The sequence below is a fragment of the Castor canadensis genome, chromosome 7 (assembly GCF_047511655.1).
Source record: "Castor canadensis chromosome 7, mCasCan1.hap1v2, whole genome shotgun sequence".
Lineage (NCBI taxonomy): Eukaryota > Metazoa > Chordata > Mammalia > Rodentia > Castoridae > Castor > Castor canadensis.
In genome coordinates, this window is record NC_133392.1 from 19,903,144 (window position 1) to 20,047,322 (window position 144,179).

Genomic DNA, 144,179 nt, shown 5'->3' on the forward strand with positions numbered 1-144,179 from the left:
CAGCCCTAGGGAAGCATCTCCTACTTTTCAATAAAATTCTGATGGATATTATTCTCTACATAATTTAGTACCATCATGACCATCATGAGAAATGACTTCTCTAGATTAGTTCCAGTAAAAACATGCACTGCTTCTTCTTAAGAATGGCTTTGAAATTTGCAACACCTCCATTTTTATTGTGGCTGCCTAGAATCTCAGAACCTCACCTGAGTAGTCACAGCATACAAATTAAGTCTTATAGTTCATCTGTTGGCTTTTATTCCTCCTCAGTAACCCCCGCTTTTAAATATTCAAGTCATATTGGAAGGTTTCCTTTGTAAGCTGCCTCAAGTCCTTTATTCAAAAACTAACTAAACGATAACCCACCACTACACATTTAGGGATCCCAGGAAAGGAAAGGAGAGAAAGAGGAAAGGGAGGGGAAGAGAAGGGAATGAAAAAGAGAGAGAAGAAGAGAGAGAGAGAGAGAGAGAGAGAGAGAGAGAGAGAGAGAGAGAGAGAGAGAGAGAGAAAGGAAGAAAGAAAGAAAGAAAGGAAGAAAGAAAGAAAGAAAGAAAGAAAGAAAGAAAGAAAGAAAGAAAGAAAAGAAAAAAAGGAAGGAAGAAAGCCACTAGGAAGTGGAGACAAATCCACCCTACTAGATCCTGAGTTTGGAAGGTGCTCAATGTCAAAATGATATCAAGACCTAGGACTATTAGAAAAAAAAAAAAAGAAGCTGGACGAAGCACCCTTTGATCCTTATTAAGGCTCAAATGAGGCAGTTGCCCCAAACTAGCTCTAGCTTCTCACCTCCCATGCCTAAGCCTCCAACGAGCTTGTCATTACCACTGGCTGTCGGACGGGACATCATGAGTGTTTTACTCTATCCTCCCAAAATTGAGAAAGACAAGGGTCTTGCCTAGTTAATTGCTGCCAATTTCTAGTCACAGCAACTGATCAGCACGAAGAAGCTTGTCCCTGCTGCTGGTTTTGTCTCCTTCTGGCTCCAGAAATAGCACACATTCCCCGCCTCTGAGTTCCGCTCACTCCCTCTGAGGACACACAGACAGATTTGGATTAAAGGAACACTCACATGCTAAATGTAAACACTCATGTGCATTCAGGGTCCATTTGTTTTCAAAGTCCAGCAGCCTCCTTTGCACCTGTTGGCAGAGTATCAACTTCCTCTGTTTCATTCAGGCTGCATGGGAGAATCAATCACAGTTTCAATTACAAAGTCGATAACATTTGAGAAGCCGTGCCAGGCACTTCCACTTAATCCTCATAAAAACTGCAAAGTTTTATTATGCCCATTTTAGGGAGACAAGAACTGAGTCTCAAAGAAGTTCAAAAATGAACAAAATCACACAACAGGGCTAGGACTCAGAACGAGCACTTGGGCCTGTGAAGAGCCTGGCTCTTTCTATGACACCAGAACATAGACAGGGAACACTGGAGCCTAGCGATTGCTAGTGAGTTCATAACTTGAGGCCATATTGCTGCTCCAAGCACAAGAGTTATAACTAAACTATGAAAAATTAATCTTTGCTCAAAAGCATAACAAATCACGCACTATTCAAAATGAGCCTAAAGACACACATTTTTAACCATATGAAGAAATCTAACCCTAATGAAGAAAGTCAACAAAATCAAACAGTAGGAAAGTGTATTTCATACATGTACAGCTAAAATAACATCATCTGACAAAACTGTTCAATAGTATATGAAGGAACAATATATACACAAACAAGCAGATTTAAAAAAAAAAAAAAGAGAGAGCAAGTGAGAAGTGAAAAACAATTGATTAGTAATCTTGGCCAAAAAAAGGACAAAAATGAAAAGTAGAGTTCCACTTTTGACCAAGATGGAATAACACTTTGACATTAGGCACCAAAGAACAATGAGAAACAGGTGTGCCCTGTGACTGCTAGAGCTCACTGCCTTCAGGAAGCTTCCAAGCCACAGTCCAGGGAGGGGAAGCTGAATGGAGCCCAGTAGATGCCCTGAGTTGAGGAACAGAATGGGGAGTCTGGGAGCTAGAGTTAAAAAGACAGAGTCCAGAGAGCACACGGCCCAGACACAGAAATTCAGAGACCACAGAGGGTCCCTCTTAATTGCTCAGCAGAGTACTAATCGGTGTGTGACTAGTATCCTTTCACTATGTGAAAGGACTGGAGAGGACAGTGTCTGACACTCACACAGGATAGGTAGCCATGCCTGATCCCACCAGATAGAAAGGGAAAACTCCCAGCTGGCAGGGCGCTGGGTAGAGTACTAGAGAAAATGATTAGCATGAGTACTGCTCTGGATCTCCCTGACAAATCATAAAAAGTAGACCCAAAAGAATCAAACATTTTCCAAGTAACAAAACAAAGTTCAAGATTTGCAGCAATACCAAAATATCCAGCCCCCAACATGGCAAAATTCACAATGCCTAGCATCCAGTCAGAGATTACTAGGCATGCAGAGGCAGGAAAACACAGCCCAAAGAGAGGACAACAATAAATCAACTGAAACCAACCCAGAAAGAACACAGATGTTACAATTAGCAGAGGACATTAAAACAATTATTATAACTGCATTCCATATGTTCAAGAAGTTGAGACAGAGAGACATATGCACACACTGTCCTCACATGTGGACTCTATAACTGAGGCCATCACCAGAACTGAGCTGATTCAGTGTCACCTTTGTACTTGCAAAACTGTTGTGACATGAGCTGTGCAAACCATGCAGAAGCTTGGAACAGTGTTTATGAAAAGGGGACAAGAATGAAGGAGGCACATTCCAGCCTCCCCCAGCTCCTGGATCTTCTGGGAAGGGTGCTCTCATAAGCAGGAAAGAGCCCCCAAACCCAACATGGAGAAACTGAGACACACGACATGATAACCCCAACCTTCCCCTTCAGCCTCGCTCTTATTACTGTGGTAAACAACCAAAAAAAATCAACACACTTCTTCATCTGTGCTTCCTAGGCTCATCCCCTAAATATACTCCCGAAAGATATATATATATATATATATATATAGAGAGAGAGAGAGAGAGAGAGAGAGAGAGAGAGAGAAGGCATATTAAAAGACTCAACTAGAAATTGTTGAGATAAAGACTTAAATGATTGAGACAAACTTGATGTGATCAATGGTAGATTAGACATTGCAAAAGAAAAGATTAGTGAATTTGAAGGCATAGCTGTAGCAATCATCTAAAATGACACCCAAGAAGAAATCAGAATTGGAAAAATGAAAAGAGCACCAGTGAGCTATTTGATAACTTCAAGCAGCTTAATGTACAGGTAATAAGAGCTCTTGAAAGAAGAGAAAGGAACAGAAAATAAATATATTTGAAGAAACACAGCCAATGTCTTTGAAGTACTGAAAGAAAAATCTACCAGCCTGCACTCCAGTAAAAATATCTTTCCAACCGGGCACTGGTGGCTCACACCTGTAATCCTAGCTACTTAGGAGGCAGAGATCAGGAGGATCATAGTTCGAAGCCAGCGAAGGCAAATAGTTCTGTGAGACCCTATGTCAAAAAACCCTTCACAACAGTAGGGCTGGTGGAGTGGCTCAAGGTGAAAGCCCTGAGTTCAAGCTCCAGTACCACCACCAAAAATAAATAAATAAATAAATATATATATATATATATATATATATATATATATATATCAAAAACAAAGACGAAACAGGTCCTTTTCAAACATAGAGAAGTTGAAAGAATTTACCACCATTAGCCCACACTACAGGAAGTGTTAAAGCAAGTTTTTCTAAGTTTGCTTAGCCAGTTAGTGGCATAGGCAGGATTTGAAAACAAGCAATTTAACAACAGCAAGCACTCAACAAGCAACAGCTGATTGAGCAACTAGCGACATTCATTTCACCTTCACAACAACCGTATGAGGTAGGCACAATAATGAATCTTGAGGGCACCAGCAGAATGGGCGCCAGAGGGTTAGCCTCTCCCCTGGGAGGGCACAGGGAGCTAGAGACCTCTGTCCAGCCAGCAAAGAGCCCCCATGTTTGGCTGGCCAGCCTCAGTCCTCAGGCTAAGGGAATCAGTGAAAGAGATAGCAAAATGTGAGACCAGCCAGCATCCGACAGGTCTGGGGTGTGCAGGTGAGCCAGACCAGAAGCTGGCACTGTGCAGGAGCTCATATGGTTCCTTCCACCCCTCTAAGAATAGCATACCCCACTTCTCTCAGGTCTGCCTAACAGCCCAGGTAAAGGCGGAGGGGGGGTGTCCCCAGCAGCCCTTGGTCCCTCACAGCCTCTGAACTCTGCTAGGTGCTGACAAGGCCTCCCTCACCACCTTCTGAGTTCTGTCATGCAACAGTGACAGCTCCCATTCACAGCAGCCTCCCTTATCCATGGGGGGTGCCATCCAAGACCCAGTGGGTGTCTGAAACCTCAAAGCACTACATATACTATGTTTTTTCTATTCATATAGACGTACAATAAAGTTTAATTTATAAATTAGGTGCAGTAAAGATTGTCACTAATTAATAGTAGCAGAACAATTGTAACATATGCTGTAATAGAAATTGTGTGACCGTGGCCTCTCCACAGGTCTGACCATATGTGACTTAGCACTCTGGCAATGCTGTTTGATGCTACAGACCTATGAGATGAGATGAAGCAAGCAGCAATGCCTTCTGGGGCCATCCAGTTGGAACTCATTTTCTGTCTATGTCCTCCATCCCCAAATTTAATTCCTTTCTCAGCTTAATTAAGTGGTTATCACACACTGCAGCTGTAACTTTTGCAGTTTAAGGTGTGACAGCAAAAGTAGCTCAAATTTCATTTTCCTTCTTCACAATGTCATGGATAGAAGATTTATTCTTACCAGAGCTCTTAGCAACCTTACTATATTATCTTTTTTCCTTCCTTATGGAATTGAGAACATTCACCTCATCACTTCAAGAAGTACTTTATAAAGGCTTCTCTTTGGCAGATCCATCCAAATAGCCAACATCATTTCTCCTGTGCTTTGGGGCCATTTGTAAGTAAAATAAGAGCTAATTGGGTGCACACACCACAATACCCAACAGTTGGTCTGATATCCAAGATGGCCACTGAGTGGCTAACAGATAGGTGTTATACACCACCTGGACAGCCTGGACAAAGGGATGACTCACATCCCAGACAGGACAAACCAGGACAGAGTAAGATTTCTTCATGCTCCTCAGAATAGCATACAATTTAAAACTCATGAATTGTTCATTTCTGGAATTTTCTATTTAGTATTTTCAGATCATAATTAACCACTTGTAACTAAAACCAGGGAAAGTGAAACAGTTGATGGGGAAGAGCTACTGTATTGTGAGTCTTGTTTATTTAGTCACAATGGCAGGTGTGCAGGTAACTCATGGCTTTCATATCGTCTGAATACTTTCGGCATGCACTCAGTTTTGTGAAGGCCCTGTCAAAACCCTTCACCCATTTTAAAAACTAACATTGGGTTATATTTTTCTGATTAGATTGACAGTTTACAGCTCAAATTTGCATTATTCATTTGTAAATAAGGTTTTGGGTTTTTTTTGCTTAAGATACATTTGTATTTGTTTTTCTGAGGACAGTGTTCATCCTTTGCCCATTCTTACAGTTTTCTTATAAATGACAAATAACTCTTTATATTATGGAGATTAACCATGTGACTAAATAGCAAGACAGCTTGCTGTCTTTTGGCTTTGCTGATGGTGTACTTTTTGGCTATGTGAGGATTCTTTTAATGAAATTGAATTTGTCAATAATTTATCTTATGCTGCATGGTCATTTTAAAGTCAAATTTCCCAGTTAGACACCCAAAAAAGACAAAGTCAGGCAAAGTCTTGCTGTGTTGCACTGAGCCTGCAAAAAGGCCTGAGCTGGTGGGAACAGGGGCTTGAGTTCTTTCTCTACTCCTAACTGGTAGTGAATCCTTGGCCAAGTTAATTTACCTCCCCTCAGCTTGGTCAGTTTCTTTCTCCACAAAATGGGGATAATGTGACCCACTTTAAGAGTTTTTATCGGAATTAAATGAGAAAGTGTATGAAAAGCACCTAGCAAGCTGGATGCAGTGATGCATGACTGTAATCCCAGCTAAACAGGACATGGGAGGTAGAAATAGGAGGATTTCAGTCTGAAGCTGGACAGGGCAAAAGAGAAAGCCCCTATCTGAAAAATAACTAGAGCAAAAAGGGTTAGAGGAGTGCTTGCCTAGCAAGTGCAAGGCCCTGAGTTCAAACCCCATATCATAAATAAATAAATAAAAATAAATCCCCAACACAGAGAATAAGCCTTCCATACAAGGTAATTCTCATCTCTCTAACTGAGTTGTGTGCAGGTGCGTGCGTGTGTGTGTGTGTTTATAACAGGTGTTTGTGAGTGGCAGGAGGGAGGGCTCAGCTGTGTGTGTGTGTGTGCGTGTGTGTGTGTATAACAGGTGTTTGTGAGTGGGAGGAGGGAGGGCTCAGCTGTGGGATACAGCACACAGTTGGCTCAGTTACTCACGGCCCCAAAATAAAAAAGCTGCTTGAAGTATTTACAGGCCCCAGGATGACTGTAAATCCCACAGGCCTGGCTCCAGGCCAGAAACTCTTCACTCAGCCTCCCCACCTTCTACACTGGTGGCCAGTGTCTGGCTGCTTTACTCCCTCCCCAGGATAGCTGGCCCATGGATACCCAGAGAAACAGAGACTCCAGGGTGGTCTTGAAGGGCAGAGGCTTCAAGGTCCCAGTTCCAGGTCCTAGCCTCTGCCCTTGGGGATCTGCTGGGTTTTCTGGAGACCCCATCTGGACTACTTGCCTGCTCTGGGGACCTCTCCAGGAAAGGTGACCAGTCTAGAACCAGAGACTAGAGGGATGCACGGCCTAGGCCTCTGCCCCTTACCCCTTGGCTCAGGATGGCTGCAAATCCCAAGTCCCTTACCCAGTGGAGTTCACAGAACAAGTGGGACTTTACTTCTCAGTGTTTCTGAAAAACAGACAGGAATCCCCATTTCTATGTGCTTGTTTTTGTTCTTGATCTCTGGGAAAACTGGCAACTTAAAGTCCCAATGTCAATTTACTTCTAAACAGACCAGACACTGCTTTGCCAGTGAGCTTTGTAGAGCAGTTTTCTGTGACTTTGCTAAAGATGGGAGGCCAGGCATGTCTATCTCGGCTTCGACAGTGTTGCCAGGCAGCCCCAGGAGGCTGGTGCCAGGAAAAGAATCACAGGCAGCAAGTCTTCTTCTCACAGGGAAGTTAGAATTAGGTCGAGGCTGAGATCTAGGAGTATAGCTAAAGGGCCTTGAGTGTAATGGGAGCTTAGAGCTATGGTGGGTCCTTTTAAAGCCAGGCTTGGTGTCTCACACCTGTAATCCCAGCACTCAGCAGGCTGAGGCATCTGGGGCTACACCGTGAGACCCTATCTCAAAAAAACAAAACAAAACAATCCCTTTTGAGGGTAAACTGTAGTAGAATAAGCTGGGCATGGTGGCTCATGCCTGTAATCCTAGCTACTCAGGAGGCGAGATCAGGAGGATTTCAGTTACAGGCCAGCCTGGGCAAAAAGTTTAAGAGACCCTATCTCAATCAACTATAGTGTGAAGAGGTGCAGGCCTATCATCCCAGCTATGTGGGAGGCTGAGATTCAGAGGATTATGGTTCCAGGGCAGCCCCAGCAAATACGTTTCTGAGACCCCTCTCAACAGAAAAACCCTAAGTGTGGTGGCACACACCTGTTATCCAGCTACAGCAGCAAGCATAAATAGGAGGCTTGTAGTCCAGACCAGCCTGGGAAAAAAGCGAGACCCTATCTCAAAAATGACCAGAGCAAAAACGGCTGGAGGCCTGGAGTGCAAGTGGTACAGTGCTTGCCTAGCAAGCATGAAGCCCTAAGTTCAAACCACAGGATCACCAAAAAATAAATAAAAAGATAGTGGATAAAAGATGACTGCAAAATCTTGGCTATTACTGTATGGAGAGATGAGCCCAATCCCCTCTCCTCAGAGCTAGGCTGGGTTTAGCAACTTGCTGACAGATTAGAGGCCTAGCAGCTTCCATGATAGCCATTTGTTGACTTTCTCTCTTATAACCCTCCTTGTAAAAAGTCCAGCTACCCTGAGTCCTCCTTGCCATAGATATCACTGGAAGGCCTCTGGCTGACAGTGCCAGCCTGGCCTGGCCTTCCAGCCACACCTAATAATTCACCGGATATGGAGTAAAGCCACCTTGGACATTGAGTCCATTTGGCAACTCAGTCCTACCTAAATGACTACCACTGCGGCTACCTGGAGCAAAGAACCACCCAGCTGAGCCCTGCCTGGATTCCTGACCCATCAAATCATGAGATGGAATAAAATGGTGATGCTTTGATCTGAGATTGGGTGTCATTTGTTAAAAATAGATTCCTGTATGATAAATTCTCCATCTTGAAGCTGCCGAGTCCTTTCTACACTGAGCGCCTAATCGTGGGTATTTATTTACTTAGAGATGGGGTCTTGCTGAATTGCCCAGGTTGGCTTTGAACTCTTGTAGTCTTTGACCTCAAGTGGTCTTCCTGCCTCAGCCTGGGTTTTTTAAAAAGTCTGTGTTAAAACTGTCTTTGGCTTTACTATGAATTTAACTTGGATATCAACTAATACAAAGAAAACAAAAAAGTCACAGCCTTTTGGTCCAAGCCCTGTGTAAGGCACAGCCCTCACTTAATTATCAAACTGCCTTTGAAGACAGTTTCATGCACCACCTCCATTTTACCAGAGGAAAAGGAAACAAGGGTTAGCAAACTTGCCATGAGAGAGAGGCAGGGCTGAGATTCAAAACCCTGTCCATGTGGGAATCCCTGCATGGTGGGAACTTGCTTGAGACCTGTCTGCCTATGAAACCACACACCAGGACAGGCTGTGCTAGTGACAGTAGACACTGTGGACACTGTGGTAGACACTGGAATGAGAATCCCAGCATCCCAGGAGAGCTGCCTCCAGTAAGACAAATGAGGACAAACTCCAGCCCAGCCTTTTTCGCCCTCCCAAGCCCCCTCCTCAGGACCCTGCCACAGCTGTCACCATCATAGTCTCCTATCCAGTTACAGGCCCAAAGCCTCCGGCTACCTCCTCCTCCTCCTCCTTCCAGTCCACAGGGGGATGGGACCATCCTTCCTGGGAACATTGAAGCCAGAGCACAGATCTATCTGCCAGCTGCTGACATCACTGTGCCCACCCCCCTCTGAGCTCATTCCCTGGGGTCTAAGGCGGCTGTTGACTTTGTTTAGATGTGCAATGCCAACCAGGCCTGGGCTCTGCACCTGCTGCTGAGGGAGTTGCCGTCTACTTCCTACCCAGTGTTCTCCTCTCCCCTCCTCCCCTCCCCTCCCCTCTCCTCTCCTCTCCTCTCTTCCTCTCCCTCCTCTCCTCTCCTCTCTTCCTCTCCCTCCTCTCTCCTCTCCCATGCACTACTGCTGGCTCAGGAGAGGCAATACTCAGTTCAGTGACTTGGCCTATTCCTAACCTAAGCTTCAGTTTTCTTATCTGAAAAACTGGTTGGGCTGTTGGAGTAGCTCAATTAGTGGAGTACCTGCCTCACAAGGGTGAAAGCCCTAAGTTCAAACCTCAGCACTGACAAAAAAAGAAGGGAGGGAAGGAAGGAAGGAAGGAAAGAAAGAAAAGCTGAATAACTGGTTAATCATACCACCTAAGTCAAAGGTTTTATATCCCTTGACAAATGATTGTTGACTGAAACCAGAACCACCCCCAAATGATCCACTCATTCCTATGGTGCATTCCTCACCCCACTCTGGTCGACCATCATTCCCACAAGCTCCGGGGTTGACTCTACCTGAGGGGCTCTGCATCGGGTCTCCTCCCTGCCAACCTGGAGTCCAGGGACTACTTTCCTCATGGTCACACTTCTGAGGGTTCACATGAGGGAGGCCAGAAAAGCTTCATGCATTTAGAAAATGTATCCAGTACTTGGAAATAAGGCGACAAGTACATTGGATAATTTTCAAATCCACATTAACAGCATGGTCCAAAAGGCCCCCTAAGGGGCATTTGACTTTCTAGGTAACCTTTTCTAGGTGACTGTTTGACCCACTATTTCCTACTGTTTAAGACCCAGACTCTATAAAATGAGCTGTTAACTTAAAGAGGAACAGAGGATTGGTAAATTGAAAGTGATTGTTGTTAGTGAGAAAAGATAACCCAAATTATTATTATTATTTGGTTTTGCCGCATAGAACTTTTGTCACCTTGCTGGTTACCTCACTAATGAGATAAGTCACTGTCACATGTTCTCCAGTTCTCCAGTACAAAAATCATGTTTTCCACTTTTTCAAAATTATGCTTCAACATAGATCCTACATTTTGGAAGGAGGTGAGAGTTGGGGAGTGAGGACCCTCCAGGGTGGAAATTGGAAGGTTGAAACCCCCGTGAATGGTGAGAGATCGTAGGATGGAGAGGATGACTGAGTGTCAGGCAGGAAAGCACACTGTGTTGAGTGGATGATGCTTAGGATACTGGGTTGTGGGTAGGTGAGGAAGGGTGTGTGCAAGGTGAAGGTGTGTGTGTGTGAGTTGGGGGTGGAGGTAGACAGAACAACAAAGGTGTGATTGCTGGTCACCAGTGGTGTGGCAAAGGGCAGCCAAGCCAGTTTGTTGGGCCCTCCTCCTAAACCTTCGAGGAGATGGCCAAGAAAACCCAACAAGGGGGAAGTTTAAGCATGAGAGAGATCAGAAAAAGTCTTCAGGAGGTAAGAGGAAAGTTTCAAGGGCTGGGGATGAGGCTGAAGACTCCAGGAGGCTTATGGATGTGAAGTTTTGGGGGAAGGTGGGAGAACATGGAAGATGACACACAGCAAGGATCTGCTCCTCTGGTCCAAGAATGAAGGCAGCTGCTACCCTAGTCTGGCTTCTGACAGCTGCACAGGTGCTATGGTAGTTGTCTTTGGTGACAGGACTCACCCTGACTGGACTGGAGGAGACCTCCATAGATTGGGTAGTGCTCATGCTTTAACAAACCCACCAAAAAGATTTCTCCAGTTCACAGACCAGCCTTTGTTCAAAAGGTGAAAGGTTTCAGTAGGTCCAACCCACACAAGAGGCCAGATTTCCCTTGTTCACAGGTCCACCCCTGCCCTAGACTCTCCTGGAGAAGGGACTGCAGAAATTGCATTTCAGAATCACTGCAAGGGAATCTGATGAGGCAAGGACCAGGTTTGGATTAGGCACTCTGGTTGCTAACTTTGTCTCTGGACAAAGTTCTGGTGCAGTTCTTCTAGAATCCTACCTAGCCACCAGATGCATTTCTTTGGTAAGGTGAAGTGGCCAGGGGGCATTTTCTCTCTAGCTCTCCACCCGCTTCCCATTGCTCTGTGGGTAGAACCTAGTGAAAGAGAACTGTGGCAATGACAGAAATTTGAGGGAGAAGCCACTGAGGGGAAAAGCTGCCTGTGGTGTTACTGGAGCTGACTTGTCTACAAGTGGAAAGCTCCTTCGCTGACAGAGACCATGTGTCTGTGAACTTTAGAAGTGGGCAAGGTCTATACTGGATTCTAGCTTTCACTGATTTGAATTTTGTGGCCATGGTGGGTAACTACCTGAGTTTCAGTTCCCTCCTTTGGAAAATGGGAAGAATGGGGCTGTTGTCTGCCATAAAGAATATAAATCATATTAGGTGTCAGTGGCTTACACCTGTAATCCCAGCTACTCAGGAGGCTGAGATGGGGAGGATCATGGTTCCAGGCCAGCCCAGGCAAAAAGAAAAAAAAAATTGCGTGACCCCACATCTCAATAGCAAAAAGCTGGTCTTGGTGTTATGCATCTGTCGTCCCACCGATGGCAAGAAGCTTAAAACAGGAGCACTGCCATCAGGCTAACCTGGACAAAAAAGCAAGACCCTATCTCGAAACAACCAGAGCAAAAATGGCTGGAGGCATGCCTAGCAAGCACAAAGCCCTGAGTTCAAACCCCAATAACTACCATATATATGTAATCACTCAGTATTCATATGTATGTGTGTGTGTGTGTGTGTGTGTGTGTGTGCCATTATCAGTCACGTATTCATTCAACAAAACAGCGAAAACAAGAAATAATCACACATGGTCCCAAGATACATAGAGCTTACAAAGTAGGTCATAAAGGAACACTAAGAAGAGATTTTGTCTTTAAAGTGACAGAGGAAAAAGAAGTATGAGGGAAAGCACAGGATTGCTTAGACGAGAATTCTGCCCCTGTCCCTTCTTTGGACTCCATCTATTGGCACAAGACTAGATTAGAGGTCCAGAAAAGGGATGTGCCTTAAGGAACCCTGAGAACCTTTGGCTTTATAGGACAAATGAAGTTGTCATCCTAGCCCCTGCCTTGGAAAACTGGGACTATTCTTCAATTTCCATCCTCCCTACCTCAAATATCACAAGTTTCAAGGCTTACAAAGTACAAAGTGAGGCACAATTAAATGGATTTGAGGAAAGGAGAACACAGAGACAGGTAGAATCCCAGTCCTGTTCTTCAGAACTGGAAGGTGGATCAGAGGAAAAAGGCCCAGGCTTCTCTGGGAAAGCTGAGCTCTATGTGGCAGGCTCAGGGGTAGTGGCACGGGATAATGGCAGTGCCCCATGTGCATCCTTTTTCCCTTTTTAAGTTGGGAGAGACTAGGGTTGGGGCAGGTGAGGGGAACTGAAGGCTACCTGCTGGGGAATAGCATGTACACAGGTCCTACAGAGCACGGGGAAGTAGGTGCTCCTCAGATATCATCTGAAATGGCCGTCACACCCTAGGACCTTGTCAAGGCAAAGCAAAGCATGCCTCATGGCAGGGCAGCCCTAGGGAGGTAAGCAGCAAGAAAGACCAAAGCTCCACACACCTGGCAGATTTTCGGCTGCCCAAGGAAGTGTGGTAAGTGCTGGTTCTAACTTCATTTTGAGTTGGAGGTGGCAGCCAGAGGGGCCTGGTGGAGTAGAATAAACCAGGCCCCACTCAGCTCCACTTCCCAACAGGAATTTTTAGGCAAGTCATTTTACACCCGAGGAATGTGATTTCTTCTGCAACCTGGGGTTACCACCACCCACTTGAAGTTGCTGCCCTTTAGGAAGAACGATGATAAAAGGGCTGTCTGGTACCTTGTAGATAATTAAGCTGCTCACACAAGGTTAACCCACATGCACCAATACACAGAACGAGGCTGTCTCTGAAAGAATGTCATCTTCATGCTTCTGCCTCAAGGGATCAAGAGATCACTTGTAATCAAATGTCTCTTTGTCTTCTACCCAGCAAGGGCGGAGGTTAGAGGGTTACAGGTTAGACAACTAACAAGTGTGTGTCTACAAGAAAACAAAACAATGGTAAAGCCACTGCAAGGCCTCTTTGGCACCCAGCTTCAGTGATTTTCTCTTCTTGCGGTTCCTGGGGGCTCTTAAGGGCACAGCTGAGAGGCTGGGTCAGTGCCAGTATTCACGTCAGAGCAAAGCAGATGAAGCCCTGTGGAGAGTCCTCGCTGTGTGACTGCAGCAGAGGCAGGGCTGAGGGCACAGCATGCAGACCTGCTCCTTCCGACGGGGATGCTCCACTCTTAAACAGCACAGAACCTGGGCTTCTGGAAAAATTCTAAAGCCGGCAACAGTGCCTTCTTCAAAGCTATAGCAAACAAGCTGGCACTGTTCTCACCACGCTGGCAAAACACAGGGGACTGACTGTTAACCGGAACTCGGTTTTGTTGAGGAGAGGACTTGGTAAACTGGAAAGCAACATAGTAGGTGAGGCTGTTTTGATTAAGGAATGCCAGGTTAGAGAAAGAACAAATGGGTTTAAATGAGGACTCAGGAGGCTCAGGCTGAAAACTACCGCTCTGGGAACAAACAGGTAGGGCTGCTGCAAGAAGGGTTGCCATTTGTTAACAAGATCTTATTGACCCTTTCCGGACCTGGCCGAGCAGGAGGCGCTATCGTGGGAGTCGACATCCGCCACGACACGGACCGAAAGGTTAGGCGGCTGATGGTGGAGCTGTACAGGTTCCCGGGCAGACGGACCGACTGCACCTTCGACCAGGCTGTGCTGAAGAGGTTGTTCATGAGTCGGACCAGCCGGCCGCCTCTCTCCCTCCCGGGACGATACTCAAGATGAAGCTTCCTGGCCGGGAGAAGCAAAGCTGTAGAGGCGGGGACCGCACGGGTGAGGGTGACGCGCGGTGCTGCGGATGCCCAAGCCAAAGGTGTGCGCTCGTGTAAGCAGCCGGGCCGCAGCCGCGTCCTCGAGGCTGGGGAAGATCCTCACCTTTGACCAGCTGGCCCTGGACGCCCCCAAAGACCGCGGCACCGTCCTGCTTTCCGGTCCCCGTAAGGGCTGGAGGTGTACCGGCATTTTGGCAAGGCCCCAGGAACCGCACACAGCCACACCAAACCCTATGTCCGCTCCAAGGGCCGGAAGTTCGAGCGCGCCAGAGGCCGAGGTGCCAGCCGAGGCTACGAAAATTAACTCCAGATCACACCCCATTATTACAGATTTTGGAAGCCCCCCTCCCCCCACAAAAAAAGATCTTATTGACCAGCTGCCGTGTAGCTTTTAGAGCAATGACCTGTTGCGAGCACGAGGTACCTTTGGCTAAAAGCATTGAATTTATGACTGAGTTGCAAGCAGTGAACACTTAGCTCATAAACTGCTACAACAGAACTCTTAATATCAGACCTTGACCTTCTCATTGCTCCTGGAACTCTAAGAACTAGTTTGAAAAATTACACTAAAAGAATGGGAGGGGGAGGGGCTGGTAGGTGTGAAGGGCCCCCTCTAGCGGTTCTGGAGGAAAATGAGTTGAGGACTTAGGTAACTGGCAGGAAAAGTGGCACGGACAAAGCGGAGGCAAGCCTCAATCTTCCCAGCCTCTGCAACCACCACTTGTGACTGAGGTAAGCTTCACTGACTCTCACCTCAGGAAACCTCTCCTTATCAGTGCACGGACTTCACTACCTTACACATTACCTGCCTTGCGACCTTAGTCCCAAAAGATTGGTTTTAAACCTATGTCCTCCAGGCTCCTTTTTCTTTGGGTGCCAGTGTTTCCGTCTCAGCTTTATGTATTTCCATGCTTCTAGTCTTTTTGACTATTTTAAATAGCTTAATAATTTTCAGCTGAATTAATGAGCCAAAGCAGAACCTGGCACTACTACACATTTTGATGTGTTTGGTAATCGGCCTGAAAGGAACTCAACTACACAAAATCCATAGAAGATAACACTCACACGCTAATGTCTATTTGCAACAGACTTATAACAACCAGTGTGATGACCTGAGAGAATAAATATATCCACGTTCTCTTTACAAACCTAATCTCCATGCTGCCTCCTGTCACTGAGCAGTCACTGGCTGCCACAAGGGCTCTTACACCCAGGAGACTCTCTGTCTCTAGGAAGGGGAGACTGAGTGCCACAGGGTAGATTTATGGAGCAACACTGGCAACTTCCACACAGGAGACTGGCAGCCAAGAGTAACCCAGTCCCCCTAGGACATGCCGACAAGTGACCAGAGTGTACCTAAATAGGTGAGGTCTAAAGAAAATAGTAGGGAGGGAAAAGGGCAAAAACTAGACCATAGTGATTTGTACCCTTAAAATCTCTCTCTGTAATGTGTTAAGATCAACACAGTGCAAGTATGATAAATCTCCATTTTAGTTAGCATAAAAGAAAGAGCAAATGTACTAAAAAGTCTGTTCCACTGAAGCAGGAAAGCCAAGACTTGATTCTGGCTTAGTTTCTAAGTATGGTTGAGTATTCATTTAGGCTGCTTACCTGATTTGGACTTCAAATTTTCTCATCTGTAAAATTAAAGTATTAAACTAAAAAAAATTGTGTCTCTAGAACTAAGTATGTCCTAACTGTAAGGTCCTGTTATTTTCAGCTTAGACAAGTATAAACAAGAAAGCCACATTTAAGAGGATCTGCTTTGAAATAACTGACCAGCTTGCCAAACTGTTTCTTCTAGAAATGTTAATTCAGTCAACCTACTTTTCAAGAATTAATGTGTGCTCAACTACGCACCTGTCTAGCAATCATAAGGCCCTGAGTTCAAAAAATAACCTGCCCCCCTAAGAAAACAGAATCAACGTGATAAACTGGGGATTAGCACAATGGGGGTTAGGACTTCACCATAAAAATTTGAGGATGTAATTCAGTCCACAGTAGGCAGTAAAGAATTTGACTATGCTAATGTAGAAAAAAAGGTGAGGAGGGAAAAAAAAATGACCAAAATAAAGGCCTAACACACTTCTAGGCATATATCATCAATATTACTTTTCCCAAATGAAAAGAATGACTTCTTTCTCCCAAAAGAAGTACAAAACTACAGGAAAAGGGACATTGCTATTACCTATTCTTCATCCAAATGATGTTAACTTCCACCAAACTATATGTAAGTGTAAAAGAAAAAAGGAAAGGAAAAACTCCTGAAGTAGGAAAGGCCCTCCTAATGCAGGTAGCAGGTTCACACTTTGTCATCACTGTTAACTGCATTAATATGCAGCTGGTTCCCATTTATTCCTCCTCTGCTTAACACTTCAGACTCAGCACAAAAGTGGAAACCTGGATTATTTGTATCTCAGAACAAGGAACTATTCTTGAGTAAAAGATAAAGAAACTACTTCTATAACAAATCAAGACAGAACACACTCTGCCCCTCTGTGGCAAGCATCCCAGCAACTTCGTGCTGTGTCCTTTGAAATCCTAGTACTGTTCTCTTTTCACGAACGCTGTTCTCTTTTCATGAGCTTCCAGTGTCTCATGAAAGTTTATGAAGCTTTATGGGAAGCTGAGCAAAAGTGCTAGTTCCCTATGTGGAGTTGTTAAGAAAAAAGCTCCTTTTATGAATTAAACATGTATTTTAAAACCACGTTTGCTACTGCTTAAGTAAAATAATCCTTAAAAAACATCAGCTTTCAGACTCGATGGCTCAAGTGACAAAGCATCTACTTTGCAAGCGTAACGCCCTGAGTTCAAACTCCAGTACCACCACATACACACACACACACACACACACACAAAATCAGCTTGCACTTTTTCTGCATTTTATTTTTATTACTCATAGTAATATCATTTCTGTGAACTGTGCTGGAAAGGAAGAAATAAAACTATCCCAATTTGCATGACTGTCTATTGGAGAATCTCAAAGATTCTACCCAAAAAGCTACTACAACTACTATGGGAGTTGTTTCCAAGGTCATTGATCTGCAGCATGAGCCACACTTAGTGGCTTAATTTCAAAGAACAGAGTATGGATCTTTACAATGAAGAAACCTAGCAAATAATCTTGGGCCGGTAAACATCACTGGCGATAAAGCATATTAATATGTACTGCTATGATGAAGATACTTTACATCTATGCTGTTATTTAATATTTAACCCCAAAAAGCTATCAGAGAAAACCAAGTTCTACAAATATCTGAAAAATATTCCTCAAAATTGTCAAAGTATGAGAAACAAAGACAGACTCAAACTGTCACAAACCAGATGATACACGACAACCAAAGGTACCATAGTATTTTCTATGGAATCCTAGAAAAGATAAAGGACATTAATAAAAACACTTCTGAAATGTGAATAAAATCTGGCCTTTAGTTGGCAGTAATACAGCAACACTGAGTGATAAATACACCATGGTAATCATGAGAGGTTGAATTGTGTCCTCCCTCCCAAATTCACACGCTGAAGTCCTAATCCAAATTCACATGCTGAAGTCCTAATCCCCAGTAGTTCCAAATGTGGCTGTAATCGGAGACAGGGCCTTTAAAGAGGCGACTAAGTTTAAATGAAGCCTTAAATCCAACGTGATTAGTATTCTCATTGGAAAAGGAAATTTGAACACATGGTTTTTTTTTTTAATGTTGTACTTCAAAAGACACCATTAAGAAAGTAAGAACACAAGCAGGGACAAAGGTGCATCAGTATATACCTGATAAAGGACATATATTTGGAATACATAAAGAACTCTTAAAATGCTGTAAGAATGCAAGTAACAACACAAAAATAGGCAAAAGATACAGACCAAAGAAGATATGCAAATAATAAGTACATACTGCCATTAGTCACAGGAAAATGCAAATTAAAACCACTATAAGACACCATTCCACACTCACAAGAATGACTCTACTAACAATAATGATTAAAAAAAAAAAAAAAGAGTAATAAACGTTGGTAGGAATGTGGAAAAATCCTAACCCTCAGGTATTATTGGTGAGAATGTAAAATGTTCAGCTCCTTTCAAAAAGTTTAGCATTCACACAAAATGTTAAAACATATTTACCCTAAGACTCAACAACTTCATACCTAAGAAATATGAAAACATACATCCACACAAAAACTTGTTCACCAGTATTTGTAACAGCATTATTTATAATAGCAAAATGCCCAAATAACAAATGGATAACCAAACCACTGAAATATACTCATAAAATAAGAAATTATTTGCTAACAAAAAGGAATGAAGTACTGACACATTGTATCATAAATGAACCTTGAAAACAACATGTTTAATAAAAGATACTAGTCATGAGGGGTTGCATATTGTATGATTCCATTTATAAGAACAGCCACAACAGGTAAATCTATAGTATGTGACAGAAAGTCATTTTGTGGGACTGGGATATAGCTCAAGCAGTAGATCATCTGCCTTGCACGAACCCTGAGTTCAAACCCCACTACTGTAAAAAAAAAGTCATTTTGTGGTTGCAAGAAACTGAAGGGAGGAGTTTCTTTTTGTGGTAATAAAAATGTTTTAAAATTAGACTGTAGAAATGTCTGCACAATTCTATGAATATACTAAAAATACTGAATTGCACATGTACATGGTCAAATTTTAAGGTGTGTGAATTATATCGCAATAAAGCCATTTAAAAATAGCAGCAAAGGGCGGTGGAGGGGCTCAAGCGGTACAGTGCCTGCTTAGCAAGTGTAAGGCCCTGACTTCAAACCCCAGTACTGGGAAAAAAGCAAAAGCCCCAAAGACCTCATAGGAGAGTGTTTCAGTAACAAAGTGTTCTAAAACTACTTACTTATCCAGAAAAACAAGGAGATTACATAGCTCATGTTTTTTGGTTTTAATGTTCTTCATTTAAACTAACTTCTCAAACTCACGAATTCTATTAAATATACAGCCATCTTAAATAATTTTCAAAGGGCTGTTATGCTGAGTTAAAATAGGGGTACTAGTCCTCAAACTCAAAGCAGCAATGATTGGAACACTGCTGCCTTAAGATTTTGATTTACACTAAGAATCCCCTCCCCGTAAAATGAATACATCCTAAAAAAGTTATTGAAAAAAAAGGGGGGTAGGACAGTGAATATGATGCAAAAAATGTGTATACATGTAAGTGAATGCAAAAATGATTACCTGTTGAAACTACTCCAGGTGAGGAGTGAATTCATGTATTGATGTATTGATGTATTGTGCTACCTTGTAAGAACTGGTGTAAATGCCACAGTGTAACACTCCCCATCACAACAATAAAGGAAAAAAAAAAAAAAGATTTTGATTTAACCAAGCTGGGAAAGAACCCATCGGTGTTACATTTTTAGAGTGGCCCCCATGGACTGATTCAAGCATGTAGTCAAGATTAAAAGCAACTGATTTAACAAACACAATATGAAATCTTTTAACCTTCTTTTCAGTGAAAAAAACCCTTTCTTAGGCAAAATAAGTATTTATATTAATTTGCTATTCCATCAAAGAATCTTAAGACTGGAAGACACCAGGAAGACCTATGTGGTCAGGTCAAATTAAATGAATGAAAAGTACATATTTAAGAAAAATTTGTTTCTAATCAGAACCATGACAAATAAGAGCCACATAAAACACTAAATTAGTCACAAAACCATTATTTAATTGAAGCTATAAAAAAGAGGCAGTATAATTGGTAAAATAATTAGGAAAGAATATTTAGAATGTTTCAAAAGATTTAAAATAGGATCAGGACACTTTACAAAAAGCTGTGTGGGAAATAAAATTCTTAAACAATAAGTAAAAATGTAACATTACAGAGTATCTTATAAAATACAAAGACAGAAATATAAAAGGACTATGTATGTTCTAAATCTGAGAACTATTAATAATGACCAAACATGTAGGTTTAAATTTACAGTTCTTGGGTATGACAAACATATTACTATACACATCTTCCAAACCAGCAACAGTATTTTCAATTAACCATGTGTAGTATCGTCTTCTACAAAGTCTTTGGCCATCTCTGCTGTGATCACATCAATGTGACTAACCTGAAGAACAATAAATGTTAAGAACAAAATTTGTTAAAATTTTAAATAAATGTACCAGTGTACGCACTGTACAGTTTAATATTTAAAATAAATAGCCTAATACATAAGTTTTATGTATCATGTCAAATGGATTTAATACTAGCAAACAAACTTCATGTAAAATAAGATTACCTTGTTTCTGAATTTTACACCATAGAATTTGTCAGCTGACTCAAGCAGTTCAGGCCTAAAAGTAGTTGTAATAAACTGAGCATGTACAGCAAGCTCCATAATCATATCTGTGAAAAGTACAGTAATTTAATAAATCTCTTTTCTCAATAGATCTGAAAATTTAAAAAAGCAACTTTTTTTTCACTTACCTAAAATTCAACCTTGTCAAAATAACCTTTTATTTTCCATACATATATATACAAAAATTACCAATCTGACTTTTTTCTTTTTTTGGCGGTGTGGGCCTCACACTTGCTAGGCAGGTGGTGCTCTACCACTTGACCCACTCCACCAGCCCTTTTTTGTGTTGGGTATTTTCAAGATAGGGTCTTGCAAACTATTTGCTTGGGCTGACCTTAAACTGCAATCCTCCTGATCTCTGCCTCCACAGTAGCTAGGATTACAGGCACAAGTCACTGATACTTGGCATAGTACAGGGCTTTGCACTTGCAAGGCAGGAGAGCTTGTTTAGGCGAAGCCTCCAGCAACCAATCTGACTTTTAAAAGTATGAATCTTTAACCTCAGAATCTTAAAACTACAGAATAAAGTTTTTAGTTAATATAAGAAAGAGTTATTATATTTAATATAAAGAACTTTTCTTATTTCGGTATAAAATCTTTTTGGGATTTTTTTTTTTTTGCAATACCAGAGTTTGAACTTAGGGCCTGTGCTTGCTAAGCAAGTGCTCTATCATTTGGATGACCCCCCCTCTTGCCCAACACACACATACTAACCACTCCCCAGAATTAAGATTCTTTAAATACAAAATCAGTATGCTTTTGAAGATTTTTAAACATCTACTTCTCATATAACTAAACTTTGAAATGTATTCTAATATTAAACTACTAAAACTGCTGAAAGAGAAATTATCTTAACTGACTCTGTATCATCTAGTCACACCAAATACCTCCAGCAATAATAAAACCACTATAAAAGAGGCAGGCTATTATCTTGAAATAAGTTCTCATTAAGAAACAAAACCAAAATTGTACCTGACACAGCTTTTCTGTGCTGAGCATCCAGAGCTTGGTCAATCTCATCAAACAAGTAAAAAGGAGCTGGGTCACATTTTTGAATGGCAAAAATTAGAGCAAGGGCTACCAAAGATTTCTGTCCACCTGAAAGCTGTTGCATTTCTCTCATTTCACCTTGTTTGCCTGTAAATGACACCTAAGGACACAAATGATTAGTTAATACTCTAATAGGGTACCATCACCACTTAAAATTAAGTTGCATATACATTTACAAAAGATACTATATATTCTACTATGGTAATACTCTAAAGAAAACTGAGTTTAAAAGTATTTTACCCTAATTCCAACTCCTGTGAACTGGTCAACTGATGGGACACTGCTCTGTGACCCAGAGCCCCTCTCACTTTCACCACTCCCTTCTCCTTCATCCTGAGACTGACTGCCCTCCACGTCTCCTTTCTTCATCACCAAAGTAGCTTTGCCACCAGGTACTAACTTCTGGAATACTTCACTGAAGTTCTTTGATACCTTAAGAAAACAACAAAAAAAGCCTGTCAGTTCAAATACAATTTTTGCTTACATAGAATCATATGTATTATGTTGCTTGAAATAAGGAAAAATACTTAAAGCAATCAAAGTTAATTTATTTTATTTATTTAGTGGTACTGGAGGTGTGAACTCAGGGCCTACACCTTGAGTGTTTTCGAGATAGGGTCTCGCAAACTATTTGCCCAGGCTGGCTTTGAACCATGATTCTCCTGAGTAGCTAGGATTACAGGCGTGAGCAACCAGCACCAGCACAAAGTTAATTTTTAATCTTAAGAACAAGAGTAACAAGCTAGGCATGGTCGCAAACACCGTAACCTCAGCACTCAGGAGGTACAAGCAGAAGGACTGTGAGTTCAAGCCCAGCTTGGGCTACACAGAGAATCAACTGAAGGCTAGCCTGAACTAGCGAGATCCTGTCTCAGAAAACTACTGACTAGGGGATGCAGCTCAGTGGTAAGAGTGCTTGTCTAGCATGCATGCGGCTCTGGGTTCAATCTCCAGCACCAAAGAAAACAGAGGTTACTATATGTTAGCAACCTATTAGCTAGATTTCATGTACTTGGCTCCATCTTGCAAAGTGAGTAAGAGCTGAAGATTTTATATTATTTTGGAAACACACCTGTTTGAAAGTTAATTGAATAGCTTCATACTTTCGAAGTTCAAGTACATTCATCAGTTCCATAATTGATTTGTACCCCCTATCCAACTCTTCTTGTCGCTTTATTAACTTTTCTTTTTGCTCAGAGAAATTTACAAATTGATCTAAAGCCTTTTTGTTAACATGGCTATACTTCTTTAATTCTGTGTTGCACTGTTCCAGTTTTCGAAACAACTACAAAGAGAAAAAGATGTGTAAATAAATGCACATACTATAGGAAAATTTGCAACACTATTTCAAATTTAAAAGCAACAAGATTTACCTGTTTAAGGCTCAGCGTCTGGTACTTTTCAAATGCTTCCTGGGGAAGCGAGCCAAGTTCTCGAATTTTCTTCATGCACTCTTCTTTCTTCTTCAGCAGCATGCCTTGTCGATTTGTCATCTTTTCCAGTTCCTTAGTGTCATGATTTATCGCATCCATGTGTTCTTTTTCCATATTTTTCCAGCGCTCCATACTTTTCTGAAGCTCTTTAATTCCAGCTTCTGTTTTATCAATGGAGTTGTCCAAATCTAAGATGGGACAATTAGTCTATTAGACCTATTTTACAGCCAGAGTATTATTTAAACAAAGATTTCAATGGTCAAGGATTCCAAAATAAGTAGGTTTTATGGTTTTGGTTTTTTTTTTTTGTTTTTCTTCAGTGTTTATATTTTATTGTGAAAATTCACAAATCACTTAAGTCTGGACAAAATTATGAGTGTATATGAGTCACTCAAAATATCCTGAGACTGCTCACTTTCATTAGTTAATGACATGTTTTTTAAAAAAATTTTAAAAATTATTTTCTTCTTAACAGCTACTTATAAATTTGATTTAGGTTTTTCATTGTTTAGCAAATGAATAACATGGTCTCAAAAAACTGTTGGAAACATTTCAATAAAATAAAAATTTACTGTTTATAATCAGCTTACTCAACTTCATTCACTAACGTTATGATGAACAACACAAAAATTATTAGCCTGTGCTTTTGTCTTTTGGATATTTCATTTTGTAGTAAACAATTTTATAAAACAAGCTAAATTTTACCAAATACCAAAAAATATTTTTCTACATAAAATTCACCTTCTGATCGTGCCATAGTATCTTTTACTCTTTTATTGATGGCTTCAAGTTCTGATGTTGTGGCAGTAAGTACAGTGCCCCCTTCTGTCTCTCTCAGTTCATTAAGTTCCTGTAATATGAAGGAAACTTTTTGATAAACCACTAACATAAATTTTGTTAGTTTCAAAATGTATGCCTGCCATCAGTTTCTATAGCCATTGTTAATTTGAGTGAACAGTCAAAAACCCAAGCTATATACATACTTCATAAAATTGCAAACAACTGAAGCATTTATTAAAGGGGGAAAAAGTAATGGTTTAATTACTGGAACATTTCTCAGCACATGACTACTACTAAGAAAGTATTTTATTATTAACTAGCACTTAATAAGCACTAATAATGTGCCAGGACAGTAATCATACAAAGCAGGTACTGCTTATTTTACACAACAGGAAATGGAGGCTAGAAATGTTAAATGACTTGCCCCAAACTACACACTAGGTGGCAGTACTAGAATACTAACCTATAGTCAAGCCAGCTGGTCTTGATGTACCACAGCCTGTTTTCAATCAGAGCCTCTCATACAACTACTTGCAATAGGTTTAGTCACCAAGGAACGCTTAAAAGAACGTACCTGTTCTACTTGGTCCAAGCGTTTTCTCAGATTCTCATTGAGATAAGTCTCTACTCGAGTAATAATGCCTTCTAATTTAATTCTTTCATTTAGCAACTGCCTATTTTCCTAGAATTAAGACAAGAAATAAAAATTAGTTGTCTACATAAGCATAAACTTTTCTGAGGAATGCTATTAATCTGCTGCCCTTTCCATTACTTGTGCTCAAAGAAGCTGAAATGTAGTATTACACCTTTCCAGAAAGCCCTATCCTTTCTTATTTATTCAACAAAAGATTAATTTTTAGCCAGACATGGAGGTGAACGTGTATAATCCCAAAACTCAAGAGGGTGAGGCAGGAAGATCACAAGGCCAGCCTGGGCTACATAGCAAGACTCTGTGTCAAAAAAAAACGACGTTAAATTTTTTTGTGCCTAGTTCTTTTGATAAGGCATGGTGTCAAAAAGAATTTTCTTTTCCTGCTTTTCTTTTTTTTTGACTCAATACTAGTTAACTATATCTACACACTAGGGAGGCTGAGGCAGGAGGATCTCGAGTTTGAGGCCATCAATAGGAACATCCTGTCTCAAAAAAAAGTCCATCTCCAAAAACAAAACAAATCCTGCTATTTAAATGTTTAACCAAAGCATTATTAAACATGCAAAGATGGTCAGAACAAGAATTTTTGTGTCTTTATACATATGTGTCTATATTGAACCAAGCTCAATCTTACTAATGACAAATGTGCATTAAATAAGATAAAATAAAGGTTTCTTACATAATCCTAATATATCCAGAATGGCTTAAAAAAAAAACATATCAAAGCCTTCCTAGAAGTCCAAGTCTCATTTTAATGTTTCCTCAATATTCTTTTCTTTTAGATTCTTTTATTTAGCAAGAAAGGCACTTTTTACAATAGCCCTTTATCAGTGGATTATTCTTCCCGTTAGGTGCACTTGCCTGCTGAAGCTGACGAATTTCATCATTTAGTGCATCTACTCTTTTCTGATCTTCCAGACTAAGTTGAGAAAGCAAATCAGTTCCAAGTTCCGCTTTCAGTGACTCTCTGGTGGACTCCATAGCATGCAAACTTGCCTCCAAACTTTGTAAGCTTCGTTGCTACATAACAGATTGATTTTCCATTTATTAAACACATTTCTTGTAACAGTAAGAAATTAGAAACAACCTATATGACATTAAAGTGAGCTACATAAATATCAGCTCAAAATAAACATTAGGTATTATAATGTGTTGCTAAGTTATGATGTTCAGTGAGCTAATGTATTAAATGCATTTTCAGTATGTGATATTTCAACTCATGAGGAATTTACTGGGACACAACCCCAGAATAATTTAAAATATCAAATTAATCCACACTAAATTTTTTTTGGTGCTGCTGGGGACTTGGACTCAGGGCCTCACATCTAGTAGGCAAACTCTACCACTGAGTCACTCTCCTTCCCCCCTCCTCCAAACCCTGTATTAATTAAATTTAATAATTTGGACCATGTAGACAAGGAAAACATTTACAGAGCTGTACTTAAAGGGGAAGGACAGCTCATTTACAATTAAACACACAAAAATCTTCAGGCACATTCGTAAGAACAACAACTTGGCAGAATGTTATAGTTAGATTGTGCGCACATCTTTGTATTTTTTACGTCTTTGTTGTCTTAGTACTGGTTGATATACTAAATTAAAAAGTTTTCCTGATACTGCCAAAAAAAAAAAAAAAAAGTCTTTGCCAAAACTGCTTCAAGTTTGAGATAATAAACCATCATTTGTAAGAGTGTGCTATGTACTTATTTCAATAGTCTGGACAAAATACAGTCAAATATTCAAATGACTCCACAAGTGCTTTCAAGACAAAAATGGTTACTGAGAAATTAAATACTGACTTCTAAGAGTAATACTATGCCACAACTCAAAATGCCTACTTATCCAATTGAGGTGGAAGTTTTGATTTCAACATATAACAGACGACTTTAGGTATATACACATATGAGTCATAGTATAGGACAGATGTAGATACCCAAAAGTACAGGTCCAAACCAAAATGGAACATCTGAACTTCAATGATAACCCATACAATATATAATCCACCCCAATTCTATATAATTAAAACAAATCTATAAAAAACAAAAAACATACTTACAGACCTTAGGCATAAAAGTTTTCTCTGACTGCTGCCTCTTCTCTTTTAGCATCTTCATTTCTGATAATATGCTATCTCTGGATGCTTTAAATTTTCTTTGTTGGGTCTCTATCTGCTGCATTTGGTTCATCAGCTGATCAATTTCATTATTAATCCATATACAAAGCTAAGGAAAATTCTCTCCAGGTTACAAAAATATTGTATGTTCTAAATTCTCTTCAGTTCTTGAAAACACAATACCATGTTATCTTTTTCTTTACCCTTAAATAAGTTATTTTCCCAAATTTATGAACTATAATAATGCTGAACTAAATACTAACACTAAGTATGTTCACTCACAAAAGAAACTTAAAGTCTTCCACCCCACATTCCAGTCGCAACATGTATACCTATTTTTCCTAACAGTTATACAAAAAACAAACAAAACAATGCTTGGTAGCCACTAATGGAAGTTAAGGGCACTCTATCAATATTGTGTATTTTAAAATATCTTTTTATTCAAGAAATATTAATCATACAATCTATTATGCTTAAAGCACTTTTTTAGAGAATTAGGTATGAAGAGTACGTCTTGCCCAATGTGGAAGAATAATTCAATCTAGCTACATTATCAAAAACAGCAAAATAACTGGTAGAGCTATCAATATATTTCCCCATACTTCCTTTGTAGTAACAGCTTGCAAATTTAGCAGTTCTTGAAGAATTATACAGGGACCCTTGTGAGGTCAAAGCTAAGATGCTTATTTGTCTTTTTCTGTGTGTTGCTGTTTACAATGATGGCACAAAAACTATCAATGTGTAGCTAAAAAAAAAAAAAAATACCAGTTTGACTTAAGAATGTCTTTGAAGCAGTAAAAATTAACTTCATTCTCAAGGCTCAAGTATTCTCATATTCTTAATATTATATGACAAAATGGGAAGCACATACCAAGTACTTGTACTTATACCAAACCCCACAGGTGTTTTAAGAAACACACATGCATGAATGTTTCATTTGTGAACTGAACTAGGCACTCTTCATGTAGCACCATTTTTATTTGAAAGAATAACTGTATTTACTCAGATCTGGATGCTTGATGGCCATTTCCTCCACTAGCAGCACATCTGCACTGCATGGTCTCAAGATAGTAAAGTCTAAGGGACATTTTCCAATTCTTCTGTATTTGACATTCATGCAGTATATGCATTACTGAAGCCTCCTACTCTCCTCCTTGAAATACTCTGTAGGCTTTCCTTCCATAGTTCACTGGCCAATCCTCAGTTTCCTCTCTTTGCCCGGTAACTTTAAATTCTGGTGGAACTCAGGCTATTTTCCTTCAAAAGTAGAGTTACTGGTATTAGACATTTAACAATTCAGCAAAAAGTCAGTATTAAAGTACTTTTTAGTTTTTTCCCTTAGTCTTCAGAAGTTAAATAGACAAATATAAGCTCTTACAGTTGAATAAAAGCCAAAGTGCAACACTGGACTTTTCTCCTATATATATATATGTAAAATACGAGCAACATGCAAAAGATTATATTGTTATTAAAATGCAGTTCTTCCTCCACAGTATCTATCATTGAGCAAAAAAGAAAAAGATATTTTCAATATTTCTGCGCAGGTTTTCATTGAGTTTTGCTTCAAGCTCGCCTAGTTCTTCTTCTGCTTTTCTAACATCTTTCTGTAACTCAAGTCGAGACTTTCTTGTGTCATAATAACCTCCTGTTAGAGCACCTCGATGACTAACTTGGTCACCTATAAACAAAACAGAAAGGCAGTAATTTTGTTTAATACTGTTATTTGATGATAAACTGACTTACAATATAATACTAAAGGCTTTAAATACATAATAAAAATTAAGAGGAAAAGTTAAGAGTTCAAGCCACCCTGAATAACTTTTACTTTCTGATGCTAAAATTCAGTCTTTAAAAAGATGTACCTTCTAGGTGAGCCTGAAAATCTGCCAGAAAGCAGTTAAGTGCTAAAGCCTAATGAAAAGAAGTAACAGCTAATTTCATATCAAATAACACTTGTCATAGATCTCAAAATATTGTTTACATGGATCAAAATTATGGTACCTATTAGACCCACTGCTAAATCCTGATTTTAATACATTAAAAAATAATTGTATCATTTAAAAATATTTTTATAATTATACCAATATAATTGGTTTTCTTTGGGTTCCTAAGTATTCTATTTTATGCATTTATAATTTTGAGAAAGGGTCTATAGTCTTCAACCAAAGAGCCAAAGGAGCCCGTGGTTCAAAAAGGTTAAGAATCCTCGCTAGAGACCAAATGCTTATACTTACATCAATTAAATAACAAGTATGGAGAAGACCACTTAGAAAATTCCACTAGGTTGGGGAGAGCGCTGAAAGGGGCAAGTTCAAAGCCCTGTTGCTGGGTTCAAAGCCAGCCAGGGCAAACAATTTGTGAGACCACTATCTTGAAAAACCCTTCACAAAAACAGGGCTGATGGAGTGGCTCAAGGTGTAGGCCCTGAATTCAAGCTCAAGCCCCAGTAAAACACACACACACACACACACACACACACACAAATATGACTCTGAAGTGACAATACAGCTTATTATATGTGATACATGTTGTTCAAAGTAAAGAAAAGTGATTATAAGGCCCGGTGTGGTGGCTCATGCCTGGAATCCTAGCTACTCAGGAGGGGGAGATGAGTAGGATCTCAAGGCCAGCCCGGGCAAAAAGTTTGAGAAACCCCATCCTAACCAACATTCCAGCTGCTCAGACAAGCACAAACAGAAGAAGGATCTCAGTCCAGGCCAGCTCAGGCCTAAGACCCTATCTCAAAAATAAACAATGTGAAAAAAAAAAATGCTGAGAAAGAGTGGCTCAAGTAGTAAAGTGCAAATACTATTACAAACCTTCCAAAGTAATGCAATCCATAGTGAAAGCACGGGCCAGCTGGGTTGAAACTTCCATACTACGGCAAATCAGTGTCTTTCCAAACACATGTTTGAAAGCTTTGTCAAATCTGGGATTGTACCTCAGTTTACTGATCATAGGAATAGCATCCTAAAAATAATTATTTTGTTAACAAAGAGATTACAATACAATTAACAAAAAAAGAGTTTGCAGAATTATGATCGACATCTTTACAAAATACAAATAAACACAATGCCCTTATATTTCAAGACCACTGTTTTTTTACTGAAGAGTTTAGAAAACCCACTCTACTAAAATATCCTGAAAATTGCGCTCAGGTAACCATAAAGGTTTTCAATGGTAGAGCATGTGACTAAAAAGCTTAGCAACTGTAGAGCCACCCTGCCCAGTTTTAAATGCTAGTCCTGCCACTTCTAGATGCATGCCCTGGATAAACAAACTGCTTACTTCTCTAGGTGAGTCACTTTATCTACAGAACTGTGACAGTAACAGCACTTTTCTTATAAGGAGATATATAAATGAGCTAATGTATGCAAAATCACTTAGGATAGTATCTGTCATAAAGAAGGGCTAAATAGATGTAAAACTAATAGTATTTATTCAGAGTGCTTTTATGTATCATATACATCTAAATTAGATATTCCAAAAAAAACTTTTTCAGATAAAATTTATTTTCGTTTTTTCCCCTTCCCTAAACGATCAGAGCAGAATTTTTAGATTTTTTAAAAAAAATTATGAAATATAACCTACACAGAAAAATGCCCTCAGATATATGTTAAATTTAAATTTACAATTATAAAGAGAACACCAAGAAACAGAACACTAACAAAAAGTCAAGGAGCCATGAGTGTCCCTTTCCTAATCACACAGCAGCACCTACAGTGGCTGCCTGCTGGAAGTAACCACTAACCTGACTGGGTGCTAATCACCTCCTTGCATCTCTTTCTAGTACTATCATTTAATTTTTTGTTTTTGCTCTTTATGTTGTATAAATTGAACCACATCACATGCAATTTTTTTGGTCTGGTTTCATTTATATATCATGTCTGTAAGCCTCAAATTTTCCTCCTCAAAACTTCAAGGACAATTTGTAGAGTTGAAAGCAGAAAAAGATAGATCCTTAAATAGCTTTTATAAGATTCTTGATATTCTGCTTACATCATTGACCATTCTAATACAGTTTCAGTCTTAATCTTAGAGGATAATAAAACAGTTGCTACTACCATCAGAACTCTGAGGTCAAATACCTCAATGCAATTACATTTCTCAAGAATGTTGTCTGTCTCCATGCTGGCAGAGTGGCTCAGTTGGTACAGTGCATGCCTAGCAAACATGAGACCCTGAGTTCAAACTCCGGTACATACAGCTAGAACAAAAGATTCACTGTCTATCATCTTGTCACTTTGATTTATAAAGATGAAGGGGGTGAAGCTAATCAAGGTACAATGTAAACACATATGGAAATGTCACAATGAAACCCCCCCATTACAATTAATATATGCTAATAAAAATGTTAAGGAAAAAACATATTAAGAAAACTTCAAAATATTCCTTTTAACTGACAGTTCCTCAGGAAATTCTTCCCAAATTCCCTAACCTTATCTCTGTCACCCTGGAGATTTACACACTTAACAATTTGTCTCACATCTTGGCTGTATAGCAATAACTATACTCCATGCAAAGAAAGCGTATTTACCTTACAGACCAGTGAATTCCAATGTATAGTATTTGGGCACTAAACATTTGTTAAGCAGAGTATACGGTAAAAGTAACTCAATGAAACAGGTCTTAACACACATTGACTCACATTGGTTTCAGGATAGGCAGTATCCCTGACATCCAACTTGTTAAGAGGCAGAAAAGTAACCTCTCCAGGAAGATTCATTTTATTAAACTCCATTAAAATCTTCGTGCTAACTTCATCTGAATCAACTATGTGATAAAATAACCTACATAGAAACAGAATAAGATACATCTTTACTGATAAACCTTAGAAGTGTTATAAACATTGAAACATCAAACAATTTACTTTTTTCTATGCTATCCAATTTATAGGGAGAAAAGACCACTTAGAAAATTCCACTAGGTTGGGGAGAGGGCTGAAAAGGGCAAGTTCTAGTTTCTATTATTAGAAATAAATACTTACCATTTACTTTCTTAATTAGAAAGTTAAATACAAGACTGAGGATACAAGATAATGGAAAACACATTGTACTCAAACTTTAAAAAGTTGTTTTTTGGATTACTCTTATTTCCTCTTCCCTTTAAACATCCTCATCACTATGATCAAGCCAAAAAACTTCACCTGTTTCCAGCCGTGACTTCTACACATGTGTAGAAAGCTGGCTCACACTCAAAGTTATTCATCACGATGCCATGATAGCCATTTTGAACATGTTGGTTGATTCCTTTTCGACGAAAGTGGTCTAGCACTTTGTTTATGCTGTCTATTCCATTTAAAATGGCCTATAAAATGTTAAGTGAAAACATTAATATCACCAATGACACTACTGCTGAGTAAGAAATGAGCCCCTTAGAGACATGGCTCAAGCAGTATAGTGCCTGCCTAACAAGTGCAAAGCCCTGACTTCAACCCCAGTACTGCCAAAAACAACCTCTTTAGCCATGCTGGTATGTGCCTGTAAACCCAGCACTTGGGAGGCTGAGACAGGAGGATCACCAGTTTGAGGCAAGTCTGGGCCATATAGCAAGACCATATCTCAAAAAAGAAAGAAAGAAAAAGTCATTATGCCATACGTTTAAAACATCCTCCCAACAAATATATTGCCCCCTTGAAATATGCCACCCACATTTAACACTATGTTACAGGTTATGCTCTAGGATGCTAGTGTTAAAAACCAAGAGTGCTCTTTAGTAATGAACAGTTAGCCAGGTGTGGAGGTGTATACCTATAGTCCCAGCTCTAAGGAAGCTGAGGAAAGAATATCATGAGTTCCAGGCCAACCTGTGCTACATAATTTGTCTCAACCAAGTAACATAACGAGTGGTAGTAAGGCTGCTTAAATAATCACAACTATTTCATACTCATAGGATAAGTGATTCGGACTCTACTCTCCTTTCACCTAGAACTTGTGGCCTATAGATTGACAGCTAACTGATCCAATGGCTCGGGTAATGAAAAGGTCCTGCCCACCTTTCCTGTTGCCGCTCTGAGAAGTTGCTGCTTCTTTTCAAGATCTTCTCTTTTAGCAGCGAGTGCTTGCTGTTCTGCATTCTCCTCTCTCCACAAGTAACTAATGAATAAAAATTAGATGGCCTTCAATTATTTAAGCACATAAAAATGGTGTAACAGTACATGGTTTAGAAGAAAATACTGCAACCAAATTTGAAGTTAATTTATAACCTAAGAATCATGTACAACCAGTCACATTACTCAAAAAAATTAAGGCATATTTTACTCTATTACTAACTTTCTTTCGCTTTGTAATTCATCTTTCTTATTTTTCACTTCATAGTATTTTCTGTCCAGTTCTTCTACTCGAGCTTTAACTTCATTGAGATCCTGGTCCAGTTTCTACAGAAATAAAAACAATTCAAATTTAAAATTCAATTTCACCAATTTAGTACATAGTAATAGAAAGTTAATCTCTGGTTGCAAAAGGATGGGGGAGAAGAACAAAAGGTGAGGGAGGGAGGAATTACCAAGGGATATGACAACATTTTTGAATAATGAACATGTTTATTATCTTAATTGTGGTGACTGTTTTACAGGTATATATTCAATAAAACTTATTAAATGATACCCCTTAAATATGTCTAATTTATTGTATATTATAATACTTCATTGAGTTATATCTCAATGAACTACTAAAAAAACACAATTTCAATTTTTAAAAATATCTTTAGGCAAAACAGGACGCATCAGGAAAAAAAAAAACATAAAATGAACTACTTTAAAAAACATTACTAAAATGAAATTAATTTGCTCATTAGTAATCTACACTTTACTACTTCTGTAATATACACCCCAGAATTTTATAAGAAAAAAACACATACACAAAACATTATACAGCAGTATAACAGCTAGAGTTTCTCCTCTATGGCAGTTGCTAAAGCCAAGATACCTCTAACATTAGTTAGAAAAATCTAATCTTAACTCGATAAGTATGCAGGAGTTCTATCATATAATGGTACAACATAAAGCATAACAAAACCACCAAGAAGACATTTCATTTTCCTACTTCAGGTGTCAAAAATATACTGTAGAAAAATTAATTCATGATTATACCAAGAAGCAAACAGCTATTTTACATAATACAATCAGCATTACAAAAGCATCTCTATCAAGAATAAAGGATGCACTTCATCTTCACAAGTTGCTACTTTGATAACTAAAGGTGTGGCTGAAAAATGCTAGAAAATAACAAACTTCAAGCTTAAATCTTGGTTTGTCACCAGGCTCTTTCAAAATGGGCATCTACTGAAGTTGATTCCATGAACAAAGTTCACTTTATTTCAAAAAAGGATGTGTTTACTATCATAGTGGTAACATACAGAGAATTATGTTAGAATAAAACATTAGAAATATTTTTTCAAGTTACTATAGAATTGCTTTAGACACTTGTATCACGTTAAAATTAAGAGCAGATTAAGTATACACCACCAATTCAAAAAACACTTTAAAAATACTCAATCTACCTGAATACTCATTGACATGGACTAAATATCCTCAAAATAAAAAAAAAATTAAAAAAATAAAAAAAGAGGAATACTATCTACACATTAAATTATGCTGGCCTTTCTAAATAAGTACCTATTTTGTACAGTTTAATAATGGCAAGCAAACTTATCTTAAAATTAAAAGTTAACATAAACAAGCCTGTTTATTCTCTTCTTAAAGATTTCCACAAAGCCAATCGTAAGTGTTCTTACATTATACTGCTCCAGATTTTTCTCTTTATTTGCCTCAGTATCCTCCAAATCTTTATGTATAGCAGCAATCTGTCTTTTCTTGTCATTAATGGCCTGATCTAAAGACTTGAGTTCCTTTTTAATCCACTTATCCCTTTCTTCTTTTGAAGTAAACTGGCTTCCTCGACCCTGCTTTGCATAAAGATCAGTTCTTTCCTGGGTAGCTTGAGCCAACCTACAGAAGACAGGATGTGTGGGAAATGAGAATGGGAAATAACCAAGTTTAATTGTATTGAGTAACATCAATTGTACACAAAAATAACAATCTATTTTTAAAATTATATTTAAAAAGGAAATAAGTATAAGGAATTAAGCAACTACCAAAAGTAAGGTTCCTTGGACTAGCTAGCTTTATGTAGTATTAATGTAACTTTGAAATCACAGTTAAAGTTAGTTAAGAACAGCCTATCCTCTAAGGATTTTAGGCAGACCCAGTGTTTACATACACCTGCTATTTGTGTTCGGAGAAAATGAAGAACGGTACAAGTTTTTACAAGTTCAATATTTAGTTACCTTGGATAAGTTACTTAATGTCCAATACTTGAAGTTTACTGAATTTAAAGTGGGAACAATGTCAACCTCCACAGGCTTTTTGTAGTAAAGCAGCATGTGTGTAACAGCATATGATATTCCAGGTGTGGCAACACACATCTGTAATCCCAGCACTCAGGAAGCTGAGGCAGGAGGATATCAAGGTCCAGGCCAGCCTGGGATATGTACTTAAGTTTCTATCTCAAAATCAAAAGGCTAGCAGAGCAGCTCAAGTGGTAAAGCGCCTGCCTCGCAAGCATGAGGTCCTGAGTTCAAACCCCAGTACCACAAATAAAGAAAGAAAATAAGTAAATAAATAAATAAAAATTCTACTTTTAAGCTGGGTGCTGGTGGCTCATGCCTATAAATCCTAGCTTCTCAGTAGGCAGAGATAAGGAAGATTTGAAGGCAGCCTAGACAAATAATTCATGGGCCCCATCTCGAAAAAAATCTCTTCACAAAAAAGGGTTAGTGGAGTGGCTCAAGGTTTAGGCCCTGAGTTCAAACCCCAGTACCAGAAAAAGGAAAAAAAAAAAAAAAAACCCACAGAAGTTGCTTAACAATGGCTATCTGAATGGGCATTTAACTCTGCCCTAGTTACTGCGCTAATACCTTCTTAACCCCCAGCTATGCAGGTTCTATAGCGGAACCATGGAGAAAGTCAAGTGTTGGTGAAAATTCCCAAACCTAGCAATCCCTCGTTCTTCTTTTTCTTTTACACTGTTGAATTTAGGTTCTGTTTCTGCCAGTTCTTTCTGCTTTTCTTCTATTTTTTCAAGCAGCTTCTGCCTCTCTTTTAACAAACGTTTCTGTAAATAAAGCAAGATAAGTAAAAATACAATCTGCTTACAATGTTTTGGTTAACTTGTATGTCTAACAAAAATTGTTTTCATGAGGCTAGGGGTGTAGCTCAGTGGCAGAGCATTTTTCTAGCATGCTCAAAGCCCTGGGTTCAAACTCCAGCACTGGAAAAAAAAAATCCCAACATAAAACTATTATTTTTAATGTTAGAAACAAAAAGATAGTACAAAGTTGCTGTGTGAGGACATATTATTTTAATGTGCCTAAGCTTTTGCAAACATTCAATCACAGAAAGAATGTCTTCTACAGTTCCAAGTCACTTGAACACTATGCCACTCATCTTAGCATTTCAACTTACCCGCTGTTCACTATTGCCTGCCAGTTCATCCTGTAAATCCTTGGCTTTAAGTTCCAACTTAGTCCTCTGCTTGATTTGTTCTTGTCTTTCAGCACTGAGCTGTTCTTTCTCTTCCTTCATAGCCGAAATTTTTGTTTTCAATTCTCTAACCTGGCGCTCAATATCCTATTCAAAAGGTATCAAACAGAAAATGAGTCAGGGGCAGTTAGATGCACCAGACTGGAATTACAACACCATTCTGTACCATTTCTTTCATGTAACCTTTTAGTGAGACTTTATCTTTCCAATAATCAATCTCTGTGACTCCCCCTTGTGGTTACCCATTCCGTAATTCTGATACAAAAGGTTTTGTGCTATAGTCAAAAAATATTAACAAACTTGAACCTTGTTTTTAATCTTACCTCCATTTTATCTCTTGCATCCTGCTGGGCATCTCTTAATTGTCTAGATTTTTCTCCACTCGTTTCTCGTTTAGCAGAAAGCTAAAAAAGAAAGAAAACACATACACACACAAGCTATCATTTCTACCTCATTTTTTATTTGTGTATTTTTTTCAAAACACCTAGCAAATTTTTTTCTTCTATCTGCTAAAATAAACTAACAGTAACCATTCACTTAAAATTTTTTTACAGGGCAGATATGGGTGTGCACACCTGTTATCCCACCTACTTGGAAGATTTAGACTGGGAGAATTGAGGTTTGAGGCCAGCCCAAGAAAAAAGTTAGCAAGACCCCATCTCAACAAACAAATCAGGTGTGGGTGGTACATGCCTGTAATACAGCTACACAGAATGCATAGATAAGAGGATGCAGTTCAGATTGCCCCAAGAAAAAAGCATGGTCCTATCCAAATAATTAAAATAAAAAAAGGGTTGGGGACATGGCTCAAAGGATGAGTGCCTGCCTCACAAGCTGATGCCACGAGTTTAAGTACTAAACTCATGTCTCAGTACTGAAAAAAAAGTTTTTCTTTAAATAGAAAACTCAAAGATTAGCAAGGCATAGTGGCTCACACCTATCATCCCAACTACTCAGGAAGTAGAGATCAGGAGGATCTTGATTCAAGGCAAAGGGTCCATTAATAAATAAACTGGGTGTTATAGCACATACCTGTGATTCTAACTATGCAGGAGGCCCTAAATAGGAGGATTGTGGTCTGAGGCCAGCCCCAGGCAAAAAAATGGGAGACCATACCTATAAAACAACTAAAGCAAAAAAGGGCCAGGGGCATGGATGAAGTAGTAGAGTGATTCCTAGCAAGCAGGAGGCCCTAAGTTCAAACCCCAGTACAGCCCCTCCTCACCATCAAAGAAAAAAAAAAAAAATTTCGAGGACTACCTAAAACATTTTTGTACAAAATATCAGCAATACTAATCAATAAACACATTCTAAATGCCCCAAAAAAAATTTCACAAAGCTTTAAAATGAGTTTTCTTCTCATCTGGTCTACCATCTTCTATTTCAGATACAACTATAGCAAGGACAATATGGGTCTAACCTTTTCCTTACAGTAAACTTAAAGAAAACAAAGTAGTGACCAATGAATTCATGAAGATTTCAGCAGGCCTAGTGGTGCATGCCTATAATTCCAGCACTCAGGAGGCAGAGGCAGGAGGCTCTCAAGTTCCAGGCCAGCCTGGCCTACATAGTAAGACTCAATCTTTAAAAATATCCCCAAAACAATCACGTATCTTAAAGTTTCTACTTAAAATCATTAGAAAGTGTAAATACAAGCTGATTTGAACATCTGATGGTCAAAGTGGTCAAGGTAAGCATTTTACCTCATCCAGTTTAGCGCGAGTCTCGTTAAGTTCCTGATTGTAAATGGTATACTCCAGGGCTCGTCTCATTTTATCCCACTTCTGATACTGAGCTAGTTCTTCCTTTTCTTCCTCTAAAGTGTGTAATCTCTCTTCGATGTATTTTAACAACTCATTGATTTTTTCCCGTTTGCCCTCTTAAAAAAACAAAACAAAACAAGGAAGAAGTGGGGAAGTTGAGTAGAGCTTGTATATAAAATCACTTCTCAAATATATCACAAGTTAAAATTACTCTGAAGAACTACAGCATTCTCTCTCTGATATTATGTGATAACCAAATCTAAGATACTATCGTGGTAATTACAATTTTTTTAATGAAAGCATTAGAGAACAAATTTACATATGGCATTAACAATTCTTGTATTACATGTGTTAAGAGCTCCAGTTCAAGCTTCCTTTTTTTTTAACCCCCTCTGTGCTGGGGATTGAACTCAGGGCCGTGCACTTGCCAGAAAGTGCTCTTCCACTGAGCTAAATCCCCAGCCCCTCAAGCTTCCTTTTTAAAAGCCTATGTGCCTTGCCACAACATTAAAACCAAAAAACAGGTATTACCATCATTGGTATTATTCTCAATTTTTATTAACAGTGGCATTATCTACAGCTCTCATCTATCGAACACCTACTACAGTTACAGCATGATTCTGTTCCTCTACTCACCAGCACAACTTACAAAACAGGGTTTTACAGATGGGGACGCTCTGAAGCACAGAGATCAAGTCTAAAGTCAGTGAGTTTATTACTATCAGATTTTGAACCTAGGGCTGTCCACTCTTAAGTCATGAAATGACACAGCACTTGACTCCAAGTTCAAAGTTCCACATCTACTTATTTCTGAACAATTTAAACCTATTACCAAGCAATACTCCAGTCTGGAGGGGAAGAAGGGATGCACCCAAATTTGTTGTCCTCACCAACAATAAAGAGGAAGCCACAGTTAAAAGTACTCAACTTGCAAAAGCCCTACTATCTAACAACAGCACTTCTTTATTCGAAATGTCAAATCTTGAACTGCTTCCATTTGATACCCAGAAAAATCATCATGCCATGTACTTCTAAGAACAGACTTTTTTTTGCAACACAAAATAACACTGTATCACATGTGTTATACCTGTTTCTTTCATTAAGGAGATACTTTCTTCTTTTCGTTCGTCATATACTCTAGTACCAGCTACTTCTCTTAATAGTTTTAGTCTCTGAGAATCTGGTGCTGTTGCCATCTGGTTGATCTAAAGATTTTAGAAAAATAATCATTACATACCAAGAGACTGCTCTTTTAAGAGTAAGAACTGTAACTTGAAAGGCTTTTGTAATTGTTTTGCATTGTTTTGAGACAGGCTTTCCCTATGTAGGCCAGGCTGGACTCAAAATTGCGATTCACCTGCCTCCACCTCCTGAGTGCTAAAACAGAAGCGTATCACCATGCCTGGCATACTAAAAAGGTTTTTATCTATTTTTGTGATACTGGGATGAAACCCACGGCTTCTTGCATGCTAAGTATGTGGTCTGCCACTGAGTTATACGCCTAAACTTGAAAAAATTTTCATTTTATTTTATTTTTTTTACTTTTATTTATTTTTTGGATAGGGTCTTGAGTTTGTGGCTGAAGCCAAAAATCCTATCTATGCCTTCCAGTAGCTGGAATTATAAGCACATACCACAATACCTGGCTTGTTGGCTGAGATGGGGGTCTCACTAACTTTTTATTTTGGCCTGGCCTCAAGCCATTATCCTCCCAATTTCCACTTCCTGAGTAGTTGGGATTACAGCAGACGTGCCAACACACCCAGTCATGGTTTAATAGGTACTAAAGTACCCATTAAAACCCACTACATTTTTAACAGGTTGATTTAACCAGTATAATTTATACAGAGGCACTACACCAACATTTCTAGATCTCCTTTATGTAAATGAAATTTACCAAATAAAGTTGATATTTGCCAGTCTCTTTTATGAATAACATAATCTCATAAACTAAAGAGTATCCAATGCCACCATTTTTTTTTTAGTCAGTATTGTAAGGTAAAAAGATGAGCTCCATTACCAAAGAACAAAGTATTTTTACAAGGGGAAACTGTCACTCATTATAAATTTTTTAAAAGCTACAATAGTAAAAGTATATCCAAAATAGTATGCTTCAGCCATACTATTGCTGCCATTTTGGGAGGCAGCAATCAAGAGGATCAAAGTTCAAGGTCAAATAGTTCAAGACAAATAGTTTTCAAGACTCTATCTTAAAAATACCCAACACAAAAAAGGGAGTGGCTCGAGTGGAAGGACACATGCCTAGCAAACGAGAGGCCCTGAGTTCAAACCCCAAAACCACCATACACACAAAAAAGTATACAGCAATGAATCCCTTAGAACAACAAAGTAAACCAGAACAAAACAAAGAACACCTATTAAAGGGTAAGTTCTGAGAAAAAGAAATTATCTTATGTAGATGAAAATGCATGAAGATGCAGCAGAATAATCAGCTAAAGTTTGTAGTTAGCCTCTAAAAAAAAATTTTTTTATGAGCCATTATGGTTGATTTCTGGTAGGGCAAGATTTTTTATGTTTTAATTCTATGATAAAGTGAGTAGTATGGAGTATTTATTTTAGAAAGCAACTTTTTCAAATGTCATTTTATAGAACTAATATTTTTAAATATGATCACCATAACTTCTATAAGCCAATAATGGAAAGACATTTTCTTTCCACTATTCCATCTTTCAAACTGGAAGACATTTTGTAGCATACAACATTTCTGCATTTCATTAAGGAGGTAGTATGGGTCACTAAGAAAACAAGATCCATGTATCTGCTGATGTATTTCCTATCCCAACAAGCAACAGACCTACTTGGTACTTTATGTTCATATAAAACACTAACTTCAATACAAAATACATCAATGAAAACAAAAGGCAGTAAGGTTCCTTTTTTGCCTCAGCTTATTAGAACCAATAAACCAAATTCAATTGAAGAATATATTCAGAAAAAAAGGACACTTATCTCACCTTTCCTTGTTTAACAATATAATAAGGATTGCTTCGAGAAAATCCAGCACTTTCAAGGAGGTTCATCACATCATTTTTCCTATTGATAAACACTGAAATTATTTCAGATAATTTTAAAGCACCCACCAATAAGCACAGAATAAGCAGATTAGGCTCCCGAGTTAAATAGCACTAAAATGTACAAACCAGTTATTAAACCATACATTGTATCATGCTCAAAGGACCTTGTTGAGTCTCATGTTCACAACTCTACTGATTTACTGAATATAAGGTAAGTGTACCTTACGAGACAAGTAAAACAATGCTTTTAATCTTTTGTAAAGAAATTGTAATGTAAAGAAAAATGCTTACGTGACCATCTTCTTATCTAAGAAATACTGATCTTTTTTAGCACCAATAACTCTTCGAAGTGAAACTTCTTCTTTATCAATCTAAGAAAAATGCAAAAGAAAGAAAATTTTAAGTAAGTTTACTTGAAAATCCTTGAAATAGACTATTCTAAAATTTTAATTACCTCACTAAAGATGCTATGAATCACTCAAGACATTTTTTTCATAACAGCTTATACAATCCCATTTGTTGTTTACCACAATGTTAATTTATTACAGTTTAAAGATAAAAATCAGAGGGTAAACTGTGTATTTATTTATTTTCTTGGCATAAGCTAAAATATAAAAGCTTGAGTTATGTTTCAAAGCATGAAAAAAACCTAGTTATATCAATAAAATTCTCAACATTGTTACTAAAAATAAGTTACTTACTGGTAACCGGTTATCCGAATTATCAAAAATAATTTCCACAAAAGCTGAAATAACACGAGGACCAGTACCCTCCTGAAATATGAGAAAATGTGAAATTTGTCATTTAAGTTGTAATTCTGTATTCTTTAAACACTTTTTAAAATCTAGTGCAAACAAGCCTGATACAATGGAAAAAAATTTTATCAAATTACTATATATCTCTCTTGCCAAAATAGCAGACTTTGGATCAGGATACAAAACTTCTCAGTCAAGTATTTTTTGATTCTGAATAAAAAAATAAGAAATGTGTAAGATATGTCAACATTAGATATTGTTATGGTATAAACAGGAAATCATCCCCACTAAAAGGCTTGTGTGTTGAAGACTTGATCCCCAGTTGCTGCAGTTATTTTGGGACGCTCAGAAAAACTAGGTGGGACTAGAAAGATGTCTCTGGGAGAGTGTCCTCAGGTAATATCTTATTCCAGGCCCTTCTCTCTCTCTCTCTCTGCTTCCTATCTGCCATGAGGTGAATAGCCTCTGCCATATGCTCCCTCACCAGGGGCCCAGAAGCAAAGAAATCAGGCACTATGGACTGAAATCTCTGTTCCAAAATAAATCATTCCTCCTTTAAGTTGTTTATATCAGATATATTGGCACAGCAATGAAAAACTAACATAAATATACTTTTATCCTGCAGACCACTTTATTAGGCTACCATATCACATTGTCATTTAATTCTACCCGTTTGCTAATAGTTAATACAGCTTGAGGCTCTTCTTTCGTTAATGTTTGAACGGAATTCAAAGAAATGTACTAGAAATCTGTTTTTTGAACATTTAAGACATTCTGTGCAGTTTGAAATGTTACAGAAGTACACACATTTATAATGTGTTACATTTAGACCAATCTATGATGCAACTATGTACCAAATCTAGATAATTCTAGTTTCTAGAAACTGTTAACATGCAGTGATTCAATACAATGAAGAATGGCACCTGACGAGGTTGGTAATTCTTTTAATGCCAATCTGAGAAACATAAAAAGTTTTCTATCGATACCAGTTTTAGGCGACCCTTCGGGTTTGAACTCAGGACCTCACACTTGCTAAGCAGACACTCTTACTACCTGAGCCACTCCACCAGCCCTTGTTTATGATGGGTTTTTTCAAGACAGGGTCTCACAAACTATTTGCCCGGGCTGGCTTAGAACCTTGATCCTCCTGATCTCTGTCTCCTGAGTAGCTGGGACAACAGGCATGAGCCACCAGTGCCCGATTTTTTAAAAGTGGAATTTAGGGGCTGGAGGTGTGACTCAAGTAATAGAGTGGCCGCCTAGTAAGTACAAGGCTCTGAGTTCAAACCCCAGGATTGCCAAAAAAATGGAATTTAGGATTTTTTGAAGCAGGGGCGGGTAGCACTGGAGTTTGAACTCAGGGCCTCACACTTGCTAGGTAGGAACTCTATCACTTGAACCACAACCCCAACCAGGGAATTAGTCTTGATTAGTGAGTTATAAATTTAAAACGAAGGGGGAAAAAAGATAATGGTTTACTGAAAAGAACCTCCTATGTGTAAGAAACACTGTTAAGATGCTTGAGGAATCTCATTTTCTGGTCTTAAAATTAATTATAAACAATATTCAAACCAGAAAGATAAACTGTAGTGTTTTCTTTTAGCCTTTTATAATTTTTTTAATCTAATAAAATTACAATTTTCCTTACTATGTTGAGTAAACTGTTTTTGTCATTGGAAAATGACATCACTTTCTTAACATAAATACAGCTTTTATTTCATTTGCAATGGTTGTTTCTCTATGTCCTTAATTAACTTCTGGCTGTGTATCTTAAACTTTCTAACTTCCAACCAGAACTCTTCTTTAACCTCAGCAAACCTGCCTCCAGAACCTTGCCAGATCAAAAATTGAAAAAATTTTTATGTAGCTAGGAGTAGTGACTACTGCATGTAATCTCAGCATTCGGGAGGCAGAGGTAGGAAGAAACTGAGTTCAAAGGACTGCCTAAATTGAGACCCTGTCTCAAAATAAAAATGAACAAAAAAAAAAAAAAAAAAGAAACTCATATGGAAGACATATCCATCTACAGGCAAATTCTACAATTTTTTTCTAACCACTATATAAAAATCAGGCCTTTATCTGATACTGATAGAGTAAGCCAAATTTCACAGCAGAAAGGCACACTTGAGAGATAAGACTGTGTTCACAAAGGATCTGAAACTTGAACAAATGATTTTTTTTTAAAACCACGACTGATAATGTATTTCCAAAATATATAGTATCAGTAATGTTATACTCACATGCAACAAAGCCAGTCGCTGTTCTGGACGAAGATGACTAAACTCATCACTGAGAACAAACTGAATTGCTAGAAATACAAAAACATAACTATTAGTAAAGTCTAATAGTTAGAGAATTTATGACTTATTCATAAACTTCTCATATCTTAATAGAATACAATGCATCAGGTAATGAACACTGCAGATAAATTATTTGTTTCATAAAAACAAAATGCAGAAAAATTTTCCACATATCACATTAATCAGATAGGAAATGAGGTAACAAAAATACTAAGTTTTCACTGAAATACATTAAAAAATAAAGAGAAAACACTGAGGTACAAGAAAAGAGACAAGCAGAACTAAGAGTTACCTCTTGATCAAAAAACACATTGACTGGTTAGGTTAATAATGCACAACCACATACAACTGTGGTTCCATGAGATCATAGTGGATCTGAAAAATTCCTATTGCCTAGTGATATTATAGCTGTTGTACTCTCATGGTACAACTTATTTCTCAAAACTAAAGAAACACAGGGAAATGTTTCAGATTTCTACTGCACTTCTTGCCACTGTCCTTACCTTCTGTAAGGAGGAGTCATTCTTACCTTCCACTCAGAGCACCAAACTGGACAGACCACTATGATCAAGTAATGAATCTCAGCTATCCTGATCCAGGCCCACCCAAGAGACCTCTGACATTCTCTGAGCAAGTGAGAGCGTGGAGAAAGAAGAGAACTCATGCATTAAGGTACGTGCATGGCAGAGACTGAATGTCTCTCATAATCACCTGGGAGGGTGGATTCAAACTCTCCTCACTTCCCTAGGATTCCAAGATCCTTCAATTCTACTTCAATTTTTTCCTTCACCATTACCAAATTACAACCATTATAGGGCACACAGTGTAGTATCCTTCAGAGATTTGTTCACACAGAAGGGAGGAGCAAATTTCACTCTTGCTAAACCCCTTTCTCTCAAGCACTACCCAACTAAAAAGTTCAAAATTTTTCAACCTCTCTTTATACAGTCTATTTCTATTAAAATGTTTTTCTCCTCAAAAGATTTGTTAACAGAGGCATATTATACTTAAATATATTTCATCTTTAGAATTCTCAAAGCTCTTTTTACCCTCTTCACATTGGCTATAGTCTTTGAATCTCAAGCTTTTTATACTCTTCCATTCTTTGTAAAAATGACGGTTTAGAAAAATTTTTGAAGTTGAAATAGAAAGATGATCTATTTTCCAAAAGAATACTAACAACTATTCTACTGCATCTATATGCATTCTTATACATGTATTTATAACACAAAATGCACTTGAGTTTAAAAAGTAGTTTCACACATATTATCATTTGGTTCTCACAACCCATTTAAGATAAACATCTATATTTTTACATAAAAAAGAATTTGAAAAGGTGTTTTGCTAAGTCTTACATAGTTAATTACTCAATAGTATTCACCAGAATTCAGCTCCTTATACCCTAAACCCTCTACAGTTAACCAAAACCCTGTTTGAAGTGTTTCTTGGGTTCCTGCAGACATAACCTTATAAAATCAATGCTTTTAATAAACTACCTTAAGATATCTAAGTCTTAATACTAAGAATTTAAAAAAAAAAAAAAAAAACCTACCATAAAAAAAGTTACTTTTTCCGGATCCATTTCTGCCCACTACAAAATTTCAAAAAGTACAAGTTAGTTCATACAAAAATCAGTAAAATTAAAATTACTAAGTGTACTCAAAAATGTTAAATGCAACTGCCTAACACAATACTTTAATATTTATAATTAAATACAACCAACAGTGAAAAGGAACAGCTATAATCATCAAATGAGTATAATTTTTGTATAGACTTCAGATAGCTTTTCTAAAAAGGAAATTAATGCTGGCAGAGTGGCTCAAATGATAGAGCACCTACCTAGTAAGTATAAGGTCCTGGGTTCAAACCCCAGTGCCTCAGAAAAAAAAAGTAAAAAAGAGAATTCATTATTGACTCTCTTGCCCTTTTTCAATAGTTTAAAATCAACAGGAATGAAATACTGTACATGGAATTCATAATTTATAATCATAACAATGGATGCAAAATTCTATTTAATTATCTATACTATTTTTAGCAATTTAGATTCACATATTGCTAACATTCTAACACGCTTAATCATTTTAAGCTCTCAAACATTCTCATGCTAAACTATCTATGATCAACCCTATATATCATGTATAGTTTCACAGAACCACAAAAAGTGTACACTTTTTTTTTATAATCTGAATTAAGATATAAGCATTTCTATACTATACATAAAAGGCTATCAAACGCTTTTGACTAAAGAAGTTTATTTGTTCAGTGAAGGGTTATGTAAGAATTGTGAATAATTATGTCAATCTCTCTCAGTATTGACCAAAACAGTCCCAAAGTTATTATCTTTAATGCAAAGCAAATCCTGAAAAGATTACTTATGTTATGCTAGAAAGTAAGGTACTTTTGGGCTGGAGAAGTGGTTCAAGTGGTACAGCACCTGCCTAGCAAGTGCAAAGCCGAGTTCAAACCCCAGCATCACAATTTAAAAAAAAAAAAAAGTACTTTGAAAGAAGGCATACAGGGGGTTAGGGCTACAGAGCTTAGTGGTAGAGCACTTGACCAGCATTATGAGACCCTGGGTTCAATCCTAAGCACTGGGGGAAAAGAAAGGTGGGGTGAGGATGTAACAAGCAGGAGAGCCAGCTTAAAGGGGGCTTTCACTGCCTAAATCTACGCTAGCATGAGCACAAAAATTACCACCCGAAAAGAAATTAATCTATGAGTTTATACCAACAATAAAAAGGTAACAGGAAAGAAAGGAGAGCTCTTACTTACAGGGATACACCAAGTGTCAAGCGTAAAAAGTAAAAAGCATGTTGGAAATGAGAAATCATTTTGTAACCATCAAGATAAAGGTGAGACTCATCAATGGATGCTAAACCTAGGGGAAAATTTCAATAAGGAGCAGAGTATTTGCATGATCCAACAGTATCTCCCGTATTATCATTTGCAAGAAAAAACTTATTATATGGTGAAAAAGGTGGACACCACCCTGACTGGGTAACAAGTAACATATTGTTGAGACAGATGTGGAGCCGGGCGCTATGGCTCATGCCTATAATCCTAGCTACTCAGTAGGCAGAGATCAGGGGACTGCAGATCAAAGCCAGCCCAGGCAAATAGTTTATGAGACCCTAAAAGGGCTAGTGGAGTGGCTCAAGGTGTAGGCCCTGAGTTCAAGCCCCAGTACTGGGAAAAAAAAAAAAAAAAGACAAATGGACCTCATGTGCCTCCAGAGGTGATACCCTAAGAACACCGTATCCATGTAGTTTTTTTTTTTTAATAACAATGTTATAAAAGACAAAAAATGCCAGGAATGGTGGTGCACACCTATAATCCCAGCACTTGGGGGACAGAAGCAGGAGGATCACAAGTTGAGGACAGCCTGGGCAAATACAGGCTGTCTCAAATTTAAAAAAAAAAAGCTTGTGGAAATACTCCAGATTAAAGAGATAGACAATTAAATTCAGTATGATCCTAAATCAGATTCTGCATTAGAGTGGGAAAAAAATGCTATGAAGAAACATTTCTGAGCTAATCAACATAACTGAAAAATTGAAAGATTATGATATTAATGTTAAATTTACTTAAGCTGATAACTGAACTATGATTATGTAGAATATCCCTATTCTTAGAAAGTACACATTGAAGTCAAACACAAAAGATTATGTATGATGTACATAACTTACTCTAAAAATGTGTGCATGCATAGAAAGTACAAGAGTAAGTGCAAGTCATAAAGCAAGCAGAGAAAATGTTAATAGGTGAATCTAGGTAAAGGGTACATGAGCAATCTGTACTGTTCTTATCGGGATGAATTTTCTGTAAAAGTTGAAATTATTTCTAAGTAATGTTTAAAAGGATAATTTATCATTAAATGAATAATTTAAATCATAACCCATTCATAAATAATTGGAAATTTTAAATTTCCCTATAAGAATTACTCCTACCCATAAAGTAAACAATTATTTAGCAATTTTAAAGAATGTTGAGTATTTAATGATAAGGAAAGATATTCAAGATTTATTCTAAGCTGGGTGTGAAGACACTTGCTATAAATCCCAGCACTTAGAAACCTGAGGCAGTGGGATCTTGAGTTTGAAGCCAGCCTGGGCTACATAGTGAGAGCCCACCTCAAAAAAAAAAAAAAGAATTACTCTAAGGGGCAAAAACAGCAGATTGCCAACATATTACATGATGAATCCATTTTTATTTACTAAGACATTCTTATAGATGTATACAAACACTAGAGGGATACCGAGGCATACTCAGTTTATATGTGCCCCCAGATTCACCTGCTCAACCCAGACCCTGGCTGCCTCTTAATACCTTTGTTATTTCAGCCTATTTTGGGGGTGCATTCAGGTCAATCTATGATGACCCAAAAGAACTCCCTGACTATTTCAGGGAGTTAGTTTCCAGAGCAACACATTCCTAAAACACAGGGGAATCAATGCCCTAGGAAGTAAACTTGGACCAATGAAAGACAGGTGCCAGCAGACAAATCCTTCTCCATTCCTCTCCCATCTGACCAAAGGCATACTGGGTCCAGAAAGTCTGTCTGGAAGTTATCCAACATGACCACAAACCAGCTGTGTCTTCTTTATAAAGCTATGACCAGCTTTTCCCCTCCCTCCTGCCCTCTGACTGCACCTCCCATTAAATCATCAGCAGCTAAGCCTGCCTACTGTTTTCTAGGAAACCAAGGCTAATACAAGCAAAGGCTGTTTATTAAGAATGATTATCTCAGATGGAATTACAATTTAATTTTCTTCCTTTAGCTTTCACATCTTCCCATGATGTCCTGTATTAACATAAACAGCCTTTTCTTAAAAGGCTAAAAAAAAGGGGAAAAAAAACCTAAAAAGGTGTTTATAGTCATCTGTCATATCCATAGGAGACTGATTGCAGGACACCCTCCTTCTTCCTCTACCACGGATAACAAAATCCAAGGATGCTCAAGTCTCTTATATAAAATGTCATAGTATATGCAGATGACCTACAACATCCTATCTAGATTTGTAATACCCAAGGTAACAGGTTTATTAAATAAGAGACTAAAAAATCTCTGCTAAATGCAATCTTTTGTTATAATCTCTGCCAGGAAATGCTTTGTATATAGTTGTTATACTGCATTGCTTAGGGAATAATGACAAGAAAAGTCAATACATGTTCAGCGGAGATGATTTTTTTCCCTCTAATATCTTCAGTCCTTACTTGATTAAATTTGAGGATTGAGAACAAGCAGATATGGAAAGCAGGCTGTATTTGGAACATATATCAAAGATTCAAACATAGGGTTTTGCTTTGTTTTGTTTTAAAGGATTGAAATCATTAAATAATCAAAGTGGTATGCTTTCACCAGATATTTTAAAAGTCAATCTCAGTACCTACTATTTTTGTATTCTTTCTCACTATATTAAATGCCTGTTTTTTTGTTGTTGTTTGTTTTTTGTGGGACTGGGATTTTAACTCAGGGCTTCAGGCCTGCACAGCAGGTGCTCTATTACTTAAATCCATTTTGCTCTACTTATCTGAGAGACGGGGTTTCTCGAACTACTTGCACAGACTGGCTTTGAATCCTGATTCTCCCAATCTAAATAAAGTCACCTTAGGGTTGTTTTAGTAAAAACAAACAAAAGAATTCTTAAGACAATTTTCCTTTGTAAAAGTGACTATAATGTTGTAATTGAAAACAGAACTTCCTGATTACCACTAAAACAGATAGATCTTACAGGCATGTCATCTTTCTAGATAGTAATGGTCATCACTTTACAGATCATTTATAAAATTACACAACTGATATATTGATTGATTTTTAGCTTGTAAATTAAGTAATACTGCCAAACATGGTGGCTCACCCTGTAATCCTAGCTATTTGGGAGGCTGGGGCAGATTGAGGTTTGAGACCAGTCCAGGTGAACAGTTCTTGAGACGCCCCCATCTCCAAAATAACCAGAGCAAAATGGACTGGAGGTGTGGCTCAAGCAGTAGAGTACATGCTTTGCAAGCACAAAGCCCTGAGTTAAAAAAAAAAAAAAAAAAATCTAGTAAATGTCTATTCATTTCTAAAGATTTTTGTATTGATAAAAATCGGAAAGTATTTGTAATCAAAATATAAGCAAAACCCCAGTACAATCAAGCTATCCTTATGATATATAAATCCAATTAATACTCTTCAGTAGCTAGAGCATAGTAAGAGGACAAAAAAATGTTCTCTGTATTCCCAACTACAAGCCACTGATGTATCCAGGGCAAGAAAAATCTGTCCTCAATATTTATTTATTTGTTTGTTTATTTTTGCATCAGGGTCTTACTATGTTGCCCAGGATGGTAATGAATTCCTAAGCTCAAGCAATCTTCTCACCTCAGCCCTCCAGCCCCCCCTCCCCCCAGTTACAGGCCTGGGTGACCACACCTTTTATTACTTTATATAAAGTATGATTTTCTAAGAACCGTCTGTGAACACTGACATTCAGTATTTTCCCTTTACTGATTCAGTATACAAGTCTCACCTGTGCTATGGACTGAACTTCGTCCCACTGACATTCATACTGATACTCTAAACTCCAATGTGATGATAGAGATGGAGACATTAGGGAGACAGGACTAGATGAGGTCATGAGAGTGGGGCTATGAGAGCACACAGCAAGATACCAGGTGTACATTAGTCAGGAAGGAGCCCTCACCAGAACTCAATCAGGCTGGCATCATTAATCATGGACTTCTAGGCTCCAGAACTGTGACAAAATGCTTCTGTTGTTTCAGGCACCGTCAGTGGTATTTTGTTATGACTGCCCTGGCAAACCTTGAAATGAGGACACTGCCACAGCAAAACTGTGACAATAGCACAGTCTGGTTTTCTGGTGTCCAAAAGCACTCATTGCATCCATCCTTTAACAATTCAACAGAATGTCAGACAATATTTTTGTCAGCTCTAAAAGCAAAACAGAGATTTGAATCTGCAGCAACTAAATACTGTTAATGGAATTACCATTAATTCTTCAGCCTCACTCACATGTCCCTTCTCACATAATCTTCCCAACAGCCTTATGGGACAGCTTGATAGATGATTCTCTGCTGTACACTCGAGAAAACTGAAACTTCTCGAAGTACACTTTGAAAAAGAGTATGTACCAGAACTGAGATTGGACAGTCTACCACACACCAAGGTTTGTGCTCTTCCAACCACAGTCTGTGCTCTTAGGCTTCGATAAGGAAAACAATCTGGAACAATTTTAATTTTTGAATAAAGAATGATCACCTTTGAAATAAGGCAATAGTGAGCACATGAACTAGGATGTGATGTATCAAGAATAGAATAGCTAGTTCAAATGCTAAATTAATTATCCACTATAAGCTGAAGGCTAAAAAACACACCCTCATACACACAAAGGATTCTCAAAAATGAAGAACATCCTCCCCGCTTCTGGGGATTTGAACTCAGAGCTTTGCACATGCTATGGAAGTACTTCTGTCCCTGAGCTACACTGCCAGTCCCCAAAATGAACAACTTATGAGTTACTCAAACATTTTAAGTTTATAAAATAAGCAATTCATCAGTGCAGTTAAAAGACAAAAGTACTTCCTAGAGAAACATATATGTATACATATTAATATTTAAAGGCAATTTTCTGTCTCCTTAACCCAATAAATAGATGAAAAGAATATACATATTTGCATAAACTGTAAATCTGATTTCAGAAACCAGGAACACTTACCAATAACATTATGTTTTGAACTGAAGGGATCTACAATGGTTTGATCTCTGTAACTCCGAAAACCCTGGATAATCACCTAATGAACAGACATTTTTTGAGAACACACACACACCAAAGAAAAAACTTCTAAACCATCTTTTCTTTGCATGTCTTTGTTTCTTATTGAATGCAAGATGTGCAAACGTTCAATTTCACAAAGGACAAATTCATTTTGGAAGGTGGAGATTTAAAGATCTGCTTAAAAAACGTCCGTTTTGTCTGCAGACAATACAGAGTCGTGGCAGGCAGAAAGTAACCTGCTAAGGAACTCTCAACATGGCAAACACCGTGTAACGTTAACTGGAAACTTCGTCTCTGCTACAGACAAGCTGGTGCAGCTCTGCAGACTCCAAGGCCAGCCAGGGCTCTTTGCAGACAGACACCCTGGCCAGCCAAAGGGAGTCAGTGATCCAACAGGGACAGTGCTCAGAGCACCAAATGTGCAACAGAAAAACCTGCCCAAAACTGTGTGCACGGGCGCGCGGGACACCATTTTGACAGAAGTAAACAACCTAGCGCGGGGGCGAGGGTCCCTTTTACAGCTCCGGCAAACCCAGGAAGGGAAGGTCCCGGGTCACTACGACAGCCCAGCCTGTGCCCCGGGGCACCCCGGGCGGGGCCCTCCCTGCAGGACAGCCCAGGACAGCCCGCCCCCGCCGCTCCCGCCCTTGGCCACCAGGGAAGGCCTGGTCCCGGCCGGCAGCCCGCCCGCCGGCCTCTCCACACCTCTCAGAGCTCCCGCCTTCTCAGACTGGCGCCCCGCAGAGAGGCCAGGCTGCACAGGGGCGCCCCAATTCTCGGCGGTCCCCGCAGCCTAGTCCTCGCCCGGCTGTGCCCTTCCCCTCCCCCACGCGGCCCGGTCCACCCCGCGCGGAGAAGTGAGAAGGCGCCCCTCGCCCCAAGGAGCGGTCCTCACCCGCCCGTAAGGGTCGCGAGGGACGCGCGGGCCTTACCTGTTTTATGTACATGGTTCCGCGCCCCTAGCCGGGGAGAAGCTCTCCCCCTACAGAACAGCAACAGCCCGGCTGCAGGGGCAGGTGAGGGACCTACGAGACCCCTCCCCCCAAGCGCCGCTCGCTCCCCTCCAGCCAGACAAAATGGCGGCGTCCATGGAGGTGGAGCCCGCGCCTCGGACGGAACCATCCTCAAAGCCCCACGGAGCGTAGGGGGGAGCAAGGTCCAGGCCTTTTCTTTCTTTTCAGATAAAACAGCCTCCTAGGAATTCTCAGATAGATTTTATTTGATTATGAGATTTTCAGCTGACTATTTTCTGAGACTTAGCTGAAAGGTTCATTCGGAGAAGCCTTGATAGCGAGATTCGCCCTGTACTCCCTCCGTGCGCGAGGCAAATGGTCGCGTCCACAGGGGCGCATGTTCGGCGCCAAACCCAGAGTGAGATTCAGAGAGCCAGTGAGAGAGCAGGCCGGCGGCCACGTGGCCCGCTGCTGTTTGAAAAAGCTGAGGCCCGCGCCTGTCTCTAACTCTAGGAATGCAGGTGACAGCTGGAGTTCCGTGTGTGGAATCGCTCCGGCTCCGTTAGGAACTTTTGCTATTTTAGAGCGCCTCTTATTGGCTCTAAACCGCCCATCCACGCCACAGCCCTAAGGCTATGCTAGATAATTAATAACCCGGAGCTGTTACTGCTCTGTCCTCAGCTGGAAATCTAGGCAAATCTGTACACTTGCCGCAAAGAAATCTTGGATTTTTTTGTTTTTTGGGTTTTTTTTAAAAAACCTGTAATTGGAATTGGAATCTCTGGGCCGCTCTAAAATTACCTGCTGGAAAAGGACGAAATACCCAGGTTAATCCTGGCCACCCTTCCTGTTCCGAGAAGCAGTCTGGCCCTCAAGATTTCTAGGTAACTATTTCTAATGGCCTCCAAACTCTGTCTTGTTTGAATGTCTCTCTTGGAATACTTTATCTGAAACTCAGGCCAAATTCTACCCAGCCCTTGGAAAAAGAAAAAAGGAGCCGGGCGCCAGTGGCTCACGCCTGTAATCCTAGCTACTCAGGAGGCAGAGATAAGGTGTGAAGCCAGCCCAAGCAAATAGTTCCAAGAGACCTTATCTTGAAAGCCCTTCACAAATGTAGGACTGATAGAGTGGCTCAAGGTGAAGGCCCTGAGTTCAAGCCCCAGTATAGCAAGAAAGAAAAAGAAAAAAGGTAAAACAGCTGTTTAAACATTTCTTTTGGATATTGACATCTCCACCCCGTCGTTTTGTGGAATATAAGATATGTTATTAATATTTATTTAAAATTTTATGCCTCCAATTCCTACTCTATAAAATGAGGGTGATAAAACATTTGTGATGATTTTCACAGTGATGAGATTTTTACTTTCTTCCTTAGGCTTTTCCATGTTAAATGAATCTGATACAATTAGCTTACATAATTTATATAAGTAGACAAAGGTTAGTGAAAACTTAAAATACCAAATGGTGATTTTTGAGAAGTTAATGCTGTCTCATTTATAGTTATGTATTTATTGTCTCTCTCCACAAGCATATAAATCCAAGAGAGAAGGAACGTTATTTTATTTCTGCTGTTTCCTCAGTAATTAGTTCACAGGAAGTAATAAATACTTATGAATGAAAAATGCACAGAAGCAAAATGCTTACCATACTGTCTGTCATATATGCCAACATATTACAGGAAAATACCAAGTGTCAAGTGAAAGAAGCACTCGAAATGGAAAAAAATCATCATTTTGCAGCCATCAGAATAAAGACAATGTATAGCTATGCATTGACAATTAAAAGAAACAAACTACCCATACATGCCATGACATGGATTAATCTCCATGTTATTTTATTCAGCTACTTATGCTGAATAAAAGAAGTCTGACCCAAATGAATACATTCTGTATAGGAGGATCTAGAACCAGGGAAAGAAATCTATGATAAAAAAAAATCAAAAACTGATCGCTTCAAGAAAACTAGAAGGGAACTGGGAAGAAAATAAGGCGATTTTCTGAAAGATGACTGTAGTGTTTTGTATCATAGGGGTTTTAGTTCCAATGTTCATTTATTTATCAGAATTTGGTGACCAGTCACTTAAGAATTTTGCATTTCATTGTATGTTACACATTAAAAGAAATAAACATGAAATTCCAATTAATGATATGAATGCTGAAATATTTAGGGCGCAGTATACAGTACTGACATATTCAACTTTTTTGGGAGTCCAAATACTTAATGGATAGATGGGCAGATGTGATAAAGCAAGTATAGAAAAGCATTGATGGGAAAATTGTGTGGAAGCTATATGGATTTTACTATATAGTTTTAAAAATGTTTTTATATTTTGAAATTTTTCATAATATGTGGAGATAATAGTCCTATGAAGTCCTACACAATCCAGCCTACTTTAACCTCTCTGTCTCATCTCTTGCTACCTTATCTTTAATGCCACATTAAACGGCACCAGGTAACCTGTACCTCAGTGACTTGTTTTTTTCTGATGCCTGAAATTCTCTTCCCTCATTTCCATAGTTTGGATCTGAATAGCCCCCAAAGACGCACGTGTTAAAACCTTGTTCCCAGAGTGGCACTATTCAGAAACTGTAGAACCTTTAAGAGGCTGAGTGTGGAGGAAGGTCTTCAGGCCATCAGGAGTGTGTCCTTGAAGAGGGTAGTGGGAAACCCCACTTCTTGCTCTCTTTTACATCCCAGCCAGAAGGTAGGTGGTTTTGCTCTGCCACAACTCCCACCATGTTTGCTGCCTCTCCCAAAGCAACAGGGTCAACCAGTCATGGGTGAAACCTCTAAACTGTGAGCCAAGATAAAGTCTTCTTGACTTTATTTCAGGTATTTGTTCTAGTGACAGAAAGCCAACTAACATACTCATATATCTCTCTGCCTTTTCCTCTCGTTTTCTGTGACAGGCAGGATTCTAAGATAGTACTTAAAATTTTTCCCTACTGCTGAACATGCCCTTAATAATCTCCTCCCTGAGTATGGACGAGACCTGTAAATGTGATGGGGTATCATTCGTGTGATTGGGTTGAGTTCAATGACAAAGGTGAAGGGACTTCATAGATGTAATTCAGATTCCTAATCAATTAACAAAGGAAGATTGTCTTGGCTGGGCTTGACCTAATCAGATGATCCTGTCAAAAGAGATTGTCAGCTAGAGATTCACAGCCTGAGATACTCTCCTGCTGGCCTTTAAGAAGAAAACTGCCAGGACTAGAGGCATGGCTCAAGCACTTGCTTTGTAAGCACAAAGCCCTGAGTTCAAACCCCAGTCTCACTAAAAACAACAACAAAAAAGCTAGCTTGTATTTTACCCAGTACCTGTAGTTTATGCCTGTAATCTTAGCTACTTGGAAGGCTGAGATCAGGAGAATTGAGCCTGGGCAAGTAGTTCAAGGGATTCCATCTCCAAAATAACCAGAGAAAACTGGACTGAAGGTGTGGCTGAAGCAGTAGAGTGTCTGCTTTGTAAGAGCGAAGCCCTAGTTCAAACCCCAGAACCACCAAAAAAAAAAAAAAAAAGAAAGAAAAAAAACTTAAAAAACTCCCAGTTGGGCATAAAGCATATGCTTGTAGTCCTAGCTACTCAGGAGGCTGAGGCAAGAGGAGACCTCAAGACCTTCCTGGGCGACATAATGAGACCCTCTCTCAAAAAAACAGTATTGTCATGTGGAGAAGGCCAGAGGGCAGGAAAGGAGAGATGACTTCTAGGAGTTGAGGCTTCTCAAAACCAAATAAGCTAGAGAGACCCCTAGGCTCACATGGATTTGCAGCCTGGCCAATGCCTTGATTTCAGCCTGGTGATACCTGAGGACCCAATATCCTGTGCCCAGACTTCTGACCATCTGACTATATTTCAAACTATTTTGAGACTGCAGACCTGTTCTCAGTGCTGTTCAACGTAGTTTACAATATCTGAAGCAGATTCCTATGTGACATAGACTTTCTACAGATGCTCCCCAGTCCAATGATCGGGAAAGAAATACTTCACTATTGTCAGTCCCCATTTAATTTTTGTGGTGCCCAAGAGATGGAACTGAAACCGCACACCAGCGATGTTCCCAAATCACAACTTTGCCCTTGTGACTTTTGGAACTATCAAATCACAAACCACCTAAGAAAACCCAGAAAGTTCCCATATTGGCATAGTAGAGGTATAGCATTCATAGTGAGATGAGACTTGGAAAAGAAAGTCTTTTATTGCTTCCCCCGCAGACACATAGGACACATCACAAGACTTCTTTAAGGACCTTAGGAACAAAAAAACAGAAGAAGCCTTCAGTTACTGTAAAATCCCCAAAAACTAAAAGCCAAACTCATGCCTCACAGGAAATAGAGACCTTCCCTTGTCCCTCCACTAGATGGCATAAGGAAAATTGTCATTTTTTGAAAACCCAGTCATTCAAAAAAACAAGTGCCCAATAAACTCATAATAACCTTAATTTTTCTTCTCTATTTAAAATTACCTTTACGTCACCACAATTTTCAAATTTTTAGTTTAAAAAACTCAATTCTTGCCTCGCACTGGTGACTCACATCTATAATCCTAGCTACTCAGGAAACAGAGATCAAGAGGACTGGAGTTTGAAGCCAGCCTGGGCAAATAGTTCCCAAGACCCTATCTCACAAATATCCAACACAAAAAAGGGCTGGTGAAGTAACTCAAATGGTAGAGTGCCTGCCTAGCAAGTGTGAGGCCCTGAGTTTAAATCCCAGTACTGCCACAAAAAAAAAAAAATTATTCGGGGTACATTATATGTATATGGAAATGTCACCACAAACTCCCCTATGTAAATGTCATATGCTAATAACTTCAAGAACAATTCAGTTCTTAAGGCTGTACACAGGTGGAGATTGAGAGGATTATGGTTCAAGGCCAGCCAGGGCAAAACGTTCTCAGCGGCTCAGCCCATGGGAAAACACAAATAGGAGGATTGCATCCAGGCCAGCCCAGACATACCGTGAAACCCTCTCTCAAAAATAATAAATACAAAAAGGACTGTCAGGGGGGCTCAAGAGATAGACCACTGCCTAGCATGTGTGAGGCCTTGGGTTCAATTACCACTCCCCTTCTTCCCCCAAAAAACCCTCCAATTCTCACATAAACATGTGTCAAAGTTTAATTTAATTCACTAATGAAGAAACCAGTACAATGACAAAACTGGTTTAAAAAGGACCATATGAAACTGAAGCTTATGTAGTTGGAAAAAGAATGCTGAAATATTCCTAAATTAGACATAAGATTGGTACATATTCTATTGATATTCTAGTGATAAACTATGACCTTTAAGGTTATCATTTCTAAAGTCAGGAAATTCATTGTATCAGTTCTCTTCCGGGTTTTAAGGAATTGTAAACCACCTTGGCCGTAATCAATTGTGAATACTAAGTTATTAATTATACTAAAAATTATGTCTTCTTTTCTCACTGTTCCAGGTTTTGCACCATTTTTCTGAATAAGGATCTTGAGGAAGAAAACAAAAGTTAGAGATAAGCCTTCTTGAGTATCTTAAACATTCCCTAATTGCTAAAAACCAAACCTGCAAACCTTAGAGGAAATGCAGGCACAGTCTCTCTACAGAATGGATCACACTGGGAAATTGCAAACATTGTGAATGACTGGAAAACAGTGTTTTCATTGGAAAACAATTACCTGAATAAACTTTGCCACTCCTTCTGTACCAAGTCTGCACAGCCCCCACATCCCATATAACTAGAGCCATACCCTATCTGGCCTTTTTGTCTGGCTTCTTTCACTTAGCATGATGTTTTTGAGGTTGATTGTGTAGTAGCTTATATCAGTATTTGTTTTTATCCTTGAATAATAATTCTGTTGTTTATCCATTCATCAGTTGATGGACACTTGAATTATTTTCACTTTTTGGTTTCTATGAATAAAATGCATATGATTCCATTTCTTTCTTTCTTTTTTAGGTACTGGGGTTTGAACTCAGGCCCTACACCTTGAGCCACTCCACTAGCCCTTTTTTTGTGATGGGTTTTTTCAAGATAGGGTCTCTTGAACTATTTGCTGAAGCTGGCTTTGAACCATGATCTTCCTGATCTCTGCCTTCTGAGTAGCTAGGATTATAGGTGAGAGCCACCCATGCTTGGCTCCATTTCTCTTGAACATAAACCTGGGTGTGGAATTTCTGGGTCCTATGCTATTTCTACCTTCAACTTTTGAGACACTGTCAAACTGTTCCCTGGAGGAGCTGCACCATTTTCTATTTACACTATGAGGAATGAGCAATGTCTGAGGGTTCCAGTTCTCCACATCACAGCCCAAACTTGTTACTGTCAGTCTTTTTTATTTTGCCCACACACACAGAGTGGGTATTGTGGGTTTTTAATCTTATTTCCATGATGCCTAATTATGTTACATATTTTTTCATCCATCTAATAATGTCCGTTTGTATATTGGAGTTGAGACAAGGATTAGAGTGCAGAGAGTTTACATGGAAGGTGATCTCGGAGCAGAAGTGATGCAGTGGGAAGAGAGAGATAAGGAAGAGAGAAAAAACAGTAGTGCTCTGTTGAACTAGTTACTTGCGTGGGCTCTGGGGTCATCCCACTTGGAAACTTCTGAGGAGATGCATACAACACACTTCAGAATTGTCATGCAAAGCACAGGATGACTGAGGTAGTCATGCACTGAGTCTATCTCCCTGTGCTTAAGGGTTGCTCTCAGAAGCTTAACTTCCCCAGGCTTTGGAATTGCACCTGCCATGGGCTGTGCAACTTTCCTCAGCCTCAGGGAAAGATGGAAGCAGAAAATCAGGTAACTGTACAGGAGGATGGAGTCTGTCAGCATGCAAAGAACCCCAGGCTAACCTCAAATTCATGATCTTCCTCCCTCAGCCTCCTAAGTGCTGGAATTACAGGCATGTACCACCATAACTGGCTTTTTTTGCTATTCTTTATTTAGTCTTTTATTGCTCTTGAATGTTCCAGATATTCTTGTCTTGTCTCCCCCACCCCCATTTCACCATCTTGAAAGGCCAGTTGGCCAACTGAAGGTACATCATACAATCTCTTGAAATTATGTAAGATGTGCACTTTTGTCAGTGGTTTTTCATCTTAATCACAAAATGTGACAATCATGGTTCTGCAAAAAATGAAGATAAGCTTATTTTGAAATTTATACCCAGCTGACCTTACCTTTTATTACTTGAAACACTGAATTTGTCTTCATTCCTGAATCTGTGCATCACGGAGAAGGAAACTGAACAGATTTCCTCAGCCCTGGATTAGATATTCAGGTGAATATTAACTACAGGATGTATTGGGATAAAGAGATGGAAGTCATGAAATAAAATCCCTACTGTTTGCACATCAAGCCTGAGGTCACAGTTATCTTCTGAATTGCTTTGCTTAGAGGATAAAGGCTAGTCATTTGGACTCTTGATTATATTATATCATCTAAGATGCTTTTATCCTCACCATAATGACTTGTGTTGAAGGAAAGATTCTGTTATTTGGAAAGACTGTGTCTTAGTGCCAAGGCTTGGCCCTTTTTGGGGGGTGGGGTATTAGGGATTGAAGATTGATTGAGACCAGGCCTTGCATATACTAGGCAAGTGCTCCACCACTGAGCCACATTCCCAGCCCTTTGTTAAATTTTTATTTTGAGATAGCTGCCCTCGAACTTGCTATGTAGCCCAGGCAGTTCCCCCTCCCACAGCCTCCCTGTAGCTGGGATTACAGGAATGAACCATCACACCTGGCAAGACTTGGCCCTAGAAAACAAAGGCAATGCCAGTATGTACACTGCATAGGCTGCTCTGCATGGTTCCCGGGTGCTGCATTCCATAGCAGTGCAATATGCAGACATGTAGATAGGGATCTCAGGAAGCAACTTTTCAAATAAAGGACTGAGAAAGGAGAGCATTATAGGTGTCTGTGCTCACTGAATCGTGCTAATTCACTGACCTCTCCCCCCATGACTTTACTCTGTGAAGGACTGTGAAGGCTGGGAATCATGGTTGGTGAGATTCATGTCTCCCTTACACTAGTCAATTGGTAATAATACTCAAGACCATGCTCTGAAGATTTCAGGTGGTTAATCTCATTTCATCCTCCCATAAACCCATGTAATTAGATGAAGGAACTGAGTGAGAGTAAGAAAGGAAGAGGGAACAAGACCAGGAGAAAGGTGGGCATCCATCACTTGCACACAGTAGACCAAGGGCAAGCCACTTACAACTTCTCAGTACTGCTCAAAACGTGCTCCAGGAGTCCTGCAGTCTGTGAACTGATTGTGACCGCTTCACACGGAGAGCAGTAGAGAATTGAAGTGGGTGTTTAGAAACTTCCATGGCAATTTGACATTCAGGTGCATGTCTTGTTGAACAGGCATAGGCCAATTCAGGAGCTGTGTGGGCAGTGGGCCCATGCTATAATACATAAGATTAGTTGGTCAACTGTAAACCAAAGGCATGTAAAAATCTGAAAAAAAAATTTAAGAACATATTTCTTTAATAATTTGTCATTTGTACTTATAATTTATTTTGTAAAAAAAAAAAACTAAAATGTTTATAATTTCAAAATATTGCCCATGCCTTTAATCCCTGCACTAGGGAGGTTGAGGTAGGAAGATCTCGAGTTCAAGGCCAGTCTGGGCTATATAGCAAGAACTTGTCTCAAAAAAGAAAATTGCAAACAGGTCCTGTCTGAGGGGTTGGTACAGTGGGAGGAGGGAGGATATAAGGAAAGGGTATAGGAGGATGAACACAATAGAAATATTACGTACTCATGGATGAAAATGGAAAAAATGAGACATGTTGAAACTATTCCAGGAATGGGGGAGGGAGGGATAAAGGAGAATGATGGAGGGGCTGAATCCAACTATGATATATAGTAAAAAATTTTGTAAATGTCATAATGTACCCCCAGTACAACAATAATATGAAAAAAAATAAATATATAGCACATCAGAATTAATTCCACCATTGTGCACCCTAAAATAAAAAATTTTAAGTGTTACCATTTCTCAAAAAAATTGCTAAATGAAGCAGATTTTTGTAATATTGTTTTTTAACTGTGATTTACAGGTGCCATAACAAACCTCACTTTTTCTTGACCAGGAAAAGACATACCTTTCCTAACACATAAAGGAGCAATAATAAAACAAGTGATGTCTATGGAAATAAGTCCAAAGAAATCAAAACCCAAGCAGTTTGCAGTAGTTTCATTTTTTGTTTGTTCATTTATGCTGTCCTCCTGCCTCAGACTCTGTAGCATCAGGGTCACCATGCCCACCATGCCCAGCTTGCAGTGTTTTACTCAGAAGTATGCTTCTTCATGGATTGCATTCAGTTCTGTGTTCGTAGTTCATGTTGAAGGGCTATAGCTACTCAGTGTTATTCACAGAGATTAATAGCTAATGCTGCTGGCAAAGCCACTGACTTTAAGTACTATTTACATACAAAACAAAAGCAGCAAGTTCAGAACCTAAATAACACTTCCAAAGAAAGAATATTGAATGAAAAATGGTAGCAGATTTAATATTTCACATAATCAATCATTTATGACTCTCAAAAAGCACTTTGGGATACTAATTTTTTTTAACATATAATACTTGTACAGGAGGATACAATGAAGATATTTGCATATGTGCTTACAATATATCTTAATTAGATTCCCCTCCACCCCCTTCTTAGAACAATTTCAACAGATTTCATTGTTGTGTTTCATACAGGAATACAAAACATGTCCACCATATTCACCCTTCTTTACCCTCTCCTTTTGTTCTCCCACTCTCCTACTAGTACCTATCCCCCCCTGCAGAGGACCTGTTTTACCTTCAGTCCTTCATTTTTTAAAGTGTATACTGATTGTTCAAGGAGGTTTTGCCTTTATCTAACCCCCCTTAGTTATTCTTTCTCTATGGTCCTGCTCCCCTATTATTTGAACAGCTTACAATGGATTGCATCTTCATACACAGATGCAATGTGTTTCAATATTTTTCACTACATTTTCTCCGTCTCCTGTCTCCTGGTAGTCCCCTCAGACAGACCCACTAGGGACACTAATTTTTTTTAAGACATTAGTACAAGACCCTATTAAATATCTTAAAAATTATGGGTGAATCCATGACAAAGTATCATTTTTCAATGCCTGGACAAATTCAACAACTAGAGGATTAATTCATAAATACAGCTAGCAAAGGTTTTCTTTTTTTGTTGTTTTTTTTTGTTTTGTTTTTTAACTAGGTAACCACTCTACCACTGAGCTACATTCTCAGCCTGCAAAGCATTTTTCATTGCAAGATGTTGAACACATATGTATGCCAACATGGCAATTAATTTGACATTTGTGTGATTTGATCATAGTGAGATACAAGGAAGAATTTTTTCAGCTGCATTGATAACAAACAAATTCTGAAGTGTTCATACTACAAATGAGTATTACATTGTAAAGGAATGTGGTTTAAATTTGATGCAGGACTGTGCTGTAATTTGCAGTTTTGTTGACAGAAGAGCATTCTGATATATATCCAGATTTGAGAGTCTGTATGAGAATGTAAATCAACACAATGCTTCCCTAATAAACTTTGCCAAAAGTGGTAGCTGAACCAAAGAACATCTAGGTACATAGTTTTAAAAAAAGTTAATTATGGAATGGCTAGTGCATTCCAGATTTTTCTCTTTATTACCTGATAATAAGGAAACATTGTAAACATCCATTGTTGCCTGCTGAGATACATGGTTACTGAAAGGAAAAGCTCTAGGAGTGTTTGGCTATAAAACAAGCTCTTGGTGTTTCCAGAAGGTTAAAAAAATCCATCTGTATAATTGCCCAACCTTTTAAAAATGCAGTTTGGACAGTAGATATGTTTACTTGTGTGATTTTTGGAAGCATTTTTAATGATCTTAGAATTCTATAAAAAAATTGCAGTACGATGTTCAATGACAGGTAAGACTGAGGTCAAAAATGAAAGTAGGAAGCTTGAAGAGCAGTTTCTATTCTGTTATGAAATGCCCCACAACTTGGCAACAAGTCTCACTGAAGGAGGTAATGACCTCGACTGAACAAATCTTACAGATTTGATACAACTGTTTAAATTTTATTTCCATCAAAAAAGACCCATGTCCATTGATCTCAGTGAAAGATGGTTTAATTTAACCATAACTTTACAGGATAAACTGTTGGAACTGGCAACTCTTGAAGAATTGGAGATGAATTTAAGAAATACAGAATTATTTGCTTTATTTCAGATTAAAGTATAAAACAGAAATCTGGAGCTTCCTGAAATTGCCTTAAATATCTTCTTCCATTCCCACAAGTTTCTGTGAGACTGATTTCCCCACTAAACTTGTGTGTACTGTGTGCGTGTGTACGTGTGTGTGCGTGCACACGTGTGTGTGTATGTGTGTGTGTGCATGCGTGTGCGTGTGTGTGTGTGTGTGTATGTGTGATGGGGGAGGGCTGTTTTGTTTTGTTCAGTGTTGAGGATTAAACCCAGAGCCCTAGCCCTCCACGAAACTCTTACTAAAACAAAACAGAAACAGTTTAGACACAAATGGCCCCTTGCAAGTAGCAATAAGGTCCATTCTGCCTCAAGCTATAAGGTGAATTTTAATCCAGTAAAGCCCTCAGGGACTGGAGGCATGGCTCAAGCCTTAGAGCACCTGCCTAGCAAGCCCTGAGTTCAAACCCCAATACTTCAAAACAAAAAACCCAACCACAACAAAAAAACCCTCTCAGTATTGAGATACATGACCCTCATGCTAAGTGAGGAAACACTACTTTATTCATACATTTTCATTAATTTATTTATTTTTGGTTTTCTGAGACAGGACAGGGTATCCCAAGCTGGCCTCAAATTCCTGATCCTACTGCCTCAGCCTCCTGAGTGCTGGGATTACAGGTGCCTGCCACCACAGCCGGCTTCATTTAGCTATGATTGCAGAACAACAAAAAGTTATGAGTGTAATTCCAATTGTCTATATTAATTACATAATGTGCATATTCAATGAACAGGTACAGATTTTGATGTTTTTCCCAAGGTTATGTTTGTTTATATTGAAATGCAATTTTCCCTGTTTAATCTTAGTTTTCATTTTGATATCCTTGTGCTTTTAATTTATCTACTAATTCATTTTGATTGTACAAATGGATTTGATTTGCAACAGATGAAATTAAAAACAGAAAAACTGGTCTTCCCCAGTCAATTTGAGAAGCACTATTATCTACATCAACTTTACTTGTAAAGTGAGCATGAGTTGTCAACTTTGAATTGATCACAATTTTGATTGTGTGAGATCCAGCAAATTACCCCCACACACAACCTACCCCCCCAAAAATGGCAATTTTCAACACTTGCTGGAAAGCTGATGGATTTGTTCTGAGTGTCACTTTTTCATCTTTCCCACTAGAGGGCAGTCAGTAAGTACTTATAATGACGAGATGCACCATAAAGCTAAACTCTTAAACGGAGGGATTGAAGAGCTGGGAAGAAATAAACAGAAGAAGGAGGAAGAAAGGAAAGAATAGAAAAGAAAATTACCCAGTTACCCAGTGGACACTTGTTTAGCATCAATAGCATTTTATGCCACAATAAGACTCAATAGCAATCTCCCTGCTTTTTGGGCAGTACTAGAGTTTGAACTCAGGCATTTTATTGGTTGAGCCAAACCTCCAGCTCACACTAAGTCACAACAGAGTTCAACACCCAACGACTAGAGCTAGGGGTGTGAGTTCAGTGGTGGAGCACCTGGCTAGCAAATCCAAGGCCCTTGGTTCAAACCATAGTACCACCAAAAACAAACAACCAAGATTTAAAAAAAAAAAAAAAAAAAAAAGACTATGCATTTGTAGCTAAAATCCAATCAGGCAAGTTAAAAATGGGATGAATGCAAGGTTAAAGGAACAGCTTTGTACAATAAGAGTCCTGGATATTGGTTGGGTAATAGTGTGAATCTACTTAACACTATTAAACTGTACATGTAAAAATGGTCATGTCTATTTTATAATGAGAAAGAGAGAGAGAGAGAGAGAAAATGAGTAATAGTCTCGAGGCCCATTCCAGAAGCCTGGAGTGAGCAGGAAGTCTCTATACTGGCATCTCCAGTGTGCAGGTATGGAGAGGAGAGGTAAGGGACATGAGCCAGCAGATCACAGGAGCCATTATTCTGGCCACACACACTCACAATCACACACACACACACACAACATACACATACACATACACATACACACTAGGTTGCCACTGCAAATCTTAATCTATCACTGAGGGGTTTTTAGCCCCTGGAAAACTTAGGGACCTCCTTTCCATTACTTGCCAGTTTATCCACCTATCTATTATTCATTCAACATTTACTAAGCACCAATCTGGTCCTGGCACTTTGTACATCACTTCACAGCTGAGCAGCTGAACAGCTGTGGGTTTTTCTGGTTGAGGCCTTAAAGGTCCTGGGAACCATTTTTATTTCAAGTCAGCATCTTCTTCAATCATTTATAAGTAGGCCATTGGGAGATGCTGTCTCTAAAGTGTTCTCTTAAAATAGTAGAAAGACAAGGAGGCAAGACAGAGAGCAACTACAGAACTACAGAAGGACCTAGGGTTGCCTTGGCAACAAGATCAGAGAAAGCGATCAAGCCCTTTCGGTGCCATGACCAGACTCGAAGCCTGAGCTGACTGTCCATTCAGTGTCACCTTTTGACTCAACCAGAACTTCACTGAAGTAAGAATTTGGAATTCAAAGGAAAAGGGGCCCACACATTGAGGAACTCATCCCATGGTTACCCTGCCTTGTTCCAATTCTGCAGGAACACAGGGTGTCCGCTCTCCAAAATTGTCTGAGACAGCTGGAGACTGTGATGGGTCGTAGGCAAGAGTTTGGCTTAAGATTCTAACAAGCTTCAACTAAAACTCAGCCTGGGCCTCAGAGTAGCTGTGTGACCTTGCATTATATGTGCACCTCCCCCTTTGGTAAGGAAAACATAGTAACAGCACCTCAGAGGGTGCTCTGAGGATGAAAGTGCACAGTGCCTCTGAGGTTCTTAGCACAGAGTCTGGCAGGCAATAAGCACATGGCAACACTAGGCTGAAAATATGAGCTGAGCTGGAGCTCAAGGTCACATCACCCAACTCCTCCAATCTACAGGTGAGAGAACTGAGGCCCATCAGCCCAGTGGTAGGAGACGGGTAATGTTGTGGAGTTAGACCTCGTTTTGAATTCTGGCTGTCTCTACCTGTGGCCTTTGGAAATTCACTTCATATGTGAAATGTGTTAATAAGGTTGTTCTGAGGACTAACGGAGGTATATGACATCAAGCCGTGGGCATGAAAGTCTGACATAGGTAATTGTCCAGTAAAATGTTCCTTTGCTTTGTTGCTTCTGTCCAGGGTCAAACTGGGTCCTGACTAAAATGCAGGTCTTGAACTCCTGTGGACCTTCATGCTGCAGGCCTGGCTATCCAGCAGATCTCAACCCACTTCCAATTCCTGGCCTTAGGCAAGTTACTGAGCTTCTTGTGCTATATTTTACTGGTCTGTACAATGAAGATGATACAGCCAGGCACTGGTGGCTCACACCTGTAATCCTAGCTACTCAGGAAGCAGAGATCAGGAAGATCATCGTTCAAAGCCAGCCTGAGCAAATAGTTCTCAAGACTCTATCTTGAAAAAACCCATCACAAAGAAAGGGTTGGTGGAGTGGCTCAAGGTGTAGGCCCTGAGTTCAAATCACAGTACTACAAAAAAACAAATAAATAAAAAGAGGATGGTACTAGCAACTACCTCCCAGAGCCAGCCTACTCCCAGAGAGATCTTGCTCTCTTTTGAAGTTTATAAACTTCAAAAATGTTTACCATTGTGTCCTGAGACCATGGCTCTGATCAATAAGAGACTCTCAAACAGATAAGTAGCTCTGCTCAGATTCATCCATCCATTCGTCCATAGTTATATTTGTGTGCTAGTCTGTTATCAAGGCTGACAGTCACAGAATCAGACAAAGCTCCTGCTCTGAAGTTCCTCACATTCTAGAAAAGACTTAAGCAAAGGCCACATGACTATGGGTGAAAGGCTTTGTGGAGACTCTGGGTTGCCAGCCACCAAACAGCCCAAGTTTGATCTCCGTCCTGCCATTCTGATCTTGTGAAAGATATTTAATATCCCTGTGCCTCTAGACAATAAGGTTTACCATAGTGGTTCATTCATGGGGCTGCCATCTACGTTAAATAGTTTCAAGTCTATGAAGAACTTAGAACAGAGCCTAGCACATAGTAAGTAAGTGCTCTGTGCATGCTTGTTTGATTAATAAAATTTTAAGTAACATTCAGAGGAGAGAGGAACATTCTAGAGGAGGAAATAGAGCTGTGAGAAATCCAGCACAGTTCTTACAACTCAGTTCCCCCAGATTTCACTCAAAATATTCCCACCAGCCAAATCTGGAAGGGACTTTGGAGAGCTTTTTGTTGAAGGCACAGTTTGCAAATGAAATTCAAAAGTTGGATGTTGTGGTCCTCACCTGTAATCCCAGCATTTGGGAGGCTGAGGCAGGAAGATGGTGAGTTTGAGGCTAGCCTAGGCTACATAGGGAGAAATTGTCTCAAAACAAAATAATAATATGAAAGAAAAAAAACTCAGGTCGAAGAGAAAAAATGGCTTGCCTAGGTGAGGAGGGAAAAATAATAACACATATGATAGATGTAACAGCAGATGCAGAAGTTGGAACGATGGGGACCAGTGAGCCAAGGAACGTGTATTGTGTGTATGTGTGTGTGTGTGTGAGAGAGAGAGAGAGAAAGAGAGAGAGAGAGAGAGAGGCAGAGAGAGAGACAGACAGACAGAGACAGAGACACCAGGGGCCTCTGCTCTCTCCACACCCCTTCCTGTGATCTGAGTCTCTATTTCCTGCTATATGTCCCATGAACTGAGCTTGTTACGTTCACCTTTGATAAAAAATGTCCTCCTTCCCTTCCCTGCCTTTAGAGACAAAATCTGATGAGAACCTCACCTTAGAAACGGAAGCCAAGGGTGTAAACAGAAAGTGAGTGGTATTAGCTATCTGTGGAAATTTTCTCCGGAAAGAACTCACCTTTGACAAGATTTGGGTGTAAGGCAAATGAGATTTGGGAAATGCAGTCACGATAGCTAAGCGGTAATCTCATTCAGGATCAAGGGTCCTCTGTGAGACAAGACTTGGTGACAGGAAAGGAAAATTGTCAGGAGACCATTTCTCCAGAGCTGTGTCTCCAGAAGAGGCTAGTGAGGCTGGGAGACCAATCTGCATACAGTCCTCCCAACACACCCCAGGAGATTGGTTGCTGGTCTCCCTCTGGCTACCCAAATCCATGGAAGCTCAAGTGTCATATGCATAGCATTTGTGTATAATTTAAGCTTGTCTCTTACAGACTTTAAATCATCTCCAGTTTACTTACAATGCATAACACAATATAAATGCTATGTATGCATCTATACTGTATTACTTAGGGAGTAATGATAAGAAAAAAAAGTCTATTCAGTACAAACACAACTTTTAAAAAATACTTTTGATCCGTAGTTGGTTGAATCCCTAGATAAGAAGTCTGCAGATATACAGGGCCAACAGGATTTGGAGATAAATATCCCTACTGCTGCTGAAGAGGAAAAAAAACCCAAAAAACAAAACACCAATGACAAAACCCAAATCTGCCTGCAACCAAGATGATGGACAACGCTGAATGGGGTAGATGGGACCGTAACCTGGTGCCACTTTTCTGGAAGGCTGTTTGTCAGCAGAGACGAACAGTTCTTCTTCAGGGAATTTATCACAGGGGAGACATTCATTTCAGCATTGTTCGTAAAGGTGAACAACAGGTCTGGGTTCGCTAAATGATGGTGGGTCTTAGCGTGAGACACTAGGCCAGACATTGTTTTAAAAACTGTGAAGATTTAAACTGAGATGATATTAATGCATACATCTAAGTGAAGAGCAGGTTATAAGTCAGCATGGACGTATGATCCCATTTTTTAAATAACACTAAAGAGCCTGGAAAAACAAATATTAAAATGCTCTGGCTGATTGAATTGTGAGAGTTATTAATTTTTTCCTTTGGGTTATCAAATATTTTCTGTTTTTAATAATTGACATGATACCTTTGCAAATGAAAGTTATCTGTTAAAATAATTAAAAGGAGTGAGTATTTAGTGATACCTAGTTTGTGCCTAGATTTTTCATTTGTCATATCATTTAATATTAAAAGAGCTGTGTGAGTTGGGTATTACCATACCGAACAGTGACCTTGCTGCCCCTGAACTCAAGGAATTGCCTTAGTGACCAACACATTGTGGTTTCCTGTTTCATTATTCCCACTCTCATTGATTAATTTGAATATATTGGCCCCTTGGGACCTGATTAAGGATGAGGAAGCTGATGGCTTAACATAGGACCAGATCTGGGGGCCATGCTGGTAGGCTCTGGCTACCTTGCCAGCCTGCTTTACTCTGGCTCCCAGCAGGTCACTGGAAATAAGCTGTGTCTTCTGAAAACACCAGTACCTGGATGATCCCCCAGCATGGGCTAACTCAGGGTGGCAGGATAAATGCTGGTTCCATTGCTTGAGTGACCAGAGAGGGACATGTCTGACTGGACTTGCTACCTACACCACTTTGCACAGTGCTTGGCATGGAGGAGACACTTAGTCAATATGAGATGAACTAATTCGTGGCCAGGTAACTCTCCCCTACCCTTCCTGTGGGGAAACCTGGAGGGAAGTGTTTCTGGGCAGCCTCTAGGTGCTTTCTGTTTCAGGATACATATATGTGTGTGTTAGTGTAGATCAGTAACATAATCACATGTAAAAATGTCATTAAACGACAATCTCTCTTCCAAGCCCAGACCCTTAGTCCCTCTCTCTAGAGGTGAACACTACGACTAGCTTCCTGTGCATCATTGTGGAATGTCACTAAACAATCAAAAGGCATTTTATTTACTGATTGTAGAATGTGCTGTTTCTTCAGTACTGGAATTTGAACTCAGGGCCTTCACCTTGAGCTCTCCACCAGTCTCTTTTGTGATGGGTTTTTTCTTATAGGGTATCATGGAACTATTTGCTGGAGCTGACTTCGAACCTCAGTCCTCCTGATCTCTGCCTCTTGAGTAGCTAGGATTACAAGCGTGAGCCACCAGCGCCCAGCACAGAATGTGCTCTTATCTACTGTCTAAAAGAAACATGCTATTCCATTGCTCTTCACTGTATTCATCCAACTGAGAGCCAGTGCCAGGGATACAAGAAACAAGAAGGTTCTTGAGAAGTTCGGGGAGCTCACAGTAGGGCAGAAGGGAATAAAACATGTAAATGAACTGAAAACAGAGTGCTCTGATTGGTGGCCAAAATGCCCTGGTCCTAGCCCATCTATCCCTGGTAACATATTGTGGCTGATTTTCCAGAGGTAGTTGCAGGGCCTGTGTAAGGGGTTGGATTGGGGGTTGAACTCAGGGCCTCAGGTTTACTAGGCGGGTACTCTACTGTTTGAGCCACTGCACCAGCAAGACAGGGCTCATCTTGCTTTCCTAGTGGAAACAGAAATCCTTCTCCTCAGAGTCCCCAGCAGGACCCAGAGGCTCACCACCATAGCTAGTGACCCCCAGCTTGGAGCAGGTCTCATAAATGCATTCTTTCCAAAGCACTTGTTAACTCCCACTCTAGTTGGATTGAAAGGGACTTCAGAGGGTACCTATTTCTTTTCCAGACTCTACACATCCTGTCTCCAAATAGGGACTTATGACCTCTGTGGGAGCACACCAATGACCAGCCCACTCAGTGGTCATACAACATGAATAATTAAAAAGATCTTCTCTATAGTAGATGACATGGGTGACCCACTAATATTCACCCACCACTCCCACTGCAGGATTATCCAAAAGGTAGACTTTATAGAACTGTGACATCAGCAAGGTGGAAGCACCAGAAAACATGAAGAAAAAGACATTGATGATTGAGATAGTATTAAAAAAAAAAAAGCACTGAAGTAGACATTGTGGGATAAATCAGAATGTGATTTCATTTCTTTGTAGTTGTCTTTAGGATTTAGATAATTTTATTCTGTATTGTCTATGTCTGTGAGGCAAGAAATACTGTAACCTTTAGAATTTTTAAGACTTCTAGAGATCTCAATGAAGCCCTGAGGTCTTAGCTCCTGCTTGCCTGCATTTATGCAGAGGAAGTCTTCTCCTGGATGGCTGTCAACTAGCTGTGAACTCACTGTCAAACTCCATGTTTGGGTCATTTGTCAACCTCTAGGAAGCCCTTTCTGACCAAATGGAAGATAATTGGGGTTTACCCCAAAGACATAAAACCCCCTTGGCATTTATCTTTCCCCTTGGTGTCCTGACACATGTTGGAGACAAGATTTGGTGAGTAGATGCCTACGAGGAGCCCACAAGGTCAGTGACTACCTCCTCTACTTCATGGCAGAGGCCCAGACATCCACCCACTTGTCCTGGTCAGCCTTACATCACCAGTCTTGAGGGATGGAGTTGGGACAACCATCTTGCCTCCTGGGAAAACCAGGGTCTCCCACAACGCCCCAGAGAGCAGAGTTGTGGAATAGGGCAAAAGCTGAGGGTTGGTGCCTCTCAGTCTATAGGATGAGAGTTTGAAAGGGCTGACTAAGCCTCCTGAGCTATCCAGGAGCCATAATCATTGTGGCACATATTGCTAAGTGGCACAGTAAGGGCTCTGGAGAACAGGGGACTCGGAATGGAACAGGAAGTGGTCACTGTGATTCAGCCACAGAGCTTTCCTTTGGTGTCATCTGTCAAGAGTGACACAGTCTTTGGGGAAAAGTCATTGTGCTGAGGTAGGGGTATGGGTGGGTGGGAGGAAACTGGGCAGCAAAACCAGGAAGAAGTGTGGCCTCCTGCCACACTGGTACCTCTTGAACACCAGGGACTCAACCTCAGTCATGGAGAAAATACTTCTTCACAGAGAGGGGCGCTTCCCAGAAGGCAGCTTCTCCCTGCTTCCTGAATCAAAGACCTTCCTTATAGAGTTTTCATTTGGACAGGTTACTGTACTTCTCTAAGATTCTATGTCCTTATCAGTGTAATGGGGATACTAATGGATTCCACTAATACGGTTGTTGTGAAAATCAACACAACACAAGGTAGGTGGCTTACAATACACAATGACTGTTATTTTTTTAATGTTATTATGACCAGATACTCTCAAAGGTAGAAACCTTAACCTAAATCATCTATTCTCAGGAAAAGAAAGCTGACGTATTCAGAGGTGCATGATATCTACAAGGTCCCGCATGAGCTAACCAGAAGCACAGCCATACCTAGGACTAGGGTCTCCACTTCTCAGCCCCTTTCTGTCTTTCTTTTCTCCTCCGTCTCCTTCTCAAATCATCAGCCTTCACTGGGTCTTTGTCATGGGTCAACACTTGCATCTGTAGGTGATATCAGTTAAATCTCAGAATGAGCAAGATGGCTCCCTATCTTAGGTGTCACCATTAAGAATGCTTCCATTCATCTTTACTTCAATATTCTCCAGAATGCTCCATCTAGGGCTGTAGCTTGTGCATGTCATCCCAGGATGATCACAAGCTCAAGGCCAGCCTGGGCAACATGGAGAGACCCATCTTAAAACCAAACAAAAACATCAAAAGGCCAAGTTTATCTTCAGCTCCCCCTCCCCAGGAGTCCTCCTAGACTAAGCCTCCTCCCGGGACACTAATCCCCCCAATTGCCAAGTCCTGTGTGCTGTCTGCCATTTGCCCAAAGCTGATTCTAACAGGTATGACACAAGCATATGAGGAAGAAGACAGTGTCCTTCAAATTGTGACTCTTCCAAAAAGTATGCAGAGTATTTAAATAACAAACATAAGGTAATAACAGCCATTTCTGTATTTTTTTTTCTCGCTATTTGTTTTTTGCCAGTCTCCCTACTAGGCTTTCTAAGGAGCACCTCTAAATATGCATCTTAAAATATTCCCAGAAAATGAGAAGAGTTCTTCTACAGCTTCTGTTCCTCCGGTTTTTCCCTGGCTCAGCCAAGGCAGTAGTGGCTTTGGACAGTGTCTGCCCTAAGGAGGAGTCAGTCACAGGTTGGGAGACCAGGACTAAAGGAGGGGCACATATCCCAGGTATGTGACAGGCCCAGGCAGCCAAGTACATTTTGTGTGGTTTTTAAACACATTTCTGAGGGAGGACCTGTGTGTCTTATTCCCTCCATTTCAGGGTCAGCCCAAGGATAGTTAGCCAGAATCTAACCCAAAATCTTTAGAGGACAGTCTCAGCCTGGTAGGCTCTGAGTCCTGGTCACTCAGCACTGCCTCCCTTGGCTCCTGACTCTGTTTCTCCCACACCAGCAAGCTCCCCCATAAGCCAGCTGTGTCATGTGTCTAGACTTCTGCAAAGTCCCCTCCCTGCTTTGCAGGCCTCCCCTCACCCCTGCTTCCTGCCTCAGGATATTCAGAATTAAATAAATTCTCTATTCTGTCTGTCTCCCAGGTTGAATTGTGAGCTCCTCAAAGCAGGGACCAGGATTTAGTCTTAATAAAACTTTATTTACAAAAATAGGCTGAAGATCTGCAGGCTATGGTTTGCCAATTTGAGTTTTTCAAATTTCACTTTGAAATATTATTTATCTTGATTACTGAGTTTTTGGCACCTCCCCCAACCTCTACCCCACCCACCCCTCTGCCAAGAGGACTTTGTACCCAAAGCAAGTGCCTCACTCTGGGCACCCTAATCCCTGTCCTGCATGTTTGCATCCACAGAGCCCAGAACATCTCCCACCTGGAAGTATGTTAGCTCTGTTTTTGTAGTTAGATGAATGAGTGAAGTGGAAGGGATAGGAGACAAGGAATCCTGATCTCTGTAGTTCAGGCTGTGCCACTAATTATGCAATCCAGAAATATCCTGTAACTGCTATGGGCCTCAGTTCTCAGCTGCAAAACACAGGTCTATTGGATTACCTGTAAGAGTTCTTTCTGCAAACAGGTAACATTGTGGATCAAACATGCAAAGATGGGCACAACCAGGTTCCTTCACCTGGAAGCACACACATTGGAGGAAATTTAGGTATGTCTCCAGTCAAATGCTATCGCCTACAGCTGTTGTGAGGTGTGTACACTTACCCCAAGTCCTCTCAAAACTAAAAGGTGGAATTGCTTTCAAACTTTTTATAAAGCAGTTGCTAAAAGTAGTAGCACTGCACACACATGCTAGGGTGTGGGTAGCAGCTGACTGACAGGATTTCAGTCCCCTGTGCACTTACTAGCCCTGTGTGCTTGTGCAAGTTACTTGACCTCTCTGAGCCTCCCTTTCCTTTGTTCATGCCAGCTAATGGATCCCCCACCTCACCACGCTGTTGTTGTAAATGTGACTGGAGAAAGCAGTGCAAGAGCCTTGAAAACTGAAAACTGCCTGTTTGAGGACCCCCCTTGAGGACTCCTGCCACCTGATGTCTTCTGCTGTTCTTCCCTCCCTCTACCACCTTCACTCTGGGAAAAGAAACAGGAACTGCTTCTAGCTGATGGGAAAGCCATCCCTGTCAGGGGAAGTTTAACTTTTAATTGGCATGGAAGCCTTAAGTGAGTGCTGAAGATTAGAACTTGGGAGGGAGGGGAAGTCTGAGTTACCCCAATCAGTCCTTTCAAAAGCTCCAGCCAGTGTCCTCATACTGTCATTTCTCATAGGATCTTGGGGTAGAGCAAGTCACTTCCCTTGAGCCTCAGTTTCCTCCACAAAATGAGGAAGATGGACAGTACCACTCCCCTCGCCTCCCCCTCTACATCTTGCCAGTTCCAATGCAATGGAATTGGGGGTGGGGAAAGGGGGATCCCCCTCTTCCCGTGCCCTCTCTGCGCGGGTCTTCACACGGCCAAGGCCGAGACTTCACACCCAGTGGAGGGCCCTGGGGCAGATCCAGGGTGAGTTTAGGACCTCGTCCAAGTTCCAATGCAGGAGACTGGCGTGGCGGAGCTGGTGTGAGGGTTGTGCTCCGCCTGGCTGGCGCGTCCCAACCCGGGGCAAGACTGAGGGCATCCCCTGCCCGCCACCTGGCAGAGCCCGGGTGCCCATGGTCCAGTGCTGCACCGGGAATGCAGCCCGGGCAGTTCCCACGGGGCTCCTGCACAGGGTGGGACCCCCTCCTTGGCGGGGCGATTGGAATCACACCTGGCAAAATATTAATTACCGCCGGCTTCCAAAGCCCCACCAAGCGGCGGGTGGCGGGCCCTGCCCAGGAAGTCCAAATAATCAGCATCACTGACATTTTAGTCACCCCTGTGGGGAGCCGGATCACCTGATCCCCCAGCTGCTCCGAGGCTGGTCTGTGGCAGAGCCACTTCCGGGAACCCAGCCTGGGACCTGCCAGGGCTGGGAGGCTGGTGGGGGCGGGGCGAGGCGGGGCGGGGCGGGGGAGGAGAGCATGCAAGAGAGGGACAAAGAGGAAAAACTTGCTGCTCTCTCTAATCCTAGAAGATAGACACGACTCTTCATTTTGCAGAACAGGTTGAGGAATGTCCGAAAATTGCCCCGAGTCCCAAACTGGCAAGAGGCAAGAGCTGCGACACTTTCCACTGCACTAATGTAATGGCCGGTAATTTCAAAAGCAGGAAAAACCACCCCAGCCTAATCAGTGGCTGAGAGTATTGGGACCGTGAGAAAGCAGTGGGCAGACCAGTGGTGTCAGGATGACTGACGGTGGCACTCTGACCTCTCCTCTCTCCTGGTGGCGTGAAAATGCCCCCTGGAACACAAGGAGGAGCAGGCATCCAGGCATCCAGTGAGCAGGCCGCTCCCTGGCCTGCAATCAGAATTGTGGGAATTTTACGAAAGAGCTCCCTGAGAACCCTTAGGGACAAAGTGCTAATTGACGTCAATAAACAGGAATTGGTATTTCCAGAATCTGAGGTTTTTAAAACAATGTTCATAACTTAAAATACATACCACCCCCTCTCCCAAAAACTCACAGGACATTGCAGCTTTAAAAAGTGATGATCACAAAGTCTTTAATAATATAAGGAAGTGCATATGCTATAAGATAGGGTACACAAAAGTATGCACAGGACTGTCACAGCTGTGTGTGTGTGTGTGTGTGTGTGTGAGAGAGAGAGAGAGAGAGAGAGAGAGAGAGAGAGAGAGAGAGAGAGAGAGAGAGACAGCGAGAGAACCAAAACCGATACATAGAAACCAGACCGGCAGGAAACACCAATTTTTGACAATGGTTTTCTGTGGGTGTGTCTTTCTTTTTTTGTTTTTTATTATTGTGCTGGGGATACATTGTGGCATTTACAAAAGTTCTTACAATATATCAAATATATCATAGTTGAATTCTCCCCTTCCATCATTCTCCTTTATCCTCCCCTTCCCCCCATTCCTGGAATAGTTTCAACAGGTCTCATTTTTCCATTTATGTGGGTGTGTTTTTCAACTTTTCTATCTATGGCATGATTACTTGTAGAGTGAAAACTATTTGTATGTTACTCTAAGAAATAAAGTAGATAATAGTAACAATCACAGTCTTAGTAAAGTAGCATTTACTGAGCACTGTGCCAAGTACTTTATTTACTTTTTTAAAAACATCTTCATAGCAATCCTGTGGGTTAGATATTATTTTTCTCTCGTTTTACAAAAGCTCACAGATGTTAGGGCATGCCCTGGACATTAAGGTGATAACTGACTAAGATCCAAAGCCCCCTGTCCAGGGACAGGATGTCACTTGTGCCTGGGCTTGGGGAAATGGACCCCTAGAGCCAAGGACAGGTCTACCCCTCCAGCTTCCTGCAGTGGGCCTGGCACAGACCAAGACCCAGCCAGTTAAAGGTGCCAGCCTGATGCCTAGCTTCTGGTCCTCTGAGGACCCTAATGCTGTAGCCTAGTGTGCCCTGCTGTCTGGCTGCAGTGACATGTTGTCCTGCAGGACAGGTCACATGATGGTTTTATGGCCCTGTTGCTCTGGACCTCCATGACTGCCTTAATTTTTTTGTCCTCTTCTCATGACTGCCCCCCTGGGACCTCTACCAAATTCTATGGCAGTAGCTCTCCCTCTTTATTTAGGATTAGGGGTCATTTCTGTGGCTTGTCACCATGGGCCATGACCCCATTGGATATTTTCCAATGTCCCAAAGCAGGTGGAAGCAAGACTCCTGTCTGGATCTATCCATGACACCCCAGAATTCAACTAATCCCCTGGGCTAGCCACCTTCCTCCCACACATGACGAACATTTCCTGAACTTCTAGAAAACAAACTGGAAACATTTTCTTGAAAATATTCTCTGAAACTTGTGGCCCACCACCCACGCTACTGCCGTGGGAACCTGGAAAGCCATTTTGTGAAGGGCAAGAAGCTAGGGACAAACCCAGGTCAGGGGGAGCCAGTCCAGACCTCCTGTGAACTAGGTACAGACTGACCCCGGGGAGGAGAGAGGCACAGGATGCAGGGGCGGTTCAGCCTCCTTGGCACTTCCTGGCTGCTGCCAGAGGCCTGACTCAGCGCAGGCCTCCTCCCTCAGGAAGCCTTCCTTGACCTTTGCAGCCCGGGAGAGGAGGGCCTAATTGGATGCCCCCTCCACCCAACCCCCATAGCGCCTTGCATGTGTCTATCCTATGCCAGGTGGTGACAGCTTGTTTATATGCCCATGCCCATGCGACCATGAATTCCTAGAGAACAAGGAGGACATCTTTTCTAGTCCTTTATGGCCAGCACATAAATGTTCCTAGAGTGAATGAGAGAATGAATGAATGAGAGAATGAATGAATGGCAGCTTGCCCCATCCCCAGCTAGGCAGTGTGCCATCATAAACTCTGGGACCTTTCCAAGACATAGCAAAATAGAACAGACATGGACTTTGGAGTTGATAAAATTTCTTTTAAAACCTGGCTCTCTCACCTACTGGCCAATCCCTCCTTAACTTCTGTGTGCCTCAGTTTCCTCATCTGCAGGATGAGGTAGTGCCTAACTCTCACATAGAGAGGTGGAGGAGCTACGAAAGTGCTTGGTCCCCACTAGGCCCTTAGGATAGCCTACCTTGCTCCTTCCTGTCAACACTTCATTCTGACTCAATTTCTTCTTCCTGCACCCCTCACCTGTGTAAAAGTCCAATCACAGGGAAAAGGTTAAGTCAACTACAGCACAGCAATATGATAAAATGTTAGGCAGTCAATAAAACTTGCTGGTGGAGTGATTCAAATTGTGGAGCGCCTCCCTAGCAAGTGTAAGACCCTGAGTTCAAATGCCAGTACCACCCAAAAAAAAGAAAAAGAAAGAAATAGCTTAACCAGTGAGTTTGTTTTTTCTTTTTCGAGGGGCAACACTGGGCTTTGAACCCAGGACCTTGCACTTAGGACACACTCCCAGCCCTTTTTGCTTTAGTTAGTTTTCAGGTAGAAGCTCAAGTTTTCGCCCAGGGCTTGTCCCAGATCATGATCCTCCTACCTGAGCTTCTAGAATAGAATGCTACCACATCCAGTTTATTGGTTGAAATGGGGTCTAGGTAACTTTTTGTCCAGATCAAACCTCAGTCCTTATAGTCTCTGCCTCCTGAATAGCTGGGATTACAGATATGAGCCACAGCACATATCTGCCAAAGGCCAGGGGCCATTTGTAAGGATCCCACCCCATCCTTCCTGCTCACTGCCAGGTCTTTTTTGTTGTTGTTGTTGTTTTGAGACAGGGCTTTTGCTATGTAGTCTACACTGTCCTCAAATTACCATCCTCCTGCTTCAGCCTCCCAAGTGCTGGGATTGCAGGCATATGTGCACCACCATGCCTTGCTTAGTCAGTGATTTTTTTTTTGGCCGTAGTGGGATTTGAACTCAGGGCCTCATGTTTGCTAGGCAGGCACTCTACCACTTCAGTCACTCCGCTAGCCCTTTTTTGTGTTCAGTACTTTTGAGATAAAGCCTCACAAATTATTTGCTCGGGCTGACTTCAAACCTCAATCCTTCTGATCTCTGCCTCCTGAGTAGCTAGGATTATAGGTATGAGGCACCAGCACTTGGCACAACCAGTGGTTTTTAAAGATTAACTTATTGTACAAAATAATGGGTTTCTGAGATTTTCACTCTTGCACGTAATGTGCTTGGGTCATTGATCTTCCATCACCCTCTCTTGTCCTCCCTCCCTGTTGCCTCCCCCTCAATAGTCCTCCCTTTCAGTTCATGTCTGTTTGTGTGTATTTATGAGTTCTACATATGAGAGAAAATATGCATCATTTATCTTTCTGAGCCCAGCTTATTCCACTTAACATGATAGTCTCCAGTTCCGTCCATTTTCCTGCAAATGACATAATTTCATTCTTCTTTATGGCTAAATAATATTCCGTTGATAGTCCATTGTGCAAACATACCACATTTTCTTTATTCATTCATTTATTGATGGGCACCTAGGCTGATTCCATAACTTGGTTATTGTGAGTAGTACTGCAGTAAACACGGATGTGTAGGTATTAGACAGTGATTTTTATTGACATATAAAATATTCACATGAAGTGAAGAAAAAGCTAAATTAGTCATACAGTATGACCTTCAGTTACCTAAAACAATTACGCATGTGCATTTCTAGCAGACAGTTTCTAGATGAATTCACAAGAAACTCTAAACAGGAGTTTCCTTCTGGGCAGCAGTAGAAAGTTGAGGGTAAACGTTGACTTTTCACTTCATAGCCTTCTGTTCCATTTTCGTGAATGTTGTGTGTATAGTTGTTCTTTGCCATGAGTGTATGTTAATATTTAAATGACAACCAAAAAGCAGACAGTGGGCCATGATGGCGTATGCCTGGAATCCCAGCACTAAGGAGACTGCGGCAAATGGATCTCAAGTTCCAGGCCAGCCTGGACTACACAGTGAGACCCCTCTCAAAAAAATATATGTATATGTACACATATATTACATTTTATATAATACATGTGCATATATTGTATTTTATATAATATAAAGAGGAACATAACAAGATTTTAGCAATGGTTATTTTGAAATAGAGGAATTATGGGATTATTAAAATACTCCTACTTTTCTGTATTTTCTTAGCTTTCTACAATGAGCTTATAGTTCTTCTATAATGAGAATTGAAGACAAAATCCTTTCAAGCATCTCCCTGGGGTGGGGGGAGGGGGGAGAGCAGGTGACTGTGTCCAAAGAGCAACATGAGGTGGAACTGGGCAGAGGCAGTTGTATTTTGGGAGCCATGAGGTTCCTGCTGAGTCAATGAACTCCTTATTTGGCCCAGCCAGCCAGTGGAGTCAGGAAATGCTCCCACTCCTGCCTGGGTCACTCTTAGTCACCCTCTGGGAGAGCAGGGCAGGGGGCAGGGGCAGTGGAAGGAGTCAGCCTCTGGTCCTGAAGCCTTCTAGGCAGAAAGGTCCTTGGAAGGAGGCTGAGAGCCAGGCACCCTATCCACCTGGCATCAAGCCCTCGGGGCTGGCAGTGAGCAGGAAGCACCAGGGAGGTATCCTGAGAAATGGCCCCTGGCCTTTGGCAGGCTCCCTCCTCCAGTGGAAGCTGTTGTGAAATTAATTACCGCTTGTCCGGGGCTTTGAGATTCCCCAGATGAAAGACCCATCTGAAGGAGAGTCATGATGAATATGTGTTTACGGTATTGACTTTCATCCCAAACACCCGTCATGACAATCACATGTTCCTCCCCTAGCCTCCCACTGCCCGGACATCCTGGCCTCAAAGCACCAGGAGTTGAGCGTCAGAATTGAATCAGTAGGGGAGGGGGAGGAGGGAAGGAAGGGAAGGACAGGGAACAGGTGATCAGTTGTCATCCTGAATCTCTGAAGGGCAAACAAAGGTGCTCCATTCCCCCACAGGTTAAGAGGAGGAATTTGTGACAAGGCCGGTTGCTGGAGAAAGAAAACTTGGAAGAAGGAGTTCTGGATTACTGTGAGACAGTCCCTGTTTGCACCACCATCCCAGAGCCCACAACTCGGCTCTTTAGGATTATGGGATAGAAAGAGTTCTAGAACTCTCTGGCTCAGGCCATGCCAGTGCCAGGCAGATTTATTCCTAGTTGCTCAAGGAAGACAGAGGTCATTCAGATTTCTCCTTCCTCCACCAAGCTGTCTTTGTTAATTGCTTCTGAACACTTTTTCATTTTTGGTGTACTGGGGTTTGAACTCAGAGCCTTACACTTGCTAGGCAGGCAATCTTCCACTTGACCCACTCCGCCAGCCCTTTTCTGTGTTGGATATTTTTGGGATAGGGTCTCTAGAACTATTTGTCTGGGCTGACTTCAAACCGAGATCCTCCTGATCTCTGCTTCTTGAGTACCTAGGGTTACAGGAGTAAGCCACCTGCACCTGACTTGTGAACATTTTTGACTGCAGCTGAATTCTGTTGCCTCCTGGCTCCCCAAGAACTCTGGTTTTCTAGGTTTTTCTCATTTTATCTTCCTCTCTTCATTTCATACAAGACCATAGATGATCTGTAAAGCTTCTTAAAGTGTTTCTAGGCAGGAGTACAGAGCAAATCTAATTGAGAGGATCTTGAAGGTGGCAGCCCCTCCTTCATGGAGAGACTGGTGTCTCCATGGGGGAATTGGGCAGAGAAAAGGCATGAGTTCGAAATCAGTCATGGATTGTAGTTCTCAGGGATGGAGACTCAAAGGGGGCAGGGACAAAGCTGAAGTAGAGAGAGTGAAGATCCCACTGCAATCAGAATAGAAAGGTCACCTGAGGCCGGGGCAGGCAGACACACAGGCTGTGAAGACCTATGAAGCCCTTCAATGCCAGGCTAGCGAGGTGAGATTTTTTTGTCCCAAGGACATGGAAACCCACAGGATGTTTCTGAGCCAGAGAAGGGTGTGATGTTAAGTTGGAGAGGAAGGTGAAATATTTTACCAGGAGGTGAATTCTTAGCATTTAGAGATGCTAAGAATTTAACAGGGAATTCATCACTTCCTCCTCAGACCAGCCCCTGCTTCTATTTCAGCTAATGACACATCAGCCCCAATGTCCCCTCCCCCAGTGCTCTCTGACACACTAGCCAGTTTTATTTTCTTCATAGCATTTATCACCCTCGGAAATAATTTGTATTCTTGTTTACTTCCTTTTCCTCTGTCTCCCACAAAATGTAAACAAAATGGGGTAGGTGGGGGATCGCTATCTTGTTTTGTTCACAGTTGCAGCTCTGGCACCTGTGATGGCACCAGGCTGATGGCAGATGCTCGATGTGTATTTCTGAAATAAATGGATAGATGGATTGATAAATGGAGTGACGGCATCACTATTGCTGTCACTTGCCTCAGGGCCCATGGTGATACTTGACTCATCCTTCTTCCTCCTCTGCAGAATCTGGTCATCTGCACGTCTAAGAATGTCCCCTCTGCTTCCCTCTCTGTCCCTCCCCCTTTGCATTTTTCCTCCTTCTCTTCCCCCATGGGACTCTGGAGCCTTGGCCACAACAATTCCCACTGAGCCAATCTTTATGGTTTCCCAAGAATTTTCTACCTCATCCTAGCACAACTAGAGCAGGGCTGAGGTTCAGTCCTCAACTCCAACAGCATATTTATTCCACTATTGCCCTGGTTTACTTCTGACTTAGGATGCAGGAATGAATGCTGGGAGTGCTGAAGGTTGACCACAGAGGAGAAACTGGCCGTGGGAGGAGCAGTTAGGGAAAATGTTGGTCCAAAAGGACAGAAACAAACAGGAAAGCAAGGTAATGGGGGCAGGACAGTGGGGGAAAGTTGAAAGCTGAGGCTGGACATCCAGTAGATTGCCCTGTCCTTATGGCTGTATCTCCCTGTTGTCTTGTTATGTAAGACGGAAAGACATGTAGCCAAGCCAAAAGAAGATGCTCAATACAAAGTTAAAAGGGCACTAAGATTCTGAATCCAAAGAGGATATTGTTTATTAGTTTATGAGTTTATTATTTCTAAGGAAAAAGTGTTAAAAATATAAGTAACCCCCTCCCCACCAGGTAAAAAACAAAGGACGCAAAACATACAGAGAAAAAATAAAGCCAGACATGGCAGTGCATGTCTGTAATTTCAGCTGCTCCGGAAGCCAAGGTGGAAGAATCACTTGAGCTCATGAGTTTGACACTAGCCTAGGCAACATAGTATGACCCAGTCTCAAACAAACAAACAAGAAAATAATTATAATTATTATTATTTTTTGTGGTACTGGGGATTGAACCCAGGCCTCACAAATGCTAGACAAACAGCCACTGAGCTATATCCCCAGCCCACATAATTTTTTTTTCTTTGCAGTGCTAGGGTTTAAACTCAGGGCCTACACCTTGAGACACTGCACCAGCTTGAGACAGGGTCTCAAGAACTATTTGCCCCAGCTGGCTTTGAACCACCATCTTCCTGATCTCTGCAATCTCTGATTGCAGGCATGAGCCACTGGGGCCCAGCCTAAAATAATTAAAAAAAAAAAAAAATTAAAGGAAAATAAATAAACAAAAAATAAAATGTAAATAAATCATCAGTTATTTCACCATTCAGAAAAAGCCATCCTAATATTTTGATGTGCATCCTTTCAGACTACATAAACATAATTATAAATATAAATTCTCATATTTGTACATAATTACATGAAAATACTTACTATATTATCTATATTTGTGTATTTAATAAAATAAAATTTATATATATAAGCACGCACACACATTTGCTGTTGTTAATAAATTGGGACCCCCTACAGTTTTGCAACCTGCTTTTTGTTCACTTAATAATATGTTGTGAACACAAAGGAGACTTTATAAGCCCAAAGGCAGTTTGACAAGATAACCTTTGGGATAAACAGGAAGCCAGAGAAGATATAGGGGCATAAAGGAAGCGGCTAAGCTCTGTGGTTTTGATAAATATTATTATAGTAAAAAAATCTTAGCTATCCTGCCAGGTTAAGTAATTATTAGCTCTCTATCAGCAAGGCCACTAATTCATAGACTTGTAGGATGTTGGTACTCCAAGGAGCCTTTCAGGTTATCTAATTCAATCCCCTTACCTTCCTGTTGAGAAACTACAAGCCCAATGACATTTAATAACATGCCTAAAGAGACAAGACTGGGCCAGGTGCTGGTGGTTCATGCCTGTAATTCTAGCTATTCAGGAAGGATCATGAGGACTGAGGGTTCAAGGCCAGCCCAGGCAAAAAGTTCACGGGACCCCCTATATCAATCAATAGCTGAGTGTGGCACACACCTGTCATTCCGCCTACATGGGAAGCTGAGATTGGGATGATTGTAGTTCCAGACCAGCCCAGGCAGAAAAGTTTGTGAGACCCCATTTCAGCAGAAAAAAAGCTGAGTGTGGTAGATCACACCTATCATCCCAGTAACAGTAAGAAGCATAAAATAGGAGGAATCCAGTCCAGGCCAGCCTGGGCAAAAGTGAGACCCTATCTCAAAGATGACCAGAGAAAAAGCGGCTGGAGGTGTGACTCAAGCAACAGACCACCTGCCTAGGAAGCACAAAGCCCTGAATCCAAAGCCAAGAATTCAGAGAGAGAGAGAGAGAGAGAGAGAGAATATGACATGACTGGGAAACCACAGAGCTGAACTGAGCCCCTGGCTTCCAGTCCAGTGCTCTCACCACTGAACCACACTGATAAACAGTGCACATGCTTCAGCCATATGTACTGACATGCAGAGTGGAACAGAGAGAGCTAAATGGGGCCCATTCCCCAGGGGAATAACATCAGTGGAGGGGTGTACCTAAAGAACAGCAAAATGACTGTGGCAGTCACTGGGGAGACAATAGAGCAGTCACTGGGAGCATTTGGCCCTCATGTTAGACCACTGAGAACCAGTTCTTGCTTCTCCTATTGGTCTTGCTGTATGACTTTGGACAATTTACTTAAACTTTCTTGCCTTTATTTTCTGTAAAAAGAGGAGAATAAGTTGGGTACTGGTGACTCACCTATAATCCTAGCCGCTTGGGAGGCTGAGATCAGGAGGATCATGGTTTGAGGCCAGCCTGGACAAATAGTTCTTGAGACCCCATCTATGAAATGACCAGAGCAAACTGGACTGGAGGTGTGGCTCTAGTGGTAGAGCACCTGCTTTGCAAGCACAAAGCCCTGAGTTCAAATTGCAATCCCAAAAACCACAAAAACAACAAGAGTGTGTGTGTAGGGGTGGGGGGGAGTCATGACATCTACCTCATCAGGTTGCAGTGGGAAAAGAGAAAATACACACAGCAGGCTTAGCCAGGCGTTTGGCACATAGAAAGAGTGTGACGGTTGCGAGCCATAGTGATTACTAATCCTCTGGCCCAGAAGCCAGTGTCCTATAGCCTTTGAAAGTGACATGGCACTGGTGGGCTTCCTTCTCAGTCTTCTTCCCTTACAGATGCCTGTAGCAAAATGGTAGCTTGAATCCCAGTCCTGTTAATTGTTAGGAGGGGGAATGAAGGAGAATGGTGGAGGGGTGAATTCAAGGGTGAGATAGTTGATATATTGTAAGAACCTTTATAAATGCTACAATGTATCCCCACCCCGCACAGCAATTCAAAAAAGGAGAAGAAAACAGTGTTAATTGTCACATTAAAGGTAATTTGAAGACAAATAGATTAGATTAGAAAGCAAGGCCCTACTGTGTGCTACTTGAAGAAAACAACTCTGGGGGTTGGGGATCTATCATAATGGTAGGAATGTTCCCTTGTCATGTGCAAGGACCTGGGTTCACCCCCTGGGGAAAAGAAACTCTAAATGTAAATACCCAGGCTAAAAGTAAAATAAAAGCTGGGAGCTGGTGGCTCCTAGCTACTGAGGAGGCAAAGATCAGGAGGATCGAGGTTTGAAGCCAGCCTGGACAAATAGTTCTCGAGACCCTATCTTGAAAATACCTAACACAAAAAGGGCTGGTGCAGTGGCTCAAGATATAGGCCCTGAGTTCAAGCCCCAGTACTGCAAAAAAAAAAAAAGGACACACCAGTCCTAAGAGAAGTTTGGAATTCAACAAAGAAAAAACTAGTAGCACTGGAAAGACAGCTAGGCACATCCAATTTTATTCGCGCAGACTCCTTTCTCAGTAACAGAACAGGGGACAGAAAGTGAATGTAGATGTGGAGGACTCAACAACCTTATGCATCACCTTGACTTAACTGACATTTCATGGCACTCTGCCCCAAAGCAGCCCGTGGTGCATTTGTTTTCCGTGTGCATATAAAATCGTCACCAAAAACTGGGGATGTGGCTCAAGTGCTAGAGAGAGCCTGCCTGGCCAGCACAAGACCCTGAGTTCAAACCCCAGTACCATACTATCAAACAAACAAATAAAAAACAACAACAAAGGGCATGAAAACAGCCATCAAGAGGAGTCTTTGCTGCCATTTCTTGCATGGGGAACAAGAAACATTTCTTTCTTTACCTCCTCTCCATACTTCATCCTGTTATACTGAAATAAATCCTTGCTAAAACTTCAAAACTTCAAAAAAAAAATTCACCATGATAGACGATATTTTTGGCCATCTACTAAATTTTAAAGACTTGAGATCGCACAAAGTATATTCCCTAACGACCACAGAATTAAACTAGAAATCAGTAACAGAATGATATCTGGAAAATCCTTTTTTGTTTTTTTTTTGCAGAAACAGGGCTTGAACCCAGGGCCTACACCTCGAGCCACTCCACCAGCCCTTTTTGGGAAGGGTTTTTTGAGATAGGGTTTTGTAAACTATTTGCCCAGGGTGGCTTCCAACTGTGATCCTCCTGATCTCTGCCTCCTGTGAAGATATGATTTTAGGCATGAACCAACTGTGCCCCGCTAAAAATCCTCCATTATATATAAAAAAAATTAATCAAATAGATAAAAATGAATTTAAAGGGAAATTAGAACTTCTTTTGCTTTCTTTTTGAGACAGGGTTTTTCTATATACTGCAGGCTGGCCTCAAATTTGTTATCTAACTCAGGATGGTTTTGAATTTGTGGTCTTCCTGCTTCAGCCTTCCAAGAATATATTTTGAATTGAATAAAAATGAGCCAGGCACTGGTGTTTCATGCCTATAATCCTAGCTACTCAGGAGGCAGAGATCAGGAGGCTCTTGGTTCGAAGCCAGCCCAGGCAAATAGTTTGAAAGACTCTATCTCAAAAAAAAAAAAAATCACAAAAAAAGAGCTAGCCAAATGGCTCAAGTGATAGAGCACCTGCCTAGCAACTATGATGCCCTGAGTTCAAATCCCAGTACAACCAAAACAAATAAACAACAACAAAAAAATTCAAAAATCAATCCATGGACTAAAATTTTAAAAATTCCACTACAAAAACCATCAAAAATATTTAGGGGCTGGAGAATGGAGTGGAGCACCTGCCTAGCATGCACAGGACCCTACTATAACAAACATATGCACACACGCATACATACATACATACATACATACATAAAATGTAGGAATAATTTAACAACAGAGGTGTGAGACTTGTACTCTGGAAATCACAAAATATTGTTGAAAGAAATTAAAAAACTTGAAGAAGACCTAAATAAATGGAAAGACCTCCCAGGTTCATAGATCAGAATAACTGTTATTAAGATGGCAACCCTTTCCAGACTGATCTACAAGCTCAACACAAGCCATATCAAAATCATAGCTAACTTCTCAGCAGAAATTGGCCAGCTGACAGTAAAATTAATATAAAAATTCAAAGGACCCAGAATTGCCAAAACAATCTTGAAAAAGAAGAATAAAAAGTTGAAGGACTTCCTGATTTCAAAGCTTAGTAACTAAGATAGTATGGCAATGGTAAAAGAGTAGATATACACAGATCAGTGGAATACATGCAAGAGGATGTCAATGGCACAGGATAGACATATGTCTAGATCAATAGAGTAACTTAAAACTTAATAATATGACAAAGAGTTTATTTTTTGTTCTTGTTTCCCATATTTTGAGACAGGGTCTCACTGTGTAGCACAGGTTAGCTCTGAACTCATGATCCTCCTGCTTCCACCTCCCAAGTGCTAGGATTATAGGCGTGCCCCACTGAGCCACTCCTACAAGTAGCTTATATAAAGAAAACTTTGAACAGATGCTTCACCAAAGAAGATATATGTACAGTCTGCAAGAATATGAAATAATTCCCTACAACATTAGTAACGATGAAATGGCCTCAAAAAAAAAAAATCCGATGAGAGCTGGACACCGGTGGTACATGGCTGTAATTCTAGCTACTTGGGAAGCAGAGAACTACTTGAAAGGATTGTAGTTCGAGGCCAGCCCAGGCAGGAAGTTCAAGAAACCGTATCCCAACCAGTACCTGGGTGTGATGGTGCATACCTGTCATCCCAGCTACTCCGGAAGCCTTGACATCTAGGACCACCTGGGGCAAAAAGTGAGACACCATCTCAAATATAACCATAGCAAAAAGGACTGACTCAAGTGGTAGAGCGCCTGTTGGGCAAGCTTGAAGCCCTGAGTTCAAATCCCAGTACTAGCAAAAAAAAATCATTGAAGGCTGGCGGTGAGGCCCAAGAGGTACAGCACCTGCCTAGTGAGCACAAGGTCCTGGGTTCAAACTCCAGTACCATCACCAAAAAAAAAAAACAAAAATCCACTGAAGGTCCACTCCTAACTACTGCAATGGCTAAACTGAAATAATAATAGGCCTCACAACAAGAAATAGTCAAAGGCTGGAGGAAAAGGCGGCCATGGGGAGCTTCCACAGCGCGTGTCTGGTGGCAGGAAATTGTTTTAGATTCTATGAAGAAATGCTCTCCCTTGCGAAGGTTTACCAGACACTCCGACTTGAAGACAATAAATGGCTTTTTTTCCCCCCCTCAGGTACAGGGGTTTGAACTCAGGGCCTTCACCTTGAGCCTCTCCACCAGCCCTATTTTTGTGATGGGTTTTCTGAAGATAAGGTTTTGAGAATATTTGCCTGGCTGGCTTCAAACAGAGATCCTCCTGATTTCTGCCTCCTGAGTAGCTAGGATTACAGATGTGAGCCACTGACGCCTGGCAATAAGTGGCTTTTGCACCAAATCACAGGAACGTCCCAAAGCTCCAACCAGTACTTACAGCCACAGAGCGCCACTATACAAATCCATGGATTGGGAGAGGAAGATCCTGACACCAAGGGCAGTCAAAAATGAAGGTGAAACTCCAGACTGCAGTGTTGAGATGCTGTGCTGCAAAGATCAAGACCCCCGTGAAGCTCTGCTAGGCAATGACTGCCCGGCAGTGGAAGAAGCATCCGGAGGCAATGGAGGACCAGCAGCCATCAAAAGAACTGAGTCCTTAACGCGCTTGAACTTGGAAGGGAAACTGGTCTGAGGGAGGAAGCAGCAGCTATGAAGGCCAAAGCAGAGTAGCAGTGTCCACGCTGGCCAAGTTTCAAAATCCAGGGATAATGCTATAGCAACAGCCTGTAGTCACTTCATAAACGTGTGTGTTGCTGTTGTTTTTTTGGCAGTACTGAGGCTTGAACTCAGGGCCTCATGCTCACTAGGCAGGCACTCTGCCACTTGAGCCACTCCACCAGCCCATAAATGTGTGTTTTACAAAGACTTGTACCATTTTCCTGTGTCTGCTATAGAGGAACAAATAAATTTTCTTAAAGAAAAAAAATAAAGCATCAATAATAATAATCCTGTATGAGTAGGATGTGAAGCAACTGGAACTCCATGCATTACTCATGAGAACACACAACAGTACAACCACTTTGAAAAGAAGCTTGGCAGTTTCTTATAAAATTAGACCTATACTTACCGTATGACCAGAAATACATCCATAGCAGTTGCATCTATAATAACCAAAAGCTGGGAAAAAATCCTAAAATGCTCATCACAGGTAAATTAGTAAATGCTAATATAGCCAAACTACTAGGATATAGAAGTACTATTACAGATAAACAAGGAGTGAATTATTAGTACTCATGACACAACAGATGAATCCTAACACATTATGCCAAGTGAGACAGACCAAACTCAAAAACCTACACACTGAGCCAGGCATAATCCCAGTGCACAGGAGAGTGAGGCAGGAGATCACAGATTCCAGGCCAGTCTGGGCTGTACGTCAGGACCCTGTCTCTCAAAATGAAACAAAACAAAAACAAAAACAAAACTCCCTACATACTGTATGATCCCATTTACATGAAATTCTAGAAAAGGAGCAGTTACAGGAAATCAATGCAAGTCAACTCCCTGTATAGCTATCCTTATCTCAACTAGCAAAAACCCTTGGTCCTTCCTACTATTGCTTATACTCGCTCTTCAACAAAATTAGAGATAAGGGCAAAACAGTTTCTGCTGGGTATTGAGGGGGTGGGGGGGAGAGGGAGGGGGCGGGGGGGGGTAAGGGAGGGGGTGGGGGAAGGGGGAGAAATGACCGAAACATTGTATGCACATATGAATAATAAATAAAAAAATAAATAAATAAAAGAAAAGGAGCAGGTATAATGAAGGAAGTAGATCAGTGATTGCTAGAGGCTGGGGTGAGAGAGGGGGAGGGAATGCACAAGGCCAAAGGAGAGGTTTAAGGTGAAGAAAATAGTTGACCATGGTGTTATGTGACTGTATACATGCAACTGTGAACTTAAGCTGGGTGAATCTATATTGTGTGTAAATTACATCTCAGTAAAGTTGATAAACTACAACTTTTTTTTTTTTTTTGGCAATATACTGGGGTTTGAACTCAGGGCCTACACCTTGAGCCACTCTACCAGCTCTTTTTTGTGTTGGTTATTTTTTGAGATAGGGTCTTGCAAACTATTTCTCTGGGCTGGCTTCAAACCTCAATCCTCCTGATCTCTGCCTCCTAAGGAGCTAGGATTACAGGCATGATTCACTGGTACCCAGCTCAAGCATTTTATTTTATCTTTTTTTTTTTTTGGCAGTGCTGGGTTTTGAACTCAGGACTTCACACTTTGCTAAGCAGGGGCTCTATCACTTAAGTCACTCAGCCAGCCCTGTTTTGTGATGGGTATTTTCAAGATAGGGTCTCAGGAACTATTTGCCCAGGACTGGCATTGAACCTAGATCCTCCTGATCTCTGCTTCCTGAGTATCTAGGATTACAGGTGTGAGCCACTGGTACCCAGCTATAATTCCATTGTAATAATACTCTGGAGACAGGGTGCAGGTACCAAAAGGACAGTTGATAATGGCATCTTGAAATCTGAGAAGACTTTCCTAAGAAAGAGAAGTCCAAAGCAGGCCCATAAATGAGTCGGAAAAAAGAAGAAAAGGGATGTGGAGAAGAGGGATATGTGTAAAGGCCCTAGGCTTGACCCCTCTCCACCACAGCCTTTCCAATAGAAATCCCACGGGTTCTTGCCCAGCCCTCACTCCATTGCTCCAATTATTATCGTAATTGATAATCACAACCACCATTCTTGAGGACTCACTGTCTTTGACCTCATAATAGGTAATTATTCCTCCTTACATTTACTATTCAAAATTGTACCCACAGCCAGGCATGGTAGTTCACACCTGAAATCTCAGCACTCAGGAGACTGAGGCAGGAGGATCAGGAGTTCAAGGCCAGTCTGAGCTATAGCAAGACCATGTGAGTTTGTAGCTTGGTGGTAAAGTACTTGCCTAGGATGTGCAAGGCCATGGGTTCCATCCCTGCACACCAAAGAAGATCTGATTAGTATACCCATTTTATTTATAAAAACTCTGGGACTTAGACAGATGAAATCATTCATTCATGACCACACAGCTAGTAAGTGTCAAAGCCAGATTTGAGCTTAGAGTTATGAAATTACAGCTCCTGAGCTCCTGGACACTATTCTGCAATCTTGTTAGATAGTTCTTTAAGTCTTAACTTCAGGACAATTTCACTCCCTATCCCACTCGTGTTCACATAACACAGTCTAATTCCTTCATGGCCATGTTTGACCTTCTCTGAAAACATGCCAACTTGTGCTGGGAGCCGGTGGCTCACACCTGTAATCCTAGTTACTCAGGAGGCAGAGATCAGGAGGATCAAAGTTCAAAGCCAGCTGGGGAATCAGTTTTCCAGAACCTATCTCAAAAATACCCAGCTCAACTTGAGGGCTGGTTGCTGATATCTGTAATCCTAGCTACTCAGGAGGTAGGGATCAGGAGGAATGGCTCCAGTGGTAGAGCACCTACCTAAAAGCACGAGGCCCTGAGTTCAAACCCCTGTACTGCCAAAAAACCCAAACAAACCATATGCAAAGCATAGGTGTACAGCCTGCCTATTGTATCCACTCAGCAAATCCTCATCCAGGCTAGTTTGGAGTGGTTTTTCTGAAGGAGAAAATAGAACTATATTACTTTTGAAATTACTTCCAGCCTGGCAGTTCTGGGTCACTAGGAGACTTGTCCCCATCCAGCCATCTATCACACAGCCCCCACACTCATATCCACATACACACATGCTGCTTTTGGAGACATGTCTCTTTTCATGGTGTGGCAGAACCTGTCATGTTCACTGATTCGAAGGCCACCATTCTTTCCTTGAAGATGGGATGAATTTTTGCATCTTCCCACACAGGGACCTATCTGAGAGCTCACTGGCTGGGAAGTTTGTTCCTCTCAAGTAACACGTTTTCTCCCAGCTGCTGGAAAAACCCAGAATGAGAAAGGTACAGATACCTCAAGGGCCCATTTTCAGGCCCCATTTGGTGGCTTCTTGGATTCTGTGGCTGGGCATCAGTGACTCATGCCTGTAATCCTAACTACTCAGGAAGCAGAGATCAGAAGGATCACAGTTGGAAGCCAGTCCAGGCAAATAGTTTGAGAAACCCTATCTCGAACAAAACCTATCACAAAAAAAGGCTGGTGGAATGGCTCAAGGTGTAGGCCCTGATTTCAAGCCCCAGTACCACCACCACCAAAAAAAAAAAAAAAAGTGAGTGTGTGGAGGGGAGTGGTGTGGGGAGGAAGGGAAAGTATCCAATCTGTTACTACAAATAAGCCAAGATGTAAAATTAGGCAGCCCAGGCTTGGGGTATAGCTCAGTGGTGGAGCATGAACTGAGCACGTGCAAAGTCTTGGATTCTGTCCCTATCACTGACCACATTGGGGTGCTACCAGAGGTGGGACAAGAGGGTAGGGTTTTTGTTTGTTTTGGTTTTACGTTTCTTCTTTCTTTCTTTCTTTCTTTTTTGGGTGTGGAACTAGAGGTTGAACTCAGGGGCTACTTGAGTCATGCCCCCAGCCCTTTTTGTGTTGGTCATTTATTTATTTTTGGTGATACTGGGCCTTGAACTCGGGGCCTCAAGCTTGCTAGACAAGTGGTCTACCACTTGAGCCACTCCTCCAGGCCATTTTTTGTGATTTTTTTTTCAAGATAGGGTGTCATGAATTATTTGCTGGGGTCTGGCTTTGAACTGTGAGCCTCTTGATCTCTACCTCCCCAGTTGCTAGGATTACAGGTATGAACCACCAGCACCTTGCTTTGTGTTGGTTATTTTTGAGACAGGCTCTCACTTTATACCCAGACCAGCCTGACCCACAGTCCAATTTATGCCTCCCCATGTAACTGGGGTAATAGCCACACACCACTGTATTCAGCTACTGGTTGAGATTGGGGTCTCATGAACTTTTTGACCAGATTGGCTTGAGCCTCAATCCTCCAATCTCTGCCACCTGAATAGTTAGGATTAAAGGTTTTAGCCTGGCCCCGGTTGGGTTTTAAATGGCAGCTTTCTGGGCTTTTGTATGGGACACTCATGCATGATTGAATTGATTGAACATTTTATATGGTAAGTTAGTCAAGCAGGTAGCAGTCTGGTCCTTCTAGCTGAAACTGCCTATCCATATTCCCTGCTCAGGGTGTCTGAGCTAGCCAAGGTTCTAAATTTAGAAGAAACTGATTGGTTCCAGAGTGTACACCTCACTAAAGGCAGCCCCACTATGGGCTGACCTGTGGCCAATGAGGTTATATGGTGCCATTGATTCTGACCAATAAGTTTGCAGTAATTAAATGTAGGAAGCTTCTTTCCTCTAGGATTGGGGCGGTGTACAGAGAGTCTCTGAACTCTAAGAGAGATGGAGAGCATAGTCTCTGGCTCAGATGGCTTTTCATTTCTTAGCTTGTCACTTATTCACTCCTTCACTCAGCCAATTCTTATTGGTAAGCCAGACCCTGTACCAGGTCACTTTTGAAATCCAATGTAACTCCTGCTCTCCTAGTGCACGTAGTCCAGAGAAGATGGACATTAAAATAACCACAAATAATGGGAATCATTTTAAATTTTGGCAAAATATAAAGAAAAGTTATAGGGAGTGATGAAAGATCCATCAGGGACCTCTGACTAGTCTGGGAGTTGGGAAGGGCTTCCCTGAGGAGTTAAGTTTGAGCTGAGAAGTGGGGTACTGGTAGGAATTAATGAGTTGGTGGGTGAATTTAGAGGGAAAAGGTATTCAGGGCAAAGAGGCCAGCATGTGCAAAGGTCCTGAGGTAGGAGGAAGTATGGCATGTTTAAGGGACTGTCATAAGTGAGGCTGGCATGGAGTATAACTGGACATCAAATGCCTTTTGCATCTATCTGTAAACCCTAACTGTGACCTGGTGGTGGCGGGGCCTCTCTTGATTCAAATGGACAGAAGCACCTATTATATACCCCTGGTTTCAGAGTAGCCTAAGATCAGTGAAGTAGCTTCATCCTGGCTCTACCATTCACTAGCTGTGTAACCTTGGAAAAGTTACTTAGTGTCTCTGAGGTTTGCTTTGTACAGCTACAAATGAAGCTGACAAAAACGTCTGCACAGGGCTGTGTGGAGAGTTAAGTGAGATAATGCCTTCACCTGCCTAACTTGGTTTATACCACTTAATAGGAGCTTAGTGCACACTTTTTTTTTCTTTTATTCATATGTGCATACAATGTTTGGCTCATTTCTTCCCCCTTCCCCCCGCCCCCTCCCTTACCTACCCCGCCCTAGAGCACACTTTTGATAGTAGTCCGATGCTAAAATCAAAGCACTAAGGCACAATAAAATCATACCTCCCTGTGCACTCCAGGAAGGGTGGAGGGGAGGACAAGATTAATACAGTATTCATAATACTGAGACAAGCCAAGAAGAGGCTGGGGTTGTAGCATGGGTGACACAGCCGTATCTACAGGCCGGCACATCTGGGCAAAGAAGAAAGGTTGGATCTGGAGCTGAGGGGACGAGTGGGCTGGGGACAGTGGTCTAACTGCAGAGGCCAGCTCCAGTGTGGGACAAAGTCTAGCAAACAATCTTCAGTATCATGAACTCCATAAAGATGGAGGAGGTTCAGTGGTGCTCAGGCTTGAATGGATGGAGGAAGACAGTCACCGTGACACAGAAGTCATGTTCATCATGACCTGCAGGTGGGGGCCGGGAGGGTCTATGTTGCACCTTTGAGTAATTTATCTGACCGTGCCAGGGCTCGCCCGCAGCACATCGGCAGCAGAATTCAAGGTGATCCTTAGGCAAGAAGTCAGGGACTCAGCCATGTAGCTGGAGTTCTGGACAGAAAGAATTACAGAACTTGGCCGAGTCACTGAGAAGGCAAAGAAACCCAGCCCCACAGATGAGTCCTTCAGAGTGAGATGGAGAGCAGCAACGCACAGGCTTCTAAGTAATTACACCCCACCTCATCCCATAAATGCGTCCTGCTATAGTTAATCTTTAAATAGGGCTTAAATGGGTTTGTCCATAATTTTGTTCTTTTTTAAAGTCTCTGAGGAAATGGAAGTAAAAGAAAAATACAACTGGGAAATTTTGATGAAACCAAGTTGTAGTTAATACCAAAATTACTTGCCATATGCTGAGCATCTCTGTAATCCCAGCACTTGGGAGGCTGAGGCAAGAAGATCATGAGTTTGAGGCAAGTCTGGGCTACATAGTGAAACCCTGTCTCAAAAAACCAACATAGGTTAGGTATGGTGGTACATAGCTGTAATCCCAGACGTGTGGGAGGCATAGGTAGGAGAATCTCTGTCCAAGGCCATCCCAGGGCATAAATGTGAGACCCTATCCAAAAACATAACTAAAGCAAAAAAAGAGTAGGCAAGAGCGCCTGCCTACCATGAGGTACTGAGTTCAAACCCCAGTACTGCCAAAAATATAAAAACCATGCCACAGGCTCTTATTTATACTGCCAGAGGTGGGTGAAAATTTTAGTTCTGAGCTACCTATTGGCCTGAGCAAAAAGGCAAACAGGCAGTCATAAGCTTTATAATGTTCAGAAGATAAACCACTAACAACTCATAGAGGATAGCTGAGGAGACATTTTTCCAGGGTCCTCACACAGAGGAGACCCACATGTGCACAGGGAACCTGCCAGCACTCAGGATACTGGGTTGAGGCTTCTCATACGTCTCCTGTCCCCCACTGGACCTGGCTCAAGTGATGGGAAGTAGAATAAATAGAATAAGGACTAACATCTTACTCTGCAAGCCCCAACTCTACCTGACAGGATGCTGGAGACCCACAGAGGGGTCTTTCCAGCCCGAGTGAAGAAGCTGAACACCATCAGCTTGAATTCTCCACTTGGCACTGGAAGCCAGCATCAAGCTGATCCTGGCAAAATGGAGGTGCAATTAATGAAGAGACTATTAAGATGAGTGAGAGTTTCAGAGCTGTCCCCAGCTGCAGGGCTTCACTTGGCTTATCCCTGGTGACTCACCAGCTTATAAGCAATCCCTCATCTGCCTGATTCTGAGTACTTACTCACCCTTCAGAGAAAGACCTAATGCAATAAAGCAAATGTCAGCAAGTGGGACACAGCTTAGGACATCACCCAGCCTGCATCCTGGCCCTCTCTGCTTGAGGCTCCCAGCCTCTCAGCACCTGGCTGGCTGCACAGCAGGCAGGCTCCTGGTCATACTCAAGCCTGGTTAAAGGCTCAGAGATGTGAAAAACAGTGAGGCATCAGCAAGACCAGACCCAGAAGTCTGGTCCATAGTGGGCGGAGGGAGTTTAGCTCCAAAGTGCTGGATGAGAATGAGGGTAACGGCTACACCAGGACTTCTCACTCCCTGTCCAGCGCTCTCCATTGTGGAAGTCCTGCCTGGATTAAACAATTGAGGGAGCAGCTTAAAGACATTTGGTTTCCATGGTGTACTGACATTATCTCAGTGGGTTTTCCAGAAAAACTGGAGGCCCTGAGGGGTGAAGGGCAAGGCCTAAAGCAGAGCTTTTCTTTTCCTTTTTTTTTTTTTTTTTTTTTGTGGTACTGGGGCTTGAACTCAGGGCCTTCACCTTGAGCCACCCCACCAGCCCAATTTTTTGTGATAAGGTTTTTTGAGATAGGATCTTGGTATTTGCCCAGGGTGGCTTTGAACCTTGATCCTGCTGAGTAGCTAGGATTCCAGGCATGAGCCACAGGTGCCTGCCATGAAGCAGAGCTTTTGAGGAGAGTTATAGTGCTGGGTGAGTTGAGCTCTTGCCATCAATTCTTGCTGTTTGCCCACAAGGGGCATATTGGGGGAGCTGGAGGTCTTGCTGGGCCCTCTGGAATTGAGGGATTTGGCTGGAATCACTGCTGACTGGAGTTCCCCCACTAGGGAACATGCCCCAAGAATTAGGCAGTGCAAGCTGAGGGGAGGAAGTCAATGCTGCTCTTTCCTTTCTCCACCATTGCAGAGGAAATTACTCAGGCCAGTCAAGCTGCTCATAGAGGAATTTACGTAGGAACTCTTGAGGAAATTTTCTGAAGAATTAGTTGTAAAGGTAGAAAGTGGGGAAAGGGGGCAGATCTTTAAGGTGAACCTTCACCTAGTCCACGTCTCCATCCCCTGACCATCTTTATCTAGCCTTTTTGGAGTCTTCTACATGCAAGGTGATCAGGAAGGAGGCTGGCCACAACTTGGCACTCAAGATTTCAAGGAACTCTCAGGATCATCTAGCTTGTTCCATTCCACTGCACAGATGAAGAATCCAAAGCTCAAGCTGAGCTCTCTGCCTGGCATGATAGGTGCAAAAAGCCCAGAGTGAGTAGCTGCTCTGATCACCTCCCAGAGAGGCTGTGCCCACAGCCTTTTGTTAAAGAACACTGACTTCTGAGCAGACACAGGCTCATACCTACAGCCACACAACTGCCATCCTCATCCATTGCTCATTTGGAAATAAAACCCAGCAAAGCAGGCTAGCTCCTTGCCCAAATGCCTTACCCCAGCTCACCAACAACACAAAGAAGTGCCTTTATCTTTTGCAGTTTTTATTTTGCACTATATAAAAAACAACCAGTAACATACTGCTTTTCTTCACATTTACATGGGTTTTAGGAAATTATTGCCTTTTCCCCGGAGAAATAACCTACGGACAGAAAAGAAGTAGTACCACATCACAAATCTGTAAATCCCAGAAATCAGTAGCTTGAAGACAACCCCCAGGGGCAGGGAGGAAACCAAGTGTTCACAAGAGATGAGACACAAGCACACAGGATGGCGAGCTGGATGACCTGCAATGCCACTGACCCCGAACACCCAGCAGACATCCTTTTTCTCTGGGTACCCACTGCTACCACCTCAAAGGGGTGATTTTTGGGTAAGGTCTGAAAACTCTTTTCAACTGACACCAGAGTTCCTTTGAGGTGAGATGCAATGAGACAGGTTCAAGTATGAATAAAAATCATGCCAGAGTTCAAGGTCAGGGAAGAACCCACAGTGAAAGAGAAACTCAGAAGAGTCAATTTCTTTCTTGCTTCTTCCACCAACTGCCTCCATTGGACCCAAGAGGAAATCTCCAAAAACAGTTTGGGGTTCATATCAGCCTACACATGGTATCTCTGCAAACCCAGCAGGGTGACTTTCCTGACTAGATGGTGATCAGCTTATGCCCTGAAGCAAGAGACAGGCACAAGACTGCCAAGTTCAAAAAATATAAGGTGGAAATTGTGCTTCCTTCGAAATGAACTGGCTTCCTAACTGCCTTTTATCCTGGTCTGGGAGCTTCTCACTCCTATGATGCTGCAGGTACTTACTGCCTTACGCTTGAAATGAAAAGGCGAACTCTGAGGTGCAAGGATTGGGTGGTCCTGAGAGGGCAGGGGGTCTGGAAGTACAGTAGTCAGCACACACTGTGCTCTAGTAATGGCTTGGCCTTCCTCCATCCCGAGAACTCATCCTTGAAGTCAGTCTGAAGTTCATTTGCAAGCCTGGTGACACTCACTGTCTCTATGGGGCAGCATGACAGAGAGGTCTTCAGTATTGCACAGGTATGAAATGTCCACGAGTTTGAAAAAACAAAAATCACAGTTGCTCTTGAGGCTGGGCCAGGACCCCTCCCAGTGTCAGCACGATGTGGCAGTGGCCACAGAGCTCCTGTGGAGCTCTGCGACCGGCAAGTGCGTGGGCACCGGTGCCAGCACCGAGGTAGGGAATGTGCAGTAGGCACCCTGCACCTCAGGGCCCAGTGTCTGCAAATGGTCTATAAAGGAGGAGTCTGCAGCCTCCCCCTGGCAGGAGGGAGGCTGGGGGTTGGGCGTGGAAGGCAGGATCTCAGATTCATACTGCAGGAGCTGGCCCATGAAGCCAAAGTTTGGGGAGATCACACTCCGCCTCTGCTTGATGTAATCGAAGGCCTCCTTTAGGCGGAACTGCTTGGTCTTCATGAGGTAAGCCATGCAGATGGTAGGTGACCGGGAGACCCCAGCCTCACAGTGGACCAGGACCTTGCCTCCCTTTTCCCGGACACAGTCTGAAGGAAGAAACAGAGTGACAATGTGTCAGAACTGGAATCTAAAACAGAAGAATTCACCACTAACATGACCTAGGTATCACACCACGTGCAAGTTCAAGAGCTATATGGTCTTAACTAGATTTCTAGTCTTTAGCACCAATGGTGAGGACAGAGATTCTCACTGATGTCTGTCCTCACGTGAACCTTTAAAATCCTTCCCCAGTCCACTTGCACAGATTTGGCCACTGGAGGTGCCAGACCTGGAAGAAGTTATCTTAACTTGGGTTCTACTGATGAGGTTCAAAAAGGCATTGGAAGCTGGGCACCAGTGGTTCATGCCTACAATGCTAGCTACTCAGGAGGATCCCAGTTTGAAGCCAGCTGGGGCAAATAGTTCAGAGACCCTATCTTGAAAAAAAAATCACAAATAAAGGGCTGGCAGAGTGGCTCAAGGTGTAGGCCCTGAGTTCAAGCCTCAGTACCACAGAGGAAAAAAAAAAAAAAAAGGGCACTGGAAAAATCCTTGAAATTGCCTGCAAATTTTTGTTGGATAATCGTATTTCTTTTTCTGAGAGTATCCGAGGCTCATCAAAGACTCACTTGGAGAAGCAATGCCTGCCTCTCCAGGTTGGACTCTACATGGTGACAACCTAGTCACCATCCTGGTAGAGGCTCTTGTCTCTCGGGACACCTGCCTTGCTGTGCCATGGCAGGGTGCTTGGCTAGATCCCAAGGCTCTTACCACCAAACATACAATAAATAGTGCATGACCACTAATTATAGCCCGGGCTAAGTGACGCTTACTAGACTTACTAGACAAGGATGTAAATGGCTTTTGCAAACTCCATCTTGCTCAACAATGGGAGTCACTGCTATAAAGCTCCTACCATCAGTTAGCATTCTTTAGCTCAGAGTGACAAAAGGAGGGCCCCTCCTTTCCTGTTCTACCATCCCAGCAAAACAGACCTACAACTGCTAAACATGGGAAGAGGTAAAAGTGAGCACATTATCAAATCAAAGCCACAAAAATAGTCTTTCCAATTCCCTCTCTCTTTAGTGAGGAAACAATTTGAGCACAAAGTTAGATGTAGCCACAGTATACAAAAAGCAAGGATTTTGCAGGGCCAGGGAGTTAATCCTTTTACCATCCTCCACCCATCCGCTCTAAGTTCAACAAGTTTGCAAATGAATCTGCAACACCTAAAAGATAAAATTTCTAAGGGGTATGGAAGGAACACTTGAGGTTCTCCATTTAAACAAAAAGCCCAAAGGACACACAGGGCAGCTCATTAGAAGTACCCCAATTCAAACAATTCAAAGAAGCAACAAAAACCCCCTAAAACAAAAGTCCCTGAAAACAAATTCAAAAGGGGAGATCCCAAAGTCCCTAGGATTACAGAATTGCGCCTCTGCTTCTCTGTTGGCTTCCACATGTTAGCAGGCCCAGTGGCACATCCAAGAATGCAAAGGACCTGGAGTGTATTGCTTCTGGAACCCTCTCTGTATCTCAGGGGTCTGCCTCTCACACAGGACTCTTTCCTCAGAAGGAATCAGTGCATATTTCAGAACAAAGTCACTGAGGAGGCCTAGTTCCTCCTTCCATTAGCAGGGCAAGTATCTCGAAAAAAGCATCCTGTGCTTTCAAAACACTGGGCTTGTGTGACTGTGTGACCGTGGACACAGACAGACACAAAACACACAGGATGGGGAGGGCTGGTTCTGAGAACTACATAGAGGCAGTTTCATGGTTTCATTCAGCAGCTATCCAGGTAATTAAACAACAGGCTGAGGGCAGGGCCTTCCCAAGAGCAGAGCAAACTCATCATTTTGACTGCCTCTCCTTGCCAAAGGGATCATGTCAGCCCAGAGGCTCAGGGACAACAAGGACAGGCTCGGCCTTTTGCCTCTGGTGAGTTTCTTGTTAATGTTTCCTGTGCAGCAGAAATTGTATGTGGTAAGCACAGGGCCCATCACATGGCTGAAGGGGACCCTGTAATTGCTACCTGCACTAAGTATGCCTAACACTTGCCTTTTCTTCTCCAATATCCCTTAGAACAAGATACAGGGAAGTATCCAAAAGCTATACATGTAAAAGAGAGGGGGATGTGGTCACATGGTTGGGGAATTTGCAAATTTGAGACAAAAGAAAAATCAGGTCAGTCCCCTAGAGAAAAGGATGAGGGTGAGGGGAGGAGATGTGAAATGGGAGAACAATCTAGGCAACCCTGAGTACTTGGAAATCCTGAGACCTGACCAGGAGAGGGGCCAGGACAGGCCCCGATTTTCAGGCTTACACAATGCAGTAAGTGGCAAGTGCCTCACAGAAATGCAGAAAGGATGCAAAACATGACAAATTTTCTATGCACAAAGCATGGAGCTTGAGTCAAGTGCTATCTTTAATCCAAAATTAGCTAAAAATGCAAAACAAATTGCCTCCAAAGCTGTTTGCCAAAACTGCGGAAAGCTGCTGCGGCCCTCGAGGCTCTGTGCGTAAGTAGTGCTCCCTCAATCCTTCTGTTTGCTTTTAAAAATATCCCAACCTACGTAGAAGGAGGTTCTTCTCCCTGTCTTCCTTGTGTGGAGCATTATGCACAGAAACACTGCCCCTGCCCAGCTAGAAACAATAACAGAAGCGACAGTGAGTATTGCCATGAAATTATATTAATTCATTTATCTTGCAAATTAAAGCTCCTATTAATAGAAACTCAAGTCCTCCCCTTTGCCTTTTCAGTGGTTGTGTCTGTTCTCAGACCTATCTCCGAGTAATTGCATACACAAGACATTTTTCTTTCTGAGCAGGTAGCCCCCATCAGGACATCAAAAGCCAAGAACACAAGTTCCACAGGGGCTTCTGAAAAACAGAGGGGAGGCTGAACCTACCAATGAAGTCTATTGCTTCTTGAAAGTGGGAGCTAATGTCAGCTGTGTGGCTGTCTTCCACAGGGATCCATTTGTAGTGTAGGTGGGTCGTGCAGGCCTCAGAGGTCCGCCGGGAGACATTCAGCAGAGCTGTGATGTCCAGGTTGGCGAGGAACTCGCACTTGGATGCATGGTGGGCACTTCCAAGATAGAGGAAGGGAAGTATTTCAACCGGGCCACCCTGAAGTTAGGGACAGAGGACAACCAGAAAACATTAGATTAGTTTGCTCATTTGGGAGAAGAAAAAACCAAATATGACCTATTTGTTTCTTAAGGTGGGAGCTTCCTTTGCTGATTTCCAGGTAGAGAGAGTTCAGAGTCAGGGCAGTTCAGCCAAGAGCGTGGGTGACACCTCCATTTTGGCAAACTCTCTATCCTAACACGACTATCTTGTGATTGACAGAAAAACTCACATGAGTTGCATTTTTTGGGTACATATCAAGGTTAACATTCCTGTGTTTTATCAAGATGAGAAGCAGTCTGAAGTGATGGGAAGAATCAAAAGGCTAGCACTGAAGTTCAAGCTGGCCTGAGAAGCAGCCCTTGACCCTTGGGGACAGTCTTGGTTTTACCACAGATATAGCAAGAAGAGTTTGACAAAGTGAGCTTTCTCCTTTACAACCTGGACATTTTATAGAAAGTATGCCCTCAATCCTAAAATATTACTGAGCCAGATTATCTGGATTTTAAAAAACAGTAAAATGTACCGCATCCCCACTCCCCAAAACAGTATTTCTTAGAACTGAAAATAACCACTACCTACCCAGAATCTGTAGACTAAGAAAAGCAGTTAGACCACAAAGGGGCTTCCCCTACCCCTGGACCTTCTTCGCACAGGACGCTGGTGTGTGTCATCGCCCACACACTAGGTTTCTAGTTACAAGGACCCAGGCTAAGGGAGAACCAAAGACCATCTACCCTGAGGCGAAACTGAGAAGTACTGTTAGCCAGTTAAGACTCCAGGAGTTTGCACATCACAGGGTTCAAAGATGCCAAGAAAAGGCCAGTGACAGTTGGAACAAGAGGCCCTGGAGACTCAGATGGAAACACTGGGGTGAGGGGACAGTGGCTGAATCTTTGGGAGATTTCCCATACCATCCATCCGTTTCCTGTCTTTCCATTTCCTGTCCTGGAATAAGTGTGGGATGGAAATTCTCAGCCATACCCATAATAGGGAACAGGGCATGTGACTGGTGGTGAGCAGCAGGCAATTCTCAGTTTACCCAGCATTTGGGGTTGCTTTTTCTTTTCCAAGAAGTCAAGTGTTTAAACAAAAGACAGTTTGGCTTTAATGATAATAACAACCAACACTTTTACCAGCACCCAGAACGTCTGGAGGTTTAACACTTCAGAGGTAACTATATGGTACTAATTCATGATAGATCGGTGTGTGGATGACAATATCCACATTTTATACCTGGGTGAGCTGAGGCTCAGATGGGATTAACTAACTTGCCCATGTCAGAGCTGGTTGGTGTTAAGGCTGGGATTGAAACCCAAACCTGATTATTCAGCATGAACACCAGGTTTGTCTGAGTCCATTCCAACAGTTATCAATATGAGAAATCAAGTATTTTAGGTAAAGACAGGAAGGAAAAAATTCCCTCTGTCTTGTCTTTCTTGAGAGAAGTCCATTTGCAACCAACACCTCCCCATACTCCCACCTATACAGAGCAACCTTCCCAATGAAGTGTGGTTCAGAGATTAATAATGTGAATTTGGCTAGGTGCCACTGGCTCATGCCTGTGATCTTAGCTACTTGGGAGGCTGATACTGGGAGAATCAAGGTTCGAGGCCAGCCTGGGCACATAGTTCTTGGGACCCCCCTCTATCTCCAAAATATTAACAGCGAAATGGACTAGAGGTGTGGCTCAAGAGGTAGAGTACCTGAGTTTTAAATTCCAGAGTCCCACAATAAATAAATAAACAAACAAACAAATAAATAAATAAAGGATGTGGACTCTGATATCTGTAAGAACAGCGGTCATCTTCCTAGCTGGCATGATCTTGGAAAGCTTCTTTAACTTCTGAACCTTTATCTGTAAACTGGGGATGATAGTACCTGTCTTCTCATAAGACAACAGGAGATAAGGGAGGCATTAAAACCTGCCATGTTATGCAGCTTCCACTTTCATCTGAGGCCAAAGAACTGACAGCTTATCTCCCACAGGGCAGACACTTAGAAAGGCCAGTCAATCTGAGCAGCTCTGGCCTTGGCTTGAGAGGCACTCACTCTGGACCCAACAACCCACTGGTTCAAGTGGTAGAGTGCCTGCCTAGCAAGTGTGAGGTCCTGAGTTCAAACCCCAGTGCTATAAAAAAAAAAAAAAAAAAGAAAGAAAGAAAGAAAGAAAATTAGAAACCAGAAAAACAGCAAAGGTGTAGAGAGTTCTCTGGAAAGGGATCTCTCTGCCACTGACCAGCACTGGCTGCTAACCAATGGGTACCAGAAGCCTCCCCATCAAAGAAGCAGGCTGCACTTTTAACTAAGATCCCTCCCTTTCCTGAGTGCCTGGAAAACGCTGACACACCAGGCCTGGGATTCCAGCCAACTGCCCCCTGGAACTTGGCCCAACACACCTTTGAAACTGTATTTCTTTCCCTTTTGTTTTTAAATTTGGCAGTACTGGAATTTGAACTCAGGGCCTTGTGCTTGCTAGGTAAGTACTTATCACTTGAGCCAGGAAACAGGCCTTTTTTTTGCTTTAGTTATTTTTCAGATAGGGTTGTCCTCAGACTATGCCTTCCTCCCTATGCCTTCTGAGTAGCTGGGATGACAAGCATACACCATCACATATGGCTTGTTTGTTGAGATGGGGTCTTCTGAGTGAAGAAACCCGAGTTCAAACCCCAGTTCCTGGCCTGGGGACCCACTAAAGGGAAAAAGAGAGAGAGAAATATGGGTGTCTTGGCTAACTTTTTTTGTTTGGGGTGTCCTTGAACCAAGATCCTCCTAATTTCTGCCTCCCAAGTAGCTGGGATTACAGGCACGAGCCACCACATATGGCATGTTTCTTTCCCTTTCAGAGTCTTCTGTTTAGATTCAAGGGGAAGATACCAAAGGCTTTTCAGAAAGCCTAAAGGACAACACATTCTTGCCTGGCCTCTGTCAGTACAGAAGCATTTCCAAGAAGCAGTACTCAGAGGTTCCCCAGATGAGCCTTGAAAACACACAAGGGTTCCTGATACTTGGGTAAAGGTCTGCTGTTCTTTCGAAACAGCTGCCAACTCTTATTTCTCTTTCACTTTCTGGACAAAATACAACCCAAACAAACAAACACAGACCTCCAGATCTGCTGTATGCCTCAGCTTGAACTGAAGGCCAAGGGCTCTTTCTACACAGTGAGGTTTTTTCATGAAAGAAAACAAACAGAATCCTGACCCTGGCACTGGGCTGTCTCCCAGGGGGGCAGACTTTGAGAGCTCTGCTCAAAGCTGGCGGGGGGATGGATCACATTTTTGGCAGCACTTAGAAGGCTTCCTTCTTAGGCTCAGTTTTGAGGGAGTTTGAAAAGATCCTCCCACCAAGTCAGGTGTCTAGGCCAGGGGAGCATGTGGAAAACCAGAAACCTGAAAGAACCAGAGCAGGAGTTCTGGGGGATGAGGGGAACCAGCTGCAGGAGCCTTTGCAAATTGTCCACTATCCTCTGTGAAATATCATGGTTGGATCTGAGCTGTAGTTTCTGCCAGATCTGGAGTCTCACTGCCTTTTCTCCACCCTCCTACCTCATGCTTGGTAACTCTCTGACCTTTAGTGAGTTGTCACAAAATTAAACTTTTTATTATTATCATTTATCATTATTGGTGGTCCTGGTCTTCGAACTTAGGGCTTCACGCTTGCAAAGCAGGTACTCTACCACTAAGCATAATTTTTTGAAGGAAAAAAACTCTACACATTTATAGAAACACAAAGCCCTCTAATTCTTGTTCCTCTGATGTCAGTATCTATAGAACTCTGTAGAACTTTGTACGGTTCTCCCTCAGAGGAGAGCCAGGCAGACTGGTACATGCCTGTAATCCTAGCACTCAGGGGGCTAAGGCAGGAACAAAAAGTGAGTCCAAGGACAACCTGGGTTACATAGCAAGACGCTTTCTTAAAACCAAAACAAACCCAATAAAAACAAAAGCAAAAACCCCTCAGGGAAGCCTGCTTAACCATCCAAACAGTGGTTTCTCTGTAGCACCAGCCCTTCCTCTCCCTCCACCTATTTCAGTTAAAAATACTAATAAGGCACACCTTGACAGCTTACTGAGTTTCTATGCAGAAACTGTAGTGCCTTAAGAATTATAAAGAACACAGGAAGCCCAAGAAGCAGCTCTGACACTTCAGGGAAACCTAAACCCATATTTCCAAGCTTCCCTGAACCTCCCAAGCCGGTTAATACAAGGTATCTCATCACCTCCCCTTCTCTCTAGAAGTTGCCCAGCATCCTGAGGCTTGCTGGCTCTTGCTGGAAGGATGCCTATTCACTTTTGGATGGGAATGAGTTGGCAAGCCAAAGGCCCTTCTACACTAGATGGTGCCAGCACCCCGATCCACAAAGAACAAACCCAAGCAGGAGGAAGCTAGAAATCACACACCTGATCATAAGCTGGCCTGTAGCTGATGCTGAGCCCTGACTTTCCACACTGACCAATGAGGGCTCGCTCACTTTCAATCTTCTCTTGGGAAATGGGTGTTACGTCCACACAGCACTCAGGATATTCCGAGTAGAAGGTCTCATATCCTCCTTCAAAAACAAACAAATAAGCAAAAAATGAGACAGATGAAATCACTGGTTTCTCAGGCTGTCAGAAAATACCCACAATTAGTCAATGTTCTAATGTGTGAGAGTTAAAAAACAAACAAACAAAACCCAAAAAGGCCACAAAGTCTGGTCATATAAAATACTAAAGAAACCATCAAGTAGTTTGAGGATGGAAAAGGGCTCACATGCATGTGCGCACACGCATTTCTATTACATTTGGTCTAACTTGTGGGATTAATTTACTTTTGTGCAGTACAGGGGATTGAACTCAGGATCTCCAGCTTGCTAGGCAAGTGCTCTACCACTTGAGCCATGCACCCAGTCACAGACACATTTGTAAAAGCCTACAGTTCAGAGAAGCAATGATTAACTTTTTGTGCCTATCAGAAGCAGCTTACACTGTGGAAGGAGCTTTCTGGCATCTGGAAAACATTAACCAAATACCTCCAGAAAACAAAAGCTATTTTCTCTCTCTTTCATCTAAAAATTAAGGTGTGATTTGGCAAATTTTCATTAATTTATGAGGAGAAAGACTCAAACTAGTTTCTTCCCCAGTCCATCTACTGGAAACAGAAGTACTGATGGCAGATTCACAGAGCGAATGGGATATCTATGAGGTTGCAAGTCAGGGCAGTAAACCAGACTTGCCCTTTCTCACCCCCAAGGTGCTAAAAATACTGCTAGCAATTCCTTCTACAGGTCCAATTTACAGTCATCAATCATCTTAATTACCTTCTAAACCTGACAGGAGCAATGAGGATTTCTGAACTTAATTCTCAGTCCCCATACATAAAAACTACCCCTGTCCCCCTGTGACCACCACCCTTTTAATCTTATTTATTATGCACCCCTCCTAACCCTTCTCCTCCCATGCCCCAAGTGATATGACAACAGTAGCATGAAAAAATCCTAATGTTGTATTTTAACTTTTCTAGACAAATCACTTAAGGTTCAAAACCACTCTCGAAGTCACAGAAACTTGTCCGTATAAATAAACCTTCTCAGGACCATTATGCTTCATGGGGAAGAACCAAATGAAAAACTGGCCTGGTGACCCTTAGAAGACCAAGGGTGTGCAGGTAAATGGGCCAGCCTGGCTTAGAAACCCTGTGTTTTCAACCCAGAGCAACCTAAGGCACTTCTGAGAGCCTCCAGAAAACCCATTTTTGTGTTTTTGAGGTCATGTTCTTTCCAAAGGGCCTCCCTCTTCCTTCTGTCTTTTGGAATCCTGATAGCCCCTCAGTGGAGGGCACGCTGACTTTTCTAAACCCCTTCAGTAGGCAAATGGTTAATGGATTACGCGCAGTCTCAATTCCCTCCAAGAAGTTGCAGCCAGTTCCTAGAATGAGTCATACTGCTTCCTCTGGCTCTCAGAACTGCCCCGCCCCCATCTAGTACACCCAAGCTCCCCTGTGGTCACTTGACAAATAGCCCACTGTGCCTCCACAATGACCATGTTCCCTGTCATGATGACAGGAAGCCTGGTTAGAAAGGGATGAAGGGGGATAGAGGTGGAGGTAGCCTATACCCTACTTCCTTCTCTCTAGGAGACAGAGAGAATGCCACAGACTAACATGACCCACACATCCTCAGAGAAGGTGTCCCCAGTCAGTACCGACTGATCACATCCCGCGCCTGGGCCTCAACAGTTTGGGTTCTGGGAGCCAAGATGAGTGATTTGGGTGGCTGAGGCCTTCCCAAACTTTGGGGTGAGGTTTGGAAAGAGAAGCCTTCAGGCCACCCCATCTCTTGGCTTTAAATAGACCACTTAAGGGCTGGCTGTCAGGAAGAAAGAAAGAAGTGCTGGTGTGGGCTGGATCCCGCCTGTTGACAAAATAAGGCAGGCAGACAAAGAATTTCCTTGTAGTTGAGGGACAGAGAAACAAGGCCCTGACTCTTCAAACTGGGGTCAGGATGAGATTAGATGGTCCCGGTCTTGTACACACTACCATCACAGGAGTGGAGGAGCATTCTTTCTGGTGCCTCACTGGGATTGTAAGTGCCATGACAATTCTTACAGCTGCTTCGACCTTCTTCAGAGCAAGTCTGCTTTTGATCATCACCACATTGCCAGGGGAACAGAGGCAGTACACGGACAATGTACACAAATAAGCCGTGGTCATGCAACTCGGTCTTCACCATCTCATTTTAGCGACTCTTTATCTGGGAGGGGGATTATGGGACAGGTAAAAGGCATTGCCTCAGGTTCAGAATGCCACTAGGTTAAAGCCTGAACATGAGTTAAATCTGGACACGAGTTAGGTAAGGAGATAAAGGAATTTTCCTCTGACAACAGTTTGAAGTTTAGTAGTGTTGTAAGGGTAGCAATTTCTACTGAAATTTCAAATGCACATAACTTTTGGCCTAGACGTTCTCATAATTCTACTAACAAGCCAGTGCACATACAAGAGTATTTGGGTAAGACCACATTGCTTCAAATAGGGGGCTGGAAGCAACCTACTAGTCACCAGGACTACCACAAGTGAAGGGGGACATGTATGTTCTGATATGGATAATGTGTATAAGCTGCCAAGATCTAGCTGGCTGAAATATATAAAATCAGTTTATATTTTTAAAGAAATTATCTGAAGATGATCAAGAAATAGTTGGTGGCTGTCTCTGGGGAGTGCAACTAGGTTCTAGGGTAGGTGAAGACCCACTTTTTATTGTATAAGCTTTGTGCTATTCAAATTTTCACCTAGTTATATGTTACTTCATTATAAAAAAATTTAGCCTGAGTTCCTGAGGCCAATCCCAGAACCACAAAAATAAATAAAACTTTAACCACAATTTTCCTGAGTGCACCTACTTCCTGTGTTCCCATGTCCCCTTTGGTGAGGGTGGGAAGCAGAGGCAGATTCAGGAGGGTTTCCTGGAATATATCTTTCAAGCTGCTAGGAGGCAAGAGCTTTTCCTGTAAGCACTGCTAAGTACAAGAGACAACACATCAGGAAGAGAAGTGAGGAGTCATTTGTGGGACCTCTCCAGGCTTGGAGAAAGCCATCCTTCTACTCCCTGGGGGTTGGAGGGAGGAGGGTTATCTTCCACCTCTGCTATCTCCCCAAAGGGATCAACAAGGGACAGTCATCAAGAGGTGCTAATAGATGGGGAGCTGCCCGCATGCCCTCTGGAATTTTCCTGGCCTGCAGTGTGTGAAATTCCCCAAGCTGCATGACTTTAAAACAGGGTCCTAATTCTCTCAGCCACTTAACCTGAGTCCTAAACCACATCAATGTTATAGCCCAAGACGTCCAAGTAAAGTCCCAAGTAACAGCGTTGGCAGAGCCTCTAGGCCCTATCTGGGTTAAGCTCTCATCTCTGCACCCTGGACAGGGCTCCCATACATCTGAGGTTGCAAGACAGGAGTAGTCACAGGAAGTGACCCAGAAATCAATGCTCTGGAGTTTCAGAATAATCACCCACCCACACCGGAAGCCAAAGTTATCTCCCCAGCAGGTGAACTGGAGGCCTCAAATCAAAGGACACAGAGTCCCCACACCACACAGCACCCACAGTGCCGGCGTCCCTCCTAAGGTCCTGGCTAGCTGGCTAGCTCCCATTGGGTTTAGGACCAATCCTGGGGATAATCCCAGTCAGGCCCAGGAAGGAGAGGAGGTGAAAGGGTGGGGGAGGATTGTCAGCTCCAAATTGAGTTTGAGAGAAAAACCTAGGAGGGAAGAGGAGGCTAGAGGAAAACAATAAAGAGTAATAAAATGAAATGGAAAGGAAGGGGAATCGCCAGGGTCAAAAAGACAAAGGGGGGGGGGCGGGTGAAGGCACAGCTTAAGCACTATAATTGTCTAGAAGGGAAGAAAAGGGACACCACGGCGCCACGCTGCCAGAGGGGGGTGAGGAAGAGGGGGTCTTGACCTGCAGATCGCGCCAGATCTATAAGGCAGGCAGGCTCCGAGCCTTGCCCCCAGCAAGAGCGGAGAACCCTGTGTCTGCAGCCGGCGCCCGCGTCCAGCACGAGTCCACGGCCCCCAAACTGCTAAGGAGCACCCCCTGCAGCACAACCCGGCCGCATCCAGCAAAGCGGGCACCCAGGCTGCCTGACGCTTTCGAGGAACGCAGGTGGGGAGGGGGAAAGCTCAATCCGCTGACGCTTGCAATGCCCTCCCAAGCAAGGGCACGTCAAGCCCTGGTGTGCACACTCCGGCAAGTGGTTAGTTTCCCGGGAGGGAACGCAGCGGACCGCAGGGCGCCGGAGTCCCAATGCGGGGTAGGAGGGAGGGTGGCAGGGGACCCCAGGGCCGAGACGCTCACCTTTGAGGAAGTAGACTCGTGGGCCGGCCGGCAGGCAGGCCAGCAGCGAGGTGAGCACGACGCGCGCGGCGCTCTCCTCGCGCAGCTTCTGCCAGTGGCGGCTACCTTGGTCCAGCACGACCACGGCCGCCACGCCGCCGCCGCCTTCCTGCAGCAGCCGCGCGCGCGCCGCCTCGTCGGGCAGCACATAGCGCGCCGACACCGCGCCGCCCCGGGCCCGCCGCAGCACCACCGAGTTGAGGTTGACGTTGAGCGAGCCGCGCACGCTCGAGGCGGCGAAGGCCAGGTAGGGCCGGCAGTCGAGCACCACGCAGCGCGCCGCCGCCTCCTTGCGGAGCATCTTGCGCAGCTGGCGCCCGTCGAGCGACGTGACCTTCATGTCGCCGCCGCTCAGCGGCCCCGCGCCGCGCTCCACGCAGGTGCCCACGGCCAGGGTGCCGGCGACGGGCGAGGCACAGGAGGGCCACCCACGGGGCTGCGGCCTGCCGACGGAACCCAGCGCCCCAGGGGCAGTTTAGTGTTCTTTCCCGCCCCGCGCGCTCCACACCAAACCCGGCCACTTGCTGCCCCAAGAACTGGGGATTCCGCCGGCAGCCCTGCGTTTTATGTGAATGAGCGTGCGTCCTGTGACGTGGCTGCCCATATAAGGCCAAATATGGGTATTTCCCCGCCCCCTCGGCTATAGCCACGCCCCTGTGGGGGCGGGCCAGGCGGGCTCCTGCCTCCACCGCGGGGAGCGGGCGCGGGTGGTTAGTCAGAGGTAGAAAGAGGAAGTGGAAGGCGCCTGTCGGATCTCTCCGTGGCTTCGCGCGGAGGGACTCACTCGCTCATCACCCGGGTCTGCCTGTGGCTTGTCAGGAAAGCCACCGAGCCGTGGTGACCCAGGCTGTACGGGAAGAGGAGGGAGCATGGGAGTAGCACAATTCGACTTTCAGTCTTGAAGACGTAGGCTGAGACCTGCTGGGGACCGTGCTGGGGAGCCGTCCTCCAGATGAATCCGGAACAGATTCCTGTCCTTACCCAAGTGTTTTAAGTGTGTAAGAGGATGGTATCAGAGATTTGCCTCAAGGTGGGGTATGGATGAGGCGAGATGGGGCATGTGTCGACAAGCATTGAAGTCGGTGGTGGATACCTGGGGGTTCGAGATACCATTTTCTCCACTTTTCTGTGTGTTTGAAATTTTCCATAATTAATACTCCTAAAAGTAAAAAAAAAAAAAATTAAAAATGGGGAGGGGGAGTTGGGGTGGAGGGAGAGCTAGTCTCCTTAAATGGATTCTGTCCTCAAAAGGATTGACATTCCTTTTCTCTGTCACTGTCCAATAAAAATTAAAATAATAAGCTGAGTGGCTGTTTTCTCGTTCCTGTCGTGAACTCAGTAGCAGCAGCAGCATCAACATGCATGTACCATGGAGCTTAGTCCAGGCAAATGCTGTCCAGGTGGCTTCTGGATTTAGGGGATTATCTGTGGATAAGTGTAATCCTAGGGTGTCTGCCCCTACCTTTACCCTGGAGTTTCAGGCTCACCTCTCTACCCATCCCCCCACCCCATTCCTGGGGAACTAGACACGATTTGCCACTTCTGCAAGTTTTAATAAGGCCAACTGTGCAGGGCTCTGCTGGCTGGAGGATGTCCGACCTCACTGCCACCCTTTTATTGTTAGTGCGCTGAGGCTGCTTGGTGCAAAACAGCCTGCCTCCACTAGACAGGGGCTTGTTTACAACTGGCATAAGGGAATGAGGTTTTTAGAAGAAAGCTGAAATCAAATTCTGAAATCAAATGTAATCAACTCCAACACCAGGACAGCTGGCATTGCTTGTGGGTCACAGCTGCATCAAGTCAAAGGCTGTCCTGAGCCCAGAGTGATGGTTCAGGCCTCGGAACTCCAGCACTAGGGAGGTTGAGGCCATCCTGGTCTAAGGCCTGTCTCTTCCCTTCCTCCCTGTCCCCCAAAGAAGAAACAAAAGAAAAAGAGAAATGCTGTGTTTACCCTGCCAGTGCGGTCTTGAGAACCTCGTGCTGTAAGGGTTTTCTTTCTCTTTGGCACCATCTGTACGAACCTTCCATGCCACCTGCCCCTCCTCCAGCCTGTTAATCTCCTTTACTGGCTCTCAACACCCCCATACATTTCAGCTCAGAGCCACACACATATGTGGAGAACCCCACAGGCCAAGGTTTGTGTTGGGTGTTGGTGACACCAACACAAGCAGGAGTAGCTGTCTGCTCCAGCTGCCCCCAGCCTAAAGGAGAGGCTCAGCCCATCCATAGGCCTCTTTAAGGTTCTATAGTCAGTGTAGACAAGCACCCAGGTGGGTAGGGTAGAAGTGAGAGCTAGAGAAGGCCTCCCAGAGGTTAGGCAGGCCATGAAGGGGTGGGCAGAGGGCATTCTAGTAGAAAAACCAATTGAGGTAAAGAAAAAACAAACCAAAACCTATCCAGCATGGTACATGCTGGAGGTGTGTGTGGAAGACTACACAACTTTTGGTGTTTATTAGGGTGAGGATCAGGCGGCAGAGGGCCTTGTGTACCATCTAAGGCATTTGGATCTTATCCTTTGGGTGTTAGATTAGCATTTGGGGACATTACTGAAGTAACACTGTGGAGAATGCATGTTTTATTTGAGAGTGGGGGCGGGGTCCAGCGACCCCACTCTTGTGGGTAATCTAGGTCTGAGCTCCTAAGGACCTACTGAAACTTGGCAGTGAGAGCAGCTGTGAAGAGGCCACACAGATGGGAGAACATTTAGGAAGTAAATGTTGGGTAAGATAGTGACACAGGAGTGGAGGATGAAACGAGTTTTTCACTGGGGTGACGAGGTGAATGAAGGTACTTTAGATAGGTACCCTATAAGAACAGGTCTGTGAATAAAGGGAGAGGAAGAGGAGGTGAGGTGTAGACATATTAAAAAGTTAGAGTGAATCATAGCCATTCAATGGAGGTGCCTAGCAATCAGTAGGGTGGCCTGGGAAGTTGTGTAGGAAGCTCAGCTGTCTTGCTGGATTGTTCCCTCTTCCCATGTCCAACAGATCACCAAGTCCTGGAACTGCTTTCCAATTCTGCCTTCTGACCTGCCCTTTCCAGTTCTGTGGCCATGGCTGACTTCTCAGGTATAAGTCTTGGGTAGCCATATAAGGTACTATATGTAAAAGGCCCTACATCGTTTAATCTGTGCTGTCACTGTCTTGAAATTTTTAATTTTTGTGCAAGGGACCCTGCATTTTCCTTTTGCACCAGGGTCTCATAAGTTATGAGCTGGTTCTACTTATGGCTGGAATTACAGAGCTCTGTTATCCACCACCACCACCACCACCACCATCACTGCTACCGGGTTCTACAATGGTATTCTTCCCAGTCTCCATGCCTTCTTGATCTCTCTTGTCTTCTGTGACATGATCTACCTTTTTTTTTTTTTTTTTTTTTTTTTTGTAGTACTGGGGTTTGAACTTAGGGTCTACACCTTCAGCTGTTCTACCAGTCCTATTTTGTGATGGGTTTTTTTCAAGATAGGGTCTTGCTCGAACTATTTGCCCAGCTGGCTTCCAACCTCCATCTTTCTGATCTCTGCCTCATGAGTAGCTAGGATTACAGGTGTGAGCCACTGGTACCTGGTGACATGATCTTTAAGGTGTGGATCTATGCAAAAGCCCACTTGCTCTGCTCAAAGACCTCCAGTGCCATCTACACAGTGTCTGGAAAAAAACCCAAATTCCTCAGTGGATCACAAAGGTACTCATTCTAACCAGTTGGCCATAACCCACCTCTAAGCTTATTTCTCCCCATCCTTCCCAGCCCACCCCCTTCTTTATACAGGAATCCTGCGCTCAAGCTACTTTTGCACCTCCATGAAGCCACCCTTCCTTTATCCTCCCCTTCCCCCAGCCTGACACTGAGTGTTATCTGTGTTCCATTAGCCTGCAGGCTCTAGGCCACACTGTGCCTTATCTGAAGCCTGAGTCTCCCTCACAACCCCCTCCCAGGGTAGGAGCCATCGGTGTTGGTGGAATGGAATTCAGTGCTTGCTGAGACATGGAGCAACTGGCCCTTGAGGAGGCAGCCAGGGAGCGAGTTGGCAACAGCAACTTCTAGAGCCTTAGATACTGAGGAAGGAGGCAAGAAGGTGGATGAACCGTCCACAGGATCAGGAGCGAGGGCTCATGAGTCACAGGATTAAGAAGAGGGTGCCTGACACTGGAAGGGCTTAATAGCATAATAATTAGGCCCATCCCCCTCCTGTTTTGGAGTGGAGTGAGGATAGGCTGAGGGGAAAAAGCAAAATGTAAATGAATATTTTGAGACCACAAGGCAAGACCTGTCTTATTCATTATTCCCCCTCACACACACCAGTCCTCCTTGGAGGGAGGCAAGTACTTTTTGACCCTCACTCTTTGTTTATCATCATTTCTCACAGTTACCCTTTGGAAGGTCATGGGTGCCCTCGTTGGTAAGAGTTATGGGCTTCTGCTCAGAGATCACAGCACAGCATTCAGCTGACAGTGTCAGGGTGTTCACAGACCTGCACGGAGGGCAGTTCCAGCTCATTGCAGCCTCAGTAGGAACCTCTGGGACTCTTCCTGTTGGAAATGTAGGCCCAAAAGTGACCACGTGGAGAGGAGTGATCTGGCTAAGAGATTCTTTATTGCCGGGTGGGAGAGGGAGAGAGGGGCAGGGGCTTAAATACCCTTCAGTGGGACTTGGCATGATCTGATTGGTTAGATCTTATGGTTCATGCTGATTGGAGGTTGGGGCAGAAGGAGGATTCAAGCTAGACTTGAGGCAGGACTGTGACCCTGGGAGGCAGGACCGTGACCCTGGAAAACAGAAGCTTAAGGATGCAGTAAGAACTGAAACCTATCGGCGCCATTATTGCCAACACTTCCCCAGCCCCTGGGTGAGCCAGGTGGCTCGTGGGGATAGATTGCAGGACACAGTGCAATCCCAAGGCAAACCCAGAGTCTGTCTACAAGCCCCAGTCCTCTCAGAGGCATGCATTTCGCCTTGCCTAGTTACTTGTTTGTTTCTCAGGTAGAGTAGTACAATGCTCATTGTTGAAAATGCAGAAAACACAAAGAAATGGAAGATGAATTTGTGTTTTGTGTTTTAGCGTATTCGTTCTTCAGGCTTAAAAACCTAATCAAAACTACTGCTCTTTCCAGAGCTAGCACTTTTGTCCCCCATCTGAGATAAAGGAAAGAGAACTGGCTTAGGAATCAAAGATCCAGATTCCCATCAAATCTCTGCTATTCCCTGCCATACATTGCCTTTTCTCTCCCCCTGGCCCTCCCACCTCCCTTGTCCCCCTGATCTTGGAATGGAGCAAATACAATGTTCATTCCGGCTACACACAGCATTTGCTATGTAACTATGGAGAATTACTTTAGAACCATGGGGACATGCTCATAGGACACGTAAGGCATTCAACAAGTGTCGTCGTCCCCCCCCCCCGACCCCCAGATGATATCAAAGACCACCAGGCTGAGTGACCTTCCCTTCTCTCACCTCTGTCATGAACTTGTGTCCTTTGTGGTCATACTTGATTAAATAATCTTCCCTTTCTTCTGACCAAGGACACAGCTCCTAAGGCCTCTGTAGTCACATCCTCCAGACTGGCCCACACTGACCCTAGTAAGACTGTTTGCCCAAGAAATACATGCAATTGAGATTAGGTTTGAGCACCCTTTGCTGATTGGGGAAAAAAGAGACCCCCAAGGTTTAGTTCTTGGCTTAGGGTAGGGCTGAGGGAAGGGTAAGGGTTGAAAACCAAGGAGGATTCACTCAGGCAGAGGGGGAAAAGATTCCTTAACTGAAGGAGGCAGGGGAAGCATCTGCACAGGGAGTGGGAGGTAGGCAGCAGCCTGGTGTCATTTCCAGGGAGGTTGAGGCCACTCCAGTGAGGGCAAGGAGGTGGGTGGCAGAGGTTAGGTACAGGAAATAACACGTGCTTTGTGCTATCAGGTATTGTGTATGTGAAATCTAAAAATGTTTATTACCCTTTTCCCTAGTAATTCTACCTCTGGGAAATAATCTTAAGGAAAATCTCTAAAATATGGGGGAAGTAAAACTATATCACAACAGTATTCATCACAGAGCTATTTATAAGAAGATAAAATTGGAAGCAGCCAAAACATTTCTTTAAAGAGAATGGCAAAGAAACTAGTATATACAGCGGCCATTAAATGTGATGTTTTCAAAGACTCTGAGTAACATCCCAAATCAAGTATGTTAAAATGTTAAGGGAAAGGAAATGGCAATTTATAATAACAATAGCTGTCATTTATGGTGTATTATTTCTTAGGCATTTGGCTGGGTGATTTCCATATTTTGTCTGACTTCATTCATACAACCCAGGGAGGGTAGAATTACTTCCATATGACAGATTTGGAGACTGAGGCTCACCCAGATAGGGGGCAGAAGAGCTGGAATTCTAGCCTGGCCCTTCTTCAGGGTGTTCTGACCACTGCCTTCTACAGCATGATCACAGCCAGTAAGGAGACCTGAGTGGGAGGAGCAGGGATGAGTGAGTCCCCCCCACTTTCCTATATTTTCTGAATAGTCCCTTATGAAATTGTAATACTCTTTTTTGAATCCTCTCCTGGTTTTCAGTTATTTACTGTGCATATCAGTTTGCAGCTTGTTTGTTTTGCTAGGCCCCAGTAACCTTACCATCTTTCACATGCCCTTTAATCTATGTTAGGGGCAGGGAGTGCAGATGTTTTCACAGTTTGGGTTTGGTGTAATTTATTTACCTAGGACTGCCCTGAAGGACATTGAGATTTCTAACTTTTCACTGATACAATCAATCCTGTGAGAGCCATCCTTGCCTATACCCCTTTGGACAGAGGGTTTTATTTTCAACAGAAAAGTGAAATGGAAAATGAACTTTAAACAACTTTAAACTGTATCATCCACACCCTGCCTCTCCTCTCAGGGCAGCCCTATCAGCAGACCTTCTTTGGGGGAAGCTACAGATTAGGGTAGCTGCCCTGAATATATATTGACTTGAAGCTTAATTCTGTTTGGCTTTGGGCAAATCCTCTTCAGGAAGACAGTTATTCCAATGCCTGTGAGGCGCCAGGCATTCAATTCACTTCATTCAATTCCATCCTTTCCCTGGAGGTGTTTTAAAGCAAATTTCATTTGCAAAACCAGAACCTCAGTCAACTCCTTCCACCTGCTGTGTGACCTGCAGCCAAATTCTGTCATGGTCCTGCATTGCTGGTCTTCATTTATGTGGAATAAAGGACTGGAGTCTAGAAGATTTCTAAATTAAGAAAAATTTTTTTTGGTGGAATTGGGGTTTGAACTCAGGGATTCATGCTTATAAAGTAGGCACTCTAGCACTTGAGCCACTTCACCAGCCCAATCCGCCCCCCCCTCCCCCCCCCCGGGCTTAAATTTAGGATCTCTCGAACTATTTGCCTATTTGCTTGGGTTGGCTTCGGATGCAGATCCTCCTAATCTCTGCCTCCCGAGTAGCTAGGATTACAGGCGTGAGCCACATGCACCCGGTTAAAAGATTTCAAATCACAACTTCTGCTGTGATTCCTTAAGGTCTTGTAGGAAACACACAGCTCCAACCCTTACTAGCTGTATGATGCTGGTGCATTATTAGCATCTCAGAGTACCAGTTTTTTATCTATAGGAAGGATGCAGTGAGACCTTCCTGATAGAGTTGTATAGATTAAATGAACAACCACCATGAGTTTGGCACCTGGCACATTGGCTACTCCTGAAAAATGAACATGGGTCTAATCCCTCAGGATCCTAAGAATGGAAGTACCTTGGCTGCTTTTAGCCCTGTTTCCAGGGTTACCTGGGACTCCTGAAGAACTTTGCTTGTGATCCAAGTTGGGAAACCTATTCACTTCTCAGCTCTGGGATGGAAGCCTGAAGCCTCCTAAGCTAAACAACAGAAGCAGCCCCAAGTAAACACCATTCTGAAGGCAGCTCTTGAACAAGCAAGAGTCCAAACCTGCCCACTGCTGTTCTGGCTGGCACATTGTATACTCAGCTCCCTTCATCCTCACCTTTATCTTCATCATATCTCTTCCTCCTTACCCTAGGCAGCGGAATCAATCTACAGCTTTGAGAGGCATTAAGTGAAGTTTAAAGGTCTGGTTCAAAATGTATTACTAGACAGTGAAAAAGCTAAGTGGAATAAAGAGATTGACACATGGGGCTGGTGGAATGGCTCAAATAGTATAGTGGCTGCCTAGCAAGCATGAGACCCTGAGTTCAAACTCCAGTACCACCATAAAGTTCTGCCAGTATAGAAGTGTTATCGTGGGCTCTCCCTGTTTACCTTGGTTATCGTTGACTTTCTGATAATGAGCATATCTTTTAAGAAAGTTATTGCAGGGATAAGGAATGAGGGAGAAATGGAGCCAGCCTATCTTATTTGGCTTCAAACTCAGCTATATGTCTCTGAATCAGGTACAGATGACAACAATAATACATCTGACCTCATAGGGTTGTGTGGAAGGTGAAATGAGGAGACCCATATACTTAGTACAATGCCTGGTTTTAGTAAACACTCTGAAAAGGTTGACTAGTATTGCTTCTATAAGGATTAAGAAAAATGTATGTCAGTATATATTTGCATAGCCAGGCATAGCGGTGCATGCTGTAATTCCAGCACTCAGGAGGCAGAAGCAGGAGGTCTGCATAATGAAAACCTATCTCAAAAATAAAAAAAAATTACATATATATACATGCATGCATGATGTATATAAAATCACACATATATGCACAGAAATGTACAGAAAATTACACACATGTATACATAATCCGTGTATGTAGTTTTATATACATATACACGTATGTTTGCATATATATGTAAACATGGACTCCCTACCAAAGGACAGGGGCATCATGACATTGCACCTGCATTCCCATAATATAAGCAGCCATAAAAAGATACGTGAGCATTTAGGAAGAAGAGGGAGGCAGGATCACAAGTTCAAGGTTGGTTTGGGCTACATAGCAAGACCCTTTCTTAAAAAGAAACAAGGACTGAGGATACAGCTTATCTAGTGTGTCTAAGTCCCTGGGTTTGATCCCCAGTACCACTTAAAAAAAAGCCTGGTGCTGGTGGCTCACGCCTGTAACTCCAGCTACTCAGGAAGTAGAGATGAGGAGGATTGACGTTTGAAGCCAGCCTGGGCAAATAGTTTGTGAGACCCTGTCTCGAAAAAAACCATCACAAAAAGTGGCTGGTGGAGTGATTCAAGGTGTAGGCCCTGAGTTCAAGCCCTAGTACCACAAAAAAAAAAAAAAAAGTGAGTGAAGAAAGAAGGGACGAATGACTGCTTGTGAATTCAGCTCTGAAAGTCCTTGCCCCATAATGTGCCATTCTTCTCTTCAGAAGGACAGTTAAGCAAACACTGGTGTGGGAGGAGGTAAAGACCCGGCACAGAATCCATTCCCACCTCCAAGGTGGATTAGCTGGTGTAGAGGCTGAAGAGTGACCCGTTTGTCCTCTCTCTTGACCCAGGAGTTTTTGGGGTAGGCAGGAAACAGAGCTGTCCCATTGGAAATAGACCTGTCCCAGTCATCCACCCATGCAGTGACTATGAGTGCCTGTTGAGTGCAAGTCATTGTTCTAAGGCTAGGGAGATGCAGGGACTGAGAAGAGCAAAACAAACCACCAAACAAATCAAAAGTCATCCTGGCAGTGCTTCCATTCTCATGGAGGTCGACAGCCACGGAAACCTGAGTAAGACTCCTGATATTCCGCATAGCGATAAAAGCTGTGGGGAAAGACTCAGCAAGGAAAAGTTGTAGGAATGGGTTGCAGTTTTAAACTGAGCACATGACATTTGAGTGAAGAACTGGAAGAAGTTTAAGAGAGCCCTGCAGATATCCAGGCAGAGGGCAGGGCAAGTGCAAAGACCTGGAGGTACAGGACAGCATGGAGAGCAGGGTGGCTACAGTAGCGGGGTCATGTTTGGACTTTGCCCTCCTGTTCAGCCCCGAGGATTTCAAAAATACAGAGTTCCAGCTATATTTATTTATTTGTTGTTTGTTTTGTGGTACTACGGTTTGAACTCAGGGCCTCCACCTTGAGGCACTGCACCAGTCCTATTTTTGTGATGGGTTTTTTCAAGATAGCGTCTCATGAACTGTTTGCATGGGCTGGCTTCAAACCTAGATCCTCCTGATCTCTGCCTCTTGAGTAGCTAGGATTACAGGCTTACAGGCATGAGCCACTGGCATCCATCTTTATTTATTTTTTAAACATAATAGCTGCCTTTGTTGAACTCTTCCTGAGTGTAGGGCTCCATGTTGAGCACTTTACCTTTATTATCTTTCTTTCAGCTTCACAACCTGGTGAGGGAATTCAAATTCTTATAAGGAAACTAAGGCCCAGCAGTCAGTGGCAGAGTGGGGACATACCTAGGCTTGCCTGATCCCAAACCCAAACTTTTTAGCTGTTCCTTACACCATGTGGCTTCTGACTCTGTGGTGTAAATTCTGCTGCCTGTTCCCATAGCTAGACTGCAAACTATTTGGAGAAAATTTGGTTCCTTGATTGTTTGTATTCCTCATTTTAAAGTTTCTTGAATTAACTGGGTGTGCCTCTCAGAAAGAGCCATGAGAGTTGCTCTGGACATTTCACCCCAGGCGATGTACTCCCCATAAATAACACCTTAACCCGTCCAGAGGGGAGCTTAGCCCTCTCTGAGCTCTCTGGTTCTAAGCTCTCTGACCTGCAGAGCTTCTGCAGAACTTACCACAAAGGCCTTGTGTATGCACTCTCAGCTTTTTCTTCCTTTTGGCATTTTCTTCCTCCTAGAAGTAGTGAGGACAGCTTCCCCCCAGAAATCTCCCCCAAAGCAGCACAGAGTAGGTTTAGAAGTGAATTATAAGGGAGCTGATTGATAAGCATTCAGATTCCATACTTCTAGAGACATAAACCAAGCACTGTCTTTGGTATCCTATTTGTATTTATTGTACTGCATACCAACTAGGTGGTGTCAGACACGGGCTCGAATGCTAGGGGCTTAGTGGTAAGCAAAGTAGGTGCTTCCTTCTAGTGGGGAGGACAGACAAGACATAAGCTCCCAGCAAAGCCAACTTGTGTGGCAGGAGCTGGGAAGAAGGCCAATTAGAACTGGAGGCCAGAGAGGCCTTCCTGAAGGGGTGTCATTTGAACTGATCATGGACCAAGGTGAACCAGCTCTGTATGAGTCAGAAAAGGGGCATCCTAGGTGCTGGGACTAGGGTAGCCTGTTTGAGAATTCAGGGATGCTACTATGACTGGAACTTAGTGGGTAAAAGAGTGGACGAGAGATAGAGAATGAGCTGGAAAATATTTGGGAAGACCAGACCATGTGGGACATCCCTTGCAGACTGATGAAGAGATGAGGTTTGATTTTGGCTGAGATGGGAAGCCATTGGAGGGTTTAGGCAGCAGGGTGATGATGGAAAATCCCAAATGCTTGGGGAGTAGACCACAGGGAGGACGGTGTGGGAGTAGAACCAGTCAGGAGGCTGCTGCCATGGTCTAGGTGAAGTATGGTCGTGGCTTGGACAAGGGTGGTAGAAGAGGAACTTGAGGGAGATGGACAGACAAGACTTTCAGATGCAACAAATGAGGTAAAGCTGAGGCATGAGGGAAGGAGGACCTAAGCAAGACCCCCAGGTTTTAGGTAGGTGGATAGGGTGTCATTTTCTGAGATGGCGAAGACAGGAAGAACAGATTGCAGGGGAGCAAAATCAAGAATTCTTGTGGGTGGCAGTGGTAGTGAGGTAGGCTAAAATTAGGGAAAGCTCGGGGCTCATAGAAAAATATTACTTCTTAGATGAACCTTGCTTTGGTTTAGGAACCACCCTCACCTGACTGGGAACCACACAACCCCTCCCCACTCATTGATTATTGAATGGGAGTCACCTGGTTCCCTATTCCCACAGATTATTGTAGGTTTTAAAAACACCTAAAGAGTAAAAGCACACTCTCTGGGCTCCCAAATTCCACCTGAGTCCACCATGCTCCCTTTTGTATTTTCCTTCCCTAACTTTTAATAAACTTCATTTACACCCACGTGTCCTTTGATGGAGCCTTCCCCATGGGCCATGAAGAATTTGCAAGTCTTCTAATCACAGACTGTACCAGCACTGTTAGCCATAGGCTGAATAATGGTCCCCTTTCCTCACAAAAGGGACTTTGAAGATGTCATGAAGTTAAGAATTTTGAAATGAAGACATCTTGGGTTATGTAGTTGGGCCAATGTAAACAGAAGGGGCCTTAGAGATCAAAGAGGGAGGCACAGGAGTTAAAGAGGTTTGACATGAGAAGGATTCAATTCCAAGTTACTTTCAGTTGACTTAAGCTAGAGGAAGGGCATCTGGGTGTGGTGGTACACACCTATAATCCCATCACTCAGTTGGTTGAGGCAGGAGGGTTTTGAGTTTGAGTCCAAGAAGTTCCAGGTCAGCCTGGGCTACATGGTGAGACCCTACCTCAAAAACAAACAAACAAAAGGAATGTGAACATCCTCTAGGGAGTTGCCAGGGAACTGGCTTCTTCCCTAGAATCTTCAGAAGCAGCACAGTCCTGCTGGTTCTTTGCTTTTACCCCAGTAAGACCTATTTTGGACTTCCAGTCTCCAGAATTATGAAATAATTTGTGTTGTTTTAAGTATTTAAGTTTGCAGTCTTTTGCTACAACAGCAATAGGAAACAGATACACTGACTTTATTTATTATTTTGGGGGGGGCGGCACTGAGGTTTGAACTCAGGGCCTTACACTTGCTAGGTATGATTTCTTACCACTTGAGCCACTCCACCAGTCTTATGTAGTTTTAAATCTGTGATTTAAACCTTACAATAAGGGAACTATTAGCACCATTTCCTGGATGGGGAAGTTGAGACTAGAGGGATCAGATTACTTCCTTAAGATAATAACAGCAGGAAACTGAGGAAGCTTGGTGGATTTCAAATGTCCTCAGGATGTTCCATGTCTTTCCATGTCTTTCATCCTGGGAGAGGATTATTTTCAAGTGCTTTCTTCTCAAAATAGCAATAATGTCTTCCATCAATTGACTGCTTTGCCTGAGATAAGCTTTTAATCTTCACAATAAATTCAAAGTTGGGCTTTTTGTTTGCATTTTACAGATGCAGACACTAAGGCTCAATGGGATAAGTAATTTGCTTAAGATAATGCAACCTGGTCAAGTGTGCTAGTGCACATCTGTAATTCCAGATTAGGAGGTAAGAGAATCACCAAGTCTGAGGCCAGCCCGGGCAAAAGGTGGTGAGATCCTATCTCAAAACCAAAATGCAAACAAAAGGGCCAGAGGCCATGGCTCAAATGGGCGAGTGCTTGCCTAGCATGCATGAGGCCCTGGGTTCAGTCTTCAGTAGGGGGAGGGAGTATGGAGAAGATAATGCAACCCAAGCAAAGCAGGTCAGGACTGGATTCCAGAACAATGATTCTGATTGAAATAGCAATACTACCACTATTACTAGTACTGTACTTCCTGCTCCTTGTCCCTACTCCTCCAAGGTGCTATGAACTATGGGAACAATGCCTGATACACTAGGGCATTAGCATTGGTGACTGGGAGTAAGGTTCTAGGGAGTCCTTCTTCAGGGGACCTTGTCAACAATTGATTGAGGTGCCAATGAAACCTCTTGCAGGAAGCCCTCCCTGATTACTTCAGCCCAGGGCATTCTTCCTTTTCTTTCTACACTTAGAGTCTATTCTTTTTTTCCAGCAGGCCTTACAGAAACCATTGTAATTTCATGTGTGTTTTTCTCCCCGTAGAATGTAAACTCCTCAGTTGAGGGAAGAGATGTTTGTTTGGTTTGATACCACTGAATCATGAGCTCCTAGAAAGGGCCCAGCAGGTGGTAGGTTGCATGAAAAAAATCTTCCTTGCAGCCCACAGGGATTGGAATTGGTCTGAGCCAGGCCCTGTCCTGGCTTCCAGGGAAGCAGAAGTGACCAAAAGAAATTCCCACCCTCAGATTTTAGGGAGGATTTGGTGGATCTGCACGCTCACATGGGATTTTCCTACTAACAACCCAAAAGAAAAGACCACCAGAAGGAGGACTGGCCCATCTGTGGGAAGGCTAGTGCCAACTAGAGAGGTGGCTGCTGAGTGTCCAGGGGGCAGGTAGCCGCAGGCCTGTGATAAACTGTGAGGCACCACTGGGGGAAAGTTAGGAGCCCAACAACTGTCTGGGCAGGAATTCTCCTTTGGCAGTTTCTAGCTGTGAATGTCACTCCAGTTATTTATTCTGGAGAAAAATGCAGATCTCAACCCACTGCAGAGATTCGAATCCAGCAAGTCTGGGCTAGCTAGGAATCTGCATTTTTTTTTTCTACACAAGCATCTCATGGTTTATTGTGGAAGGTCCGTAGAATACACATTGAAAAGCACTGGCTGTCAGGGAGAGACAGGTACCATGGTCAGCAAACTGATATTTTTTAGTGTGAAATCCTAAATTGTCATATGGGGTTAGATGTTTATTTTATTTATTTATTGTTTTGCAGTACTAGAGTTTGAACTCAGGACTTACACCTTGACCCACTCCACCAGCCCTTTTTTGTATTCAGTATTTTTGAGATAGGGTCTCACGAAATATTCGCCCAGGTTGGCTTCAAACCTCAATCCTCCTAATCTCTGCCTCCTGAGTAGCTAGGATTACAGGCATGAGCCACTGGCACCCAACAGGGGGTTAGATGTTTAGACATTAAACCACTCAGTCAGTACCATGAAGAAGGCCCAGCCAGCCAAGGAGGACACCCAACAGGCCTCGTCTCCACCAGGGGATCCCAGACATGCCCCAGTGACAGAAGTCAAGAACTGTGCCCTCATTTTAGGCCTGTGGGGATCCAGCAGGAGGCTCTCTGCAAATATTTACTGACAGATGGGTAGATTTTTGTAAGCAAGCCCTAATTGCTAGCCCCAGTCCCACACAGAGGTTCTGGGTGGTTCACATGACCCCCAGGGAGGGCTGAGTAGAGTGGGGATTCAGGAGGTGGTGCCAGCCCTGGTGTCTCCAAGACTTCCCAAACAAAGACCTGTGAATCAGATGCAAATAAGGCCATGGAAGATGTGAGGGCTCAGAGCCTATTGTCCCTGGAGGGGACACTGCCTCAGCTGAAAGCAAGACCTGCATGTTACAGGTCGCTATTCATGCCATAAATACTTCAGCATGTGTCGTGTGCCAGGCCAGCTAATGGTAGTGGTGAAACAGGTGTCTGGACAGTGTGCTTGTGTTCTAGGCAGATCAGATAATAAGGTAAAACACATAAATTAATATCAAGGGTGATGAGAGAATCATAAGTGAGCGAGGGCCAGAGGACAGGGAAATTTCCTTTTTAGTTCCAAAGATCAGGGAAGGAGTATTTGAGGTGACTCTTAGTCATCCTCCGCCTAAGACAGGAGGACCCGCCACATGAGATGCAAAGACCACAGCACAGACAAAGGTCCTGAGGTGGGAAGGTGCTCCCACTGTCAAGGCAGCATTCTCAGCAAGGTGTCACTTAGATTCGGGGTGGCCATCTGTACTGTTTGCGGCTCACAGTTCAGAACTCACGTACTCTGTCCTTATGAACTCACAGCTGTGACCATGGTAAAACTCAATGGAGAACCTCGTGCCAACCCTAACTGGATCGCAGTGGGGACACCCAACGCTCCTCAGGTAGGCTCTACTGCCATAGTAGGGACAGTTTACTGATTGCAAACCTGAGACTCAGGAAAGCAAGTTGCCCAGATCACTTATTACTAGGCAGAACAGGGATTCGAATCCCAAGCAAACCTGGAGCCCTGGGCTCTCTAGTGATTCATGGTATCCTTGATCTGCTGCGACACTCCCCGCCCTTCCACTTTTCTCTCAAGCAGGAACTCTTGGATCTGGAAGGGGAAGGCCATTAAAATGACCCCTGGAGCTGCTGGGTGCTAGTCCCTCTGGCACATCAACTGAGTGTGGGATTGCTGAGGGCTATGGTCTGGGGTGCTGAGCCCCATCTTAATAGGCCAGAAAGAAGAGTTCCTGGCCCAGAGTTGTGTTCTGTTCTCAGTCTGCCTCCAGACGTCCGCTTGAGTCAGCCTAAGGCCTGCGTGGGGGCGTCCTCTGGCTTCTGTCACATCCTGAGTTCTGCCTGCTGCATGCTACTTTCCATTCCTAGGGAATTCCTCCCATCAGGGTTTGTTTTTACACCCCGGGGCCAAACAGCCCACAGAACAATTAAAATGGCTCCCCTAAGGTCCCCTAGAGCCATTCCAGCATTACACAGTCAGTCCCCTGGCTCCAGGGTCTGGCAAGGGCCTCCACTTCTCTCTCCCCAAAGGCTCTGAGTTCTCCTTCAGCTTCACTATTAGGAACTTCTCTTCCAAAGAGCCTGGCTGCCCGGCGCTGTCTGAGCCCTGGGGCAGGCCCCAGCCATGTTGTCTGTCCAGGGTCCCTTCCCTTCCTTCTTCTGTTGACATCACTTCCTTGCCTCTGAGGAACAGCCCATCTTCCACTCCCTAGATTAGGAGGGACCACCAATCACACCATGCCTCTTTTTCTGGCCACAGTGATTGGGCCAGAGATGTACATGTGACTTAAAGCAGGCCTTGCCTGGGATTTTGTACAAATAGCCCAAGAAGGAAAAATGTCTCTGGCTTTTCTTTGAGCTGCTCATTTTGGGGGTTTTAGTGTCCTGAATCCCAACCCCACCTCAATTATGGAGCCATGTTTATTTCTTTACTTGCTTACTTGTTCCTTGTGCTGGAACTAGTCGGAATTTATTTTCAGTCCCGTGCCATCAAGTCTGAACATACGCAGACATTCATCTGGGTCTTGTCTTGTCTTGTGACTTACAAAATGCATTTTGGGGGAAGTCTGTGAACTGTCTTCTCAAATATACAGCGATCTCCTTCAGAGCAGGAGTGATGATGAAGTATTTCTTTCCTTGAACATGGCATTATGTATTTTGGGTTCAAAAGAATAGGTGTGATCAATAAATGTAAGGAGGTCTTGGAACTCATTTTGTTACCCAAGAACTAGAATGTAGCTGAGACGAGTTGCTGTCTACCCACGTCCCATGTTCTGTCTACAGGGTAACAACCCTCCTAAATGTTAGGCTCATTATTTCTTGCTCTAAAAATTTTAAAGACACATTTGTAAGATTTTCTTAGAAAACATTGTATAGCATTGCTTGTTTTTAAGCTTTAGAAAAAATGGTAGCTGGGAATATGACTCAAGTGGTGGAGTACCTGCCTAGCAAGTGTGAGGCCCTGAGTTCAAATCCCAGTACTACCAAAAAAAAAAAAAAAGGAAAAGAAGGCACAGAGTATTATAGTCTTCTAAAACTTGCATGCAACTGTACTGCATTTGTTTTTATCTTTGTGTAATGTTAAATTATGGGAACGGGACATAATTAACAGTTTTTATTTCTCCAGGTAATGGACCTCCAGGTTTGTCATAATTTCACCATTGTGAACAATACTTCTCTGAGTATCCTTATACATGTCTTTTTGTGGGGCAGTGGGCGTACTGGGGCTTGAACTCAGGGCCTACACCTTGAGCCACTCCATCAGCCCTTTTTTGTGTTGGGTTTTTTTGAGGTAGGGTCTTGAGAACTATTTGCCTGGGCTGACGTCCAACTGTGATCCTCCTGATCTCTGCCTCCTGAGTAGCTAGGATTATAGGTATGAGCCACCTGCGCCTGGTGCTCTGAAATTTTTCACTTTAAATTATTTTTTAGATATGGTCTTGCTTTTATCCCCAGGCGGGCCTGGGACCATGATCATCCTAACTATTCTTCCCGCACAGCTGGGATTACAGATATATCCCACCATGCCCCACTTATTTGTTGAGATGGGGTATTGATAACTTTTTGCCCAGGATGTCTGATCTCTGGCTCCTGAGTAGCTTGGATTATGGGTGTGAGCCACTGTGCCTAGCTCCTTGTCATGCCTTTTATGCATATGCAAGAATTTCCAGGGCATATACTCAGGAGTGGAAGTAATTGCTGGACTATTGGCGTGTGCAAGTTCAACTTTATAGGCTGACACCGGAGTGTGTCCCAAAGCCGTCATGCACACTTGTACTCCCTGCCACCTGTAAGGGTCCCACACCATATGCCACCCACCACTTGTGCCTTACTTCTGTATTCCCCCATGATGTCTATCAGTCTCTGACTTACAGTGGGTCAAAAATTATTTACTGACTGTCTGAGAGAGAGGAAGCAATGGGCAAATGGCATGGAAGACAGACAGACAGACAGACAGCAGGAGAAAGAGTGGAGACCATCTTTACCCAGAAAGATGAACACTTAAAAACTCCAGTCTCTGACAGGCACCAGTGGCTCACGCCTGTAATACTGCTACTCAGGAGGCAGAGATCAGGAGGATCACGGTTCAAAGCCAACTCTTGGCAAACAGTTCCGGAGACCCTATGTTGAAAAAATAGGCAAGTGCCAGAAACACAGTGTAACCTTCTCACTGTTTTTAAACGCACCTGGAATTCATAATTACACACACACACACACACACACACACACCCCATACACACCCTGCCTCTCAAAGCTCACATTCCTCCCTTCTTCTCAAGTCCAAGATGGGACAAGAAGAGTTTTCGTGGAAGGTCAGCAGGTCTGATTGCACTTCTTTATTTAGAACACTGGCTTTACTGATGCTGGTTCCATTACCTTTGAGTGCACGGAGGTGCAGCTTGTTAGGGGTCTGGGCTGTGGAGGGGCTCCGGCCCCTGGGGAAGGACTACCGGACTTGTTTTCTCCGAGTGACTGTGGTTTATTGACACCAGCCTCTCTCTTTTTTAATGGCGCCTGTATTTTCCTGCTTTGCAACGGCCAACCTGTTTATGGTGGGAAGAGAGGAAACAAGGAAACTTGGCCTTTAGTCCTAATATCACCACCCATTCTTATCTCTGCTCGTGAACTCCCTACTCCTCCAGCAAGTGACCTACTTCCCATCGGCCTAATGTGGCTTTTGCACACCCACATCCAGGCCTCCAGCTGGTCCAGGCAGAAGTGTAAAGAGCCAGAGCTCTGTCGCCTGTGCTGGCAGAGGGGTTGCAGAGCTGGCCATTGCTCTGCCTCTTGGCTCCTGGCCTGTGTGCCTGACAGAGGCCGAGGATCTGAGAGGCCACACTCCCTTGCAGCCCCTGTTTTCTACCCTGGTCTATGATCTTCCAGCCTGTGACTTCTTTCTCTGTTGTTCACCATCCTGCTGGATAGGACATTGTCTTTGAATCCCCAGCTTTCTGAGCTGTAAATGGGGGTGACAGCACTCACGGTACCAATGCAGGTGTACTTACACTTACAAAGGTCTAATTGTAAGATGTCACAAGATTGGCAAAGATGAAACACTGGGACAAAGCCTCATGTTCACATTGTGAAGGGGATGCCCTCACAGTGAGATGGGCCCTGGGAAGGGAGGGAATTGGTTAAATCTCTCCAAAGAGCAATTTGTCAATACTTATCAAAACAGAAAAAAATGTAATTATGCTTTCAGCAAGAAATTCCACTTCTAGGAATTTATCCAACAGGAAGACCAAACACCTACACATGGGAGTATTTGTTGTGACACTGTTTATTGCATAGTAACAAAACCCTGGAAGCCACATGCATGCCCATCTGCCTATATGGAGCAATGGTTTGTTGTGTAGACACTCCAAAGAATGATGTCACGATCCGTGCGCTGATAGGAAATCATCTTCAGGAGCTATACCTTGGGTGACAAAAAGGAATTGTAGCCAGGTGCTGATGGCTCATGCCTATAATCCTAGCTACTCAGGAGGCAGACTTCAATAGGATCACGGTTAGGTGCCAGCCCAGCGCAAATAGTTCAGGAGACCCTTGAAAAAACTCAATATAAAACAGGACTGATGAAGTGGTTCAAGTGGTAGAGTGCCTGCCTAGCAATTGTGAGGTCCAGAGTTCAAGCCCCAGTGCTGCCAGAAAAAAAAAAGTGTGTGTGTATTCGATCTTTGTGTAGCATGGGTGAGGCCCTGAGTTTGACCCCCAGCACCACAAAAAAAAGAAAGGATATATAATGTGCATGTATGCTTAGAATAATATTGGAAAAAACAAGCAGAAAACAGAAAACAGAGAATTTTCTCCAAAGAGGGGACAGAGAGGTGAAAGAATGTTTTTCATTGTGTGCTCTTGTAATTTGAAATTTTTATCATGTGAATATATGATGTAAACAAAATATCAAAAATAGAAAAATAATGTAAGTGGGCAGGGTGTGGTGAGACACACCTGTAATCCCAGGACTCAAAAATTCTACTTCTAAAAACTAAAGAGAGAGAGAATGACAGAGAGAGAAAGAAAAAGAATGTTACTTCTATTTAAATTACTCCCAAATTACGACTTTTAGAACATGTATATGTCACAGATAGTGGATCTGATAATGACCTTTTATTCCCCTGTCTTTGAAATAGGGTTTTACTATGTGGTCCAGGTTGGCCTTGAACTCTTAATCCTTCTGCCTCAGTCTCCCAAATTCTGGGATTACAGGTATGTGCCCCATCATGCTTATCTGACAATGGCCATTCTTGGACTCTTTTTTTTTTTTTGACAGTACTAGGGTTTAAACTTGGGGCCTTGTGCTTGCTAGGCATGTGCTCCTTGAGCCACAGCCTCAGACTGACAATGACCATCAAAGGGTAGAAAGATGTCATGCACTTTTGGGCTCTAAAGGAGGATGTGGGCTCCCCAGAGTGTACCCATGTGTGCTACTCCTCAGGGCTATATGTGACCCTAAGCCCAGGAAAGGCATCCACTCAAGCCTGTCATGGGAGTTTTCTGACCATGTTCGCATACCAGCCACCCCTCATCAGATCCCCAACTCTGTTGGTTGTCCCTGGGTGCCACCAGGCCTCATGCTAAGCACTTCACAAGTGTTAGTTTCCACACTTTGCCTTCTGCCTTCCTCCGTCCCACAGCTGGCATGGTAGCCAGACCACCAGGCTTCCTAACAATTGTTTGATTTTTTTTTTTTTTGTGGTTCTAGGCTTGAACTCAGGGCCTTCACCTTGAGCTACTCCACCAGCCCTCTGTGTGTGTGTGTGTGTGTGTGTGTGTGTGTGTGTGTGATGGATTTTTTTCAAGACAAGGTCTCGAGAACTATTTGCCTTGGCTGACTTTGCACCTTGATCCTCCTGAGTAGCTAGGATTACAGGTGTGAGCCACCAGCACCTGGCCCCCTGATTATTCTTCACACAGCTGCCAGAGTGATCTATCTAAGTAGAAAGTCATAAAGGCCCCTGTCCTGCTTAAAACCTCCTAACCACTGCCATTAGAATAAATCCAAACTCAGTATCTGACTATGAAGTGTGATTTGTTCCTGCCCCCTCTCTCTGCCCCCTCTCTCCCTGCCCCTTCTCTCCCTGCCTCCTCCATGCCCCTCACTTGCACTGCTCCAACCAACCTGCCATTCTTTCTGTTCCCTGAAGAGCTCAGGCACATTTCTGCCCAGGGCCTTTGCACTCCCTGTTTCCTCTAGCTGGATAGCTCTTCTCTAGCTTTTCTCATAACTTCGTCACATCATTTAGTTCTCAGCTAAGTGCCACCCTTTAGAGAAGCCTCTCTGACTACTCTCAGTACCAAAGATGCCCTCTCCCTCTGATCCACCACTCTGTCCCACACCACCAGATTTATTTTCTTCATACTATTTGTCAATTTCATTGTTGACTTGATTGGGTTCTGATCCCTTTCTAGAAAATGTCAATGCCACAAGCACACAGGCCTTGTTGGTATTGATCATCCCTATGTCCCTGACCAGTGCTTGGGGTGTGACATTGCCACCCTGGGTGAGTGGATATAGAGCTGAATGCTAGGCAGGTGTCAGTGCTGGCCACATCTCTGCTGCTTGCTTGTTGTGCGGCCTCGGGAAAATCACATTTTCTGCAGCTGTGAAATGGGCCAGGTTGGGAGTAGCAGCAGGGCAAAGCATAGAGCTGCTCCCCAATGGAGCCTTGTGGTTTTTCTAGAACTCTGTTCATCTAAAGAAATTGTGCAGAAAGAAGGACTTTGGTTTTCCAGCTGAGGCCATTTCCTGCCCACTTTCCTGCTCTGGGAAGCTGCCCATGTTTCTGGGAGAGGCTCCCTGGAGAGAAGCTTGGCCTGGAAAATACCCCAATGCTAGGGTGGAGGAGGGGTGGAGAGGTGGGGAAGGGCACCCTCTGGGGCATTGAATTATCTCCTGAAGAAGGGTGTGGGAAGAAGGGAGTACACAGACACCAGGGAGGTTAGGACAGGCAGGACTCCAGCACGACGCAGATACTCACTGTCCACACAGAAGGTGTAAATGAATGGCTACCATGACGATGATGGTGGTGATAGTGATGATCACTATTACTGCACTGTGTCTGTTTCCATAAGGGAAGGAGCAAGACTGTCTCAAATTGTGCATTTGTACAGTTCTTTGTCTCATTTTCCTTTCATTAACAGTCTTTTTTTTCTTGAGACAGGATTTCGCTATGATCCTCAGGCTGGCATTGAACTCCTGGGCTCCATCTTAGTCTCCTAAGTAGCTGGGATGACAAGTGTGTGCCACCACGCACAGCTTGGGCAAGTACTCTTGCTATGACCCTCTTGAAGTTGAGGAAACCAAGGCACAGAGAGGGTGTCTTGTTCAAGTTCACACATAGCTGCAGAGTTAGAATTCAAGAGCAATCACACTCTTGCTCTTACCATTTTGAGGCTCCTTGGAATTTCCCAGAATTCTTTATTTTTGTTAGTCCTGGCCTGTTTTCTTGCAGTTACCAGCAGTAAAACAAGCACAAGGAAATGAAAGGAGGCTATGACTTGTTTTGTGGGGAGTGGGACTGGGAAGAAGTGGGGGCACCAGTACCTGGCTCTGGGGGAGAATCTGAGACCTCTGAGACCCCCTAGGGCCTCCAGGAAAAGAGGAAAACCCGACCAAACTCAGGGCCCTCTTCAGCCAATGTGGCTGAGTCTCTGTTCCCTGTGAGAGGCCTCAGGGAGGTGGGAGCTCTGAAGAGGACTAAGGAGGAACTGAGCAGTGACAGGTTCCTTTTTTTTTTTTTTTTTTGCAATACTGGGGTTTGAACTCAGGGCCTTCACCTTGAGCTACTCCACCAGTCAGTCCTTTTTTGTGAAGGGTGTTTTCAAGATAGGGTCTCACAAACTATTTGCCCAGGGTTGGCTTCAAACCTCGGATCCTTCTGATCTCTGCCTCCTGAGTAGCTAGGATTACAGGTGTCAGCCACTGGCGCCCGGCCCCATGCGGGTTCTGGCAGGCAGGAGACTCAGGGGCCTGGCCTCAAATCCTGATATTCTAGCTATAGGACAGGTTTTTCCTTGAAAGCCATGTTCCCAGGGCTGAGCCACCTTGAGTGAAAGCAACAATATAAACAGTACCTGATTTAGAGCAGGACTGGGGACCAGCTGCCCCTGGTCCTGCCCCTGGGGGTGAGTGGTAGTGGTGGTGACATCCTCTGGCCTCACTCTCTCTCTTCCCCACAGTGAAGTCTACAGTCTCACTATTACCCCTAGTCCTTCAGGTGTAAGCACTGGGAGTCAAGCCCCTCACTAAAGTCTGCAGAGGGTGACATGCAACCTCTAGTGCCTTCCTGGGACTTTATCCACCGGAGTGTGTATGGGTGAATAAGTTGTCTGCTGTTCTGTGGCTGAGGGGTCACAGGAAGACACAGCGGAATGCCCTAGAGAAACAGGCCCACCTGGCCTGGGGCTGGGTCTCCAGAGCAGGTGGTAGAACCTGAAGGGGGAAAGAAAAGGAACTAAATTAGTTGCATTTCAATGAGGCCATTATATTTGAGGTCACACCTCTGCTGGAGAGTTGTCTGCTTTAAAAACTGGATAAGGCAGTGCCTTCAGGGCCTGATGTTCTGAGAAAGGCCACCTGGGGTCTGCACGTGGGGTCTTCTTCCCCTCCCACTCCCAGCTTCAGCCCCTTCCCAGCACCTCCCACCCCACCAAGGTTCTGGAGTGGCCACCCACTCAGCTTAGGCTGGGCGCTGAGTCATAAGACTGTGCTGCCCGCCAGGGGGGTGAGGGTGACAGATGGTATGAGTAGGGGGTGGCAGATGGAGGGAGCAGTGACCCTGGGACCAGCAGGGACTCAAGGAGGTGACCTGGGAAGTAGGCCAAGTCCTACCTACAAGCTCCGACTCTTTCCCCTGTCTTCACGCCACTCCCAGAGATGCAGGTGCCTGTTGGGGCAGTTTTGTGCCAGGCTGGGGTAGAAAGCGATCCCCAGGGGACCTGATGCCTAAAGCCTAGGGCTTCCGCCCAGCCCGGCTGGTCTGGCTGTGGGAGGCAAAGCCTGGCTCTGTTTGTCCAGGCGAGGCTGTTCCGGAGCAGATGGGCGCCTGGCAATGCTGCCAGCCAGGAACCAGGCTGACGTCCTCTCATTGCCAAGTGGCAGGTGACTGGAGGGCCTAGAGGGAAACATGTGTTTGATTTTGCTGTTTATTGTGGGAAATCTCTCCAGGCTGGGAGCTGCACACCTGAGTGAGTATGGCCTCCAGAGTGTGGGACACAGTGTAGACTCTTTCACCCAGACAGGCCCGGACTTAGGGGACCTCAGGAGCTCCTGGAAGCCATTCCTAAACTCTGCTTTTTGCCCCCTCTGCCTTGGAGTATTAGATTCCTAGGGCTGCCTTGGCAAAGTGACACAAACTCCATGACTTAAAACAATGGAAGTATATTTTCTCCCAGTTCTGAAGGCCAGTGTTGAAATAGGGTGGTGGCAAGCTTAGCTCCTGAGGGAGAGTGTTCTGGGCCTCTGTTTGGTTCTGTGGCTGCCAGCACTCTTGTATGTTCCATGCTTTTTGAGGTGTGTTACTCCAACCTCTGCTTCTGTCTTCACATGGCCTCTCCCTTCCGGCTGTACTCTCTTTTTTTTTTTTTTGGTGGGACTAGGGTTTGAACTCAGAGCTTCACATTTGCAAAGCACGCACTCTACTGATTGAGCCACACTTCCAGTTCATTTTGCTCTGGTTATTTTGGAGCTGGAGTCTCAAACTTGATCCTTTGGATCTCAGCCTCCCAAGTACCTAGGATTACAGGTGTGAGCCATCAAAGACCAGTTTGTCTCCTCTTCTTATAAGGAGACTAGTCATATAGGATTAAGGGCCCATTCTACTCCAGCATAACCTCATTTTAATCACATCTGTAATGACCCTGTTTCCAAATAAGGTCACAATCTAAGGTCCTGGGAAGGACATGAGTTTTGGGGGGATACTTCTGAAACCAGGGTACTTGAGTTGCTTCTTGCCTCACTCTTCCTCTGGTTTTTATCTTGTCCTCCCTCTGGCTCTCATCTAGAAAGGGGGTATCCTGTACTCAGCCCACATTTGCAAGGGAGACAGAGAAACTGACTCCCCAGCCTTGGACTATAAATGACAAAGCACAATCAACCTACAACTCGGGTGTTAATCCTTTTTAGGATCTGGAGGCCTTTATGAATCTAAGAGAGTCCTGCTCAGAATAAATGTATACCCTGTGGCTCATGCCTGTAATCCTAGCTACTCAGGAGGCAGAGATCAGGAGGATGGCGGTTTGAAGCCAGCCCAGGCAAGCAGTTCATGAGACCCTATCTCGAAAAATCCATCACAAAAATAGGTTGCTGGAGTGGCTCAAGTTGTAGGCCCTGAGTTCAAATTCCATCACCATAAATAAATAAATAAATAAATAAATAAATAAATAATAGATGTACACCCAAACACACACACACCTCTTCCAGATCTCTTCTAGATCCCATTTGTCCTGGGGATCTAGGAAGGGGAGCTTCTCTGGACCGTGAGGAGGCCGCAGCCCACAGCACCACAGTGCTTGTAAAGTCAGGGTTTGCCATGCTGGGCATGACTGAGGAGAGTCTCCTCAAATCAGACCAGCATCAGTGGGCTGTGTGTGTGTGTTTGGAGAGGGATTAGGGTAGATGTAATTGGGGGTGGATGTGGAGGAATTTTCAGGGGAGGGAACTGTGATATGGGGTGAAATGTTTTGTTCCTTGCCCCAGTGGTGGCCACACTAGAGATATTTCGCAAAGCAGAGGCTCTAAGCTGTGTGGTATGAAAGACGTGAGGTGAGGAGCCTCAGCACAACACACCACCATATCCTCTTTGTGTAAAAGCACCCAAATCTTGTGCTTCTGGGAGCACAAATGTACAGGAGGGGCTAGCATGGGACACCATGGAAGACTTTTCCTTGAATAGTCTTGATATTCAAGGGCTTCAGATCCCTTAAAAGAAAAAAAAGCCTCCAGCTGGTTGCCAGTGGCTCACACCTGTAATCTTAGCTACTTGGGAGAGTTGCAGTTTGAGGCCAACCTGGGCAATTTGTTCATGGGACCCCCATCTATAAAATAACCAGAGAAAAAATGGACTGGAGATGTGGCTCAAGCAATAGAGCATCTGCTTTGCAAGCGTGAAGCCTAAATTCAAACCCCAGTCCCACCAAAAAAAAAAAGAAAAAAGAAAAAAGAAAAGCCTCTTGAAAGCCATAGACCAAGTCTCCTCAGCGCACTGCTCACCACAAGCATCCCAGGCTGGGAGAAACAGGCCCCTGGACCTGAGGTTGACTTCCCCTCTTACCTGCCACCACTACCGGGTCACTGGAGGGATGTCCCTTTTCCTTCAAACAGTCCTCCAGTAAATGCTAGCCAAACTGTTCTCTGGACCAATCATTGAATTTGCAAACTCAGGGAAGTGGTAGTTTGTCCAGTGCATCCCTCCTCTCAGTCATTGGCCTGGCTAGGACTTTAAGCCTCACTCCTCCAGGGCTATCTTCCCCATTGGGATAGAAGGCTGCACTGGCAAGGCTGGGGCTGGACCCCTGGGAAGGTAGGGGAAGGGCTGACTAGTCCCTCAGTTTCCAGACTCTCCCTTCCAGACTCTGTGGCTCTTGGACGTAAAAAGTCTGGGTCAGAGGCTCCAGCACCCTCCAGGGAGGGGGATGAACAAACTGGGTGTCCCTGGCACCTGGCCCAGCAACTGGCATGCTGGTGGCACCCAGTAAGTGTTTACTGAAGGAGAAGGGAGGAAGCTGAGCTCCACTCCACTGCACTGAAGGCGAAGTGCGGAGGACGGAAAGGTTTCTGGCAGTACTTTTCCACTCCCCTCCCCTTTGGCAACTCCCCCTCCAGCAGGGCTCTGTCCTCACTGGTCAGAAGGGACTCCGCTGTGGGACTTATCTTTCGCTCCTACAGTGCCTGCCTCACCCTGGGGCATTTTCATCTTAAGTAAAGACTCGGGCCCTGGGGCAGGTGGGAATTGCACAAGGTGGGGGCTGAGGAGCTGGGTGCTCCAGTGAGGCATCCCCTACTCACATCAGATTAGTCTTCCCACCTCTGTCGGAGGGGTCACTTTGGGGGAGATGCCCTGGATGACTTCATGGGACCCTGATCGGTGTGGTGCAGTGTACATGAGCTCAGCTGCTGACTCCCCTAGCAGTGATGAAAGAGGGTCAAAGGTCCCAAACCCTTACCTTATAGCAGCTTCTAAGATAAAAGCCACTACGAAATTCAGAGAGCTGTGATAGGGGAGCAGTGAGGGGAAGCCCAACCTCAAAGCTCTCCTTTCCCCAGTTCCTTTCACCTGCTGGGGACACGTGGATGTGGGTAATGACTTGTAGGAGGTCAGGGTCATGTGGAGTGGCTGTGGCTCTCTGGTCAATGCTATGAAGCCCAACAGCTAAGGCGCCAGGACTTTGGGGGAGGTGTTGGTGTTGGTACTGGGGTTTGAATTTATAGCTTTTTTTTTTGCAGCACTGGGATTTGAACTCAGGGCCTCACACTTGCTAGGAGGCGCTCTTACCACTTAGGCCACTCTGCCAACCCTTGGTACTGGGATTTGAACTCAGGACCTTGCATTTGCTAGGCAGGTTCTAGCACCTGAGCCTCATCTCCAGCCCTCACTCAATGGCCCCTTCTCAGGCCCTTCCTCCTCCATCTCTGTGGAGGTCTGCATGGGGTCCAGTGCTTCTTACATTCCTCTCACAATCCCATGAACCCTCACCCCTGCTCTTGCTATGCCAGATGCTGTGCTGGGCTCTGGGAGCAGAGGCAAGGAGCCCTGGCTCCAACTCCAGGAGCTACCAGGATAGGAACAGAGACATGGCAATGGGCAATTCTGACAGCAGGTGGTGAGGACAGTGTAAAGAAGAATGCAGCCCTTTCTAGAACTCTCCTTCCACATCCACATTGGCCCTCTCTCTCTGTTCTACTTGGCTGATATCAGCTCATGCTTGGTGGGCTCTGGTGCTCACATGAGGGCTTGTCATACATTCCTTTCTTGCCACAACACAACACAGGTAGACCCGGCGAACCCCTTCCACAGACATCCAACACACATCTCGCATTCCTTGACTGCCCTTCTCACTCTACCTCCAATTGCAGGAATAGTCCCCTGGCTCTGGTTACTCTCTTTTTTTCCTCTTTCTTGCCATCCCTCCATGATTTCAAACCTTCCCACCCACTCAGCTGCCACCTCTCGTATTTGGGCCAGAGGCTCCAGCACCCTCCAGACTTGCACCCACGCTTCCTGCCTGCCTACGAGCATCTCCATCTGGGCATCCTGCCAACACCTCAGTCCCACTGTGTCCAAGGCCACTGTCGCCTCCAGACTTCTCTGTGACTATTAATGCCCCCTGCCTAGTTGCCTATGTGCTGAGCCATCTCTTTTCTCTGCCTCCATCAGGACACAGTGCTCCATAGCACAGCAGAGGCATAAGTGCAGTGGAAGGAGGAGAAGGAGGAAGAGGAAGAGGAGCTCTTGGTTATGACTGGCAGAAAAATCCTGTTCAACCTGCCTTGATCAATATAACAGTTTTTTGAGTCAAGCTAGTCTCAGGCAATGCTAAATCCAGTCATTCAAACGGCACCACCAGCTCAGCACTCTTACCGTATTGGTTTCAATCTTAGACCCTGTCACAGGTGCTAACATGACCCTCAGCTCAGGCCTACACCCCTCTACAGGTCAGCAGAAGGGCAAGCCTTTCTTTTCTTGGTAAATGCTACTTAAGTGCTGGGATTTGTCCTATTTAGACCAACTGGTCTTGTGCCCAGTTGCTGAGGTTAGAAGGATTTAGTGCTGTGGCCAGGCTGGGTCACATGGTTCACCAGAACCAAATGGATGGAGTATAGGAATTCTAATAAGGGCTTTGATGTGCCCAAGGGTTCCGTGAGATATATTCCTGAAGGAGAGAGGAGGCCCAACTTGTTCTGATGATTTTGTGATCATGGCTAGGCAAGACATTCTAAAGGTTGGATCTGAAAATTCACAGTTAAGACAGAACAGGGTTTGAACCTTGACTCCACTACTGCGTTAGTTAGGATAGGCTGAGATGTGTGGTGATAGACATCCCTAAAAATATCTCTGGTTAACACACTGAAAATGTACTTCTTCCCCACACCGCACATCCCATGCAGGGACCCAGGAGCTATAGGTGTCTTCATCTGGTGGTAGCACCATGTACACACCCATGTCAAGACAAAGGCAAGACTGGAGGATTGTGCCTGGGCTCCTCACTGCCTCAGTTCAGAAGTGATGTCAGTCACTTCTCCCAGCTCACTGGCTGGAAATCATCGCAGCCCAGCCTCACAGGAAGAGGGCAGAAATAAAGGAAAGCAAATATAATATTCAGAGAGAATTACCACTTTGCACACCCCTCCCCTTCCCACCCACTCCTGCCCAGTATTTGTGTGTCTGTGGCAAGTTACTTAACCTCTCTGTGTCTCAGTTTCTGTGTCTGGTCACTGGGGATTACAATAGTTCCTTTCTCAAAGATACATTGCGAGGACAAATCAATTTCTATACATAAGTATCTCAGAAAAGTGCCTGACACAGAAATAGTTCTAAAAAGCTTAAATAATATCAAAACTCCTTCTCCTTAGGGTCTCTTCTGCCAAAATGGTCCCCTGAAATCTGAATGCAGAGGTCAAACGTTATTGAATTATGTTGTGATCTAGGACAAGAACTTTGATCTGAGTAATTTGGGTGACTACTTTTATATTTTTGAACCTCAACCTCATCTTCCATTAAAACAGATTCCTGCTTATATTTAGGGATCACATGAGAGCCAGGGGAAAGAGGATGGTTTAGGAAGTTATGCCTACACAGAGATTATTTTGCCTGCCACAATGGTAAAAATGACCTACACATTTTAAAGATTTGCATTGGGATTAAAACCCAGAAGTGTTTTTATAACTCATCTCTATTCTAGCAAGAAACTCCAGGGACCAAGACCACTCTTGTTCCCTGTCTCTATTTCCTGACCTCTCCAGCTCTGCCCATGTGACCTCTTTGACATTTTGACAAAGGCATTTGACTGATGAGGTTCTTGGTTGTAGTCATTTGTGGGCGCAGATGATCTATCCCAGTCAAAGAGGGACAGGAGAAGCTCAGGCCAGTGTGTGGCTGCATTGCTCTGAGACAAATGAAACTCATTCACTGGGTCCTTCATGTATTCTTTGTTGTTGTTTGAGACAGTGTGTTTCTATGTAGTCCAAGCTGACCTTGAACTCAACTAAGCAGTGAATGCTGGCTTCTAGATCCTTCTGCCTCAATCTCCAGAGTGGTAGGAATACAGGTGTGCATCCAGGATGTTCACACCTCCATATATCAATAAAAAGGCAAGGCTAGAGGATTTTGCCTGGGTTCCTCATTGCCTGGCCCTTTGTGCATTCTTTAATTGAATATTTACTGACAGATTCACTAAATTTAGCTGGATTGCAAGGGAGACGTGGCTTATGAAACATATTATAGGTGGGGTGGTGGAATGACAGACAAACAAGGAAAGAATAAAACCCTTCAGGAAGTGATAAGTACTGTTAAAAAAAAAATAGCAGAATGTGAAGAGACAGAGAGGAAGGAGTGTCTTGGTGTAGGGTAGAGTTGACCAGGAGGCCTCAAAGAGAAGGCAACTGGCTTAAAGACAAGAATCCATTCCGATAGCACCTTGGAACAAAGCTGTCCCACAGCACAAATGCCCTACAGCAGGAATGGGGAGGCCAGGGCACTAGGAACTTTGTGAGGAGCAGAGATAGGAAGGCCAGAGACCAGATCTTGTGACCTCGTCACCTTGCAAGCCTATGCTGGCCCATCTTCTCTAGGAAGCCCAAGCCCAGTTGAGTCTATCTCCCTTCCTCTGGTGGCCTCGTGGTCTCATCTGGCTGGGCCCTGCCTCTGGCAATGGCTCCACTTGGGAGATAAGGGAGGATTGCAACTGCTCCCTTTGCAGGAACAGGAAGATAGAATCTATATGGACCCTGTGAGATGTTTGACAACTGAGACTGTGGACAAGAGCCCCAGGCGAGGGCCGAGAGGTCTGGAAGGTGAGGATGACACTGAGAATGGAGAGTCACAGGGAGGAGCAGAGATCTTAGCCTTGATGGAGGATAAGAATTAGCAGGAGAGAAGGGGGTAGGGAATGACATTCCACTTCGGAGGAATGTAAAGCAAAGGAGCCCCCACAGGAAGGAAGGGACCAGAGAACAATCATAACACACGTCACTTTGACTAAATCCAGGGTGTGAGCCACCAGGAATGGAAGAAAATGAGGGAGATGCCCAGCTTTGGAAAGGTAGCCAGGGTTGTGATGCATCCTAGGTGCAATGCCCAAAGACAGAAATGAGGATTCTGAAGTTACAAATACTTGGGTCAAATTTGGGTTCCAGTACTTACTTATGTAATTTTAACAAGATACTTTGTTAAAGTTTCCCCATCTGTACAACAGTGATCACAACAGTTAGTACTGGCATTGTTTTATAAGGTTTAAATGAGTTAATATTTGCAAAGCAAAACTTGAATGAACAGCACCTGATCCGGAGGGAGTATGATATGTATTGGTTAAATTGAGTGCATTCTGGTGAGCAAGTGAGACCCCATCTTGAAGGAACTTGCAAGCTCTCATGTGTTTCAGGACCATGCGTGGAGGAGAAGGTACTCTACCTTGATTCATCTGGTGCGGGATGGACTGGAGGTGAATAGCCTGGAAGCAGGAAGGCAAGTCAGGGGTCCTACTGCAGTAGTCTAGATATGAAGTGATGAGTCGGGAGAGCGGGCTAATGGTGAGACTGGAGGGTACGGAAAGATGAGCCTAGTTGAGGAAGTACTCATGACACCTGGTGCTGGAGACTAAATTTGGGAGAGTCGGGTAAAGACTGAGGAGACAGAGGCCTTGGGCTTGGATGATGGGGCAATTGTGGGACTACGTCAGAGAGGGAAGTCTGGTTTGGAGGAATATGGCAACCTTTGCAGGAGACATGT

At 43.1% G+C, this 144,179-nt stretch overlaps 2 protein-coding genes, 1 long non-coding RNA gene and 1 pseudogene across 3 annotated transcripts; 2 read left to right on the forward strand and 2 right to left on the reverse strand.

Moving 5' to 3' along the window:
• Positions 1-13,338: 13,338 nt before the first annotated feature.
• Positions 13,339-16,623, forward strand: LOC141424750 (large ribosomal subunit protein eL18 pseudogene; annotated as a pseudogene).
• Positions 16,624-17,852: 1,229 nt separating this feature from the next.
• On the reverse strand, positions 17,853-52,691 carry Smc3 (structural maintenance of chromosomes 3). The gene is made up of 29 exons (XM_020171542.2): positions 52,545-52,691; positions 51,553-51,628; positions 45,387-45,425; positions 43,775-43,842; positions 41,481-41,552; positions 41,071-41,150; positions 40,720-40,798; positions 38,832-38,949; positions 37,685-37,860; positions 36,305-36,385; positions 35,904-36,068; positions 35,432-35,553; positions 34,175-34,388; positions 32,713-32,816; positions 32,436-32,535; positions 31,587-31,747; positions 31,089-31,230; positions 29,260-29,410; positions 27,966-28,118; positions 26,388-26,539; positions 25,189-25,347; positions 24,250-24,357; positions 23,637-23,745; positions 22,836-23,083; positions 22,535-22,747; positions 21,703-21,894; positions 21,385-21,562; positions 20,353-20,459; positions 17,853-20,181 (listed from the first exon to the last, which is right to left on the reverse strand). Exons 1-29 carry the CDS (start codon positions 52,557-52,559, stop codon positions 20,110-20,112), a joined length of 3,654 nt encoding a protein of 1,217 aa, XP_020027131.1. The 5' UTR covers positions 52,560-52,691; the 3' UTR covers positions 17,853-20,109.
• Positions 52,692-53,024: 333 nt separating this feature from the next.
• Positions 53,025-58,353, forward strand: LOC141424611 (uncharacterized). Its single transcript, XR_012449484.1, has 3 exons — positions 53,025-53,449; positions 55,083-55,269; positions 58,002-58,353. It is a non-coding gene; the product is annotated as an uncharacterized lncRNA (long non-coding RNA).
• A 40,192-nt stretch (positions 58,354-98,545) lies between these two features.
• Dusp5 (dual specificity phosphatase 5) lies at positions 98,546-112,551 on the reverse strand. The gene is made up of 4 exons (XM_020153540.2): positions 111,963-112,551; positions 107,530-107,678; positions 102,910-103,129; positions 98,546-100,047 (listed from the first exon to the last, which is right to left on the reverse strand). Exons 1-4 carry the CDS (start codon positions 112,339-112,341, stop codon positions 99,641-99,643), a joined length of 1,155 nt encoding a protein of 384 aa, XP_020009129.1. The 5' UTR covers positions 112,342-112,551; the 3' UTR covers positions 98,546-99,640.
• Positions 112,552-144,179: the final 31,628 nt, after the last annotated feature.

Coding starts and splice junctions, on each gene's coding strand:
- Smc3 (XM_020171542.2), bottom strand. Junction 41,553..43,774: donor AGCGACTGGCTTTGTTGCAT/GTGAGTATAACA, acceptor CTCATATTTCAG/GAGGGTACTGGTCCTCGTGT. Junction 22,748..22,835: donor AGACGCTGAGCCTTAAACAG/GTAAATCTTGTT, acceptor TTCTCTTTGTAG/TTGTTTCGAAAACTGGAACA.
- Dusp5 (XM_020153540.2), bottom strand. CDS start 112,341: ATGAAGGTCACGTCGCTCGACGGGCGCCAGCTGCGCAAGATGCTCCGC. Junction 107,679..111,962: donor ACGAGTCTACTTCCTCAAAG/GTGAGCGTCTCG, acceptor TTGTTTTTGAAG/GAGGATATGAGACCTTCTAC. Junction 103,130..107,529: donor ACAGGCCAGCTTATGATCAG/GTGTGTGATTTC, acceptor CCCTAACTTCAG/GGTGGCCCGGTTGAAATACT.